Here is a 137418-nt window from a genome sequence, read left to right on the forward strand (position 1 = left end):
GCAGGATTGCTTGAGCCCAGGAGTTTGAGTTGCTGTGAGCTAGGCTGATGCCACGGCACTCTAGCCCGGGCAACAGAGTGAGACTCTGTCTCAAAAACAAAACAAAACAAAAAAATCAGCTGCACGCGATGGCGCCTGCTTGTAGTCTCACTTTGTCGAAAGGCTGAGGCGGAAGGATCACTGGACCTTTGGAGGTCTGTCCCATAGTGAGCTATGATTACGCCTGTGACTAGCCACTGCACTCTAGCCCGTGCAGCACCGGGAATCCTCGTCTTACAAACCTATTATCAGTGAGCAGCAGTTGCGGACATGTCTAAATAATAGACATGAAATGGTGTCTACTAATGCCAGATTTTTATACTTGACAAAGCACTCCTCCCTAGAGGCCAGTGGGGAACAGTGATACTTAAATGAATATTTTAAAAATACACGGCCGGGCGCTGTGGCTCACGCCTGTAATCCTAGCTCTTGGGAGGCCGAGGCGGGCGGATTGCTCAAGGTCAGGAGTTCAAAACCAGCCTGAGCAAGAGCGAGACCCCGTCTCTACTATAAATAGAAAGAAATTAATTGGCCAACTGATATATATATAAAAAAAAAAATTAGCCGGGCATGGTGGCGCATGCCTGTAGTCCCAGCTACCCGGGAGGCTGAGGCAGAAGGATCACTCGAGCCCAGGAGTTTGAGGTTGCTGTGAGCTAGGCTGACGCCACGGCACTCACTCTAGCCTGGGCAACAAAGGCGAGACTCTGTCTCAAAAAAAAAAAAAAATACAGCAGCATTAAACATATTGTCAGTATCAGTTCCTAAGAATTCAAGGATTTGTAATTCAGACCAGGCATGGTGCCTCATGCCTGTAATCCCAGCACGTTGGGAGGCGAAGGCGGGAGGATTGCTTGAGGTCAGGAGTTTGAGTCCAGCCTAGGCGACATAGGGAGACCCCATATCTACAAAAATGTTCAAACTTAGCCAGGTGTGGTGGCATGTGCCTGTACTCCCAGCTACTTGGGAGGCTGAGGCAGGAGGATCACTCAAGCTCAGGAATTTGAGATTGCAGTGAGCTATGATCACACCACTGCACTCCAGTTTGGGTGACAAAGCAAGCAAAAAAAATTTTTTTGTAATTGTTCTTGCAAAATGACCCCCTTCCTAAGTCATTTTTTTGTTCTGTCCCCAATACCTCAGATTTTCAAACAAGGCTAAAGAGCAGACTTAACTAACTTCTCCACAGGACTAACAACTCACCATCCATCACCAACAGCTGACTCTTGAATTAGACCACCTGCAGAGTCCATGACTTCAAGTCCCACTATAAAAGTCCTTGCCCTCAGTCAGTTGGGAAGACAGATATGAGGCTGCCTCTCCCGTTCTCCTGGCTGATGTCATTGGTATTAAAAATTCCTTTCTTCCTTGGCAATCCTAATTGTCTCAATAATTGGCTTTCTGTGCAGTGAGCAACCAGACTTAGGCCAGACCCCTTTTGGGTTCAGTAACAAATTAATGAGACAGATCTCCCTTGTGTAGGACCTTAAGCATTTGTAAAATAGAAGACAGATATTTAAACAAATAGTCACAAGAAAAAATACTATAATTCTTCTACAAATTCATCCCAAGGAAATCATCGAAGATGTATAAAATTATATATATATATATATTTTAGAGACAGCGTCTCACTCTGTCACCCAAGCTGGAGTGCAGTGGTGTGATCAGAGCTCACTGTAACCTAAAACTCCTGGGCTTGAGTGATCCTCCTGCCTCAGCCTCCCAAGTAGCTGGGAGTACAGGCACATGCCACCACACCTGGATAATTTTTTAAAACTTTTTGTAGGGGGGGAGGGGGGCATGGGCAATATATGTAACCTTAACACTTGTACTCCCATAATACACTAAAATAAAAATAAAATAAAATAAAATAGAGAAAAAAATTTTTTTGTAGAAACAAAGTCTCACTATGTTGCTCAAGTTAGCCTCAAACTTCTGGCCTCAAGCGATCCTCCCTCCTTGGCCTCCCAAAGTGCTGGGATTACAGGCCTGAGCCATTACACCTGGCTGTAAATGATTTTTATATGAGATTCATCATTGTATTATTTATTGTAGCAAAAGCTAGAAGACCACCTAAATGATAAACAGAAGTGAATGGGGTAAATTATAGCACATGCCTTGGGTGGGAGTTATATGCTGGAGCCTTTAAATGCAAAGCTATAAATATAATTAAATGAAATGGAGACATATTCACATGTTTTGGAAAGTTGAATAGTATGGTGGTTTGGAGAATGGTCTTGAAAATAGTCAACCCATTATTCAATCAGTTCCATGGCCATGTTTCCAGGCCTAGAAGCCCTGGTCATCTGAGATAGGTCCCAGAATTTCAGTGGTAAAGCTACCATGGTTTTCAATATACAACATTATTTAAATTTTCATTTAGAAATAACCATAGATTTAAAGAAATAGTGCAAAAATGGTACAGAGAGTTCCTACATGCCTTTTATCCAGATCCCCTTAAACATTTAATAGAACAATAGTATAATTATCAAAATCAGTAAATTAACATTGGTGTAATACTATTAACTAAACTATAGACCATTTTCTGTTCTGGGATTCAATCTAGGACCACATATTGCAAAATTAGTGTAATGACTGTTTTGTCTCCTCTGGTCTAGGACAGTACTTCCTCAGTAGTTTTTTTTTTTTTTTTTTTTTTTTTGAGACAGAGTCTCACTTTGTTGCCTAGGCTAGAGTGAGTACCGTGGCATCAGCCTAGCTCACAGCAACCTCAAACTCCTGGCTCAAGCAATCCTGCTGCCTCAGCCTCCCGAATAGCTGGGACTATAGGCATGTGCCACCATGCCCGGCTAATTTTTTCTATATATATTAGTTGGCCAATTAATTTCTTTCTATTTATAGTAGAGACGGGGTCTCGCTCTTGCTCAGGCTGGTTTCGAACTCCTGACCTCAAGCAATCCACCCGCCTCGGCCTCCCAGAGTGCTAGGATTACAGGAGTGAGCCACCGCATCCGGCCTATTTCTTATTGTTAATGATGTGAACATGGATCACTTAGTTGTGTTGTCAGCAAGATTTCTCCCCTGGCTCCATTGCCTGCCAGGCAAACTGTCCATGGCTGAAGTGATAACCACTTCTTGGGGCAGCCATCAGAGACAGTACATGTAATAGAGGCTTACACAGGCTCATGCAAGAGGTCCCTGAGAGACTGTGGCCTTCTCGGCTGGTTCACACCTGGTTTCTGACACATATACCACAGAGATCATGCCAGCCTACCCTGATCCTAGTGCAAAATTTTGTGGTGAAAATATAATGGGTGGCTGGGCGCGGTGGCTCACGCCTGTAATCCTAGCACTCTGGGAGGCAGAGGCGGGCGGATTGCTCGAGGTCAAGAGTTCGAAACCAGCCTGAGGAAGAGCGAGACCCCGTCTCTACTATACATAGAAAGAAATTAATTGGCCAACTAATATATATAGAAAAAATTAGCATGCCTGTAGTACCAGCTACTCGGGAGGCTGAAGGAGTAGGATTGCTTGAGCCCAGGAGTTTGAGGTTGCTGTGAGCTAGGGTGATGCCACGGCACTCACTCTAGCCTGGGCAACAAAGCGAGATTCTGTCTCAAATAATAATAGTAATAATAATAATAATAATAATGGGAGAGAAGATCTCTGTTTTCTGTGTTTATTTCATCCTGAAAATAAAATCAGGAGTAATAAACATTTAGAAAAGTATTTGTTTGCCATATAGTTAAGAAAGACTATATCCAAGTTTTGCAAAATCCACCATTTAATCATTTTTTATTCAATAAACATTGAGTACCTACTCTGTTATAGGCCCTTCCCCCAAGGAACTCATAAAATATGTTGGGAAAATCAGGGATTATAAGTGTGGTTAAGACAGCAGACACAGGGGGCTCTGGGGAGGGGTGGTCCAGAAGACAAAAGGGGGATTAACTGTGCCCAGTACTACTTCCAAGAGGAGCTGAAGACTGAAAACGTGTTCTGAAGGATGGCAGGAGGTGAAGCTGGAGTGATGTGGTAGTTACAGGAAAATATAGAGGACACAGTTCTTTTTTTTTTTTTTTCTTTTTTTTTTTGAGACAGAGTCTCATTTTGTTGCCCAGGCTAGAGTGAGTGCCGTGGCGTCAGCCTAGCTCACAGCAACCTCAAACTCCTGGGCTCAAGCTATCCTCCTGCCTCAGCCTCCCGAGTAGCTGGGACTACAGGCATGTGCCACCATGCCCGGCTAATTTTTTCTATATATATATTAGTTGGCCAATTAATTATTTTCTATTTATAGTAGAGACGGGGTCTCGCTCTTGCTCAGGCTTGTTTCAAACTCCTGACCTTGAGCAACCCGCCTGCCTCGGCCTCCCAGAGTGCTAGGATTACAGGCGTGAGCCACCAGGCCTGGCCGAGGACACAGTTCTAACATTTTTTTATTCTGATTCTTAAAATATGAATATATGTAATACTTTTATATTATGGTAGCTAAGCTTTTCACAAAGAAAATAAAATGACGAACAAAAGAGAAGGAAGCTTGGGTAGAATTTACCTGGGTAAAATTAAAAAAAAAAAAAAATGTCAGGAAGCTGGTTATAGCAGAGTCAGACTTGAATCCAGGCTGTCAGGCGCCAGAGTTTGGAGTCTTACTCAATGTTCGATATTGACTCAGGGCTTATGCTGGATTCTCAGCCTGGCCCTGCCCACTGCCCTCCTTCAATGCCCATCCTTCCCAGCCCTCTCACCCCCAAGGTTCATTAATGTAGTCTCCGGCGTCCTGGACTGTTTATAGCTCCCAAAAAGTACCCAAGGTTTTTCATGTCTTACTGTATTTGCCATGCTAGGATGTCTGCGTAGTAGGCAAAGGGGTCTGTGGGGCAGGCGACTATCCATGCCATTATTGTCCATAAGAGTCCAGCACCATAACTACAGGGGGATAAAAGAGGCAGAGAAAGTGGTTAGGGACTCACCATAGAAACGATCTAGGCTTCATCCCTGAAATTAACATTCTAGCCTGATCTACTTGCCTGCCTTCTACAACACACGTACAGACTGGCCCACCATTTAACTAGACAGCACCCACTCAAGTAGTCTTAAAGGCTCAGCACACACAAATAACTGTCAGCCTCCTTAACAAATAATCCTGGGCCCGCCCATTGGAATAATCCTACAGACCTCCCATCTCCCCCTCATAACAAGCAGAACCCACCCCTCAAACAACAGCCTTCGACCCACCCTGGAGGGTGCTACCCAGGAATTTGTCAAACCCTCTGATTAGCCTCGAATCCTCACCCCATTCCTCACATTTCAAGCCCCGTCCCTTTGCCTAGCTTTCCAGACCCCCCCCCTTTACTGAGTACCAGCCCCCAGCACTCTCCAGGCCCCGCCTCCTCAGAAATGACATTCGAAGCTCCGTTGACCAGAATAAGGACCCAGCCTCGCACTCTCAACTAATCTGACACTCGCCTACTGCAATAGCCCTCCAGGATTCACTAGGATAACCCCACGGCCCCGCCCCCTGGAAGCACCCACAGGGCCCCGCCCTGCCGTAGCACACCCCTCGGCCCCACCCAGGGGAATAGCTAAGAACCCCGGACCCGCCACCCCTGGACCCACCTCCACGCCGACGCCGCCCCCCGAGAGGCCCCGTTCCCGTCACGCACCCTCCTTAGGGCGCAGGTACAATGTGGCGCCGGCCCTGCGCACCAGCGCCGCCACGTCGGCCGCAGCTCGGGCCGCCAGGGGGCGCGCGGCCAGCCGTGCCAGGAGCTGCTGGGCGCTGGGGCCCGCTAGCAGGGGAGGGTCGCGGCCTGCGCGGGAGAGGTGGACAAGTCAACTGCCAACCCTGAGCCTTGGAGAAACCCCAAGCTTCTAGACGTCCGAAGACTTAGAAATGCCCTTCAAGGCGGGGCGCGGTGGCTCACGCCTGTAATCCTAGCACTCTGGGAGGCCGAGGCGAGAGGATTGCTCAAGGTCAGGAGTTCGATACCAGCCTAAGCAAGACCGAAATCCCGTCTCTACTAAAAAAAATAGAAAGAAATTAATTGGCCAACTAAAAATATGTAGAAAAAATTAGCCGAGCATGGTGGCACATGCCTGTAGTCCCAGCTACTTGGGAGGCTAAAGCAGAAGGATTGCTTGAGCCCAGGAGTTTGAGGTTGCTGTGAGCTAGGCTGACGCCACGGCACTCTAGCCTAGGCAACAGAGTGAGACTGCCTGAAAATAAAATAAAATAATAAAAAACTATGAATTAAAAAAAATTTTTTAAAGATAAAAACTGGAAACAGCCCAAATGCCCATCAGTAGGTAAATGGATCAACAAACTGATCCATTAATACAGTGGAATGCAACTCAGCAATAAAAAGGAGTGAATGACTGGGCATTCTGGCTCACACCTATAATCCTAGTACTTTGGGAGGCTAAGGTGAGAGGATCACTTGAGGCCAGGAGTCAGAAATCAGCTTGAGAAGCATGGTGAGACACCCATCTCAACAAAAACAAATTTTTTTTGAGACAGAGTCTCACTCTGTTGCCCAGGCTAGAGTGAGTGCTGTGGCATCAGCCTAGCTCACAGCAACCTCAAACTCCTGGGCTCAAGCAATCCTTCTTCCTCAGCGTCCCAAGTAGCTGGGACTACAGGCATGTGCCACCATGCCCAGCTAATTTTTTCTATATATTTTTAGTTGTCCAGGTAATCTATTTCTATTTTTTTAGTAGAGATGGGGTCTCGCTCTTCCTCAGGCTGGTCTCCATCTCCTGAGCTCAAACCATCTGCCCGCCTGGGCCTCCCAGATTCCTAGGATTACAGGCATGAGCTACCACACCTAGCCTATAAGAAAAAATATAAAAAATTAGCCTGGTGTGGTGGTGGCCCACCTGTAGTCCTAGCTACTCAGGAGGCTGATCCAGGAGGATCACTTGAGCCCAGGAGTTAGAGGTTGCAGTAAGCTATGATGATGCTACTGCACTCTAGTCTGGGTAAGCGTGCAAAACCCTTTCTTTCTTTTTTTTTTTTTGAGACAGAGTCTCGCTTTCTTGCCTAGGCTAGAGTGAGTGCCGTGGCGTCAGCTTAGCTCACAGCAACCTCAAACTCCTGGGCTTAAGCCATCCTCCTGCCTCAGCCTCCCGAGTAGCTGGGACTACAGGCACGAGCCACCATGCCCGGCTAATTTATATATATATATATATATGTATATATATATATATATATACATATATATATATATACACATATATATATATATTAGTTGGCCAATTAATTTCTTTCTATTTTTATAGTAGAGACGGGGTCTCGCTCAGGCTGGTTTTGAACTCCTGACCTTGAGCAATCCTCCCGCCTCGGCCTCCCAGAGTGCTAGGATTAGAAGTGTGAGCCACCTCACCCAACCCAAAACCCTTTCTTAAGAAAAAAAAAGGAATGAACAATTTGGATGGATCTCAAAATAATTATGGTAAATAGAAGAAGCCAGACCTACCCTCCAAAAAAGAGTACCTGCTGTATGATTCCATTTATATAAAAATCTGGTAAAATGCAAACTGATACACAGTGACAGAAAGCAGATCAGAGATTGCTTTAGGGGAGGGGACCTAGAAGGCAGGAGAGAGGAATTACAAAGGGACAGAAGAAAACTTTTGGCAGAGATGATTGTGTTCAATATCTTGATTGCAATGATAGTTTCACCAATGTAAACATATTCAAAATCTATCAAATTGAATGTCAATCATACCATGGTCTGTTAATAAAATAAAAAGTTTAATTAATGAATTGGGTGGGGCTATGAGAGGGATTGACTTAAATCCTTGAAGGAGATGATGCTAAAAGGGGTAATTTGTCCCCATTCATTAATGGAGGAGGCTAAGAGAGGCACTGGTTTGAACCAACAGTGGAGCAGGACTAAGAGGGGCTTTGGCTCTGTGCAGTGTGACTGTAGTCAATATTAGTTAAGGATGAGTGCCAATGCTGCTACCAAATAGCTTGACTGTGCCCAATGCTGGCAATTTGGAAGCTTTATTCTTAATTCCTTTGCCAATCTTACCACGAATTCCTCATCACTCCCACTTCCTGGAGGGGTATATTGGGGCTTCAGACAATGCATTGGCTGGGGTTCCACCTTCACATCTGCATACCATCTGGACCCCCAATCCTTCCAGCAGTCTCACTCTCTCAACCCCAGTCCTTGCCACTGCTCCCAGAATTTTGGCCCTGCTGGCATTGGCTCTCTCAGTGAACCCTTATCTAGCATCCTGGGGCACTCATCTCTGTAATTCATCGCTGAGGACATCCTTGGATCCCCCATTCCTTAATGACCCCCCCAAGCCTGAGTATCTTCCAGTCTGGAAGCAGGTTCCCATCACCAGACCCTCAAGCCTCTCATCCTTTTGACAAGCTCCCTGACCTACTTCGGTAGCATGGATGCTGCCTGGCGCATGGAAGCCTCCTCTCACCATCCACCTATCCTCAGCGCTTGGAAGATGCCCCAGTCTGTAAGACCCTCCCATCCACAGAGCTACAGAGCCTCGAACTCCCCTTCCCCAGTGTGTAAGCATTGTTACCCCATCCACAGCCTCCTGAAACCTGGTGCCCCAGACTGAGAAGTTGCCCTCTCCATCTTCCGGCAGCACTGGAAGTCTCAAGAACTGGGCAGAGCAGTGAAGGAGGCCCAGTGTGTCCTCCCTCAGATAAAGTCAGGTCTGAGGTGGGAGGGGCAAGGGATTGTAGGAGGAATGAAAGCAGGAACTGTTCACCCCTTTCACCTATGACAATGCTGGGCCTCTGAGAGATGGACCAGAGAGGTTGCAGAACCAGCCAGAATGGACATGAGGACCCAGTGTGTCCACAGCCTACAGTGAAACAGTCATCAACCAAGTGAGTGTTGGGGATAAGCTGCCTGAGACTGGTGTCATTGTTGGGTGGCTATGGGGGCCCTGGGCAGGCCTCTGAGCCTCTCAGACCCTCAGTTTCTTCTTCAGCAAAGTGATGGTCACAGGCCCTTTCTCACTGCAACTTAATTCCTCCTTCCACTACAGTCATATTGTACCCAAGTGCACCCCCCTTGAGGCCTATGTTCCCAGACACCGATTTTCAAACTTAGGAGAGGCCTCATTCCTCCACTGACATTGGCTATTGTACCATCCCACCCCAGTGCCTCCAAAGCCACCTTAATTCCAGGCCCCTACCTCCTCTCTACTCTTCAGAGGACCTGGTCTCCCCACTTTTTCAGTCCTCAAGCCCCGTAAAGCTCAGGGCCCCAAAACCTTTTGTGGCCCCAAAAGCTCCAAGGGTGCCCCTTCCCAGACCCCCAATACCTTGCCAGTTCCCCAGTAGGGACTGTGATAGACAAACTCTTACTGCAAATTTACTGAGAGCCTACTATGTGCAAAGTTCTGTTGGCCATTGCAGAATTCCCTGGTAAACTCGGGCTCTAGTTATGCAACCTTGTGTTTAGTTGTCAGAACTCAAACGGTACCCTAACTTCTCTGGGTGTCCTCTTCCCTTCCTATGCATGCAGTAACAACATCCTCTGGATGGAAAAAGGAGCCCATCCAGGGTCTTCAGTTAGCCAAGATAGCGCTTGAGGCAGAGGGAGGCCGATCTCTGCTGCCTATCTCAGCCAGGCCTCCTCGCTGGCCACCAGGTAGGTCACCACACGGGTAGGGGCAGCAGGCACGGGACTGGCCAGCCTCAGGCTCCAGGCCTGGGCAGGCCGCCAGGTGAGTGCATTCCAGCGCACAAAACGCGTCGCTGGAGGCTGTGTGTCCACTGGGCGGACCACTGGCCATGGAGCCGCGTGCAGGGGGCGCCACGGACCCTAGGGGGAGCAGAGGAGGTACCCGGGCATGAGGAAGGGAGGAGGCGCATCCCCTGCCACCGTCGCCCCGCCTGTCTGCTCCTCACCTTTTTCTTGGATAGGTGGTAAACAGCAGCTCTGGCGCCCAAGGGGCGGTGGCAGAGGGCAGGGAACCAGCGACGGAGCTGGGCTAGAGGTCTCCTATTCACACTCAAACAAAGGGGCCGTGCACCAGACCCGGGGAGATGTGCGGGGAGGGGTCTTCCCGTGATCACTGGAGACACCTGGGCACTCAGGGTCTGGAGTGAACAGGGTGAGGGGAAGTCAGGGGGAACTGGGGGCCCCTGCAGAGGGGGAATCTGGAGGTAGGTGGGCCCTGTGGGGAAACGGGGGAAACGGAGCCTCTGAAGGAATTCACCGGGTAGCAGGGGTTGCCTACAATATCTGGAGGGGGAATTGGGGTCCTTGGGGCTATGGGGTCGGGATATCTGTGGGAATCAGGGTCCCTGGAGATATCTTGGGGGAAGACTTTGGCATCTGGGGCTATTAGGGGGCAGTTGGGGACCTGTAGAGAAAAATCACAGGATGTTCAGAGGTATCCAGGACTACTGCTGTCAAATAGCTATCTCCGGGACATCTTTGGGGTAGGTGGAGGTCCACCGGCATACTCGAGATAGTCGGGGGTAGTGGGAGAGGAGAGGGACAGAGGGGGGAGCTCCAGAACTATCGAGGGAGTGGCTGGGGGGATCTCGGGGTATCTTGAGGGGCATTTCTAAGTCTTCGGACGTCTAGAAGCTTGGGGTTTCTCCAAGGCTCAGGGTTGGCAGTTGACTTGTCCACCTCTCCCGCGCAGGCCGCGACCCTCCCCTGCTAGCGGGCCCCAGCGCCCAGCAGCTCCTGGCACGGCTGGCCGCGCGCCCCCTGGCGGCCCGAGCTGCGGCCGACGTGGCGGCGCTGGTGCGCAGGGCCGGCGCCACATTGTACCTGCGCCCTAAGGAGGGTGCGTGACGGGAACGGGGCCTCTCGGGGGGCGGCGTCGGCGTGGAGGTGGGTCCAGGGGTGGCGGGTCCGGGGTTCTTAGCTATTCCCCTGGGTGGGGCCGAGGGGTGTGCTACGGCAGGGCGGGGCCCTGTGGGTGCTTCCAGGGGGCGGGGCCGTGGGGTTATCCTAGTGAATCCTGGAGGGCTATTGCAGTAGGCGAGTGTCAGATTAGTTGAGAGTGCGAGGCTGGGTCCTTATTCTGGTCAACGGAGCTTCGAATGTCATTTCTGAGGAGGCGGGGCCTGGAGAGTGCTGGGGGCTGGTACTCAGTAAAGGGGGGGGGTCTGGAAAGCTAGGCAAAGGGACGGGGCTTGAAATGTGAGGAATGGGGTGAGGATTCGAGGCTAATCAGAGGGTTTGACAAATTCCTGGGTAGCACCCTCCAGGGTGGGTCGAAGGCTGTTGTTTGAGGGGTGGGTTCTGCTTGTTATGAGGGGGAGATGGGAGGTCTGTAGGATTATTCCAATGGGCGGGCCCAGGATTATTTGTTAAGGAGGCTGAGTCACAGTTATTTGTGTGTGCTGAGCCTTTAAGACTACTTGAGTGGGTGCTGTCTAGTTAAATGGTGGGCCAGTCTGTACGTGTGTTGTAGAAGGCAGGCAAGTAGATCAGGCTAGAATGTTAATTTAAGGAGCGAGTCTTAGGTAGTTTCCATAGCGTGTCCCCCCCACAGCCCTCTTTGCCTTTTTCATCCCCCAGCTGTTAGCATACTGGACTCTACAGACTTAGAGGTCACAGACAGTCGCCTGCCTCATCCCATTGCTGTGGGTCACCAGCCCCAGGTACCTCTTCATTCTTCTATTTGAGGTCACCTGCCTTCGGGCTGGCAATCTCTGTACACCTGTGTCCTTACTCTAGCATCATAGGTCAGAGACCCTGGGTACATGTAGTGAATCGCCCGGAGTGACCCAGAGTAAGGCACGTCATGCTTCGAAGCCGTCCCAGACCTCTGGTCAGTTGTATGTGGAGCTGGTCCGTGGTTCCACAGGCTTTGGCCTCACCTTAAGCGGCGGCGGCGATGTAAGTGGGGACGCTCCGCTGGCCGTTCCTGGGTTGCTGAAGGACGGCCCTGCACAGCGTTGTGGTCGCTTGCAGGTGAGCTCTAAGACACATTTCCATGGTTGGTGCTATTATCTCTTCCTTTGTTGGGGTGCTCTCCATTTTCCATTCCTACAACACCATTGCCTCGGACTGTTGCAGGTCGGCGACCTAGTGCTCCCCATCAACGGAGAGTCAACGCAGAACCTCACCCATGCCCAGGCTGTGGAGCGGACCTCCGCGCTGGAGGTCCCCGGCTTTGCCTGGTGCTCCACCCCCCTCTCAAGACCCATCCCGGCAAGCCTGAGAGGGTGTGAAGGTCCCAGAAAGGAGGTGGTTTCCCAGGGGAGAGGGGTCAGGGATCAGTGAGGAGAAGGAGAGATTTGCAGAGAGGCTGGGCTTCTGAATGGGAAGGGTTTGATGGTCTCCGTCGGGAGGGTCCAGTGTTCCGTGTCTGCCTGGGGTCAGAGTATTCTCAAAAGTGAGGACAGGGAGGGGCACAGGGTCCCAGGATAGGGAATAAAGCAGGGACAGGGAAGGGGACTGGTCCCAAAGATAGGAATTTCAGAAGGGAGGCTTTGGAGGTACTGGGAGGGGAGAGAAGGGAAGGGGTCTGGGGTAAAATCTAGAGTTCAGATGGAAGAGTCTTAGTTCTAGGAGAGGAAGGCAGAGTGGGTCCTAGCTAAGAGGAAATGGAATGGGGATCCAGAAGGTAGGGTGTCTAGTTCTGAAAGACAAAGTTGTTAAGTGAGAGGGTTTGTGCATCAAGGGAGGTGAGATGAGAGAGGGGAGAGTCAGGGGTCCTAGATGGGTTTGTCCTCCTTAGGTTAAGACTGGTGTTTGATTTTCTGTGGAATTGTGAGAAATGATTTCTTTTCTTTTCCTTTTTTTCTTTTGGAGACAGAGTCTGGCTCTGTTGCCCAGGCTAGAGTGCCGTGGCGTCAGCCTAGCTCACAGCAACCTCAAACTCCTGGGCTCAAGCAATCCTTCTGCCTCAGCCTCCTGAGTAGCTGGGACTACAGGCATGCACCACCATGCCCGGCTAAATTTTTTAATATGTTTTTAGTTGGCCAATTAATTTCTTTCTATTTTTAGTGGAGACAGGGTCTTGCTCAGGCTGGTCTCAAACTCTTGACCTTGAGCGATGCTCCTGCCTCGGCCTCCCAGAGTGCTAGGATTACAGGCATGAGCCACCACACCTGGCTGGCTGTGGGAAGTGATTTCTGAGGGGGCATGTTCTGGATCCAGGAGGGAAGGGTTCTTGGGAAAGGAGGTGTCTGGGTTTGTGAGGGGTGGTGCTGGTCTCTGAAGGGACACTTCCAGGCCTTGAAGAGAGGTTTCTCTAAGGGGCGGAATCTCTGTCTCCTGAAGCCCTTGGGTTCTCTTGGCCACCCTTAGCTAAGGGCCCCATTTCGGTTCCCCACTTCACCACCCAATCTAACTGTCAGTCCCATCACCCGCAGATCACATCTCGGATCCTGGGGAGCGGGAGGTGATGAGGTCTCACCGCAGCAGCAATTCCCCAGTTCAGTACCCTCGATCCTGCACAACGCACAAGACTCGGGATAGCCTGGAGCCTAGTCCAGAGGTGGCAGCCCATGGTTCCGCGGTTCCTCCCACTGAGAGCCTCAAGGAGGACCCTGAGAACCGCATTCCGGGTTCCCCGGGGCCCTGGCTAGTGCCAAGAGGGGAACGTCTCTTGAAGGCTCTAGGGGCCTCTGGGGCGGCGCAGCTTGCTCAGGAGATGTCAGCCAGAAGGCTGAGGCACTGAGCCTATGTCAGACTGCTCGGTGCTCCGTTGGTGCCGCCCAACTTGGATCTGGTGTGCCAGGCTCGCCTCGCACTGGCACTGCCCAGAGCGTCCACTTGGTCTGGTCCCCGCCCGGTCCCACTGCCCAGTCAGTCAGCCCGCACTCCTCTCTCAAGGTCAATGGTACGGCCGGTCCAGAACGGCCAGCCCTGCGCTTCTGGTTTTGGCGAGGGAAGTATTAAAATGGTTCCATCCAGTCTCAACTTGCCAGGTGCTCTAGGGGGGGTGCGGTTGCCCAGTCCACTCTGTAAAGCGGGGGGGATCGATCCGGTTTTGAGGAGTGCCTCTTCTTGTAAGCACTGACAAGCTTCGTGCCATTTCTTTCATGCTTCCAGATGGATCTTTACTTCCGCCTGTCCTCAGCCCGGGGTGCTTTCTCCCTACTCTTTTTGTCTTAGCTAACTCCTGCTCCTTTTTGTTAGGGACGGACCTTCCACAGCCCCACCGGACAGAAAAGCAGAGACATCGAGGATGCAATCACACAAGAGGAGGTTTATTTTCTGGCTAGCCAGGGTCCAAGCCCCAGAGCACCAACGCAGTGGCCACTCTCACAGGCAAGGACCCCGACCGGAACAAAGGCATGCCTTTTATCCCCGTGGTGCACAAGCTGCGCACAAGCCGACTACGCATGGATCATGCGTTGATCTTTAAAATGATTGGTTGCCCACTATTGCCTTTTGAAATAATTGGCGGGTTGGTTGCCCTCTATTGCCTGATGGGCCAGTCGCCCGTGCTTCAATGACCTCATCCCATAATTCCCCCTACAGCGGTGTAGCAAGCAAGCAATGACCAGAAGCAAAGGTTTGCGGTTAGCTCACTGCCCCACCCAAGTAAATTCCCGACAATTGGAAGAATTCTTCTGCCCTTCCTCTGCCCTACACTTTTCCCATTGATTCATTTCACCTTTTTGAAGGTGTGCAGTGGCTCACACATAATTATTGTGCGTGGCAATGGGGAGTGCAAAGGTGGGCCTGTTATTGTGGGGGAGGTGTGCACCCGTATACTCACAGTCCTGGCTCAAAATCGTCCAGACCCCCAGCTGTTGCCAGAATACCAAGGCTAGAAGCACGGCGCTTCCTTCGCCTGAGGTCTCCCACTTCCGGCCTAGTTGGCTTTCACTGGCATGTAGACTGCCACCCTCAGAGCTGGGGCACTGGCTGGGGCCCTGCAGCCCCCTTTGGGATGGAGGCAGGAAGATGTGAGTCAGGCCCCTGGGCAGGCCAGGCTAAAAAAGGCTGTTAGTTGTTAAAAGTTATGTATGAAATAAATTTTTTTTAAAAAAGGCTCTTAGAACTTTTCTGCTGTGCTCCCCTTTTACTGTAGATGGTGAGGAACTGTAACCGGGCTTGTGTGCACATGCCACACGCTGGGCGTTCCCTATCCCAGGAAAGGCTCAGACTTTCCTCTGCCCTGGGAACAGAGCCCAACAGCTGAAGCTCATATAGCCAGCGGAACTTCAACCAGGGTAGTCCTGAGGGGAGGCAGGCGCTGGCAGAGGCCAGAAATGTCCAGTCACCCAACCCACAGATTGGGAGAAAATTTTCCCAAGCTACACATCCGATAAAGGGCTGATAACTAGAATTTATTTAGAACTCAGGAAAATCAGCAAGGAAAAATCAAACAACCCTATCAAAAAGTGGGCAAAGGACATGAACAGAAATTTTTCAAAAGAAGACAGAATAATGGCCAACAAACATATGAAAAAATGCTCAACATCTCTCATCATCAGGGAAATGCAAATCAAAACTGCAATGTGATATCACTTATCTCCAGTAAGAATAGCCTTTATCAAAAAGTCCCCAAACAATAAATGTTGGTGTGGATGCAGAGAGATAAGTACACTCCTATATTGCTGGTGAGACTGCAAACTAGTTCAGCCTCTGTGCAAAGCAATATGGAGATACCTTAAAGCGACACAAGTAGATCTACCATTTGATCCAACAATTCCACTACTGGGCATCTACCCAAAAGATCAAAAGTCAATTTATGAAAAAGACACCTTTACTTGAATGTTTATAGCAGCACAATTCACAATTGCAAAGCTGTGGAAACAACCCAAGTGCTCATCAATTCATGAGTGGATTAATAAAATGTGGTATATGTATACCATGGAGTACTATTCAGCTTTAAGAAACAATGGTGATATAGCACCTCTTATATTTTCCTGGATAGAGCTGGAACCCATTCTACTAAGTGAAGTATCCCAAGAATGGAAAAACAAGCACCTCATGTACTCACCAGCAAATTGGTATTAACTGATCAACACCTAAGTGGACATACAGGAATAACATTTATTTGGAGTCGGGCAGGTGGGAGCAGGGAGGCGGGGATGGGTATATAAAAACATAATAAGTGAGATGTGCAATGTTTAGGGGATGGTCATGCTTGAAGCTCTGACTCGAGGGGGGACGGGGCATGGGCAATATATGTAACCTTAACATCTGTACCTCCATAATATGCTGAAGTAAAATAAATAAATAAATAAATATTTGACACATAAAAAAAAATGTCCAGTCATCGCTGCTGTCACCACATCCTGAACACTCGGCCCCATCCCCCAACAAGGGAAACTGTGGTCTGACTGGGCAACTTTTGCTGTTATGGGGAGGGGGCAGAGAGAGAAGAGAGAAATTGTAGGACCAGAGTGTGAGTCCAGGGTGGTCTGGAGAGAAGAGAACTGTAAAGAGAAGCTGGGAGAGCTGGGAGCTTGAGTATGAAGAGGTGAAGAGGTGAACACCTGAATGGTTAGAGTCCTAAGCATTGTGGGGGAGTGTGCCAGGGTGGCTTCCAGCTACCCCTGACTCAGAGCCTGGTAGAGGTGTGGCTCTACAGAAGTCAGCAAAGAGCTCAAGTGCCCCAGTCCTATAAACACAGTCACACCCAGGAGACTAATAATAGTAACCCCAGCCACTATTTGCTTAGTCTTATCCCTCCTACTGGCTTTATTGCAATATTAATTTTCATCTACAGTAGTTACATATTTACTCAACAACCCTGATATGTCCATTTTACAGAGGAGGAAAATGAGGCCCAGAGAATGCAAGTGGGATGAGGGAGGGGGTTTGAACTAAGATTTAATTGAGTCCTGATTCCCAAGCCTGTCCTCTTAATTTCACCTGAATTTGATTTTGACAAGCATTTTTTTTTTTTTTTTTTGTAGACAGAGTCTCGCTTTGTTGCCTAGGCTAGAGTGAGTGCCGTGGCGTCAGCCTAGCTCACAGCAACCTCAAACTCCTGGGCTCAAGCAATCCTTCTGCCTCAGCCTCCCGAGTAGCTGGGACTACAGGCATGAGCCACCATGCCCGGCTAATTTTTTCTATATATATTAGTTGGCCAATTAGTTTCTTTCTATTTATAGTAGAGACAGGGTCTCGCTCTTGCTCAGGCTGGTTTCGAACTCCTGACCTCGAGCAATCCGCCCGCCTCGGCCTCCCAGAGAGCTAGGATTACAGGCGTGAGCCACCGCGCCCGGCCTGACAAGCATTTTTGTTGTTGTTGTTGTTTTTTGTTTTTTGAAGAGACAGCCTAGTTCTGTCACCCAGGCTGGAGTGCAGTGGCACGATCACAGCTCTCTGTAATCTCAAACTCCTGAGCTCAAGCGATCCTCCTGCCTCGGTCTCCCCAGTAGCTGGAACTACAGGTGTGTGCCACCATACCTGGCTAATTTTTAATTTTTTTTGTAGAGATAGGGTCTTGCTATATTGCTCAGCCTGGTTGACAGGTATTAATTGAACCCTGGTTCTATATATCCTGCACTGTGATAGGTACTGTGGAGATGCTGGGGGAACAAGACATGAAGATTTCTTTTTTAAAATTTTTTTATTTCAGCATATTACAGGGGTACAAATGTTTAGGTTATATATATTGCCCTTGCCCCACCCGAGTCAGAGCTTCAAGTGTGTCCATCCCCCAGACAGTGTGCACCACACCCATTAGGTGTGTATATACCCATCCTCTCTTACCCCCTCCCATCTGCCCGACACCTGATGAATGTTATTACTATATGTGTACTTATGTGTTGATCAGTTAATACCAATTTGCTGGTGAGTACATGTGGTGCTTGTTTTTCCATTCTTGGGATACTTCACTTAGTAGACTGGGCTCCAGCTCTATTCAGGATAATACAAGAGGTGTTAGATCACCATTGTTTTTGGAGCGGAGTAGAATTCCATGGTATACATGTACCACAATTTATTAATCCACTCATGAATTGATGGGCACTTGGATTATTTCCACATCTTTGCAATTGTGAATTGTGCTGCTATAAACATTCAAGTGCAGATGCATTTTTTATAGAATGTCTCTTGTTCTTTTGGGTAGATGCCCAGTAATGGGATTGCTGGATCAAATAGTAGATCTACTTGTGTCTCTTTGAGGTATCTCCATATTGCTTTCCACAGAGGTTGCAGTTTGCAGTCTCACCAGCAGTGTAGGAGTGTTCCTATCTCTCGGCATCCACACCAACATTTATTGTTTGTGGACTTTTTGATAAAGGCCATTCTCATTGGAATTAAGTGATATCACATTGTGGTTTTGATTTGCATTTCCCTGATGATGAGAGATGTTGAGCATATTTTCATATGTTTGTTGGCCATTAAGGACATGAAGATTTCTATCTTTGTGTAGCTGACGTAATGAGGGTAGACGGATTTCAGATAAGAAAGACAAGAAAATTAATTTTAAAAAGATAATTTCAGAGAGAAGCTGAGAGTTATGAAGCTAGCAAAATGAGGTTATGCCGCGTAATACTCTAAAAAAAAATGAGGTTATGTGGGGGGAGATGATGGTGGGCTTCTGGCCTCTTTGAAGACATGACACTTGAGCTGGGACCTGAAGAGCTCGGGGAGGGCATTGACAGCAATGGGGACAGCAAGTGCAAAGGCTCTGAGGCGTAGTAGCCTAGTTTGTTTTGTTTCAGGAACTCAAGCATGTCCTTACAGAGTCAGAAAGCACACGCTGTGCACTGGGAGAAGTATGTTTCATTCCCTACACTATTCAATCACTCTTTCAGCAACCTGGGCTGAAAGAGGGGGCCCTCATCTTGCCAAACATCTAGCAATAAACTTCACCATTCCTCATCTAGGGCTGGGCTGGCTGGCCCCTCTCCTCAGCCAGGAAACTAAGGTCCAGCATTTAGGACCAGGACTTCCCTGGGATTACAGAGCAAAGAGTGAGAGACCCTGGGCTCCCTGGGCTCTAACACTATTAACAATGCACACCCCATGAGCACCAGGCCTAGTTCTCGCTCAGTCTTTGCCTTGGCAGGATCTCATCCTCACCATGGCTAAGAGGTTTATTCCACAGTCCACGATCCTTTATCCGAAAATCTGAAGTTCAAAAAACTCTAGAAACTGACTGTTTTCCCACAAGTTTGACACCATTTGGTTACAAAATCTGACCTTACTTCATGAGGAACAATTTTCAATCCTTACGTATCCACTTACTGTGAACATTCATACCTTTTCTTGAGGAAATACTAACATTTTTTCCTTCTGTTTTTTTATTTTATTATTTTATTTTTTTGAGACAGAGTCTCGCTTTGTTGCCTAGGCTAGAGTGAGTGCCGTGGCGTCAGCCTAGCTCACAGCAACCTCAAACTCCTGGGCTCAAGCAATCCTTCTGCCTCAGCCTCCCAAGTAGCTGGGACTACAGGCATGCGCCACCATGCCGGGCTAATTTTTTCTATATATATTAGTTGGCCAATTAATTTCTTTCTATTTATAGTAGAGACGGTCTCGCTCTTGCTCAGGCTGGTTTTGAACTCCTGACCTCGAGCAATCCGCCTGCCTCGGCCTCCCAGAGAGCTAGGATTACAGGCGTGAGCCACCGCCCGGCCTCTTCTGTTTTTTTAAATGCAGCAGCCTCAGACCCTGCCGAGAGTATATGCACGCAGAAAACTTTCTAAAGTTCAAAATATTCTGAATTCTGGAAACGTACCGGGCCCTGAGTCTTTCGGGTTTAGCCATGGCCTAAGGCCGTTTCTCAGCTAAGGAAACTGAGTCCCTCCCTCCCAAAGCCAGATTCCCGTGATTCCGAGTAGAGGCTATCCCGAACACATTTACATTCTGAAAAGGCTAAGGGTCTCGCGGTTACATGGCCTGGCTTCCGAGTTGCCAAGCACCTGGAGATGGGGCGCCCTGGGGCCCTGCGCCAGGCCGGGCGTATCCTCGGCGGGTGGGGTGAGTGGGTTTCCGGGGCGGCAGCCACCTGGCCCGGCCCCCTCCGGCCCCGCCCGCCTCTGCTCTAGCTCGGTGATTCACTCCCTCCTTCGCCCCGGGGGGGCCCCCTTCCCGGCCAGACAGCGGGCAAGACAGCTCGGTGTACTGCGTCCTCGAACCCTCAAGCAAGCGAGCAGATCCTCTGTGGCCGCAGGGACTCCAGCCCATGCCATGGCGGATTCCGAGCGCCTCTCGGCCCCCGGCTGCTGGGCAGCTTGCACCAGCTTCTCGCGCACACGAAAGGGAATTCTCCTGTTTGCTGAGATTGTGAGCATACTGGGGCAGGCGGGTGGGCAAAGGCGGGGTGGGGTGGCTGCACCACGCGGAACTAGACAGTCTGGGGTGAAGCAGGCACATGGCGGGGCGCTCGGCAGGGGGGCGCCAGTGAGTGGGTTTGCAGTGGAAGCCCGAAAGTAGGGCGCAGGGCGAGTCGGTGGGGTTTGGAGAAGGTGGTCGGAGAGCTGGTGGCCATGGGGTAAGGCGAGAATCCTATAACGCCTATGGGGGGGCTTCGTGGGGACAGCCCGCGTGGACTCATCAGTGGACACATGGAAGGAGTCCTGAGGGGCTGGGAAGTGGGGGGCCTCCTGTGGCAGGGCGTGGCGCGGCCTGGGCACTGGCAAGCGGGCTGGCAGCACGCCCAGGGGCGGGGCTTGTTGGGTGGGGCCCCAAGCGTTAGTCCCGCGGGGTAGGGCGCCCCACCCTTCGCCAGTTCTTCCTTGCCCTTCTGGGTCCGGGAGGGATGTCTTTAGCTTTTCGGGCTGCTCAGGAGCCTCGATTTCTTGTCCTCTTCGAAGTGGGTGCCGCCTTTGAGTTGCTTGTGAAAGGAGTGCGGCGCCTTTAAGGGAGCCCTGCCCTTCTGGTGTCACTCTCAGGGCTTCCCAAAGGAGTTGCCTGGGGAACCGCATGTTCCTCCCCCTCAAGGCCAAGGAGCTGGCGCCAGCGATGCTCACAAAACACCTGGCACAGCCACTCCTCTCAGACTGCCCATATCCTAGAGTGGAAAAGGGGGGAAACCGAGAAGTCCAACTCTACTTACTTGTGGGGTGACCCTGAGCAAGCCATCTAACCTCTCTGTGCCTCACTTTTCTCATCTATAAAATAGAGATACTAATAATACTACCCAGTTCATTAGATTATTGTGATGATTAAGTGAAGTTGGAACACAGTGAGCACACAAAAAGTGTGTAGCTATTATTGTGTGTCATTTTCCCAGTCCTGGTAGGCATCAGAGTTTGAGAGCCCAAATTTAAACCAATGTCCTCAGCCCTGGGAGCTGATCAAGGCCCCCTTTCCCATGTCACCCTTCCAGATATTGTGCCTGGTGATTCTGATCTGCTTCAGTGCCTCCACACCAGGGTACTCTTCCCTGTCGGTGGTTGAGATGATTCTTGCTGCTATCTTCTTTGTCATCTACATGTGTGACCTGCACGCCAAGATACCATTTATCAACTGGCCCTGGAGTGTGAGAAGGGGGTCAACGATGGCAAGGCTGGGGAGGGGCCTGGGCTGTTAGGATTATCTGGGGAACTCTGGGTGCTGATTTTCCTCTTCTTCCTACACCTCACAGGATTTCTTCCGAACCCTCATAGCAGCGATCCTCTACCTGATCACCTCCATTGTTGTCCTTGTTGAGAGAGGAAACCATTCCAAAATCGTCGCAGGGGTAATGACCATGGAGGCAGCTCCAAATCATAGAGAGAAGGGTTTGAGGATCCAGGGGGCAAGTTCTGCCTGTGCTCCTGGCAGAAAGTATGAGACCCACAGCAGGCAGCACTTGCCCTCAGGGCCTGCATGAAAGTTTGGCTCAGGCCCCAGTTTTGCCTCTCAAGATCTTCATTTGCTGTTAAGGGCTGTCTCTTTTCCAGCACAAGGACCTTTGTGGGAAGTACCAACAGGTGGTCCCTTTGTCAACACACTAGACTACCACCTGCTAGAACTTTGTCTCAAATGTAGTATGAATTGTGCCCCATATGTGGGGCCATAGTGCAGCTGCCCTGTGCTGAGAAGTACTAGAAGGAGGCAGGGTGGGTTAGAATCCACTGTCTTGATCTTTCTATGAGGCTCTCTGGCTTCACAGTCTGGGCTTGAGTCACCATGCTTCATGAGCCAGGTGCTGGCAGTGGTGGATACGAGGAGGTAAGAGGCTGAATGGGTTGACAACCTAATCTAACCCCTCTCACTCCCATCCTGCTCCTAGGTACTGGGCTTACTTGCTACATGCCTTTTTGGGTATGATGCCTATGTTACCTTCCCCCTTCGGCAGCAAAGACATACAGCAGCCCCCACTGGTAAGTTGTGTGTGTGTGTGTGTGTGTGTGTGTGTGTGTGTGTGTTGGTTGCTGAGGGGGCAGAGGAGAAAAGGAAAAAGATCTCCTAAAAGTATGAATGCCAACTCTCTTCCTTGTTGGTACTTATGGCTTTTGTACCAATTGGTACCACAAGCTTCAGTATTCTTGTCTGTAAAATGGGCATGTGAATCCAGCCAATGCTTTCTCTCTTTTCCTCACTTACAGACCCCACAGATGGCTCAGTGTAGGCGCACTCCTCTCATTTTGTTCCTGCAACCTGCAAATAAGTCCTGCATTGGAATAACTCCACCCCCACAACAACACTCCTAGCCTACCAATTCCCAGCCTCCTATTGAGGCAAAAGTGCCTTTATTGGGAGAATTTTGTCTTCCAGCCTGCCAATCAACTGCTGGGTGTGACCACTTTTATGGGTGTACCTAGGTCCTCCTTGGTGTCAAAAGGAGACACCAGTTCTGCCTGAACCATGTCCCCACCTAAGCCACAAAATGAGGGAAGAAGGCACCTTAGATTGTAGATTCCAGGCCCCAGGTTGTGACCCACTCCAAATAATCTCCCTGCTGTGTGTGTGTGTGTGTGGGGGGGGTTCCTGTGGAGGGATGAATAAATAAGCAGATTGTTAAAATATAAGGTAATGAATAAAGTAATCCTTTGATCAGATGTGGATAAATCTCAAGCATCAGGAGGGCAAATTGGGAAGGGGCAGCTGGGACAAGGAGGCAAAGACCCGGGCCCATTTTACAACAAATATTAAATTACTTCAATAATACAAACAGCAGAAGGGGGGAGGAAAGAAGGGGATTTATGACTTAGATGGGGGGGTTATCCTTTCCACTGACTGGAGAATGAAGTCCTTCCAGGACTGCCTGCCTTCAAGCCACGATGCAGTTCTTGTCTCGGGACTGTCGAGGCATCCCCGGGTGAGAGTCCCTGGGGAGCGGGGAGGAGCGGGGGTTGAGAGTCTCAGTTGCAGTGAGCTGAGCCGGCATGGGCCTGCACATGTGTGCAGGCAATGGGATGCGTTCTCCTAGGAAGAAACCATCATCCTCTGAGGACTCAGAACAGGAACTGGAGGGCGAACTGGAGCAAGATCCTGAATCTGACCCTGATCCCAAGTCACAATGATAGTGGCGACGTCTGCTAGGGTGGTGGTGGTGGTGGTGGTGGTGGCGGCGGCGGCGATGGCGATGGTTGGGGGCCCTGGGTGGGGGACTGCGTGGCCTGCGGCGCTGGGCCGGGGGCGCACTCAGGGTCCGCCGTGGACCTCCTTCAGACACCAGAGGGTCACGGAAGCTGACACGTGGGGTGCTCTGGCGACCAAAGGCACTATCGTCTGGGCGCGGAATCGGCTGGCCGGGGGATTCCGAGGGTGGCTCAGTGGTGCTGCGGAGACCCAGCTCCGGCATGGAGTGGCGGTGGGGGGCCTCTCTCAGAAAGCGGGAGGGCTCCTCAGGGTCTGCAGCTGTAAAGGGAAACGACTCATGCAGGAGGCCTGTGGAAGGGCCTTCTTTTCCCCACCAGGACTGGGATAGTGGGGGCAGGAGTCAGAGACCGGCAGGGACAGTCTGGGAAGTATGAAGCTTGGAGCCGTCGCTGGGTGGAGAGGGTGGGAAGTAAGACGCAGGAAGAGCAAGACCGATTGGTGTATGGGGCCGGGGCCGGGGGCGTGGCTTCGGATGGAAGGGGTGGGGCATGGGCTGGATTAGATTTGGTTTGATAGAATGGGGAGAAGCCTGGGTGAAGAGGGTGGTGGGTGACAGGCTGGAGGACTTAGGCTCAAGCAGGGACAAGTTGAGGTAGGGAATAGGCCCTGTACAGAAGCAGGGCGGAACCAGGGTTCACGAGGTGGGCATAGTTTGGGCTGGAGTCTAGGCGTGGAACGGTTTGGGGAAGGGGCTGGGCTGAGATGAGGGCGGGGCCAGGGATGCAGCAGGTGTAGGGCCTGGGCGAGTCAAGGGAAAGGGCCAAGGTTGAGGCAGGGGCGGGGGTGCGGTGGGGAATAGGGCTGTGGCTGGGCGTAGCTAGAGGGTTAGCTCACCAGGCGGTGACTCCGTGCAGGTGTCTTTGGTGGCTGTCTTGGACGCCCCCTCCGCAGCAGAGAAAGAGGCTGTGGAGGCTGTGAGCGGTGTGGTGACCGTGCCTGAGCTCCAGCTACAGCGGCCGGGCCCCAGAGTGGTGGGCTCTGACCCAAGGCTGCAGGCTCGAGAGCAGAAGATTAGGCCACGGCGTGGCAGAAACGGGCGGCCTAGCAGGGCACACCCGCAGTGACTACAGCAGAAGCAGCCGTCTGAGGCATGCCAGTGCTGGCCCTGATAAGCCATCTGGCCCTGGTCCAGGCCTGTGGGGAAGGATGGGAGGGGGAAATTGAGGCAGAACCTCCAGGCATACCCCACCCTCATGAATGGGGCCATTCTCGGGGAGGGGTGGGGAACTGAAGCAGGGTACCCCGAGATGCCCTCTCCCCCTTCCCAAAAGACCTTTCTCTGGAGAAAGCAGGAAACTCAAGGTTTGGTCCTCACCCCAGTGGTTCCTCATTCTCTTGTCCTGGGGACTGGCTGGTAAATGTCTCCCTCCCACTCTTTCTTTCCCAGGGTGCTCCCTCTCAGAGTAGGGGTGGGCCTTGGACTCTAAGATGTGGGCCTGGCTTAGATGTTAAGGGGTGGCTCCAGGTGGAAGGAGAGGGAAAGGCTGGGTCTGAGGAGGAGGAGGCCTGGGTGGTGGAGGCAGGGCTTAGAAGGGAGTGTGTGGCCTTGGTGGGAAAGGAATAGGTCTTAGGGGGTAGGATGGTAGCTGTGACCTAGGTGGATGGAGGAGAGTGGATGAGAATGGGGCATAGGTTGGAGTAGTAGAGGCTGGGCTTAGAGGGTAGTCCTAGGGGCCAGGAATTAGAGGGCACCCTGGAGGTGGGTCTGGATGTGTAGTGGTGGACTAGTATATAGGTAACATTTAGAAAGTATGGTACAGTGGAGGACACTGGGGGTGGGACTTGCTGTGAAGGGTGCTGGGGCCTGAAGGACAAGAGGAATCCTGGTGGGGTGGGGCTGGGGCCCAGTTGTCCATCCATCCCACCACGTTCACCCACCAATGTGCTCCCCACAGCCATCACAGTATTCCGCATGGCGGGCCTCATAGCAGGTGCAGCAGTGGGGACGGCTCTGATGCATGACATAGTGCTGCCCTCCTAGGGAAGCTTCACACTCGAAGCAGCAGAAGTGACCCATGTGCCAGTGCTGGCCCTCAGCCTCTGTGCACTCAGGGGAGAAGATGATCTGGAGGGCAAAGGCCGTCTGTGGCTGTCAGAAAGTCCTGCCCCTGGCCCTACCTGCCCTCCAGTCCCGCCCCTGAGCAGGGAGGCCCAAACCTCATCACAGGCTTGGCAGCGTGGGCGCAGGCGTTCAGCATGGTGGCGCCCACAGTAGACTTTGCCAGCATGGTAGAAGTAGATGAGGTCAACAAGCAGCTCCCGGCATGTGGTGCACACGAAGCACTGAGGGTGCCAGGAGGTGCCCAGGCCTGCACGGCTGGCAAACACTGCGATGTCCCCACCTCCTATCTGCTTCCCACACTGCCATGGGAAAGACAGACAGACATTGTCACCATCACCAAGATGGCCATATGGGTGGGATCAGCCAAGACATGTCACCCTTGGGCCTTCCCCATGGTGAACCTTTGTGACTGGCCCTGCCTATCACAGGGAATGCAGTTGGGGGGAGCCTTAGAGACTGACCCTGCTCATGGTGAAGCCATAGAGACAGGCCTTACCCATCATGGGTGGCCTTACTGGCTAGCCTCCCCCACAGTGGGGTGGGAAGATATAGAGACAGGTCAGGCAAAGTGAGGGAACCACATAGATAGTCTCCATCCTCTGGGACCTCAGGAACAGCCCTCACCTAACAGTAGGATCTAAGGCCAGGCCCCACCTGCCACTGGGCTCTGGAGACAGCTCTGCCACTGTGGGTCAGTTCTTAAAGACAAGTTCTGACCACAAGAGGACCAGAGAGATAGTCCACACCCCATGGCTACTGCATGGAGGGGCAAAAACCATAGAGAAGGCACACTAGGGCCTCCTTAGAGACAAATTACACCCACCGGTGGGATCTGAGGGATAGGTCCCATCCACCAGGGGCCTCTAGAGATATACCCCATTACCAGGAGGGTCTTAGAGACAGCCCCTGCACAATAGCGAGATGTGATGAACAGACCCTGTCCTCCAGAGGGGATCCTAGAGACAGCCCACTGGGGCTTAAGGGACAGGCCTTATCTTCCATGGCTTGGGAGACTGGACCTGCACCCCAGGGCTTGGAGCAAGGGCACTACTCCTTCCCTGAGGCCTCTGTGGCTCACCTCTTCACAGATGGCCCCGGTGATGGTCACTGGGAAGATTCGCACAGTGCCACGCCCCAGATTCTCCCGCTTCCGCTGCTGGCTGAAGGCTCGGAGCTCTTTCTTCTCCTCCTCTTCCAGCGCTGTGCAGTACTGGGCCTGGGAGTAGTAGGGGTCTTCCAGGCTCTGACCTTGAGGCCACCCCTCTCTCTCTTTCAGACTTCATCTATGCCCAGAAAGTTTACTTCTAGGCCTTTGTATAGCTGGTGCCTCCTGCCTGAAACACCCACCTCTTCTTCCAAGGCCCAGCTGTGGTTTTGCCAAGGAATGTCCCCTGATGACCCTAGCCTATCCAGAACTCTCATCTCAGATCAGCTCACCTTTCCTCCTCTGACCCTGCCCATTTCTTTCCAGCTGCCCTGCATTCACCCAGGCTATACCTGTCTTCTGTCTCCTCACCTCACTGTCGTGTGGGGGCAGCTGGTGTAGTAGTTGCTTGATCCTGTATTTCTCCCCAGGACTGTTGACATAGGGGACCTTGTCCTCCGGGAGGCAGCTAAAAAATTGGTATACCTAGGAGGACATGAGGGGTGGGAGAAAACAATTGAGATTAGGGATGAGCTGGGATGCAGTGAGATGGTGGGTCCCCACTGCTCTGAGATAATTAAAGTCATCAGGCGGGACTTCTCCTGAAGGCCAGATCATTTCCTTCAGCTCCCAAACATGCTGAGAATTCCCTCAGGTCTTGGCTCCACTTCCTCCTCCAGCTGCTACTCCACTTTTCTCCTCCCCTTTACAGCAAAATTCCTCAAAAGTGTTGTGAGCACTCTATGCATTCCACTTCCTCCCCTCCCATTCTCCCTGGAGCCTTCTACACTCAGGCTTCCACCCCCACCCATCCTCCAAAGCTGTCAAGGTCATTGATGATGTCCACATTGTTAAAATCATTGTTCAGGTCTCAGTCCTCATCCGACTTGACCCATCAGTAGCCCTGGACCCAGCTGATCACTTCTTCTTCCTTTGACAACTTGCTTCCCTTGGCTTCCAGGACAGCACGCAGTCCTCGATTTTCTCCTACCTTGTCAGCTGCTCCTTCTGTGTCCCTCTTTTGGCTCCTCCTCAACTAGCCCACCCTGAAATGTGGGAGGCTCCTAGGGCTCAGTTCTTGATCCTGTTGCCTCTGTCTACGTTCACAGCCTTGGGAATTACATCCAACCTCATGGCTATAAATATCATCTGTTTGGCTAATGTGTTGCAAATGCATACCTCCAGCCCTGTGACCTTTCCTTTGAGTTTCAGGCAATATGGCCACTTAGATGTCTAACAGGCATCTCAACTCTGGATGGCCAAAACCAAACTTAGCTCTTAACCCTAAAACTCGATCCTGCTTTTCCCTTTCCTGCACAAATTAATCCACCCATCCTTGGGGTCATTTTTCACTCCCTTCTTTTCTACCCTCACAAGCAAATCCTTTCATCTCTAGTTTCAAAATATATCTAGAATCTGACCATGTCTCACTGCTTCCACTGCCAGCACCATCTTTAGTCACCCCGGCTACTGCAATAGCCTTCTCTTCTCTGGTCCCCTGCTTCTGCCATCACTCCTGCGGGCTGCTCTACACTCAGCAGCCACATCACGTCCCTCCTCTGCTCACAACCCCCTTGTGGCTTTGCCCTCATTCAGAGTCAAAGTCAAAGTCCTCTCCATGGCTCTGCTACCTCTCTGACCTCAGATCCAGCTGCTCTCCTCCTCTTTCACTCTGCTTCGGCAGCACTGGCCCTTACATATGCCAAACATACTCCTGCCTCAGGGCCTTGGCATTAGCTATTCACTTTGCCCGAATTGCTCTTACCCCAGAGATCTGCATGGTACATGTCTTCACTTCCTTTAGGGTAGCTCGAACGTTAAATTCTCAGAGGCTTACCTGGGCACCCTATTGCTAGTCTCTCTCTCTCCCTCTCTCTCTCTGTCTCTCCTCACCGCCCCCTTCCCTGCCTTTTTGTTCCATGGCCCTTATACCATCTGACACATATTTAAAGGTGTGTTTATTGGCTGTTGCTCCTTTTGAGACTCTCACCTCCATGTGGCCGATATGTTATTTTGTGTTTTGTTCACTGCTGTGTCCTCAGTGCCTAGAACAGTGTGCGACTGGAGGTAGGTGCTCCACAACTATTTGCTGAATGAATCAATCAATGAAGACTTGGTGAATGAAGTACTGGGGTAAAGCCTGACGTAGAATAAGAGTGGGGTGAACAGGCCCTGAGTAACTGGTGCCAAGATCACTCAGGGTTCCCTGTGAGTGTGGGGGGGCTGACCACCCTTCTGTCATGGAGTGGTCAGAAGGACCTTCAGTCTAACCACACATTCTAATGTTGCTCCAGAAATAGGTTCCCACTTGAGTGTGTGTGTGTGAGAGAGCCTATGTGTGTACCCACTGGACAGCAAGAGAGGGTGGCTGGCCTCTGGTCACCTGCTCGGGCTTAAGGCCTGGGGGCACCCAGGCATACTCCTCTGATGCACAGCCTGAGTCGTCATCCGAGATGGAGTGGCGCTGGAAGTCTGAGATTAGCCGACACATGATGCGTTCCAGGTCCACAGGCACCGCGTGAACTGCGTGCTCCTCCCGTGGGCATTTGCAGTGCTGGCAGATCTTTCTGGGGAGCCAGGATGAGGGTCAATTACTAAGGGATTGCTCACCCAGACCCCTCAGCAGCCCAACTGAGTGGCGGAGACATGCAGATTATCACCACCAAAGGGCCCTGGGCCTGCGGGCAGGGCTGACAGGAGGTGGGGCTATGAGCCAGGGTCTGGCTGTGAGCCTGTCAGTGATAGAGAGGGAGGCATTGGCTGTGAGAGGCTCAGCTTCCAGCAGTAAGACAGGGGCCGGAGGAGGGCATGTCTGTGAACCAGGGGTGGGGCTGTAAGCCTGGGCAAGGGATGTGAAGGGGTGAGGCTGCAGAGTCTCAAGGACATCCCCTAACCTTTCAGCTCTGGAACTTGTGTCCCACTCACTGGCAGCTGGCCTGAGTGGGGGCGGGGCTCTGAGACTGAGATTGGAGTTATGAATCTAGAGGCTCCCCTTAGGAAAGCCTCTGGATTTTGTGGGGAGACTTTCCCTAGAGTCAGGGCTCTAGCCTGTGTGATGAGGCCCCGGTAGAGCTTGAATCTGGGGGCTGGGGGCTGTGTGTGGTATTTTATGAGACTTTTGGGTGCAGCACTCCAGTAGGAGGATAGGACGCTGGGTCTGGGAGAGTAGTTCAGAGCCTAATTGGGGGGGGGAGGTTGGAGATCAGGGAGCGATGCTCAGATCCCGGAAGCATCTCCCTAGGGATGCAACTCAGAGGCTTGGGGAGAACTCTACTGGGGGCGGGGCTGTATCGTGGGTGGAGCTTTCCTGGGAAGGCAACTCTTGGTAATGGGTCAGGGGGCAGGGCTCTGAATCTGAGTGTTCCTAACTGATTTCCCCCAGTGGGCAAGGAGCCTAGATCTGGGGAGGTTACCCTGAGGGCACAGCTCTGACAGAAGCCCTGTGTATGGAGGGGTCACTTACCTCCAGTCGTGCAGCAGGAAGCCGGGGCATTGCTCCCTGCAAGAGTTGCAGGGCTGACCCCGGTCTGGGTCATCGGTTTCTGGATGCTGCTTTGGGTGGGGGCAGACACAGGTCCAGGCAAGGCGCAGGAGCAGAGAGAGAGAAGTCAACACCCGCCCCTCTACTCCAAGGCCTGCAACCGCATGTTGGGGCCTGTCCCACCAGGGCAGTGCTGGGCAGGCTGGGACAGCGCCTGGAGCGCGGGGGAGGGGAACACAACCAAGGCAGAGGCGGGGCAGCTGAGACCACCTTCCAACAAGCCTCCTTTTCAGGGAATTCCCTTCCCTAGGCTGGCCTTGCACTACCCCTCCCCCAGCCTGGGACACCCCCCTGCCTCAGATCCTTCCAGGCCTCAAACACCTCTCCCAGAATTCATAGTGCTCTCCCCACCAGAGCACAGAGTCCTTAATCTGGGCATCCCCTCCCAGGCCTTATCTCTGTCCCCTCTCCACCCAGGAGGCCAGCAGCACTCCAATTCTACAGGGTAGGCGACTGGGACCCCATCCTTCCTTGGGATTCCCCACATGAACCCTTCTCCCTTCAGAAGCTCAGGAGCTGCTCCTGGCTTCACTCCCTCATAGCAAGGAACTGGGGACCCTCCTCAAGGAACTCAGGAGGCCTCTACTCCATTCAGCAACCCCCTGCTCCAAGAAACTTTGACCTTGACCCTCATATCCTAGGGCTATTTACTCCTTCTCTGGACCACCAAATCCAGATCCTACCTTCTCCTGTCAGAGACCCCCTCCAAAGGAAGAGAAAGACCCTCCTATCCAAGAAGTTAAAAGCTCCTTGGCTCAGGTGGAAGCCTGGAAGCCCTGTTTCCCCAAGTCCTAATCTCTCTACCCTCAGCATTCAGGCATGCCAGGAGAGTAGGACTCTATCCCTCAGTACATGTTCCTCCAAGGTAAGGTGTCCCTTCCCTCAGAAGCTCAGGAGGGCCCTGCTTAACCCAAGACCCCAGGACCCAATCTTTTTGTCCGCAGAATTCCCTCTTGCAATTCACAAGAGAAAGGAGTGCACCGGGTCCCAGGGTGTGCGGAGAGGTGAGTAGGGAGCATGGGCCCCCATGCCTACAGGTTCCTTCATCCACCTGCTTCCAGCAGCCTCAGCCCCAGGTCTAGGAATGCTGGAGATGGGATTCCCAGACCCTCTATGGGGCGTCTGCTCTCTATCCCTATCCCCTACCCAATCGCTCAGGCCTCAGTTTACCTCCGACCCCCCACTGCTCACCACACGCCCAGAGCGGCGCCTCCGGGACCCACGCGCGAACATGGCGCGCTCGGGGCACGGTCAAGTCAGGCCGGGTCAGGGGAATGTAATCCTCACGGCAGTCCGGTCACCACGCGTCGGGCCTAGGATCTCTGTTCCGTAAACCTGACACCCGCGTGGGAGGAGCGCGCCCCACAGGGCCCGCCCCGGACCTGTTGTCTTTCCGTCGCCGTTGCCTCGGCGCCCCCTGCCTAGAAGTGAGATGCTTGCAGCCCAGGAGAGCCCCGCGGAAAAGGCCTCTGCGCTCCCCTCCAGGGCGGGAGCCCGGCATCACAAGTTACGGCCTGTAGAACCCCAGTGTGCCACGTAGCCTCTCATGGGAGATTCTAGGGCTTGAGGGCTTTGTAGTGGGTGGCATCGGGGGTACTTGGAGGTGGCCGCCTGACTTGAAGGAGTGGCACTAAGATGCTTCTATTGATGCTTCTTGTCGGTTTATCTTGGATGCTTATTTACGGGAGGGGTTAAAGCCACCTCTTAGCTCCCTCCTCACTGGTGAGGTTCCCAGCGTCTTTTACCCGGATGAATGCTGCAAGAGTGGTCTCAGGCCTCAGCTGAGTGTTTTGTCACCCCCACCAGAGAGCTAGATCTTATATACACCCTTCTCTTCCTATTCCCCTCTCAAAGCCAGGATTATTTGAGATTTATGGGGAGGGGGCTAAAGTCTCTGGCCAGGTTCTAAAGCTCTCTTCCTAGCTCTCTTCCCATCCTTACAGGCCTAGCGGTCAAGCCCCCTAAGTCCTGAGAAGTAGCTCTTAAAGTCTTTCCTCCCCCAACTGCATTCTCTCCAGTTAGATATTCCCTTCTTTGAGTGCAGTTTCAGGATTAGGAGTCTCTCCTTCCTGCTGTGGGGCTCAGCTTTGCCTCCCGGCTGGGAGGAGGGCGTTCCCCACCCACAATCAGAACTGGGCGCCTAGCTGGGGTCTTTAATTAGGCAAGAGGTAGCAGTGCTCAGCGGGGCCTTTCATCTTGGGCACCCGGAACCTCCTCCATTACACACATCCCAGTCACTTCCCCACCCTCCTTGCCCCAGGGAGGGGAGCCGGGAAGGCATAAAAGAGAATGAATAAATGAGTTAACTAAGGAGTGACCTCAGCGCCCCCGCCTCCAGGCCTTGCTGCCTAGCCAGTGTCCCAGTTCTCCTGTTGGGGCAGAGGCAAGGAGGAGAGACACCAGGGTCTGAAAAATACAGCCAGGGTCGGGTAGTGAAGTCTGTCTGTGAAGTATAGGGGTCCTATTTGGACCCTTTGGGGGTTTGAGGACATGGCTCCACAGGGCCTGAAGGGCCGTGGCTAAGGGACCAGAATTAGAACCAAAGACTGGGTATCCGGTGGCTAGCATTGGGACAGCTAGCAGGGCTACTCAGCGTGACTTAGAATGATGGATGGGCGAGGCTTCACAGAGGAAGCCGCTAGACAGAACATGGTTGGAGGGGCCTGAAATGGGGCAGCAACCTTAAGGGTGGTCAGCAGGTTGAGGGCAAATCTTCTTACCTCCTTCCCCCCTTCTCTCCCTTCAGCCCCGCAAAAGAAAGACACACTGAGAAATCAGAGCCTGGTGAACTAGATGGTGAGGAGTTTATTTGGGAGAGGAGAATTAATCATATTTGTTCTTCCTTGGGGAGGGGGTCTTCAAACAATACCATAGGGCATGGGAAAGGGTGGGGGTCTGGAGGGGAGAGGGAGGGGCCACAGCCAGACAAAATGGCAACACATGATCACAGGCACTACTGACATCACAGACACAGCAGAGGGTGCAGGATAGGGACTCCAGACCTCCAACTACCACGGGATGGGTAGGGGTATGGAGGGAGGGCGGGGGCAGGGGAAGGGGGGAAGAAGGGTGAGCCAGCCCCACAGATCTGTTGGTTCTGTCCTCTGATTACCTAGCTATCTTGTCACGAGGTGGGCAAGGGTGTGGGCTGTGCTTCTCTCACTCTCCAAGATATATCCCTCAGCTCTTTCCAGGCCACCTCAGTCCCCAGCCTTGGCCAGGGCCATTCCTCCCCATCCCTAACAAAACCCATCCTGAAGCTCCTAACCAAGTTCCCCCTCCCAACTTACTGCCCAAACCCACCCACTTTAAAACTTTTTATCAATGGAGGGGGCTGCCCCTTCCAAAGCATTCATGCAAGCCCCACTCTAAGCCACGCTCCACTTGGAACCCTGACCGGGATCTCATCCCAAAATTAGCCCATTCCTGAATCCCACTTCTTGCCCTGCTCAAAATCTGTCCCCTTTAGAATCAATACTCCTGAGTGTTCCAAACCACACATAATCCAAGACCTGCCACTCTGCAGCCCATCCATTCCCTCACTTAAATCCCTGCCCCTTCCAGAACCAGATCCTCTGTCTCCTTACAAGCCCCACCCCAGAATGCTCTAGGGCACCCCTCTCCTTTAGACTCCAGATTCAGTATGTCCCATATACTGACCCCTCCACTCCAGAGCACCCCTTCAAGACTGCCTTGAGTTCTAAGCTGTCCACTGTACCCCAATTCCCCCCAATGTCTGCTTCTTACCCTGGGGTTGGATTTCCCCTAATGGCCTCTGTTCAGGCATTGCTGGAGGAACCAAGGCCAGAGTTGGAAGGAGGGCAGAGAGAGAGGGGAGAGAGTCTGAAGTCACACCCACCCTCCCCACACAGCCGAGGTCTGTCTCCTCCCTGTCCCCCTTTCAAAGCCCCCTAACCTCAGGGGACAGGGACTAGGAACAGAGAGGGGCTAAGGGATGCAGGGGAAGGGGTAGGGGTGAGAGAGAGGCCCACTCAAGACTGGGCCTCTAGTGCATGAGGGGAGTGGAGTGAGGGCAGGGCTCAGACAGATAAATAGATATTTATATATAATATAATATAATGTATATAAACAGCAAAGACAGTTAGGGTCTCCTGGCTGAGGAGTGGAGACCTAGGGTATAGGGGTGGGAAGGGGAGCAGGCCTTCTCCTGAGCTCTTGCCCACCCATGGGGTCCTCCTGGGCTGCACTGACCTGTAGAGACAAAAGACACAGAAATGAGAGTGGGTCCAGACACAGGCAGTGCCCTCAGGGAGGGGTTGGGCTGTTATGCCTTTACCCTCTGCCTGGCATGCCTTTTCTTCCTTCTTCCTTCACTTACACTCCTGAAGTCAGCTTCATCCCAGCTGCCCCTACTGGGAAGATATTCTCCATCTTGCCCCCACTGGGTGAGGGAAAGAGATCATGGTCCCCTTCCCCCCCCCAAATAATAGTCCATTATCAGGTACTGTTCCAGCCATTGGTGATATACTATACTGAGCAAAACAAAAATCCCTGTCTTTGGGAGCTTACATGTAGCAGGGGGAGGGAGGCTTGACACAATGAAAACGGCACATGAGTATAACAAAAGGTGACAATAAGTGAAATGGAAAAAACCAAAAAGTGGAGTGAGAAAGGGGGGAGAGTAGTAGGAGGTGATGTCAGAAAGGTAGGCAATGGGGTCACAGAGGGCTTATGGACCACACTGTGGAGACTTCAGCTTTGACTCTGGGTGTTGTATAAGCCCTGGCATGATTTTGAGTGGAGAAGAGTAAAATGTCTCATGCTATGTTGTTTCCATTATTTACTAAATAAAACATTACCTAACATTAAGAGCTCTAAGTGATGTGTATACAGCATGAATGTCATGGTCACATCCCCTAGTCTAGTGGAAGAGACAGTCAATAAACATATAAACTAATAATTACAGAGTATGATAAAGAAAAGCACAGGGTAGGCCGGGCGTGGTGGCTCACGGCTATAATCCTAGCACTCTGGGAGGCTGAGGCAGGTGGATTGCTTGAGGTCAGGAGTTCGAAACCAGCCTGAGCAACAGTGAGACCCGTCTCTACTATAAATAGAAAGAAATTAATTGGCCAACTAATATATATAGAATAAATTAGCCGGGCATGGTGGCACATGCCTGTAGTCCCAGCCACTTGGGAGGCTGAGGCAGGAGGATTGCTTGAGCCCAGGAGTTTGAGGTTGCTGTGAGCTAGGCTGACGCCACAGCATTCACTCTAGCCTAGGCAACAAAACAAAACTCTGTCTCAAAAAAAAAAAAAAAAAAAAAAAGAAAGAAAGAAAGAAAAGAAAAGCACAGGATACTAGGAGAAAGATAACAAGGGGGACTTGTTTTAGTTAGGGTTGTCAGGCAAGATCTCACAGAGTAAATGACTGAAAGGATGAAAAGGAGCTGGCCAGGTAAAGTTGCCTGTGTGAGGGCGTGGAACTCCTGGGGGAAAGCAAGTATAAAGGCCCTGAAATCAGATTGTGCCTAGCATACTGGGTGGCTAATGTGGCTGAAAAAGGGTCGTGGTGGGTAAGGCCTGTGACTACAGTGAAGACTTCCGCTTTTAATTGGAATGCGATGGGAACTCCGGCAGAGTTCTGAACACAGGAGGGCCATGGCCCAATTTAGGATTTTACAGAATCCCTCCTGACGCTGTGAGTTGGACAGAATGGAAATGGAGGGGAATACCTGTGAAAAGGTCTGGGGAGATGACAGTGAAAAGTCGGAAAATTATGGATATATTTGAAGGTAGAGCCAACAGCATTTTTTGATGAATTAGATATGGGATGCTTAATGAACTCTCTGCCCTTTCCATTCTTGCTAACTCGGTGCCAGAAACTACCGTCATTCCTGTGTTGCCACCTCCTTGCCTTCACCTTTTCACGCCGCCCCTCTGCCTTCTCCTGCCTTTTCTCTCCGCCTTCCCCTTCACATCTGAGGAGAATCTCACCTCTCTTTTAAAGCACAGCAAGAAGGCGGGCAAACCTTTCCAAGGCTCCACCCTGCCGCTTTTCCTCCTTTGAAATTCCACACAACCTCCCTCACCTCCAGGACTGGGGAGAGGTGGCAGATCTATCCCCTCCTCCAGCATTGGTGAGCTCGTCTGACCTTCAAGACCCACGCCCGTTTACTCTCATCATCTATTGGCCTTATTATCTATTCGCTTAGCAGTCATTTTCTAAGACCTACCTCCTCCTCCCTTCCGTGGCTCCTGCGCTCTGCTGAATCTCCACTGCGCAAGTCCTCCTGCTATTCCCTCCTTTCATTGGTCCCTCTGCCCGCTTCTCTCTCCCCTCTCTACCCCCCGAGCTGCACTTCTGCCTCCCTCCCATAGGCTCTTCATTCTGCCCATCTTCAAGCACCACTCTCCTGTTCTCCATTCATTGGCTAAGTTTTCGCTCTAGCATGTAGCTCTGCCTCCCTATTGGCTCCTTCAGACTTCAGTCCTTACTGGCTCAGCAAACGTCTTACATATTGCCCACCCCTGACTCTTATTGGTTTATTGACCTGCTCATCTCCTTTCATGTACCCTCCTTGGCCGCACCACCCACCCGTCACTCACCAGACTACATCTGATTGGAGAAGGAGGTGGGCGCACCCTGCGGGCCGTAGCCTTGCTGCCCATAGTCGCCTTGAGGCCCGTAGCCGCCGCCACTGCCGCCGGTTGGCTGCCCGTAGTCGGGCTGGTAGCCGCCCTGGGGCCCATAGGAGTCCTGGGGCCCATACCCGCCGGGGCCCTGCCCGTAGCCCGCATCGCCGTAGGCGTCCCCGGGTGCCGGTTGTTTCTCGGGGGCACCAGGAGGCGCACGCAGGAACGGGGCGGCCCAGCCAGTTTCCTTAAACACGAACCACAAGTTGCCGACCCAGAGCACCAGGTTCAGGAAGCCGAACACCTGCAGGGAGACAAGGCCTGGCTGTCGTCCGCCGCCTATTGCTTTGGCGGCCCCAGGGGACATCGAGGCCAAGCGTGGAGGAATGGGCATGTTGGGCATGAATCTGTGGGTTCCCGGAGGGTGGTGGTTTCTGAAACCCAGACCCTCTGAGTTCCAGTACGTGAATGTCAACGTACAGAATAATCACCTTTTGGGGGGAGAGGGCGTGTTAGAACTCAGATTCCGGGGGATGTTGAGATCTACCAGCATTACATATACAAGTATTTATATAATTGCATATCTCCATATTTACATTTGTATAAAATATGGTAAATTTAAATTTAGAATATATACATTCTTATTAAATATAGATATACAACTAATGCATATATGCACATAAATGTATATACAAATATATGTATAAACTCACATAAAATATGTAAATATATAGTTTAATATTAAAATATAAATATATGGAACTTATATAAAATAAAGCACTTTATATATGTATTACTATATGCCACACCCTCTTCTAAACACTTTACATGTTATTCACTTAAAATTTAATTTTTGGACAGGAAGTAATATCTCCATTTTACAGTTGAGGAAACTGAAGCCCAGAGAGCATAAGTTGCCCAAAGTCTCACAGCCAGCAAGTGACAGGAAAAAGTTGTAATCTTAGCATTTGTAACACTTGTATATGACTTACCTCGTGCCATTTTCCAAATACTTCATATATTATGAGTTTGCTAAATACTCAACTTTGGAGCGGGACCCATTATTAGTCTTAAATTTACATGCTCAAACTGAGCCCCAAGAGGCCGTGTGACTAGTTTCAGGTCACAGAGCTTGCAAGTGGCAGAGCTCAGACAGTCTGACTCCAGTCAGTAGGGGGCATCCAAGTGGGGAAACACTGGAAGTTATTCATTTTGCACATGAGAAAACAGGTCCCAAGAGGGGCTGTTGCCAGAGATTCTACATGACTAGACTGGGTCTGGGATCCAGGTCTCCCAAACCTAATCTGGACAGAAGATCTCATGTTCTCCACTTTGGGGACAGTCTGTGGTGTCACAGTGGTATTTGCTGTCTCATCCTTCAACATTATTGGGATGCCTCCTCCAGAGAGCCCCTTTGAGCTTCTGATTCTCCTTTCATTCTCTCTCTCCACCACTCCCCATGCCAGACTGGAAGTTTCTCAGCCCCCCTCCTGCAGCCAGTCCCCAGGGCTTACCACAGAGGTGTTGAGCCCAGAGGTCACAGGGTCCCTCAGCTCCTTGCATGTAGTTCCTGTCTGGCGGCAGACACCCATCTCCTTGATAATGTTCTCTGGGTCCGTGGCCATCTTCACGTCTGACAGTCCCTTGGCCCACGCTGACGAGCTAACTAGCCACATGAAGGCGAACACTGCTGTGGCCAGAAAGTCCTAGGGTGGGCAGGGGTGAGGAAGAGGGCTCTGTGAGTGAGCTGCTTCATGCTGGGCTCTCGGCCTCCTCGGGTCACAGGCTTTCTTGGGAGGGGGCATGCTCCAGAAAAGGCCTGTCTCTCTCTTGCCTTTTCAGCTCTGAAATCCATAACACTTTCACCTGAAAGTGGCCCTCCCAGCTTGGGCTTGTGTGTGTGTGTGTGTGTGTGTGTGTGTGTGTGTGTGTGTGTGTACGTGACACAGAGGGTGTGGGAGTATGATTGTGATATGTGGGTGTGATAGTTGGGGGAAAATCTGTGGGATGGTTTCCAAATCTGTGGAAAGTAGTGTGTCTTTCCACTTTCATCTGCATGTGGGAATTTGTGTCACTTTGTGTCTGGGATGAGGGTGTGTGAGTACAGCTGTGTAGGAATCAGTGTGTCTTTGTGGCATGATGACATACATGACTGTCACAGTGATCCTCTGTGGGCTCCTTCCTTTGATCTAGACTGCGTAGTTGTGTGAGAATGGGCAGGTTCCCAGATGTGGGTCTGTCTAGGATTCTGTGTGGGCTAAGTATGTCCTTATGACTCTATGTCTCTGTGTCCCTGATACGTGGTATGGATTTATAGCAGCAGCAGCAGCAGCAGCAGCAGCAGCAGCAGCAGCAGCAGCAGCAGCAGCAACATGTGTAGCTGTTATGGTGGCTGCTTGCATGTAGGTCTGTCTGGGATTTGGTGTGGCCTATGAGGGTGGCTGTGTCCCTGAGGCTCTGTGTCCCCACGGTCCCTGCATGCAAGTGGCTGTGGGGACTCACCAGCATGGGCCCTTTGTTGTTCTCTCGGTACTTGTTCTGCAGGAAGATGTAGGTGGCCAGAGCCCCCATGGAGTAGAGGAAGGCAAACACGGCCACAGTGACAAAGAATTCAGCAGACGAGGAGTAGTCTCCCACTAAGAAGACCTTGGTGGTGCCCCCTCGGCAGGTGGGTGCATCAAAGTACACTTGGTGCAGCCTGCAGACAGAGGTGGGCAGGTATGGCCCAGCCCCTAAGAAGCCCCTGACCACCCTCCCCAGCCCAGTCATAGGTTCCCCCAGATTCTGACAAGGTCCCAGGAAGGGGAGGAATTAACCATTCACAGAGCACCTACTATTTACCAGTCACATTTCACTGATTGCTCAAAACATCCTAGTGAGATAGGTGTTATTCTTCTCTTACTCTAGCCCAGGCACTCTGGCCTCTTGGTTATTTCTAGAACTTGCTAGGCATCCTGCCACCCTAGGACCTTTGTACTGGCTGTTCCCTTTGACAGGAATGCTCTTCCTCTAGTATCTTCATGTCTTTCTCTGTCATCTCCTTCAAGCTTTGCTCAACTGTCACCTTCTTAGTGAGGCCTTCCCTGATCTCATTTTAAATTAAATTGAACCATTCCCTCCTGGCACTCCCTTAGCCCCCTTCCTTGCTCATTTTTCTCTGTAGCAGTGATCCCCATCTGACATACCATGTATTTTACTTTTTGATCTTGATTTTTGCTATAAGAGGGCAGGGCTTTTTCCTATTTTGTTCACTGCTGTATTCCCAGAGCCTGGAACAGTGTTGGCATGTAGTAGGCGCTCAAGAAATGTTTATTGAGTGAAATATACAGAGGTGGAAACAGAGGCTCAGAGAAGTTCATTAACTTTCCTAAAGTCACAGAGCAGGCAAGGGAATTGCAGAGTTGAGATCTGAACCTTGTTTTCTCTATATATCATGTTCACTCTTCTCCCTACCCTACGTCAGGTCCTTGAGAGAAAAAAATGTGTGCATAGCAGAGGAAAGCCCAGTGACTACAAACTAGGAAAAGACAGACAGAAAGAAAGGAGGGTAGAAGGGATTTTGGAACAGGATGCGTGTATGTGAGGGGAGAAGAGAGGACTGGGAAGGTGTCCTGGGACTAAGGCCTTTCCTGTGGTTTGGAGGAGGGAGTTGTAGGGAGAAAATGTGTGTGTGGAGGACTAGAGTGGGGGTTTCAGAGCTCTGGCCTCAGATTGGGGGGCTGGATCCTAAGACTGAGCAAACGGTGTTGGTGTCCTTGTGTAGTAAAAGTCCTGAGGGAAGATGCTTACATTTATTAATCACCTACTAAGCACTTCACATGATTGTCCCATTTAACACTTCCCAGCAATTCTCTAAGGCAGGCATTATTATGCCCATTCTACAGATGAACAAACAGAGGCTCAGCAAGTTTAAGTTACTTGTCCAAGGCATACAGCCGATAAGTGGTGTATCTAGGACTTGTATCTAGGTTTGAGTTTCTAGTTTCTAGTGGGCTAGGTCGGGAGAGGGGTTGTCCAAGGGGGAATGAGGGGTCCTTGGGAGGCATCAGGGTAGTGAGGGTGTTGGTGAGGGAGACCCAGGGCAAAGATATTTTTTTCTAGGAGACTTGTGGGTAACAGGCAGATCCTCTGGACCTGAGGTCCTAGGCATGGGAGGCATGGAGGTGGGGGGGCATACAAAGGAGATTTTTGTGGTCTTGGGGATTCCCAAAAGGCAGGCTCTAACCAGTAGCCCATGTTGCCAGCTCCTCCTTCCCCAGACTGTTCTTCCTGCCTCTGTGACCCCAAGGATACCTGGTTGCCCCTCTACCTGCCAGGCCACGCTTTCCTGGCACATGCTCTTCTTTCTACCATTGCTCAGGGCCTGTGCTGGGCTTTCTTCTGTTTCCACTCTTCCTTCTTCCCACTGGGTGATCTCTTGATCCCACATTTCCCTTGGCACTCAACCCCCCCCAGTTTCCAACTCAATTCCTGGCCTCTTTCCTGAGCCCCTAAAACTTATTTATTTTACTTATTGACAAACACTTAAGGAGCCAGGAACAGTGCTAAGCACTTTCCAAGTATTAACTCATTTAATACTAACAACAACCCTGTGAGGTGGCTATTATTATTGTCCTCTTTTACAGATGAGAAATTGGGACCCAGAGTGGTTATGTTATTTGGCCAAGCAGTAGTGGAGGAGACTCAGAAGCCTCTACTGAAATTCTGTCCGGGGGACTCTGTCTCCCCACCCCCAGGAAGGTAAACACCTCCGTGAAGGTACCAACTGTGCCAGCCTGTGCTCCTCCTCCCTGGTGCCTCTAGCACCCAGCACAGTGCATGGCACACAGTGTGAGCTCAACAAATGTCAGAGTGGTTCAATTGGGTTTATTCATTCCCTATAGCTAAGCAGCACCCCCTTGTTATTCTCCATCGTGAAGCCCTGGATGAGGATCCCCTCGTCGAATTTCTCCTGATCTGCAGTGATCCTCTTTATTAATTTATTTGTTATAATGAAGACTCCATGAAAGTAGGGAGTTGGGTCTCTTTTAGTCACTGTTATGTCCCCAGGACTTTGCGTAGTACCCGATTTACAATAAGGTCTTTAAAAAATGTGTATAGAATAAATGAATGAATGGGGATTAAATAATAATATTGGCTAACATTTATTGAGCACTTAACTGTGTTAAGATGTATGTGTATGTGCATATGTGTGTCTTTTTATTTTGAATCTTGTTTATCGCCTGTCCCCCACCCCTTTCCTTCACTAGAACAGAGCCAGAGGGTGACAGCCTATGTCTATCTTGCTCACCACATAGCCCTAGAGTCCAAAGCAGTGCCAGGTACAAGGCGGGTGCTCAGTGCATGGGCAATCATCCCAGTAGGTGTGGCCTCTTGAGGTGGGGGCTGGGGAGGGCCACTGGGGAGGAGGTACTGGCTGGTTCCACGCCCCCCCCCACCTCTCTCAGGTCTGTTGGGAGCCCAGGGTGGGGACACACCTGAAGGGGTATTCGAATTCGACTTCAATGTTGGGGTCACTCTCGGACTTGTTGGCACACTCCACACCCAGCCGGAGCTCCCCGCTGTAGCTGCCGCATGTGGCAAAGGCGAAGATGGCGAAGACCTTGGGTAGCAGGGGTGGGGATGGCTACAGTGAGCCTGGGTGTGTGTGGGAGGGGGTGCCCTCCTCTGGACAGATCGGGGCCCAGCACAGGCAGCAGCAGATGGAGCAGTCCCCATCCCCCTCCCCCTAATCAGGGCTCATCGGGAACAAGGACAAGCTGATTACAGGGCTATGGCTGTCTCTTCCTGTTCCTCTCTCTCTCTGTGTCACTCTGTCTCTACCTCTTCATGCTCTGATATCCCTCCTTCTCCATCTCTCTTTGCCTTCTCTGTCTCTGTTGTTCTCTGTGTGTCTCCCTGTGTCTCTGTTTTTCTCATTATCTCTGTTTCTCTATGTCTTTGTCTTTCTCAGATGTCTTTGTCTCTGATTCTCTCTCTACCTCTCTAGTCTCTGGGTGTCTCTTTCTGTCTCTTTTTTCTCTCTGCATGTGAGTGTATGTCTCTCGCTATGTCTGTGTCTTTCTGTTTCTTGGTCTGTTTGTCTCTGTCTCTTACCCAGTCTCTGTCTGCCCCATGCCTCTCTTTCTCTGTGTTTTGGTTTCTCTTCTTTCTGAGTGTCTCTTTCTCTCTATGTCTGTCTCCTCCATCCCATTTTCCTGCCTCTCTCCCTGTGTCTATTTCTCTTTGCATCTCTGTTCTCTGTGCGTCTTTTTCTGTCTCCTTCTTCTTTGTCTCTGTTTGTCTCTTTTCTCTCTTGTCTCTGTATCTCTTCTCATCATTGTATCTTCTTTTTTTCTCAGTATTTCCATCTCTGTCTCCATCCTTTCCTGTCTCTCATTCTCTCTGTCCCCTTCACTGTCTGTGAGTGTCTCTGGCTTTGCATCTCTTCCCTAGCAATTGGCCACAGGCTCCACCTCCCTTGCCCCTTTCTCCCTTTGGGAGAGGAGGTAGGACATCACAATCTGCCACATCACAACGGGGGTACCCTCAGCCCCATGTAATGCCACAGTCCATTCGTTCTCTGGTCTTAGACCCCTGAAACCTCATTCTGAGGTCCAATTCCCCTATCCCCTTCAACCCCTCATCCATTCTTCACTCCCGACCCCTACTCCACCACTGATCTTCTAGACCTCACTACCTCCCTGTCTCCATGCGCTCTTCCCCCAGCAGCCCAGACCACACTCACCCATTGCAGCACCTTCACGAAGCCAAGGGGCTCCTTGACCACCCGGAACTGACCCCCGGCCACTAGCTGAGGAAAGAAACAATGGGGCAGTGATGGAGTTGTTGGAGGTAGAGAGAGAGGTGAGGGGCAAGGCTGCCAGGGGATGACCCCTGGGGATGGGCATGTGATCTCGGGAGATGGGGTGAGAAGGAGAAAGTGACACCTTGGGGAAGGTGTGAGCACCAGGGTTTCTGAGAGAAGAACCCCCAGGATTCAGGACTGGTGGGGAGGTCTGGGGTGATGATGAGTCAGATGGCAGAGGAGGTCAGGGGACAGGAAGATGAGGATGGGATCAGGACTAGTTAGGGAAGGGGAGAAGTTCTGAAATGTAAACGTGAGTCAGATGGGGAAAGGGCTTGGGTGGAGAGAGTGAGGATGGAGTTGGGGTTCATCCTGGTGGGGGAGGAGTCTTAAGTGGTGAAGGTGAGTCATAAGAGGGCGGTAGTCAGGTTGGTTAGGGTAGGGTAGAGGTCTGCAGCAGCAATGGTGAGTCAGATGGTGGTGGTGGTGGGGTCTGAGGTGATGGGGATGGGGAAGGGTTGGTACTTGTTGGGGGTGAGTTTATGAGGTGGCAAAGAAGAGTGAGATGGTAGAGAGGGTCTGGACTGATTAAGGTGGGGGAGGGCTGGGACATGGCTTCACTGGCTATGTGTTGGGGGAGGGGACACTGGGGGGTTTTGGAGAGGCAAAACCAGATCCCCCTAGGTCTGCTCTGGGGGAAGGGGTGTTCATCTACTGGGGTACAGTCTCTGTTTGGGAGGGGCAGGTGCCAGCCCTTTCTCCCCACCCCCACACCTTCTGTCGCTCTATTTCCCAGCTCATCTGCAGCCCCTCCCCCCATCTTCCTTCCACTCTCTCCTCCCCTTCCCCCTTGCCCTCACCCTAGACCCCAGGCTCCTCTTCCTCTCCTTAAGGTCGGCAGTAATGAACTGGACTTCTGGGGGCGCCCGCTGCAGCAGTGAGAATGGCCCTCGCTGCGGCAAAGAGCGCACTCCTTCTTTTCTCCACCTTCCCCTTCCTCCCCTTTGCCTGCCGCAGACCCCCAGCCCCAGCGCTGGGGACCGAGTCTCCGCTGCCAGGACCCTGGCCACCGCCTCTCAGAGTCGGCTGGGCTAAGCGACCCAGGGCTGGAAGGCCTGGAAGCGGCGGGCTCTGTCCACGGTGCTGGAGCGCGTACCTGATTCACCACGTCCATGTCTGCCAGCATCAGCATCAGCAATGCAGGGGGCAGGAGGCGCCTGCTAGGAAGGGCGGCGCGAGGCGCGGCGGGGGCAGCGCGCAATCGTCGGAACAGCCCAGGCGACTGAGGCCCCGCCCCTCGCGCCCTCTCCTCGCCCGCCGCTCGCGCCTGCGCACAGTGGGCTGTGCTATAGCCTCTCTCGCCGCCTTTCCAGTCCAAAGGCTGGAGCTGGGAAAGCGTGCTGGGAATGTCATTCTCTGTGGAAACACACCTAGCGGTCTGGGGAGAGGAGGACCGCTCAGTCCTACAGTATGACATTTTGCCAGGCTCTTTTCTGAGTTTGTTAAATGTGTTCACTCATTTAATCCTTACAACAGCCATATGTGGTAGGGACTATTAGTGCCGTTTTTACAGATGAGGAAAATGAGTCCCCAGAGAGATTATGTGACTTGTACAAGGTCACCCAGCTAGTAATTGGCAGTGTTCAGAGTCCCTGCAGTTTAGACATAGTTCAAGGTCTTGAGGATTCCTTTTTTACAGTCTGCATTTTAAGCACACTCTAAAGCCCCCTCCCTTCCCCCTCCAATCATCTGCTTTATTTATCTCTTCCTCTTGGACAAATTCTTGCCTACTCCAACTCTACATTTTACATCTTATTTATTCCTCAGTCCTCTCTTAATTGGACTACCCCTCTTTCATGCTACTAAATCTAGGTTCATCAAGGTTAATGGTGATTGCCATGTTGCAAAATCCAATGGGTAATATACAGTTGGGGGTTAAAATGCTCAACCTCACTCATACTAAGAGAAATGCATATAAAAACTGCTAAGATACTGGTTTTCATATTTGAGGGTGGTGAGTATCAAAAAGTTTTATAATGTTAAATATTGGTAGGTTGGTCAGAAAAATTCTCATAAATTGCTGGTGGAAGTTTAATTGGTATAACATCTGTAGAGGGCAATTAGGCAAAATCTAGCAAATGAATAACACATTTGTATACTGTTTGGCTCAGCATTTACACTTCTAGGAATTTATCTTACAGATAGATTCATGCATGTGCTAAAAGAGGTATGTATAAGATGGTACACTGCAGGGCTGTATATAATAGGAAAAAGTGTATATTCCCTAAGTACTTATTATTGGTAGCCTGTTTAAATAAACTGATACCATGCACTTGCCATTATAATAATATGGAGCTCTGGAATGATTGTCAAATTATTTACTTAAGAAATGGAAGATGTCAAGCTGTGTGGGAATTGTGTACAAAGAGAAGGAAAGGATTATGTTATAATCATAGAGAAAATAACTAACATTTAAATTGAGGCTGTTTTCTGTCAAGCACTCTTGAGAGAACTTCACATGTATTACTTATTTAGATCCTTACAGCAACTATCTTCATTTTATAGCTGAATAAACTAAGGTGCAGAGAGGAGGGATTTTCTTCTGGTAAGTGCTGGAACTAGGATATGAACCCAGGAAGTCTGCCTCCAGCACCTGTTATTCATTAGCTGCTATGCTACCTTATCAGTACACCATAATACGTCTATAAAACATACCTGATAAGAGTTTGCTACCTGAGGGGAGTGAAACCTTTCACTTTATACCCCTTTGTGCCTTTTGAACTTTGAACCAGCTGAAGGCATACCTATTTTTTAAACACACAGATTCACACAAACATGTAAAAGTTACTTCCCAGGCCGGGCACGGTGGCTCACGCCTGTAATCCTAGCTCTCTGGGAGGCCGAGGTGGGTGGATCGTTTGAGCTCAGGAGTTCGAGACCAGCCTGAGCAAGAGCGAGACCCCATCTCTACTAAAAATAAAAAAAAAAGTTAATTAGCCAACTGAAAATAGAAAAAAAAAGAAATAAAAAAAAATTAAAAAAAGTTACTTCCCAGTTGTTGCTTTATTGGAAGAAGCAGTACACAGGAGGGGTTAAGATTTTTGATATTCAACTGACTACATTTGGTATTTTTAATTTTTTTTTTTTTTGAGACAGAATCTCACTCTGTTGCCTGGGCTAGAAGTGCCTCCAACTCCTGGACTCAGCAACCTCCAACTCCTGGACTCAAGCAATCCTTCTGCCTCAGCCTCCCTAGTAGCTGGGATTACAGGCATGCATCACGATGCCCGGCTAATTTTTTCTATATATTTTTAGTTGGCCAATTAATTTCTTTCTATTTACAGTAGAGACGGGGGTCTCACTTTTGCTCAGGCTGGTTTCGAACTCCTGACCTTGAGCGATCCTCCCGCATTGGCCTCCCAGAGTGTTAGGATTACAGGCGTGAGACACTGTGCCTGGCCAAGTATTTTTAATTTTTAAAAAAAATTTTTCGAGACAGGGTCTTGCTCTGTCTTCCAGGCTGGGGTGCAGTGGAGTGATAATAGCTCACTGCAGCCGCCAACTCTGGGGCTCACGTGATCCACCCACCTCAGCCTCCTGAGTAGCTGGGACTACAGGAGTGTGCCACCACACCTGGATAAATTTTTTATTTTATTTCTTGTAGAGATGAGGTCTTGCCATGTTACCCAGGCTGGTCTTGAACTCTTGGGCTCAAGCAATCCTCCCACCTCAGCCTCCCAAAGTGCTGAGATTATAGGTGTGAGTTACTGCGCCCGCCCAACTGCTTAAATCTGAATCCCACTTCTAATATGTATTCTTGTTTGACTTTGGACATGTAATATGGTTTAAAATGGTATCTATAGGGTTATTGTACTGATTAAACAAGATAATCACTGTAATGCACACAGCATGGGGTCCAATAAGTGGTTCATTTTACCTCCTACACATCTCTGGAATCCACTCACTTCTCACCATCTCCTCTGCCACCTTCCCTGGCTAAGGCGACCATCGTTCCTGCCAATTTTAGCATCTCCAGTCTCTTCCCCCTCCCTTCTGTTTTCAGCACAGCAGTCAGAGCAACTATTTAAAATTTGAAGTTAACTATGTCACTACCCTACTCAAATCCCTTCCATGGCTCCCCATTGCTTATAGGAAAAATCCCAGAGTTTGGGGCCTGGCGTTCAAGGCTCTGTATGATCTGGCCTCCAGTGGCTTCTCCCAGCTCATTCCTCAACAGTCTCTCTTTGCTGTCTATGCCCTGCTCCTGACTGGTTGTTCCCACCATGCACTAGCCCAATCACTTCTAGCCTTTGTTCCAAGGCCTAGTGTAGCTCTATGGTCTCAGTCCTAGTCTCCAATTCTGGCTCCCCAAAATTTCAGTCCTAGCTTGATTAGCACAAATGATACAAATGTGACACCCCTGCTCTGAAAGCTGCGAGGAAACCCTAGGGTAGACCCTCTCCAGTGGTGACTCCATCCCACACCACTCCCAACGCTGCTCTGATGCCTTTGGAGTGGGGCTGACTCCCATTTTGGATAGCCCTGTCATATGTCTAAGCCAGATTAGTTTGCCCCAAGGGAAACCCAGATCAGTGCCTGGCACACAGTGAATGCCTGTTAAGCCTTCTTCACTGAATGAATGAGAACCCAAAGTTTGGGTAGTGACTAAAGGTGGGGCAAGATGCAGAAAGAGGACCTCTGGGATCTGTGTGGGAGAACAGTGGGTTACTCTTAGGTGGTCTCAGGAAAGGTAGGTGGGCCCTGAGTCAGTTCCCTGGGGCTGAGAGTCTCACCCTTTGCTGTCACAGATGCTTTTACCAATGGACTTAGGTTTTCTTCTCTTTCTCAGGCAGAAGGTGGGAGGTGGGAGGCAAAGTGATCCCAATTTAGCCTCTCTGAAATTCCTGACGCCATCAGAGGACTCCTTGCCTAAGACACATTACATACCAGGCCAATTCCAACCTTCAGGCCTTTCCTGGCAGGACTGTCCTCTGGGTTTCCTTATCCTTTCCTTCCCATCCATGTGTCTGTCCTCATTCTGACCTTGCTGACCCTTATGGCATCTGCCTTTCCCCCCTCTCCTCATCCAAGCAACCCTCACATCCTGTGTCTCTTCTTTCCTCTATCTCTGTCCAGTGCCCGCCTCCCCTACCACCTCCACTCTGTCTCTAGCTTTTTTTGGCTGTGCTGTCTCTTCCTCCTCCTCCTCCTCCCTCCCTCCCTGACGCTGAATAATCAGGCCTGGCTGTCCTGGTTTCTGGAAATACCCGTGTGTGGGCAGTGGCTCAGGGCTGGAACAGGGAATGGATGAATGAAGGCTCCTGTGCAGCCCCAGGCCTCCAATGCAAAGATGCCAAAATCCAGGGATGTGGTCCATGTCTGTCGCCCTCTGGGGAGGGGAGGGCAGGAGGTTGATTGAGTAGTGGGGGTGGGGTGGGAGTTCAGAGGGCATGGACGCAGGACATCTCGTCTCCTAGGTCCTCCTCGTCGAAGTGTGAGAGGATGGACTCCTCATCGCTATAGAGTGAGCTGGTCCCCTGTGCCAGCAGGTCACTGGCGGCACTGTCCATCTCATCCAGCGTCAGGCGACATGCATCTGCAATCTCCTGCTTGGCCAGGGCCACAAAGCGTGGGTCTCGGGCAAACAGGCCCAGGCCCTCGGAGATGAGCACCTGGGGGCACAAGTGGGATTGGTGTTTACCGAGGGCACAGTGCGTACAAAGGGTTCAATGTGGATAAATGATGCACCCATGAGGGTATGCAAGGAAGTCAGTCGGGACAGTGGTAAGTAGAAGTGGCAGAGCAAAGGGATATCTACATGCACAACACAGAGCCTGGGGATCCCTTCTCTGTCCTTCCCCAGCTCCCACCTCCTGCCCTTGTCTCCCACAATCCCTCTGAACTCACAGCCTCCACCAAGCTGTCAGCACTGCCCCTCTTGCCATGGTTGGGGTCCGAGTGGGTTCCAGGCACATGCAGACAGGTGAAGGTGCGCAGTGGACCGCTGGATTTGCCGAGGTATCCCTCCCCCGCCGCACCCTCCTCCACCAACAACAGTGGGGCATATAGGAGCCGACCCCGCTGAGGAGGAGTTGCCCAGGAACCCTGAGCCAGAATAAACATCAGAGGGGCAGGGATTGATGGGTGGGGTGTGAGGGTCTAGGACTCACTCCTGTGCCTTTCGCCTTCCCCCAATATGGAGTCAAACTGAATGGGTGGAAATCAGACTTGAGTTTACGTAAAAGCACAGAAGACCTGGGTTTAAATGTCAGCCCTGCCACTTAGTAGCTGTATGATCTTGGATAAACCTCTCTGGCTTCAGTTTCCTTGTCTGTACACTGGGGATAACAATAGTACCTACCCACAAGTACAGTGAGGATTGTGTGCATGCATTCACATATGCCCCGTTCTTCTGAAAGGCCTGACATGTAGTGTGTTTGAGAATTTTAGCCTATGCTGCCCCCACATCTCCAGACCTCAGCACCTCCTCCCCCACCTCACCTGAGCCCTGCCAGGCCCTGAGTTTCGTCCAGGATGATAGGTGCCTGGGATGGGTAAATCTTCACAACTGCCCTGGCGCTGCAGACACTGGATGGTAAAGGAGGGCTTCTGACCTGAGGGCCGTGGGTAGTGGGGACAGAGAGCAATGTCAGTGCCTCCCCACCTCTTTGTCCTGCTGTCCCTTGGGGGGCCCTCGGGCCCATCCTTGCTCTCACCTGCAGGTGTGGGGGGCAGCAGACGGCGGCGTGGTGCATGGTGCCCTTCTGCATATCTCTGGGTTCTGTGAGGTGGCAAAAGGACTGGGCGTGGGGTAGTCCCTGCCTGCTCATCTACGTAGGAGAGCCTATGTGGGAAGGTGGGCCTGTGGTGAACTCGTTCTGGGCCTGGGAAATGGGTCACCAACAGTTTGCCCCAACCCCAGCCTGTGGGCTCATCCCATGTGACACGGCCAGTGTACCTGTCAGGAACTTCCTCTTCCTTGTCCTGCTTGTCTTGCCCTTTGGTTTCCTTGGGCTGAGAACTTCCTTCTTCTGGGATGGTGAAAATGAGAGCCCCAGAACCTCTCCTGGGGAAATCAAGGCACATTAGGCAGACCAGATCCCGCAGTAGGTGGCCCTAGGCCTCTGGCTCCTCATTCCATGCCCCAGCCCCTACAGAAACACTGGGCTTTCCGATTGTTTTTATTGGGGAAAAGTCACATAACATAAAATTAACTATTAATCATTTTAAAGTGAACATTGGCTTTCTTTTAATAGATATTTGTCTCATTAGAAAGACCTAAAGTTTCAAAAAAGTCAAAGTGAGCCTATTGAAGAGGCAGCTTCAACACAAGATCAGGGCGTGTGTGTGTGTTGGGAGGAGCCTGTGAAAGCTCAGCACTGGACATGCATGAGCTTGTTTCATCCTTTCTTTGTCCCCAACCTCATGAAGGAAGTGCTATTATCATCCCCCTTTACAGGTGAAGAAATTGAGGCGCATAGAAACTAAGTGACTAGCTTAAGGTCACTTAGCAAACAGCAGAGTCAGGATTTGAACATAGCCCCTTTCAGTTCCACATCATGTACTTTTTGCATTAAACCTTTGTGTTGTCTTTCTCATATGAATCTCTTATTACCCTCTATTACCACCTGAGCCTTTGAAATACCTCCACCCTTCCCACATTTCCACTCGAAGGCCTCTAGGCCCTCCTCCCATGCCTCCTGAATTACCCCCACCCAGTGTCTGATCCCTGCCTTCCCTCACAATCTTCCCCCCAATGGTGGACCAGTCAGTACCTGTGGGCGTGGGACCCAGCCTGGGGCAGGCTGGGCTGCCTGGGGTTGGAAGCCCCCCCATCATCATCACTGGGCTCAAGGGAGAGTGAATCTGGGAGTCTGTGCCCAAGAGGCAGAGACACAGAAATACTGGAACCCCGGCGAGATGGGGGCTGGGTATCCATCACGGCCTGTGGAGAGTTGCAGGACTGTGTTGCAACGGCATTATAGCTATTTGGTTATTTAGTGCGTCTCCTCCACTGGTCTGTGAGCTCCCCAGGGGCTGACTCTGGGTCTTACCCTCCAATAGCCAATGGTGGCAGGTACCAAATAAATATTTTTCTAATGCAGAGGGGGCTTCTCGGGGGGCTTTCCCCAGAGGCAGTGTCAAAGTCACTCAGAGGTTTGAAGGAGTACTTTACAGTCAAGAATTCCTGGGAGAGTGAAAACTTGTCCTCACTTTATTCGTTTCTGAGTCCTTCTCATCTTCCTCCTCCTCTCCCTCCTGCCCCTCTTCTTCCTCCTCTTCTGTGTCACAGGTGAGGGCCTGCCGGATCTCAGGACCCAAATTCTGCAGGCTCCTCAGACCAGCCTGTGGGGGTGGGAAAATGGGAAAAACAGGAAAGCCTGCAATGCAATCCCTGATGTGCCTGTTTCCCATGCAGGGCTGTGGGTGGGGGAAGGTGTCTCTCAGTCACTCCGACCATCTATGGGGCCTGAGGCCTCAGTTTCCTCATCTGTGACATGGGTTTCATGAAATCAACACGGAGGTCAGTTTCAGCCACATGCTTCCACATACCCACCCATACCAGGCCGCCCCCAAGACCTGAAGGGCAGAGGAGGTGCTTGAAGGGGCCTCGTTCCCTAGCATCCCTTTTTCTTTCCTCCGCCGGAATTTGCGGAAATAGTCCTGGATCAGAAACGTGGCGTAGAATTTGCCCACGGTGACCTCCTCCTCTGGGGGTCAGGGAAAGAAGGCAAGTTACACAGTGGGCTTCTGTCTTCCCCGCCTTCCTACCCAGCAGCATGGACTCCCCCTGGCATCCAGGCCAGCTCTGCTTTCCTGGCAGAGAGCAAACATTTGACACTCAGCGGTGGGAATAGCTCACCGTCTGGTGGGGGGATGACCTCATCTAGCAGCTTCTGCTTCATCCGCTTCCAGATCTTTTTGATGACAATCCGCAGCTCCTGGTTGGCCTGCTCCAGGTTCCCTGCGTTGGAGGAGGATCTGGGGCGTGAGCCAATAGGAAAAACTTTCGCAGCTGCCCCCTCACTGTTGGAGGGGGCTTCACAGGCTCATATCGAAGCTGCACACCACCCAATTGGACAGGGGGTAAATAGGCCTGGAGAAGCCAAAGTCACCAATTTCGAGGTTCAGAGCTATGAGTGGGGCACAGTCGATGAATTTGCTCCTTGCTCCCTCCCCAGGGGCCCTTCTGCTCCTGATCCCTCCCCCACACCTTCTGTCTTGATCTTCAGAGATGTCCGGACCAGGGCAAAGAGAGTGGCGTTGAATGTCACTGTCCCATCTGAGTTGAGGGGCATGTTCATTGCCACAAGTCTCTGCGAACACCAGAGACATGAAACCCACTCTGGGAAAATGCCAGGTATTCAGGCACGAATGCCCAGGGCAGAAACCTTTGAGGATGTGGTCAAACACCCCTCCCCACCCAAGGCAGTCCCTGCCCACCCCAGCCATGTGGTGGATAGCCCTCTCAGAGGTCTGGGGGGTGGCTAGGTGCGCCGACCTTGCAGGCCACTCGGTGTGGGCACAGCTTCCCGAATCCCAGGGGGGGCTGGATACGTCTCAGCAGGGCAACCACATCCAGGTGCTTAATGCGGCCCCTGGGGCAGGTGGGGAGATAGCACTGGATTGGCAATGCCCCCTCTAGCTTTTTCTCAAGGCCCCACCGACTCATCACAAGCCCCCCCCACCACCACCCCAGAGCCTGCCATGGAAGAACTGGGAGGCAATAGGAGAAGGAAGAGGACAGGTGCAGTGGAAACCTTGAGACATCTACTGAGTGGGTAATGGGATGCAGAAATCAGAGGTTCTAGGGCTAGGGGACTGTGAGGGCAGTGCATTGTCCCCAGGATTCCAGGTAAGGGGTTAGAGGGCATACTTGGCCCCAGGGTCATATTCAGACCAGATCCTCTTGAATTCATCCAGGTGATGGGGGCCCAGGATGGACCAGTCTCTGGTTAGATAATCGAAGTTGTCCATGATCACGGCCACAAAGAGATTTATGATCTGTGGGCCAGTGAGCAGGGCGGGGGTTAGGCAAAGGGCAGAACAGTGCTGTGGGGAGTTGCTGGGATGCTGGGGTAAGCTTATATGGCCACTGATTCACAAGTCTCTGGATTGATCTTGTGATCAGGTCATCTCTTTCACCCACTCTGAAGATCTGAGCCACCCCCTCATTTAGTCATTCCCTGGTCCCCTCAGGGCCAGCCCCTGTGGCAGTGGTGGTGGTTGTGGATAAACAGTCCTCACCAAGAAGGCACAAAGCATGAAGAAGCTGATAAAATAGGCGATGGCAAAATTGCTGCCGCAGGTAAACTCCTCGCCTGGGCCAAAGTCGGACTCAGGGTCACATCGATTCCCGGGAAGGCTGGCAAGCATTATCTCCTGCCATGCCTCACCGGTGGCACACCTGAGGGGTGACACAGGGGTAGCATCCTGGAGGGGAGGCTATGAAGTCATGGCAAGTGGAGTTGGAGGTGTCTGGGGGGATGAGGAGATGACCCACTTCTCACCAGAGGCTACATCTGGCACAGACAGCATTTCAATATTTTAACAGCTAGCGTGGCCATGTTGATGACGGTCATGTTTATATCTTACAGATGAGGTGCTGAGGCCTAACAAGGGGATGAATGGCTGAGACTAGAATATTCTAACAGACCTCTCAGATCACAGCTAGAAAAGATCTCAGGCTATATGGAACCCTATGCTACCCCGTTATTTCCATAGCCCAGACAGTCTGGGGCCCAGAGAGAGTGTGTGCCATACCCATTTCCATACCAGCATTTCATGGGCATACTGGGAAACAAGGTGGCAGGGAAGAGGGTAGATGCTACCTGAACAGAAGCAGCACAGCCTGTGGAAATGTCTGGAAGTTGTTATTTCGGTTGATCTGTGTGCCATCCTGAAGAGCCACCTTGCCAAACATCTGTGGGCACATAGAGGCTGTGTCAGTGGGGTGAACCCATGCTCCCACATGTTCCCATCCATTTCACACCTCCTAATATCCAAAGGATCTTCATGATCCTGAGAAACAGGGTTGGTCACTGCTGATCCATTTCACAGATGTGTCGATCGACCCAGGGTCATCCAGCTTGTCTGTCTTTCTACCCACTACCCCCACTTTGTGAGGCCATTCCTACCCAATCCCCCCAGCAGAGGGGTGCCTAAGGGAGGCTCCCTAGGGTCCCCACTTGCCTGCATGCCAATGACTGCATAGATGAAGAATATCATTGCGATGAGAAGAGCCACATAGGGCAAGGCCTATAAGGGTGGGGGGAATAGATGCTCAGGTCCAGGTCGAGAATTATAAGCCCCAGAATGCACTGCTCCTCCTGGCCTTGGCCTATTGGGAGATGGAGTCCATCCTCAAATTGCCCAGGACTATTATGTCTCCCAAGTGTGGACATATTAAATAGAATAGAGTAAGGTCAGTGAGGCCAGAGGCATGATGGGAATTGAGAGTCCAGAAAAGAGAGAAAACTGAAAATGGAAATTTGGAAATCGGTATGGCATGCTGGGAGATGTAGTTCTGGGGGTGCTAAAAGGGCAGGCTGAGAGGTGTGGGGTAGGGGTGAGGTGTGGTCAAATGGATGGGGGGGTTACCTGGAAGGACTTGATGAACGTCCAGAGCAAAGTGCGGATCCCTTCTCCCTTACTGAGAAGCTTGACCAGTCGCATGACTCGGAAGAGGCGAAAGAAGGTGATAGAAATGCGAGAGCTGTCCTCAGAGCTCTGGGGTTGGGGGTGCAGTGGGGATGCTCAGTTCACCTTTGCCCCAATGACCTCCCTGTCTCATTCCTTGGCCCTCCCAGCCCCAAAACCCTTAGCACTCAGGACCCAGGGGGGTCAAGGAACATTTCTAAGGACTCTTGGGAAGAAAGGGGGGATGGAAAAAGAAGCAGAGGGTCCCCATTGTGTGGGTGGGGCCTACCTCACCAAGGTGGCCACCATTCTGGAGGGAGATATAACCAAGAGAGAGGTGATAGGGGAGATGATAAGATCACAGGCCCAAATGAGCAAGGGGAGAAGTGGAGCAGATATAGGGGATGATGGTAGGATCACCATGCCAGGGACAATGGATCAAGGAGGTTGTAGAAAAGGGTGGTAATGGGGTGGAAGGGAGAGGAGAGGGTAATGGAGGCAAAGGAGGAGAAACATTGAAGCCAATGGAGGAAATGATGGAGCCAGTGGAGTTGTGGGGATGATGGAGATGAGAGAACATACAGAGGAACCAATGGAGACACCAATGATGGAGATATGGAAACAGCAGCATTGTCAGTCGAGGTGACAGAACCATGTAGTACCCAATGGAAGAGACGATGGAGCCAATGGTATAGTCAGTGGTGATGACAGCCACAAAAGAGCCGGTGTCAGAGATGATGGAGTTGGTGGAGGAAACGGAGCCAATGCAGTAGTCAGGAGTGATGGAGCCAAAGCAGGAGTCAGTGAAGGCAGTGGAGCCAATGGAGGGGACGTAGAAACAATGAAAGAGGTAACAGAAATAACTGGAGAGGCATTTTAGGAGTTGGTGGAGCCAGTGGATAGGTTGTAAAATGGAATGAGGAAGCTGGTACAGGGCGACTTTGGCTGAGCCCAACAGGGACTGAGAAGAGCTAGAGCTAGAATGAGTCTCCAGGAGTGGGGAGGATGAGGGTGTAAGCCCTGGGATAGAGGTGGGGGAAGGGGTGTAGGGGGAGAATGAATTTGCAGAGAGGCCAGTACTCACATTGACTTCGGTGACTGCAATGTCCACTACGCTGCCCACCACAATAAGAGCGTCAAATGTGTTCCAGGCATCGGTAAAGTAATGCTGTAGGCAGAAGGAAAGCAGTGCCCTGTCTTCCCCGAACTAGCAAGCCAGGGTAGAGGGCTGGTAGTGGTAGGAGGCTTTGGGGAGGCAGGGCCTGGCTTGGACTCCACGATGGGCCTGCACCCGAATCCCTCTCACTCCCTAGTCTCATGACTCTCTGGTTGCTGCCCCTCTGAGAGCTCTGCAATGTGCTCCATCCCCGAGGAAGTCGCCTACTGGGGGTGGGTCTAGGGCTGGGGGGCACCTTGGGTTTGAATGCGATGATTTTGAGCACCATCTCAATAGTGAAGAGGCCAGTGAAGACCATGTTGAGGATGTCCATGGCGTAGTTGAAGGGAGCAGTCTGTTCATAGTGCTGGGGGAGAGAATCAGGAGGGGACAGAGCCTAAGGCAGAGACCCCCTACCCCCAACCAAATATTCCCTGGCCTGGGCTGAGGTGAGTCGGGGGATGTGATAGCACTATGGGTTGGCCACATCTCTTGCACTGTCTTCCTCCCGTTATGGATACTGGAAAGTCTGGTTCCTGATTCCTAGCTTTCCTTGCAGCTAGGCAAGGCCAGTTCAGACTGAGACATAAACATAAGTCTGCTGCTGGTTGGCAGCTTCTGTGAAAAATATTTTGCTTTCCCAAAAAAGGCTCAAATGAGGAAAGGCCCCTGGTGCCTCCTTTTCCTCCCTCCTTTCTCCCTCCTTTTCCTGCCTTGAATGTGATTTTGATGCCTGGAGCTGTGGCAGCCATCTTGTGACCATGAAGCAACGACCATGAGAATGAAAGCCAACTTGCTAAAGATGGTGAAGCAGAAAGACAGACAGAGCCTGGGTCCCTGATGAGCTGTGAGCAAACAGCCTACCTCTGCCCTTCTCATGATGTGGGGTAATTACCACAGTTCACTGATTCCAAGATGCACATCTTTTTACATTTTAGAACCTCTTAAATTGGTGTGTGTGCATTTTATAATCCATGGCAACTTACAATGGCCACTGGCCATTTTTTTTTCACATTCTTTTTTTTCTTTCTTTTTTTAAGTTCAGACGCTTGCCAAATCTGTATGATTTTTTTTCACATCCTTACATCTCTGAAATTAGGATGCAATTTACAATTATTGGCCTTAACTTTGAAGAAATGGGGTAAAGGTCTTAATAGTGTAAGTCTCTGTCAATTGGGGGGCTTTGTTACTGGCAGCCTCAAGTGTTCCTAATGGTTCCTAAGGGATCATGTGGAAAGAAGCGGGTCAGGTGTCTGGCAGGGGGCAGGGTCGGGTGCTCTGACCTGCATGGCTAGAGCAACTGTGTTGAGCAGGATGAGCAGGAACATGAGGTACTCGAAGGCAGCAGAGTTCACAGTGGCCCACACGCGATACTGATGCGGGTTCTTGGGGATGTAGCGGCGGAGTGGTTGTGCCTTGAGGGCATACTCCACACACTGGCGCTGCGTATCAGTGCAGGGCATGAGTGAGCAGTGTAGTCCTGAGGCAAGGGGGTAGGGTTGGTGGCCATAGGTAGGGGTTGGGGATCAGAGGTCACCTGGTTCTTGTCTAGCTCACAGTTTTGATACTCTTGCTCTCCCTGGGCACGGAAGGTGATGATAACGAAGCCTACGAAGATGTTCATCATGAAGAATGCAATGATGATGATGTAGACAATGAAGAACACTGAGATCTCCACGTGGTAATTATAGATGGGGCCCTTGTCCTCTGCGTTTGCATCGATGGCCTTGTATAGCAGCCTGTGAGAGTCAGTGAGGGGTGGAAGTAGGGGCAGATGAAGGAATATCCCAGCCCACTCAGACCTGCCCCCAGACCACTTATCACAGACACTCCAGAATCTCCTGTCTGGCGCCCTGAAGACCCCTAAATCTCCTGATCTAATCACCTGGGACCTCCATAATACTCCAAGAGACCCCCACCAGGCCCTCAAAAAGTCCCAAATGCCCTGTCTCAGCCCCCCAAGAGATCCAGAGACCCCCTTACAGCTCTCCACAGAATCCCCCTCCAGGCCTTCAAAGAAAGACTCTGAAAGCCCCTGAGTTCCCGCAGACCTCCAAATTTCCTTCTCGAAATACCTGGAGACCCCCATGCAGCTCCCCAGAACTTCCCCATAAATTCTCAAAGATCGGTAAATCCCTCATTCCATCAACTTGAATCCCCTGCTCCACCCCCCAGAGCTCTCCAACTAGTAACCCCCAAAGACCTGGACAGCTCTCTGACACACCCACCAGTCTCCAGGGAACCTTATCTGGTCTCGAGAGACTTTCATCACATCTCCAAGGTACCCTTCCATTCACTGCCAGGAGATCCTAACCCAACCCCCCAGTGACCCCTGCCAAGTCCCCTGCCATCCTCGGAGGCCTGCCCCTTACGCAGGCCAGCCTTCGAAGGTGGAGACAGTGAACAGGGCCATCATGGCTGAAAGGACATTGTCAAAGTTGAAATCGCTGTTGACCCAGAGCCGCTCCCGGACCAGGGGCCGTGACACATCTCCATCGGGGTAGACCAGGAAGGAGCCCCTAGGAATGTTGCAGACAGGCTCAGTGGGTGAGGGGAGCTGGGAAGCTGGGGAAAGGGGTCTGAGGTCTCTATCGTGGAGGCAGGAGGGCACTGCAGTGGAGCTAGAAAGCCAGGGTTTAAATCCTGCCCCTCCATTTCCTGGCTGGGTGACCTTGTGTATTTAACCCCTTTGTGCTTCCGTTCCTCCCACCCCCATGAAATAAGGAGAATAACTGAATTTATTTTCTGGCTTGTCACAACGATTAAATGAGTCAATAAATGAGACTAGTGTCTGGCACATAGGTGGCACCATATAATCATCACCATCATCATCATCATCATCATCATTGCCAGCCAAGAAAAAGTAATACTAATAATAGCCAAAATGTTTTTTGAGTCAGAGTCTCACTCTGTTGCCCAGACTAGAGTGCCATGGCATCAGCCTAGCTCACAGCAACCTCAAACTTCTGCCTCAGCCTCCTGAGTAGCTGGGACTATAGGCATGCGCCACCATGCCCGGCTAATTTTTTGTGTATATATTTTTAGTTGGTCAATTCATTTGTTTCTATGTTTTAGTAGAGATGGCATCTTGCTCTTGCTCAGGCTGGTTTTGAACTCCTGACCTTGAGTGATGCTCCTGCCTCGGCCTCCCAGAGTGCTAGGATTACAGGCGTGAGCCACCGCACACGGCCAATAATAGCCAACATTTATTAGCATTAACTATACACCAGGTACTGTGCTAGCTAGGCTTCCCATGTAGTATGTTTACAATGTACTTGTACATAGTATTAATACATTTCCATGTAGTAACTCATTTACTCTTCATGACAACCTTATGAGATAGGCATTGTTTATCTCCATTTTTCACTTGAGTGAAACGGGACTCAGTAAGGCTAAGAAATGTATCCAAGTGTCATGCAGTGGATCGGAACCAGGAATGTCGGACTTCACAGCCCATGCTTTAAACTACTGCACTCTACAGGCTCAGGGTGGAAGCCAGAGACTTGAAGGCGGGTGCGGGGATTGCTGGGGCTATGGAGTGGAATGCAAGTAACTCTGGAGAATGTGGAGAGGGGTTTGGGGGAGGTTTTGGGGGACCTCTGAGGTCTTATTGAGATCTGAGGGCCTCTGCAGTTCTTGGGAGAGTTCTGGGGGTATATCTTGGGGCCTTGGTGAGATCTAGGGGCTCCACAGCCTTTGCGAGAGGTCCTGAGCTCTGTGGAGGGCAGGGTCTCAGGCACTCACTTGCATTCTTGTGGGGTGTGTTTGGCCTCATCAGTGCAACTGTAGAATTTCCCCTGTAGGGAGGACATCTGTCAAGCAAGTTCACTCTTCACCCCCCCCCGACACAGACCCTTGCCTGGGCTTTCCTCCAGTGTTACACCCACCTTGAAGAGCTGTACACCGATGCAGGCGAACATGAACTGCAGGAGTGTGGTGACAATCATGATGTTCCCAATGGTCCGGATGGCCACAAACACACACTGCACCACGTGCTACGGGCACCCATGCATATAGCTAATGGACACTGCAGGCCATGGTGGCCACCGAGCAAGGATTCTGGTCATGGAGGCAGCTCAAGGACTTGGGCCGGGGACATGTGGTCACAGGTCAGGATGTGTGGTTAGGGACATATGGTCAAGAGCCAGTGATATGGACCAGGGACATGGGGCACCACCCAGGAATAAGGGCTTGCCAGGCAGGGATATTTCAGGGACCTGGATCAGAGAAATGTGGCCACTGGTAAGGAGCATATGGTCACTTGCAAGGAACATGGGTCAGGCCACATGGCCAGTGGTCAGGGCCGTGTGTTTACACGTTGGGTCCTGGCAGCGTGGTCATGCAAACTGACCATTTGCATCAGTGCAAATGGTCAGTTTGTTTAGTGATCCTGGCCCCAGAGGCAGGGTAGGGCCTGTGCCCTGTGGGTTTGGGAGAGTGGGGTTACCTTGAGTCCTTTGGCCCTGTTGATGGCTCGGAGGGGCCGCAGTACTCGGAGTACTCGCAGAATCTTCACCACCGAGATGGCGCTGGAGCTGGGGAGGGCACAGTCCTCAGGTGCTGGCCTGGGGCTGGGGCCCCAGTTGTGGGTGGAATGGGGTGGGTTGGTAGGTCACTCACTGGATGCCGAAGGAGATGAGGGACACGCTGACCACCAGCAGATCCAACAGATTGAACCAGCTACGGCAGAAGGAGCCGCGGTGCAGGAAGGCCCCGAATACTGTCATCTGGGGACAGGAGGATGTCAGGCTAGTCTCTAGACCTGGGGATGGTGGGGTGGGAGGGGGATGGGGACCAGAGAGGTGGGCTGTGGAGGCAGGTGAGGAGTGTGCTGGGGCAACTGAGGGTATGATTGGGGGCCCATTAATCACCTTTAGTAGAATCTCCACAGTGAAAATGGAGGTGAAGGCATAATCGAAGTACCCCAGAATCTGAGGAGTAAGAAAGAGGGAAAGCCACTGAGTCATGAGTGAAGGGGATCCTAGGTGTGTGCATGTGTGCACATGCATGTGTACCTCTCCATGTGTGTTTTGCTCTCCCTCCCTCCCTTCTTCCCTCCCTCCTTTTCCTCTATCCCTCCCCCCCCCCAAACTTCTCACTATCCTCAAGGACTTCTGCACAAGTCAAAAGGCTTGGCCATCCGAAAGGCTAGGGCTCAAATTTGTACTCCTTTACCTCTACCCAACACCATGGGAGCCCTTGGCCTGCTTAACCTCTCTGAGCACAGCTTCCTCCTGGGTTAGATGCTGATCTGCTCCGTGGCGCTCCCCCGTGTGCTGCACACACAGTAAGGGCTGGCACTGCAGTCTCTGTCATTACTAAGCCACTCTTGGCCCATCTGGGGTTCTACTCCCTGTCTCCACCCTGCCCCAGCTTGTGCCACTAGGATGCCTATGGGAGTGTCCCCTCCCAGCCCCTAGCTCCCAGCTAAGGGGGCTCACATGGTTTCGGAAGGAGTGGGCCCGGATGGGGTCCTCAGCAGCCAGGGACACACTGCTGAGGATGATGAACACCAGGATAAGGTTGGTGAAGATGTGGTGATGGATGAGGGTGTGGCAGGCCTTCCTCAGCCTGGGGAGAGGCAGAGGCTGAAGTCAGAACCCAGGACCACAGAGTTCATTGGAGGGAACTCAAGGGACACAGCTCTGGCCCTATTGCAACAGGCCCTGTGCTCGCTTATCCCTGGCTCTGCTGCTCCACGACCCCAACCTCAGCGCCCCCTGCCCCCACCCCGGCCCCCAGCACTCACGGGTTGGTCTGGCTGAGGCAGAAGAAGGCGCTGCCCTCAGGGATGGGCACCACCTTCTCCTTGGGCACGACTTCCTGCAGGAGTTCCACATGCCCCGCACCCCCTTCCTCCTCTTCCTCTTCCTCTTCCTCCTCCTCCTCCATGCCTGGCGCCAGGAAAAGGGCAAAAGAGAAAAGTAATTGAGAAAATTGATGTAAAACACCTAGAATAGTGCTTGTCACCTGGCAAATTCTTCCCACTTCCCTGCTAGAATGTCAGCTCCTCAGGAAAGGTATTTTATTCTGTTTTCTTTTCTTTTCTTTTTTTTTTTTTTTTTTGAGACAAAGTCTCACTGTGTCACCCTTGGGTACAGTGCCGTGGCGTCAGCCTAGCTCACAGCAACCTCAAACTCCTGGGCTCAAGTGATCCTTCTGCCTCAGCCTCCTGAGTAGCTGGGACTACAGGCATGCACCACCATGCCCGGCTAATTTTTTCTATGTGTTTTTAGTTGGCCAATTAATTTCTATCTATTTTTATTAGAGACGGGGCCTCACTCTTGCTCAGGCTGGTTTTGAACTCCTGACCTTCAGCGATCCACCTGCCTTGGCCTCCCAGAGTGCTAGGATTACAGGCGTGAGCCACTGTGCCTGGCCCCAGTCTGTTTTCTTCATTGCTTTGTCCCCGTTACTTAGAACAGTGCCTGGGTCACAGTAGGAGCTCAGTAAATGTGTGTTGAATGAATGTTGTATATACACACTACTTTATAATAAAGGATCTGAGAAGGTCTGCAGTAAACCAAAACATGTTTCTCATCTTTAATCTCAATATACCCAAATGTTGCTGGCCGCAAGTCAAGCCTGTTATTTTTGGGATGATCTTGGAAAAGGCTGCTTCCTAGAAAGGAGGGTCTCAGGGGTCAGGAGCTGTCTGCCTGGACTCTGTCCCCAAGGTCCCACACCTCCTCCACCTAGCTCTGCCCACTTGCCTGCTGCTTCACTCCTTACACCCTCCTTTTCTTCTTTCTCTCCACCAGGCACCTGGGGATAGGAAGATGGGGGTCATCAGTGATGGGGCAGACACCAGGGGGTGGACGAAAGGGAGGCATAGAAAGGATGCAATAATGAGGGAACCAATAGGCAGAGGATGGAGGTTAAAGACACATGTGTGGACAGGTATCGGTGGGAGCGGAAGGTGTAGACAGTGCCCAGGCGTCGAACTCACCAGCACCCCATTCCCCTGTGGGACATCTTTCTCACTGCTCTTCTCCCTGTGTGAGGACATAGGAAGTGACTGCTGCGGATCGCAGCGGATGGGCCAGGCTGGGAGTCTCTGCAGTCAGAACAGACCTTTCTTGGGTCCCAAAGAACCTCCCTGCTTCCTCCCTCACCCTCACAATCTGTTCTAATAGCAGCCAGAGGAAGCCTGTTCAATCTTGTCCGGCACATCCCTCCTCTGCTCACAACCCTCCCATGGCTCTCCAACTCAGGGCAAAATTCACAGTCTTCGCCCTGGCTCCAAACACCCTCAGTCTGGCTCCCTATACCTCCTCCATGTGCCCTCACCTCCTACCACTCTCCTCTTCACTCACTCCATTGCAGCCTCACTGGTGTTTTTTGAAAGAGCTGAGAATATTACCACCTCAGGACCTTTGCACTTGCTGCTCCCCTGCCTTGAATACTCTTCTCCCAGATATGTGCATGGCTCATTCCCTCACTTTGTTCAGATCTCCAGTCAAATGTCATTTTGTCATAGAGACTTTCCTTGACTACCCTAACCAGAATAGCAACCTTCATTTCTCACTATCCTTTCATTTTGCTTTTGTTCTCTTCACTACATATTATTAACATTTCCTGAAATTGTATTCTATGTTCATCTTTTTGTGTTTTGCTTGCCTTCTTCAACTAGAATGTCAGCTCCATGAAGTCAAGGGCTCTATCTGCCGTGACCCCTGCTGTCTCCTCAGTGTCTAGAACAGGACCTGGCACAAAGTGGGAGCTCAACAGATGCATGTTGAATGAAGGAGGACTGGCAGGCTGTATCTGGAGCTGGAGATCACCAGGGTGACTGGAGGCATCTCTGGTGGTGTGGGAAGTGGGGGGAGTCCCAGTCAGGGATCCCAGGGAGATACTGTTTTGGGGGTGGAGCCAGACCTCACCTGCCCTTGTCCTTGGCAGTGCCTGCATCTCCACTGGCCAGGTTGTCCACAGCAATGGCAAGAAACACGTTCAACAGGATGTCTGGGGTGAGCTTAGGTTGCAAAGGATGGAGAGGCAGCCTGCCTGTGGACTGCCCAGGTCCTTCTAGCCACCTCCCACGCTACCGCCATCCAGCCGCTCAAGGCACTAAGGATACAGTTGCCACAGATGAAAAGAATGATGAAGTAGATGCACACCAACATCCCTGGGAAGAAGGGGCCACCATAGGCCATGATACCATCATACATGACCACATTCCAGTCCTCGCCTGTCAGGATCTGGGGGTGGGAGTCACTGTGAAGCTCTAGGGATCCCCTCCAACTCCAGGGTACCTCTGATCCACCCATCCCAGGGTCTCCAGGCCCCACCTGAAAGACAGTGAGGAGGGCCTGGGGGAAGGTGTCAAAGGTGCTTCGCTTGGTGTGGGTCTGGTCAAAGTTGAACTTGCCCCCAAACAGCTGCATGCCAAGCAGGGAGAAGATGATGATAAAGAGGAAGAGGAGAAGCAGCAAAGATGCTATGGATTTCATTGAATTGAGCAAGGAGGCCACCAGATTGCTCAGAGACGCCCAGTGTCTGCAGCAGAGATAGGAGGGGCAGGGTTGATGTCCTGTCCACTGGAGAGTCAGGAGACAGGGCAGGGCTCCAGCTTGGGATGCACTGGGGCAGGCTGTGTTCAAATAGGCTTTGGTGTCAGGGTTAGAAGTGATTTTGGAGTTGGGTGAGATGAGAGTAAGAAGTAGGGAAAGTTGAGGGTGACGTTAGGTTGGTGTTAGGAGTGTAATGGGAGATGAGGTCAGGATGGAGGTTAAGATGGAAGTTGATAAAGGTAGAATTGAGTTTCAGGTTGGGACTGGGCTGGGGTTGTGGTGGGGTTGTGGTATATTTGACGTTGTAGATGGAGTTGGGGATAAGGTTGTGGTTGATAGTTGGGATGGAGGAGGGGATGAGGATGAGATTGGGGCTGGGGATGCACACAGAGCTTCACTTGGAGATAGGGTGATGACTGGGGTGAGGGATGTGGGAGCCGTGTTTGAGGATTGAGGATGGTGTTATAGTTGGTGGTGAGTGATAGGAAGGGGCTGGGAATTGGGGACAAGGTGGGAGATGGGGTTTGGGCTCTGGGATAGGTGTTGGGGTTGTAAATGGGCTTTTTCTCATGTATGATGATGTGTGGTTGGGGATTGGGGTTAGATATGGTGTTATGGTTGGGGATTGGGGATGGCTTGGTGATGAGTATGGAGTTGAGATAAGAGATGGGGTTGGGGATAATGTTACAACAGTAGTGGAGGTTGAGGAAGGGGATGGAAATGTAGTAGACACTCTCCCAGATGGACTCTAATCTCCATGAAGGGAGAAACTTGTGTTTGCTTTGATTCCTGGTTTTTCCCTAGGGCCTGGAAGGGTACCTGGCATGCAGCAAGCACTCAGTGGATGTCTGCTAAATGAATGGTAATGCAGATGGAGTTATCATTGAAGCTGAGGTGGGGGCTGTTGAAGCTGTGTTTAGGGCCCCAGTCTCTCCCCCTCACACACCTGGTGACCTTAAAGATCCTGAGGAGGCGCACACATCGGAGAACTGAGATGCCCAGGGGCTGCATGGCTCCCACCTCCACCAAGGTGGTTTCCAGAATGCCCCCACAGACCACGAAGCAGTCAAAGCGGTTGAAGAAAGAGGAGACATAGACAGAGGGGCCCAGACCGTACAACTTTAGAAGCATCTCCACCGTGAACAGGCAGAGCAGCACTTTGTTGGCGTACTCTGTGGGGAGAGGGGAAGGAGTGACAGGGCTGGCCAGTTTCTGTGGTGACATGTGGGGAGGTAAAGGCCATGGGTGATCTGGGGTAGCTGGCATCAGGCCAGGTACTCGCTGTGGGTGGGTTGGGGTTAGGGATTAGGGTTAGTTTGTAAGTCACAGTGGGTGAGATTTTGAGGGGCCTGGAGCTGGGGTGAGAGGCAGAGTTGGGTGGGGACAAGAGCTACCCCCTGTGAGTCCAGGAAGACTCCAATTCACAGATTGAGGTGGAATCTAGGGTTTACTTGGAACTAGGGCTGGCTTGGGGGTTGGGACTTTAAGTGTGCTCAGCGCTCAGGTTAGGGCTGAGATTATGATGAATAATAAATAGGAAGACCTAACACTTACAAAGTGTTAGCTTTATGTGGGCCATGCACTGTTCTCAGCACTTTTCACTTTAACTTATTTAATCTTCTAACCACCCTACGAAGTGGATACTACTATTATCTCCATTGTGTAGATGGGGAGAACTTGTCCAGACAGTGTGGTGTTAAGAGCCTGGATTCTGGAGCCAGGCTGCCTGGGTTTTAATTATGGCTCTGAGACTCACTGGCTGAGTCCTGGGATTAGTCACTTAACCCCTCAATGCCTTGGCATTCAGTGCTCTGTGCCTTAGTATGTAATTCACATAAGGCTGTGATAAAGAGATTGAGTTAACACATGGAAAGCGCTGAGAACAGAACTTGATGCACACAGCAGGTGCTACATAAGTGTAAGCTACAAGGTGGGATGGGACAGGCCAAGGGTTCTGCATTGATCTGGGTGGAAAGGCAGTGTCTGGGGAGCTGAGGCACCCTAGAGATCTTGGATTTGAGGTTCTGGGGTGGAGGGAATAGGGGCTTGGGGCGCACCCTGGATCTGGGTGAGCCATACAGGCTGCCCATGGTGCTCCGAGGCGATGGTCAGCGTGTTGAGGAAGACGAGCAGGAGTACAGCCCAGTAGCAAGCATTGGACTTCACAGCCCGACGACAGCAAGCCCGAAGGCCCCGGTTGGCTCGGCAGAGGCGGCGGCTGGGGGGAAGGGGAGCCCACTGACTGAGATCAGGGCCTAAGCCTGCCCTGGGGGACTCAGGTGGGGGATCCCAGAAGTCATGGAGGGCTTGAAGGTGGAGGATCTCAAAATCATAGGGCCAAGGGAGTCATAACAATTTTTCCAACTCACCAGATCCTGGTTTTCATGATCTTGTTTCTGGAAAAGAGGGGTTGGGAGGTGGGTGTCACTGGGGGAAGAGGGAAGTCAGTGGCTGGGACTGGAGGTCAACAGTTGAGGCCAAAGTAAGGACTGGGGTTATGGCCTGGACTGGGTTCCTGGCTGGGTCGGGATCAAGGGCTGGGGCCCTCACAGGCAGCGTGTACAGCTGGCCAGAACCCCTTCCTCCTCATCCTCATCGCCTGGGGTCTCTGCCATCGAACCGGTGTCACTGGCTGGGAGGCTGGCTGTGGGCAGCGTGGAGATAGAGGTCAGGACCTGAAGACCTCAGGGTCCCACCTTGGCTTTCACCTCTGCCTACCCATGCCTTCCCTGGCTGTCCCCCCACACCCCTGTCCGCTGCCTGTCTGGACCCACACCATGGCTGCTGGTGGAGTGTGTGGAGCGAGTAGAGTGGCTGAACCAGTGCAGACGTCCACGCCTCCTATTGGTCAGCTCAGCCAGCTGTGGCCCTGCGGGTAGAGAGAGGACAGTTGGGGAAGACAGCCTGGGGGCAGGGTTAGTGCCATGTCTTGGGTAGGGGTGCTATTTGGAGTCTTTGTATCTGAGTCTGGGTCTTGGTTCTGTGCCCTGAGCCATAACTGGGGGCTGGGCCTGGGGTTGTTGCAGGTTGGGGTGGTTTCTAAGGAGGGCAGACCACATCTAAGACATGCAGGGAATGGGCCAGATTGGAGTTGCCTACGATGGCCAGCCCGGCCCTCTTCAGCCATAGAACCCAAGTTGCCATCTGCTGAGGGGTCCTCCATGTCCAGCTCCTCGGCATGTGTGATCCAGTCCAGGTAGCCCTGCAGGTCCTCTTCCAACTGCTGCTTCTCCCGCAGCTTCTGGAAGTCCCCTCGAGCTTTTGCTTTCTCCCTCTCCTTGGAGAACTCTCTGAGGGAGGAGGATAGATGGCTAGCTGGGGGAACCCGGTCCTCTCGCCTTCATCATTCCAGCTACGCTTAGCCTCCTAGCTGTTCTTTGAACATGCCAAGCACATTCTAGCCTCAGAGCCTTTGCACTGGCTATTCCCTTTGCTTGGGATGCTCTTCCCTCAGACACCTACATGGCCCACTCCCTTATCTATTTCACGTTTTACTCAAATAACACTTTCTCAAGAAAGTCTGTCCTTACATCCCTATTTATAATTGCAAGATATCCCCGTTCCTTTTATCTTTCCTTCCTTTCAATAGCACATATTTCACATAAAACACTACATGAATGTGTGTGCATATATATCACACACGCGTTTATTGTGTATGTTGCTATTGTCTGTCTTTCCCCATCAGAATGTAATATCTAGGAAAGCAGGGATTTTTGCCTCGTTTCATTCCTAAAACAGTGCCTACTAAGATGCTCATGATTGAATGATTGGATGAAAAGGTATTTCAGATGGGTTTTGAAGGATGTCTAGGAGTTTAGCAGGCACAAAAAAGGGGGCAGGATTTCAGAAGGAAAGAGAGAGTGTCTAGGCTCCTCACCCACTCAGGACGCCAAGCACAAGATTGAGGACGAAGAAGGACCCAAAGATGACGAGGCTTACGAAGTACACCCAGGGCAGCTCATATCCCATGGCATCCTGCATCTGGGGAGAGAGGGGAGGATATTCATCCTCCTCTCTAGGGTAAGCAGGGTACCCTCCATCCAGGGTAAGCAGACACTTCCGCGTGAGTATTGCGGAGGAAGGGCAGGTGCAGCTTCCTAGCTGTGTGCCAGCGACCACCTCACCCAATAGAGCACATCGGTCCATCCTTCCATGGTGACACACTGGAAGACCGTCAGCATTGCGAAGAAGAAGTTGTCGAAGTTGGTGATGCCGCCGTTGGGTCCTGGCCAGCGCCCGCGGCACTCAGTCTGGTTCAACGTACACACACGCCCAGATCCCGATGACGCACAGGGCGACGGGTCCTCCTCCGCCTCCGCGTCTGCTGGAAGACTGGAGCTCGGGGCTTGGAAGCAGGCCCACCCGCAGTGGCTGCTACTCTGGAGCCCCGCCCACCTAAGAAGTTCAACTCAAGGTCCTAGGTTTTTCCAAGGTAACCCCTAGCCCCACCTCTACGGCCGAACCCAGTGAGGTCCATATTCTGGACCACTGGTAAGCTGTGAGTCCCACCAACCGGATCTAGGGAATGGGACTGTAAATCCTGGGGTAGAGTCTTGTAAATAACAGTGAGGCATGAGCCTGAGGGCGGAGTCTTATGAACTTGGGAGCGTCTCTTGAAAAGAGGGTGGGGGCAAGGCTTGGGCTGGGGTCCAGATGAAGGGCCTGAGTATATGGGGCCAGTGGTGGAGGATGGAGTCTTAAGACCTTTAGGTGCAGTCCTATGATAGGGATGGGAGCTATTAGCGAGGGTTTGTAGTCCAGGACTTAGGGCAGAATCCTAGAATATAGGAGTGGGACTTGGTCATCTGGGGTTGGAGCCTAGGCCCAGGGTCGGAGTCTTGTGAATTTGAGTGGGTTTCCTTGACAACAGGAGGGGACCTAGGAGCCAGTAGAGGGTGTGTGTCCTGCCAGGGAGGGGCGGGCTGACTGACCAGATCCCAGGAAGTAGCATGTCTTGTGCATGCGTCCGAGGAACAGCTCGAGTCCGATGATGGCATAAATGATGATGACGAAGAGCACCAGCAGTGCGATGTGTAGTAGCGGTACCAGCGCCTTCATGATGGAATTGAGCACTATGTGCAAGCCTGCGGGGAGGGAGGAGCAGGCGGAAAAGGGGGCGGGGTCAGCTCAGCCCCACCCAACCCCTCACCTCAAACCCTGGGGACCAAGCCACTTACTCGGGACCCCAGACACCAGCCTCAGTGGCCGCAGCACCCGAAACGCCCTCAACGCCTTCACGTCAAAGCCCCCCGGCTTGCCCCCGGTATGCGGGGCGTCGCCAGGTCGTCCAGGGCCCTGCTCCAGTAGCACGCTGAATAGCCTGATTGGAGGGGGGGGCACGAGGCAGGGAGGCAGGAGTTAGGTCTTGGGATATCCTCCCCCCCTTTTCAGAGCACAAGTCCCTGTAACTGGAAACACAAATGGATTTTAAATATATTAATATTCTGATTCTGGCTGCCGAACAGGACGTGGGGGGCGGTGAGATCGGAAGCACTTGCTTCTCTGAGCCCTGAATTCAGCATGCCTGGGGTAGGAAGGCAAACTAGGGTGAGGTGCACCCCACAGATGCGCACCCGACCACGACGATGATGAAATCTAGTAGGTTCCAGCCATTGCGGATGTAGGCGCTGGGGTGGAGAACTAGCCCGTAGGCCACGATCTTGAGAACCGTCTCCACAGTGAAAATCACCAGGAATACGTACTCCACTTGCTCCTGGGGGCGGGGCCGGAGGCGTGGTGGGAAGTCCGGGAGTTACTTGAGGGCGGGGTTTGACGGGGCAGGGGTATGTTGGGAGGAAGGGGAAGCATAGCAGGGACCAAGGGTGGGGCAGGGCAGGGATGGGCCATCTGGGTCAGAGAGGGGTGGGGTCTGGCTGGAAGCCTTGAGGTATGGCTCTATTGGGGCCGTATCTGGCTGGGGACAGGGTGGGGTGGGACTGAAGAGGCCTTACCAGATTGTGGTTGGCAGTGTTGGAGTCGTCCTCAGGGAAGGGGATGTACACCCCCAAAGCCACGCAGTTGGCAAAGATGGTCAGCAGGATGAGGATGTCAAAGGGCCTCAGGTGGACACAGTCAAGGACCCAGGCAGAGTGGCCTTGGAACTCCCACACTCCTGTCTGAACCTCCCCATCCAATGCTGGCCCTTGACTCCAAGGTGACAGGTTCTGACATTCTCAGCTCTTGCCCTGACCAAAGCCTTGACTTTGACCCCCTGGATACCCTAACCATTCCAACTCTTGCTGTGATTCAGTCCTTGACTCTTGACTCCCTAGTGACTTTTGGCTTTTGGAACTCCCCCTCTAATCCAGTTCTTGGCCCTTGATCCCCAGTGACCTCAGCCCTCCTCCATTCTAGTACTGACCCAATCTTTGGCTCTTGGTACCTTGATGACCTTTACCCCTAAGCTCTGCCCCTGGCCTTTCAGGATGCTTCCACTCCACGATGCTGATGCAGGACCGCCGTAGAGGATTGGCCAGGGTAAGGCAGAAGAGTGCCCGGGGTGACCGCTGGGCACTGGCCATTGCCACCACCTTGTGCTTGTTGTGCTGGGTTCTTCGCCTAGGGGTCCCTAGGTCCAAAGCCCCACTGCTTTCATCCTCCATAGCTGGGGGCCCCGGGAACAGCCCCCATTTGGGACCAGGGTCTGTTCCATTGGCTGGACTGGGCTCTGGTGTGGTGTCTGTGTGGAGAAACCAAGTCAGGGAGGGACAGGATATTAGGGCAATCATGGCTGCTTCCTACCTGATCGCATCCCTCTCTTTGAAGGAAGGAGAGAAGAGCATGTAAAATTAGGGAGAGTTGGGGGTACCTGGATTAAGGATTGGGGGTAAGAGTTGGTGTTGGAATTAAGATCAGGCGTAGAGTGAAAGTTTATGGGGGATTGAAGGCGAGATTACATTTCCAAGTGAAGTAGGGTTTGGTGTTAGACTTGGGGGTTGAGTTTAAATTGCCATAGGGTGGGCAAATTTAAGGTTAAATTTGAATGGTGGATTTTTGGTTGGGTTTAAATATAGGTAAGAGTGGAGTGTGGTTGAAATTTGATTTAGGGTTAGGACTGCATATTTAAATGAGTTGGGATTAGAATTAGGATCAAGGTTAGGGTTGAAGTTGAGTTTTGAGTGGGATTTGGGTTTTGCACTGGGATTTTCAGTTAAAGGCATTCCCTTTCCTATGGTCTTATTTCAGTCTCGGAGGGGCAATAGATTGATCTGGGCAAGATCCCCAGTTTTGGAGGAAACAAACTAAATTTAAATCCTGACTCTACCACTTGGCAGCTGTGTGTTGCCTTGGGCAAATTAGGTAATCTCTTTGAGCCTCAATTTCCTTGTCTGTATAATGAGGATGACAATAAGAGTACCTAAATTATAGGGGTATTGTGAAGATTCAATCAGTTCAGCATTCAAAAGAATGCCTGGCACATAGTATTATTCCTATTTTGCAGATGAGAAAATTGAAGCAAAAAGGTTAAGTGACTTGATGAAGTGGCTGAATTAGAAGTCAAACCCAGGCAGCCTGATTTCAGAGCCCTCACAGCTTACTACCTATGTCAAGTATGTGTTCTTTCTATATATATTTTTTTGTTTTGTTTTTTTAAAGGGTCTGTGCACTTTCTGGAAAGTCAGAGAGCACACTCACTAACAGTATTGACATCCTGGGGTTGAGGTTGAGGTTAGGTGACTTTAGAGCTCATGGTAAGGTCTGTATCCAGGTTGGGATTTGGACTCTAAAAGGGGTTTGCCTTCTGTTTGGTAGTATTTTTGTTAGGATTCAGATTGGGGCTAGCTTTGGCCATTGGGTTGGGGTGGGTGTTAGGATTGGGGTCAGGGCCAGAATTGAGGTTGGGTTTTCCTTGGGAACCACGGCCATGGATGGGGCTGGGAGGCCATAAGGGGCAATATTTGGGTCAGGCAGAGCATCATCGGCTCAGGTGGTGGAGAGGCCGTGTTTGAGGCTGGCTGGGATAGGAACAGGGTGATATGATTCTGCCCCCCTGGAGACCAGGATCCAGGTGGACAGTGGGTGGGTCAGAGGGGCTGAGCGGGGAGCAGAGCCCAGGCTTGCTCCAGGGGTCTACAAGGGTGGAAGGCTGTTCTCACCTTTCTTGCCTTCAGATTCCGACATCCTCCTTTGGAGACTGAAGGGCCATCTGCACACAGCCCCCTCCCTTCCCCCAGCTTTGGAGGGATTAAGGTCAGAGGGCGGAGCAATAACAGGGTCAGGTGAGCAGGGCACAAATGAGATGTTTGTGGGCCAGTGCCTGGCAACAGAAAAGGCACTGATTAAATGTTTACCAAATATATACCTGCACCAAACAGTCAGAAACTAAAATAATAAAAAAGATGTCATTTTCCAATAGTACCTGAATTTTGAAGTATGTAGGAAAAGCCTAACATATGTGCAATATCTCCAAGGAAAAAAATGATAAAATATCATCAAATATTAACAAGGAGTAAGTAAATAGAGAAATATATAACAGTATACTAATTGAAATATTCAATGTTGTGAAGATGTCATTTCTTCCCAAAGTGACTTAGAGATCCAATGCAATCCCAAATAAAATTCCAAAAGCTTTTTTTTCTGTGGAATTTGACAAACTCATTCTAAAATGTATATCAATGTACAAAGGAAACCCTAGAAAAGCCAAAATACTTTGAAAAAGAACAAGATGGGAGGATCTGCTGTATCTGATGTCAAGGCTTGTTATAAAGCTACGGTAATTAAAAACAGAAACTGAGCCACATATAGGTACACTTTATTTATGAGAAACATTGGGGCTAAGTAGTGGAGACAGAATAGGCCTTTCAATAACTGATGGTTACATAGATGTTTGCTGTGTAATTATTCTTTGGAATGTACAAATATGTATAGCATATTAAAACATTTATTGAATATATGAATATGAGGATCTATAATTTACATAGCACTTGCTTACTGTATTATGTGTCAGGTACATAGTACAACGTACTTTACATAAATTAATTCTATTTTAATCCTGGGAAGCGAGTACTGTCAATAGTACTGTCAATAGTCCCACTTTACAGAAGAGGAAAACTAAGACACAGGGAAGCAGTCGCTTTTTGTGCTAAAATCCTGCCCTTGTACACTTTGACAGCCCTAAGAAGAATATCGCCTTAAATGAATTAGTCAAGTTAGCCCCTCTTTGTCCTGCCCCTTTTTTGTCGCTATGGTTGTCCTTTTCTCCTTGGAAGAGCCCACTGGACTGAAAGTGGGAGAACTACAACTCCCAGCAGCCATTGTGCGCTCAAGCCTTCCGCGCGCTCACACCAGGCCTCTAGGCATCCGGCGTGTGCTACGCTCGCTCACAGAACTACATTTCCCAGCTCTCCTAGCAAGACCCACGACACTCAGAGGACTGCGAGCACGGAGCGGGCTTTCTACGGCTGTGCCTCACTTTCTCGGACCCGGCCCTGGACCCAGTCCCCGATTTTGACACGGCTCCACTATGGAGGAAGCGGACCGAATCCTCATCCATTCCCTGCGCCAGGCCGGAACGTAAGGACAGAGCCCCCGCCTACCCTCAAAGTCCACATCCGGGCCTCCAAAACCCACGACCCCGTTACCCGGGAACCTTAAAACCTAGGACCTAAAGGTCCAACTTCCAGGACCCTAAGACCCTCACCCCGTTACACACACACACTCCGACATCAGAGGCCTCTCAAATCCTTTGACCCCGACATTTGACCTTCCATTCTTGGAACCTCAAGTCCCAGGACCCTGAAATCTGGGGATCATGACATCGATACTCTGGGACCCTGATATCTGGAGACCTTAAGACATTTGTACCCTGAGAACCAGGGAACTTGAAACCTCAGGACCCTGGCACTCGGGGAATCCAAAAACCCTGGGACTGGGTGTTTGGGAATCTTCAAACTCCAGTTCCCCCAGCATGTGGGGCTTTTAAAATCCCAGGACCCTAACATTTTGCAACATCAGCACTTGGACTTCTCCATTCCGGGGCCCTAAAAACCCAGGATGGCAACACCTAGGGACACTGATTTTTGCGTTGCTTGAAACTTGGAGATTGATATCCAAGGATCTTGAAACCCAGGGACCCTGACATTTGGAACTCCTGAGAACCCTAGCCTCCCAAAATCTATTGTTCTCAAAACTCTAGCTCAATATCTAGGGGTCCTTGATATGCAGAGAACATGATAACTGGGGACCCAGAAACTCAGAGACCATGCCACCTGGGCCCCTTCACCTTCCTAGCCTCCAGAAATTTGAGATTTTCTGAATTCAGGTCCCTTCTGTCCATTGTCCTACACCAAGGTCTTAGGACCTGGGGATTTCCCTAGTTCTTAGTTTTCCAAATGGAAGTCATACTCACCAGCACCCAGGATTTGTCTGAACTGTGGCATCCTCCCCACCCCCACCCTGGTAGTGCTTCCAAAAGGCTGTATGGCTTAGCCTGATTCCTGTTTCCTGACTACTCCCCACATCGAGTCTGCTTCTTCTTCAGGGCAGTTCCTCCAGATGTGCAGACCTTGCGAGCCTTCACCACTGAGCTGGTTGTAGAGGCTGTGGTCCGCTGCCTGCGTGTGATCAACCCTGCTGTGGGCTCTGGCCTCAGCCCCCTGCTGCCTCTCACCATGTCTGCCCGGTTCCGCCTGGCCATGAGCCTAGCTCAGGCCTGCATGGTGAGTACCCTCCTCCCAATGCACACATCCTTGTCCTTCCTCCTTCAGGAAATAACCAAGCTCCTTTGAAATTCTTGCCCTTCCTCTCTGCCACCTCCCCTTGTGGCTTAGCGTTCATTAGTGGTTAAGGTTGCTGGCTCTATGGTCAACTGCCTGAGTAATTCAGACCCTAGCTCTGCCACTTGCCAATTGTGTGACCCTAACCTTTCTGGGCCTCAGTTTTCTTATCTGTGAAATGGAGATGATAAAGGTAGGGTTGTTATGAGGATTAAATAAGTTTACCCAATTTGTACCTAGGCTGCCCCTGGCTTCCATATTTTAAGCTTAGCACCAAGATTCTCACACCCTATGGTATCTATTTACCAGTTCCAGAAAAGGCTTTGCTTGGGTCATATGCTCACTCCTCAACTAATCACTGTGTGCTCTGATTGGCCCAGCTTGGAACACATGGTCATCCCTATAAGACACTGATTGGCTGCTCCTGGATCCATGGAGTTGAGGGAGGGATGGCTACCCAACTCTGCTGCATTACCCCTGTGACAACCACACATCCTGCCTCTTTTGAGAACAACTCCAAAAATGTCTCTATGGTAGCTAAAATAAATCACCTTTCTGATGAAGCACTCACTCTTCTCAGTATAGAGCTGTGTCCAGTTATTATCTTCAAGAGCTCTGAGTAATGGCACTCCTCCTGGCTCACTAGCTTTGCAACTTTGGGCCAGTCTCTCTCTATTTTATTTTATTTATTTTATTTTATTTGAGACAGAGTCTCACTCTGTTGCCCAGGATAGAGTGACATGGTGTCAGTCTAGCTCACAGCAACCTCAGACTCCTGGACTCAAGTGATCCTCCTGCCTCAGCCTCCCAAGTAGCCTGAACTACAGGCACGAGCCACCACACCTGGCTAATTTTTTTCTATTTTTAGTAGAGAGGGGGTCGCGCTCTTGCTTAGGCTGGTTTCGAATTCCTGAGCTCAAGTGATTCTCCATCTCAGCCTCCCAGAGTGCTAGGATTATAAGTATGAGCTACTGTGCCCAGCCTCTTTTTTAAAATTATAGAACAACTCAACACATGTAATGGGCCAGTCTCTTAAGCACTTTTTTTTTCTTTAGAGACGGGGTCTTGTTTTGTCACCCAGGCTGGAGTACAGTGGCACAATCATAGCTCACTACAACCTGGAACTCCTGGGCTCAAGTGATCCTCCTGTCTCAGCCTCTTGAGTAGCAGGGATTACAGATGCATGCCACCATGTCCAGCTAATTTTTAAAAATTTTCTTGTAGAATCAAGGTCTCACTATGTTGCTCAGGCTGGTCTCGAACTCCTGGCCTCAAGCAATCCTCTCACTTTGGCCTCTCAAAGTGTTGGAATTACAGATGTGAGCCATTGTGCCTGGCCTCTTAAACCTCTTTAAGCCTAAGTTTCCACATGTATAAAATGGATGTAAGAACTGTACCTACCACGTAGGGTTGCTGTGAAGGTGAACCATGAGTGAATGTAGGAAAAGCTGGTTTTATAATAAGCTCTGTTTACATGCTATTACTATTATTGGAGAGGCCTGATCTGCTTGCATTCCAGCAACCTGTGGCTACATAGTGAATGTAAACACTTCCAACATACCCAGTAACTATATGGTAGCAGAGGGATAATGGCGAAACTACAGTGAAAACTTCCATTTAAACAAAGGGGACAGGGTGGTCAGAGTTGCTAAATTTGGGCCTTGCTTGTGCAGTTTCTGTCCCTTAGTGGTAGGCCTTAGAGCACCGCCCATCCCTTCACTCTTGTGTTCACTTAGTTCTCAGGTTCTTCTGCCTGGGGCTCTGGGTGGCCTTAGGAGGCAGGCAGTCTGTCCACTGGCCTAGGGCTATATTCTGGAGGATGGAACTAGTAAAGGGGAGATTATGCTTTCTGTTTAGCAAGGAGAGTACACAGTGGGAGGTGTTGAAGAGGTGGTCTGGCTTCCTCCAATTCTCTGTTCTTCTCTGAGTACTGTCTCCTCTAGATTTTGTGTTTACCTCCTTTTGTGGGGGGTGGCTGGGGGGCAGCAGATATGGCTTTTCCAGTGGTCAAGAGGTACTTGTGATCGGCCTCCAGCAGCCTCAGTTGGCCAACAGCAGTTTAACAATAGGGCTCTGTTAACCCAGCTGCATGCTGTCCGTGTAGCCCACCTCAACTCAGCATGGCTGTGTTCTCGCATCTTCCCCTTCACGTGCCTGCTCCTGGCATCAGTTTTTGCGCCTTGGCCAACTCCATATTTTGGTGTCTACCTGGAATGAGTTTGTAAGTCAGTTACAACTCTTTGATCCTGAGATGCCAAAACAAAACCCAAAATAAAGTAGTTTTCACACTTTTTTGACTATAACCCTCCGAAGTAAATATATCTTATGTTGTGACCTTAAGCATATGATAATGATGATTTCTGAGTGTGTCCTCTGCCAAGCACTGTGGTAACATGATGTTAGCTCATTTCATTCTCAGGACAGCCCTCTGAGGTAGGTACCGTTGGTCTCCCCTTTTTCAGGTGGAGGGGTTAAGTGATGTGCCTGAGATCATACAGTAAGAGGCAAACCTGGGGTTTGAACCTGAGAAGTCTGCTTTCAGAGTCCACGCAGTGCCAGACCAAGAGAAACTAGCAGAAAAATGCTTCCTTTCTCCCCAGCCTGTTTCCCTGTCTCCATCCTGAACCTTTATGAGTCCTTTTGTTCTGAGCTATTGTGTTGCTGGTGGGTTTTGCCTGTTTATTTTTAGGTACTCTTTATATATATAATAGGTAGATTCACTCCTTGCCTATGACATGGGCTCCAAATATTTTTTCCAACTTGCCATTCCTCTTTTGACTTTGCTTATTATATTTTTCTTTCTTTTCATGTATTCAGAAATACCCATCTTCTCTTTTGTGGCCTATGGGTTTTGAGTCCTAGTTAGAAAGGCCAGAGGTTTAACCTTATTTCTTGCTGTCTGTAGCATTGACTGTAATCACTCAATGGCTCCCGGGAGGCCCAGAGGCCTTGGAGAGCAATGGGAGGTTTGAGGGTGGTGGTTAGTGAGAGAGTGGGAGGTTGGTGGCCTAGGTCCAGGGCTCCCAGGGCAGGAGGATCCTGCCTGCCTGGCTGATGGGGCCACCCCTCCCCCAATCCTCAGGACCTGGGGTATCCCTTGGAGCTTGGCTATCAGAACTTCCTCTACCCCAGTGAGCCTGACCTCCGGGACCTGCTTCTCTTCCTGGCTGAGCGTCTGCCCACTGATGCCTCTGAGGATGCAGACCAGCCTGCCGGTACTGGGTGCTGGGGGTGTTGGGGGAGGGGAGAGGAGGGCCTTTCTGGGGGTTGGAGGGCTGAGAGAGCTGGAGGTAGTGAGCAGGTTGATGGGTGGGGGAAGCTAGGTAGGAAGGTTGGGGGTCAGAAAAGGGCTGCAGGGCAGGGGACAGGGGTGGCGAGTTGGTGTTGGGAAGGACCTCCCTGTTGCTCACTCCACTCTAACCCCTTGGGCCTCCTTGGTATTCCTCAGACACGCCAGGCACATGCCAGGCACACTCCAGCCTCAGGGCCCTTGTGTGGCTGGATTATTCTAACCCCCACATGCCCTTCTGGTTCACTCTTTTACCTCTTTGAGGTTTTCCTTTAGGCGTCACCTCAGGGAGGCCTTCTTCTGACTGCCTTGTGTAAAATTACAACCTCTCCTCCCCACAGTCCTTCATGTCCTTTCCTGCTCTCTGCCTGGCTGTGTTCTGGCTCGTACTTATGATCCTGTTCATGATCTTTCCTCTGCTAGCTTGCCGGCTCCAGGAGGGCAGGGACCTTTATCAGTTGTTCCCTGAGGTAGCCGTAGTATCTAGAACAATGACTGGTACATAGTAGGTGCTCAGTAAGTGTTTGTTGAGTGACTGGGCATGAGAATGATAGCTGGATAGATGTGCTTCTCTGGATGGGGGTGGGTCAGGAGTGATGGCTGTTTTCCCAGGCTGTGCACTTTGGGATTTGCAGCACTGTTACCTGGTTAATACTCCCTCCCTCCCTGCAGGTGACTCAGCTATTCTCCTCCAGGCCATTGGGAGCGAAATCCGGGACCAGCTGGCCCTGGCCTGGATCCCACCTCTGCTTCGCACCCCCAAGCTGCAGCACTTCCAGGTGCCCCCCCACTCCTATCCTTACCTTCCTTGTCTCCATCTGGGTGCTCAGGTTTTTGGCCCCCTCCTACCAGTGACCGCTGTCACACTTCATCCTGATGCTCTGGCTCTGCTTTCTCACCAGGGCTCGGCCCTCCAGAAGCCTTTCCATGCCAGCAGGCTGGTCCTGCCTGAGCTGAGTTGCAGAGGAGGTGAGCGGTGAGGCTGTGGGAGCAGGGGGAGGTGGGCCTGATGGTGTTGCCCTGCAGGAGGGCTGGCTGACTCTCTTCCTGCCCCCAGAGCAATGGGAGTTCCAGGCGAGTCCCCTGCTGCTACCAGCCCCCACACAGGTGCCCCAGCCTACTGGGAGGGCGGCCTCGCTCCTCGAAAGCCATGCCATCCAGCTCTGCCAGCAGACAGGCCGAGACTGCCCAGGGGAGGAGAACTGGGTCCTCCAGGCACCCTGCCTGCCAGCCCAGGTACAGCCCATACTCAGCTCATGCTGTGCCTATTTTGTCTCACATTGGTTCTCTGCTCTTCCCTTTCCGCACTCCGTCCCTCTCTTCCATCCTTGCTCTCTATGTGCACCTACCCACCTCCGGCTGGGAGAACACTGAAGTCAGAAAGACTTTGAACCTGGGACGAATCAGTGTCCCTCCTCAGAGCCTTAGGATCCTGTTCTGAATGGGGGCTAGTGATGGTACTGTCTTCCCTGGACAGTCCTTAGATTGAGTGACAGGCGTGGGCGTGGATTTCCTTAGCAACTATAGCACTCAGGATTTGTTACCATCTGCCCTTTTCCTCTTGCTTTCTTCTTGTCCCGAAGTCCCTCACTCTTTGTTTCCACGCTTGTCCCTCATGCTCATTTTTTCTGTCTCTGGGTTTCTGCACTGTCTCTTCCTGCCTCCCTCTTTCTTCTTCTGTGGTTTTTGTGCCCCTTTGTCAGCCCTTGTTTCTGTACTTCACCTCTCTCCTTCTGAACCACCCCCCCATCCCTGTCCCCTCTTCCCCTCTGTGTCTTCTCCTTCTGTCTGCTTCTGCCTTCTGGCTGTGGTTTGTTCCATCTTTATCTACCTCTCTTTTTCAAACTTACAGGAATTTTCAAACACAGAAGTAGAGAGAATATTCTAATGTACCATTTTGCCAATCTTTCTTCATCTGTTCTCCCCCCAACTTTTTCTTTTTTGATGTATTATTCTCTCTCTCTCTCTCTCTCTCTCTCTCTGTTTTTTTAGAGACAGTGTCTCACTCTGTTGCCCAGGCTAAAGTACAGTGGCATGATTATAGCTCATTGCAGTCTTGACCTCCTGGGCTCAAGCCATCTTCCTGCCTCAGCCTCCCAAGTAGCTGGGACTAGAGGGGACAGACAGGCCACCATACCTGGCTAATTTTATTTTTTATGGAGACAGGGTCACACTATGTTGCCCAGGTTGGTCTTGAACTCCTAGCCTCAAGCAGTCCTCCCACCTCAGCCTCCCAAAGTGCTGGGATTACAGGTGTGAGCCACCATGCCTGGCCTGCTGTATTGTTTTAAAGCAAATCCTAGACATCATGTCATTTCCATTCTAAATACTTAAGACTGCATCTCTTAATTCATGAGATGTTCATTTTTTAATATAACCACTGGACCATTTGCACAACTAACAAAATTAACAATGATCTCTTCTTAATACCAGCCCACACTGAGTTCATAATCAGATTTCCTCATTTGTCTCTAAACTATCTCTATTCTTGTCCCTTTCTTGTCTCTCTCTCTGACTCTGTCCCCTTCTTCGCCTGGCTTCTTTCATTCCCTGTCTCTGCTGTGTCCCCACATATGTTTTCTGTGTCTCTCTCAGATCTGTGGGCTCCAGGCTTACTCTTCTCTCTTCCCACGTCCTTTTCCAGCATAGGGAGTGAGTGAGTGGGGAGAAGTGTGGCTGTGAGCAAGAGGAGACCCCTGTTCTTGGGGAGATCCCAGACCAGTGGGGCAGGAGAGTAGGGCAGGGGCCCACCTCAGTGGGAGGGCTGGAGGGCAGGTGTGACTTGCCTGGAGCACCTGTCTGGTGGCCCCTGGAGGAGGCAAGGCCTTTGTGCCCTCCTATTTCTCCTGCATTCTCTTCCTAGGAGGACACACGACGGCAGCGGCAGCGGCTGCAGAAGCACCTGGCTGAGCATCTGCGCCAGAGCTGGGGCCCACTCGGGGCCCCCACACAAGCTCGAGATCTGGGAGAGCTGCTGCAGGCCTGGGGTGCTGGGGCCAGGAATGGTGCTCCCAAGGGCTCCCGCTTCACACATTCAGAGAAGTTCACCTTCCATCTGGTGGGTGGGCCTGAGTGGACATGGGTGTGCTGACGGGCATGGCAGGCTCAGAGGGTGGCTTTATGTACAAATGCCATACTGTTATCCACACAGGTTCCCATGGGCCCACCAAGTGGGCCCTTTCCCCACTGTGAGGGGGTATCCAGAGGGGTCCCCTAGCTTCCTGGGGACTTCAATGGAGAAAATGTGGATAGGTGGGAGCCATGTAAGAGTGTAGGGGTACTCTTGGTGCAAACCCCACCTTTCTGCAGGCACTTTTCTCTGGGCATATCTTCTCTCCTTGGATGCTAACCCCGAGAGGCCCCCATCCTTCTCATGCCATTTGGGGCTTGAGAGATGGGGCAGGTGGGTAGGAGCTGTGTCAGGTTCAGGGAGGTTTCTCCATGAGCAAACGCTGTAGTCTGAGGTCACAGATACTGCCTTTATCCTCATGTAGTCACAGTGTGACAGCTGTCAGCGGCTGAGTGGGTGTGGTAACAGCACTGAGTGGGGTTCTTTGGGGGGGTTGAGGCTGGATCATGAGGGTCAGGGCCTTCCCTGACAGCCAGGGTGCCTCTCCTCACTCCCCTAGGAGCCTCAGGCCCAGGCAGCCCAGGTGTCAGACGTGCCGGCTGCCTCTCGGAGGCCTGAGCAGGTAAATAGAACAGTGGGGTTGTCCTGGCTCCTTGCCTATCTGCTGGGCCTGATACCCCCACCCCGACTGGCCTGTGCCTCCCAGGACACGTGGGCAGCTCAAGAACAGGAGCTAGAGTCCCTTCGGGAGCAGCTGGAGGGAGTGAACCGAAACATTGAAGAGGTTGAAGCCGACATGAAGATGCTAGGTGTCAGCTTCTTGCAGGTAAGTGAGGGGCCGTGGGTGGGATCAGGTCAGAAGCAGGGCCCAGAGGGGTTCAAGTGACTCGAGGGGGCTGAGAGGTGCCCTGTAGAGATCTCAGATGTCAGAAGGGTTTGTGGGGGACATTGGGGACCACATTGGGGTTCTTGAGGGTTCAAGAGAATCAGTGGGGTTGAGGGAATGTGGGCTTTGTGGGCCTGTAGGAGTTAGAGGGACCTGTGGGCATCAGTGAGGCCTTATAGGTGGCTGTGAGAATCAGGAGGGCTGTGAGGGGCTGGAGGCATCCATGGAGTGAGGTGGGTCTGTATGGGCAGGGGCTGTAGGGCTCCTCGGGGCCCTTGGGCTTCTGCGTGGGGCTGGAGGGCTCAGAGAAGCCTTAGAGGCTAGAGGGGCATATAGCCATCTGTGGGGCTCGGGCTGGCTGGGCCCAGGCTTTCTGGGCTCAGTGGGGGTGCTGGGGGCCATGTTGTGCCAGGTGGAGACTGAGTATCGGCAGAGTGAGCTCAGCACGGCAGAGCGAGAGCAGGCCCTGCGCCTGAAGAGCCGTGCGGTGGAGCTGCTGCCTGACGGGGCTGCCAACCTCGGCAAACTGCAGGTGGGGCTGGGTGGGGTAGGGCGGGGCAGGGTGGGGCTGGAGGGGCCCAGCCTGTGTGACGTGTATCCCTCTGCTCTGGTCAGCTCCTGGTGGAAAGTAGTGCCCAGCGGGTCATCCATTTGGCGGGTCAGTGGGAAAAGCACCGGGTCCCACTCCTTGCTGAGTACCGTCACCTCCGAAAGCTCCAGGATTGCAGAGAGGTAGGTGGTGGGGTCCTGGGCTGGAGGTGGGGCAGGGACAGGTTTAATCCCTCTCTAGGGGGCCATCCGTGTGCTCTGCTCACTGCCTTCTGCCTGTGGGCTCCCGGCAGCTGGAATCTTCTCGACGGCTGGCAGAGATCCAGGAGCTGCACCAGAGTGTCCGGGCAGCTGCTGAAGAGGCCCGCAGGAAGGAGGAGATCTATAAGCAGCTGGTAGGGCCCATGTGGGGAACCTGGGCAGTGCCAGTGGGTGGGGGGCAGGTCCTGGGGGAGTGCCTGCTATGTCCCTGCCTAGGTGTCAGAGCTAGAGACTCTGCCAAGAGACGTGTCCCGGCTGGCCTATACCCAGCGCATCCTGGAAATCGTGGGCAATATCCGGAAACAGAAGGAAGAGATCACTAAGGTGTGCCGCTGTGGTCATGGGGGGTGGCTCATATGGGCAGACGTGCATAGTGTGGCCACATGGGGACCTCATACCCTCTGATGGGCAGAGCTGTCCAGCCAGACCCTGACACAGAACAGTTACACACAGTCCACCCCAGCCACCCGACACAGTGCTGTAGGCCCTGTCTGGATGTGAGTGCATGCACATGAGCACCCTCAGCTGCCTAGCTTCCCGGTCCCAGACATGGGCTCATGGCCATCCTGCTGTCTGCCAGATCTTATCTGACACGAAGGAGCTTCAGAAGGAAATCAACTCCCTCTCTGGGAAGCTGGACCGGACGTTTGCGGTGACTGATGAGCTCGTGTTCAAGGTGTGGGGCAGGCCAGGCTGGGTGTGAGGTGTGGGGCAGGGCTGGGTGGCTGCCTGCCCATCTGCTCACAGCTGGCTGGGGCTGAGGCCCTGTGTGAGCCTGGCAGGTGCACTGACGCTTGTGCCTGGCTTTACTCCATGTAGGGTGCAGTCGAGGGGTGAGTGGGAGAGGGTGGCCTTGGAACATGGAGGTCTGGGGACAGAGACAGCCCAGTAATACTTTCGAGGTTCCCTCTGTCTGGTCAGGATGCCAAGAAAGATGATGCCATTCGGAAGGCCTACAAGTACCTAGCTGCCTTGCATGAGGTGAGGGGAGAAGGATGCTGGGGGACGGGGTGTGGAAGGGGTAGGGGGTGGGGGCTGTGTGCAAGCCTTCTGCTCCTGTTGTCCCTAGAACTGCAGCCAGCTCATCCAGACCATCGAGGACACAGGCACTATCATGCGGGAGGTTCGAGACCTCGAGGAGCAGGTGAGGCCTGGGGGTGGGAGGGGGAACCAAGGCAAGCCAGGGGCCAGCTCCTCGGTTTATGCTGAGAGGCTGTGGAACCAGACACAGCCTAGGGCTGAAGGCTCAGTCCTGCCCCTTGGTGCCTGTGTGTGTGATCTGGGTCAGGCAAATGGCCTATTGTGCACCCCAGCCTCTACCCCAAGGGCCCTCATGCCTGCCTCCCAGGGCCATTGGCAGAGGCTTGAAGATGTGGCACGGAATCCTGCCTTGCAGCAAAGGATGCTTTAGGTGGAGGGAATGCCACATGCAAAGGCCTGGTGGTGAGATGGAGCAGGCTGATGCTGGGGGTGGAAGGGACCCATAGTGGCCATGATGGGGTGCAGTGAGCAGGAGCTGGAAGAGGGGCCTGCATACAGAGCGGGTGTGTGTTCACATCGCCTTAGATTGAGACAGAGATGGGCAAGAAGACCCTCAGCAACCTGGAGAAGATCCGAGAGGACTACCGAGCCCTCCGCCAAGAGAATGTTGGCCTCCTGGGCCGGGTCCGGGAGGCCTGAGGAGCCCCCAGCAGAGATCTCCCCAACCTTAGTGAGGGATTTGGGGTGCTGGAGGCAGTGATCAAGCACCTACTGCAGCTATTCCCTCTGCTTGCTGTCCACTTCCTCTTGCTGTGGCCTTGGATCCAGACCCCTGCCCACCTGACCCCAACCCTTATCCGGGGTGATCGTTGGCATTTGGGAGCTTGGCTGCAATTTATTGGGGAGGGTACTGGGAAATGGGGGCCTTGGATCTCAAATAAACAAGGAGCTCTTCTGCAGTCAAAGCTGAGGCATGGATTAGGGCTCGGGGCAGGGGAGAGGGGTGTGTGGCAGGGGAGACACAGGGTATGTTTTGGCAAGTCAGTGTGTGTGGCTGTATGTCTGCATGGGACTCGGGAGACCCACTGGGGGGCTGTGCGTGTGCATTTGTGTGCATGCATGTGAGATACGCAGGTGAATGTTAATGGGCTGTGTGTGTGTGACCGAGCATGTGTCAGGGGCTGCATGAGACCAAGCATGAGTGATTATGTGTCCGTGTGGCTTTCTGGAACCTGAGACCCTGGGGGTACTGACGCTGCTTCTGTGCTGGTATCTAGGCACACCCCTGCGTGATATTGCCCCTGTTGGCCCTAAGGCTGGCTCTGGGTGCGTGCTTTGGGGTATGTGAGTTAGTAGGATTGTGCTCATGTGTGCTTGTTTATGTGACTGCAGCTTTGAGGTCATTTGAGTGTGCTGAGGCAGGCTCTGTGTTTTGAGTTTGTGTTAGAGTCCAGGGGTCAGGACCGACAGTCTGTGTCTGTGTGACTTTTCCAGCTCTGAGGTCATCTGTGAGAGTGGCTGAGGCAGGCTGAGTGTGGCTGGTTGTGAAGGCTCCATTTGGCTGGCGGGCCCATCTCGGGTGGGGTGGGGCAGGGTGGAGGTGAGGGCTGGGGCTGGGACTGGGCCCCCTGTGAACAGCCTGGGGACAGAGGATATGACCCAGGAGGGCTACCAGCTGGGAAGCAGGAGCTTTAGAAAGCAAGACAGTGGACACCTCACTTCCTCCCTAAGGGCACATCCAGGACCTGTCACCCCTGCCACCTGCCACCTCTGCCCCTGTCTTGGCCCCTGTCCTTCCTTCCTTCTTTCCTTGGTGGTGAGCTCAAGGGCCAGGTGTAGGGTTGGAACACCTGCTGGGTCTCTGGCTCCTTTTCTTGCGGAACTCGAACTCATCCACGGTCCACACAGCTCCCTTCTCGCTCTCCACCCGCACGAAGCACTTGTGCAGGCTCAGGTTGTGGCGGATGGCATTCTGTGGGAGGCCAGGGGTGCCGGAGCAGGTGAGCAGTCATACTCTGAGCTTAGCAGCCCGCCACCAACAGCTGACCTCCTGCCCATTGTCAACATGCCTATGAGCCCCACCCCAGGTCCGCCTGCTCCCAAGCCACAGTCCACTTGAGGCCATCTTAGCCACTGCCACCTCCAGAGGAGCTCACCTTCCAAGTGGCAGGGTGGTTTCTGAAGAAGGCAAACATGCGTGTGAACCAGTGGTAGATCTCATTGAGTGTCCGCTGCTTCTCGGGAGCTTCCAGGATGGCCTGGAGGGTAGGGATGGGGTAAGGGGTGCGTTCTTCCAAAGTTGGGGCTGAGGGGCACAGTGGCCTACCCTGGGCATCCGACATGAGAGCAGAATTGTGGCGGTGGGGGTGAGAGAGGGAGAGAGATGGGGCAGAGTGAAGGATCAGGGACAGGGTTAGGAGCTGGGTGAGGGATAGAGTCAGGTCAGGACAGGGTTAGATGGGGTGGCTGTGGTCAGCTTGAGATTAGGTAAAGGATCAGAGCTGAGTTTGGGAGTGGGGTCATATTCAGGGTTAGAGCTGGAGTGAGGTTCAAGGTCTGGATGGAGTTGGAGTTGGGGTTCTTTGTGGGGGTGACATTTCAGGGTTTGGGAAGGTCAGGGGTCAGAAGTGGGGTCAAGGATTTGGAAGGGATAAATCGCCAGGCTGAGTTATGGGTCAGGGAAGGGGCTGGTTAAAAGTCAGGCTGGGGGTGGCCTGGGGTGACTTAGGGATGAGGGACGGGATGACAAGTGGCATTAGGTCAGGAGTCAGAGATGGGCCTAGTTATGGAGTATTTTATGTGTTAGGGATGTGGCAGGTGGTTAGATTCAGAGGCAAGAGTGAGGTTAGTTGTGGGTTAGGTGTGGAATGAGGCCGAGGGTCAGGGAATTTGATCTGTTTGGATTTAGGAATGGGATTAATGAGTCTCTGATTATGATTGCCATGAAGTTATGGGTCAGGATGGGGCTAGGCTGGGGGTTTAGTTCAGACACAGAGTCAGGAAGAGCTGGTGTTATATAAGGGTTAGGTTTGGGTTTGGGGTTAAGTGTGGGGCTGGATGAAGGTTCTGGGAGGCTGAGATGAAGGGGCTGGGATGGGCTGAGGTTAAGGGTCAGGTAGGTGTTACATGGAAGGGTGAGGGATGGGATCCAACTGGGGGGTGGGTTGATGTACTGGGGTAAATTAGGGCTGGGGAAGATATAGGGTTGGGTTGACATAAAGGCCGGGGAATGAGATAGGGTAATAGCTGGGGTGGGCTTAGGGCAAGGGGCAGAAATAGGTAAGTTTGGGGCTATTTTGTAGGGCCAGGAGATGGTTAGGGTTGGGGTTGAGGTGAGCATCTAGAAAGGGGTGGGTTTAGGGTCAGAATTTGGCATGCACTGGCCTGGTTTAGGTTTGGGTTCAGGGACAGGTTTGGGATGAAGTCAGCATGGGGGATCACATTTGACACATGGCTTGGGGCTTCTCGGGGCTGGGGCTTGTTAATGGAGGAGCCCACTCTGAGGTGCCCAGAGTGAGGTGGGAGTCTGGGAGGCAGGTCCTCACCCCTCTCCCTCTCCCTCTCCCTCTCCCTTGTCCTTGGGCCTGAGCTGCCCTGCTTACCCAGCGGATGAGGGTGGCATAGGTGAAAGGGGGCCGCATGTTGTGGAACTTGAAGTAGTCCATATTGTGGAAGAACTCTGTCAGAGGGTGGGGACAAATCAGCCCTCATCCTGTGTAGGACCTCCTAACTCCTTGCCCCACTCACTCTCCCTCTACTGTGGGAGGGTGAAATCCCACTGTCTAAAATCCCACCGTCAACACCAGTGTCAATGGTCATAGGACTTGTTTGCTGGGCACCTGACACACATCATGTCATTTAGTCCTTGCACCATTTCTGCCAAAATAGCTCTCCTTGAGATTTAAAAGGAGTGAAGTAACTTGCACACCAAAGGATGTAACTAACTGGTTAAGTGGCAGAGCCACTTTGCAGCCCCCCCACCCCCAGCGCCTGTCAGGATTAGGGGCTTGGGGTTACTGTGTAGGGCAAGGGCCATTTTACCTGGGAATGTGCTGTTTCCCTGACTGCCCCACAGGTGCCTCCTCACAGCAAAGAGGCTGTCAGGGTTCTCATGGGGGCTGGGCCAGGTTGGGACGAAGGCGCCCTGGGTGCCAGCCGCTACAATACAGCAGGAGCCCTTGTCAGATGATGTCTGGGGGAGGAGGCAGAGGCTGGTGACTCAGAGGCCTAAACTTTCCACTTTATTTTTAAATCACTGTTTTTAAAAGTAAGGGCCCCCTCTCCTCAATTCCATACTAATGTGGAATCCCATGAAGCAGCATCAGCTGCATTTATTAGAGTGTGGGTGTGGACGTCATATGTAGCCACTGACACTGGGGCTATGAGCCGGGGTTGAATTGTTCTCCTTCACCATCCAACTGTGACCTTGGGAAAGTCACATAAACCTCCCTGGCCTCAGTTTTTGTCATCTGTGAATTGGAGATGATAGTGCTACCTACCTCATGGTGGCATCATGAGGACTGAATAAGTTAACATCAGCAAAGTGCTCAGAAACAGTGCCTGGCACCCACGGCTGGCTTCATGAGCATGTGACCCGTCTAGTTACACAGGACCTCATGCATTAATGCTCTGTGGTCACTGTCTTGAAATTTGAATAAGGGGGCCTGCATTTTAAGTTTACACTGGGCCCTGCCAGTTTAGGTAGCTGGTCCTACTGGCACATAGTCTGTTCGCTAAGTGGCTATTTGCTGTTGCTTTGAAAACCCAGGATCACAGTGTTTCAGGATCTTAGGGTCAGAGGGTTTGTCAGTGGAGGGCGTCAGATTCCCAGGTCTGGGCACGTTTGGAGCTGAGGACAGGGGCCCGTAGATCACAGGGTCCGCATATAGAGATAGGTTCCCTGCCCTCCCGCAGGGCTCCCTCCACTCCCCCCAGCGGTCTATGCTTGCTTCCTACCGGCTGGAGGTTGCTCACAGCAGATGGCGCCTTGGTCAGGGCCATTTTTCCGGCCAGGTGGGCCTGCATAGCACCCAGCTTCTCTTTTTCCAGCACCAGCTGTGAGGATGGGCATAAAAGTGAGGCCTCAACCCGGCCTTTTCCTACCACATCTTTGCCTGGGCTATTGTTCTTCATTCATGCCACCCTCACCGTGGGGTAGCCTGGCTCCTGGCATGGAGCGGACAGAAGTTTTGTCCCTTATCCCCTATCCCCTCCCAGCGTTACCTGGTGCTCCAGAGACTGTACCACCTCTTTCTGGAGGAGACACTGTGCCCTGCCCTTCTCATCTAGGAGATGGTCCGCCTGGCAGTGCCTAGGTAGGGGAAGATTCTATGCAGGTAACCATGACAGGCCTGGCCTGGCTTAACATTCCTAGTGGGGATGACCCAGACCTTCTGGAAGGTCTCTCCTCAGAGCTCCCCTCCCCTCTCTACCTCAGTCTCTCTCTCACGCCTGTCATTCCTTCAACGCATGCCATTCAGCACTTACTGTGTGCCAGGCCTGAGTGCACCCTCTGAGATGTTGGAAGGGTGGTGAGCTGACAGTGGGCCAGGCAAGTGAGAGTGGGAAAGGCATTCGAGTGGAGGGAACAGCCTATGTGAAGGCCTGGCCTGTGTGAGGGACATGCTGAGTTGCTGCTAACAGTTGGGTATGGTTGGAGAAGGGGTGTGTGTGTATGTGTGATGGGGCTGAGGGGAGGTAGCAACAGCCATGTAGAGGAGCTGGGACTTTGGTGATCAATGAAATCAGGCTGGTGTGCTGGCATGATGAGCCGTGGAGCAAAGCAGTTAGGAGTGTGGATTCTGGAGCCTGGCTGTCTGGTTTTAAATCCCAGCTCTGTCAGTCAGGGACTGGGTGATCTTGATCAAGACACTTAACCTCTTTGGCCTCAGTTACCTTGTCTGTAAAACGGAGGTAAATAACAGTAATACCTTTATTATTATACCCCATTATACATATGAGGAAACTGAGGTTCAGAGAAGCTGAGTAACTTGCCCAAGCACACACATCCAGTGAGAGCTGGAGCTGGGATTTGAATCAACAACCCCAGCGTTTGCATTTTTCATCTTACTACCTATCGAGATGAGGCCTGAGCTAAGATGTGCACCCCAGATTGCCTCCCACAAACCAGGATCCCCTGGACTGGCGTGCACCAGGGCCACTCACTTGAGGAAGTCCTCTGGCTCCTCAAAGACCTTTTCGCAACCAGGCCACTTGCAGATGCCATTTACCAGCAGTGGGTAGGAGCTCTGGGGCATGGCTGAAAGGGCGCTGGGGGGACAGAGGGTGTCAGGGGAGGGGATAGCAGAGTGAGAGTCCTTCCCAGCCCTGTCCACTGACCTGTCCTTCCTGGGTGCACTGGGGTTTGGGAAGGTGCAGAGCAGTGCTGGCTCCTTGGACACCCATTCCAGGCTGGCTACGTTGATCCCTGCAGGTGGGAACAGGGTACCTCTGGGGGCTGCAGGCCAGGCTCTGGAGCTTAGCCCACAAGGCTTCTCATTTTGAGCTTCCCACCCTCCTGAACCTTGAAGGCCCTGACTCCCAGGGGGCTCTGCTGTTCCAAAAGTCCCAGGTTTCTGGCAGAGCAGCGGAAAGACTGCTATTTGCAAGTGCTGACATTTTGACTAACTTCGTAAAGATCTGTGGTTCCATGATTTTGACGTTCTGCATCTTTAAGATTCTGAACCTGACATTTTTTGGAGGTTGGCGTTTCCAAGCCTCTGAGCCCTGACACCTCTGACCTCCAGGGGGCTGCTATTCAGAACAGCCTGCACTGCTCATGTTCAAGGATTTGGGGACCCTGGGGTACATGCTGAGGTGTTACCAGGTGGCAGTCCAGGCCGGGCCTTGAGGGAGAAGACCCCGGTGGTGGCAGTGGGTGGTGGGAGGCTGATCATGGCTGGGCTGTCCAGTGGGTGCACCTGCAGCACAGGGGTCCGGGCGTGGGCATCCACTGTTGAGAGCTGCGGATACACATGGGCTGCGGTTCAGCCTGGCTGGGAGCCCCTCCCCACAGTTCTCCCACCTTCTTTCCCATTCATGGTTCATACCTGGTGCATGAAGTGTGGTCGGTCTTGAAGGAGTGCCTGCAAGTGGGGTAAGGGGCCCAGCCGTGCCCCGGAGGGTGCCACCATGACTAGGGGCACTGTGGGCAGCTGGAGGGGGGGGCAGTAAGGCAAGCAGGTGAGATGCCATCCTCATTCTCATTGTCCTGTGTCTAATTCATATAACTCCACACATGGTAGGTACTATGACCATTCCCATTTCATGTGTGTGGAAACTGAGGCTTATGGAGATTGAGTCACTTTTTCAAGATCAAACAGGTAATAAGTGGCAGAACTGGCCTCAACCCTGTCACCTAACCTTCTTGGGCCTCAGCCCTCTCCTCTTGTCACATGGGGATGGGGACACATGGCTGTGCCCATGGGACCACAATAGGTTTTCCTCCTCTCCTGACACAGGGATTGGGAGGTTGGGGAGAGCCTTGAATCTCTAAGGCCTGGAAAGTGGGGACTTTCTTGGCCCTGTGACATCTGCATAAGTCACAGACTTGCCTGGGACCCAGAAACCACTTCCTGTGCCCCAGCCAGCACCCTCTCCCGCCCAGTGCCACAGTAAAGGTCGGCACCTGTAGGCCCAGGTACCCCACCCTGCCTGCCCCATCCTGGGCCTGGGGCCTCACCTGCAGCTGCGATGGTGGCATGGGGTTCAAGGAGGAGGAAGAGGTCTGGGCCCCACCTCGGAGGTCCCGGCCTTGGAAGGTTCCTCCTGGGCCCCTGGCCCCCAGCAGGTCTGAGGCCTTGGGCACAGCCCTCCAGCTGGGTGAGGCTCCTGGGGATGGACCGAGGGCCAAGGAAGGAGCTGGGGGCTTGGCTGGCCTGGGGTTGGGCATTGGGTCCTTGTCTGAAGGCAGGCTGCATGAACAGAGGGGGAAGGAGTCACACATGTGCTGGGGGCAGAGCGAGATACTCATCCAAATTATGCAGACACCTGCTCTGGTTAGAGCAGGCATTGGCTGGGACATGTGCCAAAGGGCCCCACAGCTGCACCCCAGCTCTGATCATGTATACACACACACACACACTGGTGTCAGGAACACAGGTACATGAGTGTACCCACACGTGCCCCACGTGCGCGAGTCCAGTCCCCAGCTTGCCTCCACATGCTGGGACAGCCCTGGTGTGGATGTGTCCTTCACAAAGGCAATGGGTGAAGATTTGTGGGGCCTCAGTCAGTACAGGTCTCAGACCATTCCTGCACCACTTGTGGCTGTCTTCAAGCCTCAGCCCTCTGTCCTCTCCACTCCCTGCATAGGCCACGTGGCCTTTGCTCATCCTACCAGGGCTGATCTCCGACTTTCTCCTGGGGGCACTATTTTATCCCAGTGACTTAGGGATGGACTGAAAAAAAAGAGTTGTTTGGCTGCTGTGAAGGAGACTAATGAGGAGGCTACTGCAATGGTCCAGGCACAGGATGATGGTGGCACAGGTCAGAATAGTAGCAGTGGAGATGGTGAGAAGTGGGTGGATTCTGAGGCTATTCTGAAGGTGGATGCAAGAGCAGTTGCTAGCAGCTTGAATGTGGGGGGTGAGAGAGGGAGGGTCAAGGTGACTTCTGGGTTTCACCCTGAGCAGCTGAAAGGACAGAGCAGACATTACCTGAGATGTGGACATCATGGGGCAGTGTAGGGTTGGGGGTGAAAGTCCAGGTGTACAGGGACATGAAGAGTCTGGCGCTAGAAATGCCGAGTGGGCAGCTGAATACAGGATCTGGATCTCAGGGCAAGGAGTCTGATCAGCTCTGGGCTCCTACCCTGCATGGAGCTGGCATGGCACATGCCAGAGAGGAGGAGACATAGGCTTGCCTGAGCCAGGGGCTGTGGGAGCCCCTCAACCCAGCCCCCATCAGAGTTCATCTGACCTCTGCCCCCCAAGCCTGCCTCCAAACCTTGCTCATGCTATTCGCTCTGCCAGGAATGCCCACTCCTCTGCCTCTTCCCCTATCTGAGCCACACAAGGCCTGCTCTGTTGTCCTTGTCCTGAAAGCCCTCCATGATGGCTCCAGGGCCCTCTGCTGAGCCCCAGAACCTTACGCTCCCTGATACGCAGGGCCTCGGCTTCTCAGGACCTTGTAATCCCAGTCTGAGGGGAAGCCCAGTTCAACCCCTATTTTATTGAAGGGGACACTCAGGTGCTGAGTTCCATAGTCCCATGGCAACATGAGACCTCCACTTCTTTCTTCAATAATTGTGTACACCCATGTGCACATTTCCCAATCCCTCTGCTGTGCATGTGTGTGACTCCCCGTCCCACCCTGAGGCACTGGGTTGAGCGCACAGCTGCTGAGAGCAACCCAGGTGAGCACAGGAGGATTCTGGAGGAGGAGTCACTCCTTCCTTTCTTTGCTGTTACCTCATTGGGGTTGTCAAAGCTGTGGTGCTGAGGGAGATGGGTGTGAGAATCCAGGTATTAAACCTTTAGTCTCTTGGCTAGAACATTACTGTGTGAAAATCTGCGTCTGTGGAGGCTCAGAACAAGGACCTGGGAAAACGGTGAGATGAGGAGAATGAATGAATGAGTGAATGAATTAAGGCAGGGATGAGGTGATGCTTCTACAAGCCAAGGGACAGCAAAGATTGCCAGCAAACCACCAGAAGCTAGGGGAGAGGCACAGAGCAGATTCTCCCTCACAGCGCACAGAAGGAACCAGCCCTTATTCTGGACTTCTAGCTTCCAGAACTGGGAGATGATAAATTTCTGTTGTTTAGGCCACCTAGTTGTGATACTTTGTTACAGCAGCCGGAGCAAACCAATACCAATCTCATGGTCAGTGAGTGGATGTTTCTACCACTCGGGCCTGGCCCATGTGGCTGGCCTGTGGTCACTTCTGAAGCTGCTTGGACACTTGGCCAAAGCTTATAAGAATTCTCCTCCCCAAACACATCTGGAATGGCCTGACTCAGGGGAGCATCACTACATTCTGAGAAAGGGGGCCTAGGTATGGTCTGTCTGGTGGTGGGGGACAGAGAGGGCCGGGCTGGGCAGCCAGCTTCCTGCACTGTCTGTTGCGGTGTCCCTTTCTGACTAGGTTTCTCAGAAGCTGCATGGAGGATGTTTTTGGGACACATAATGTTTTTGTATTGGGGTCTGCATCTGGGCCCCGTTGTCACAGCCCCCAACTTCCCCAGATTTTTCTGCCATTGACGTCATGGCGGCCGGATGTGCTGGGCTTCATCGGCACCAAGGAGGAAGCGAAGGGGGCAGATACCCAACCTCATGGGTTTCGTTCCGAGAACTGGCTGTCCTGTCCTGCAACCGGCTTGGCCTAGGTGGGGTGATGTGGGTGCTGGCGGATGTGGTAGGTGACATCCATCTGGCCACCATGATGAGCCATGGGCTCTGTAGACCTGGCCCTTCTTGGGCTGTAGAGAGGCCCCAGGTTTGAAGCTCAAGGAGCACCAGGCAGGCCCTACAGATACTGGGACCCCTGGGGTCTTGAAACAGTACATCACTAGTACCTCCGAATCATAGAACATTATTTCTTAGATTCAAAGAATCCCTGAATCTCGAAACCACAAACTCTGTGTGGTCCATGGATCCAACTTCTCAGTATGTGTAGGCCAATGTCCCTGGTATCCTAACTCCCTGGAACCACGTGAAGGACAGGCAGCTCACCACTTCACAGGGCCTCCTGCCCACCAGGCCTAGAATCACAGCAAACCTCCCCTCAACCTCCATCCTGAATTCTGAGCAGGTAGAGGGTCAGAATAACCCCCTCTGCTCCCCGCAGCCTGGGGTCAGGCTTGGCCGATAACTAGCTTTAACTCTCCATTTGGAAATTAGGCAGTAATAGGACCCATCTGCTGAAGTCAATGCACATGAGACACTTTGCAAAATGTCAATGATTGGTAAATGAACACCTACAGGGCCTCAGTCTCCCTGTCCATTCTGGGATGACTTTCCTAGATTCATAGCCACTCCACCTGAGATGGGGATGGAAAGAGGAGGAGGTTGAGGCTGGCGTGTCTTCAGCCTGTGCCTCATGGGGGAGTAGGAAAAGCCCCACCACTCTTGCCAGTACAGAGCCCACCACCAGGCTCTCTGGAGGGGACCTAGGATCGAGGTTCTCAGGGACCAGCACCAGCTCTAGAGACACACAGCTTGGCAGACACCTCTCCATCATCACCACCCTCTGGCCAACTAGACCTTTTGACTCCACCTGGCCCAACTATGGGCCCCATGTTGTGATTGTAGATCTTCCTGCCCTAGTCAGGGTCCAACCTGTGGGAAGGCAGAAGGGGGAATGGCAGCCAAGGTCCTCCTTTGCCCTTATGGGTGCTGATGGGCAAACTGAGGCCCGCAGTGAGGGAGAAAGACAAAGCTAAGGTCCTGCCGAGAGTCCTGAGATCTGGGCTTGGGTCTCAACTGCATCTCTGTAAGGCCTTGGGAGAAGCCCTCCCACCCATCTCTGGGTCTCAGCTTGCCCTTCTAGGCTTGGAAAGGGAGAGGTGTGGGGCATATGAGGCCCAGGACTCTTCTGCTCTGTATCTGAGTGAGTCATTGGGTATCTGCAGGGCTTCAGGTTGACAATTGCCTCTCTGTCAAGGGGACTTGGCTGAGAGACACAGAGAAAAAGAGAGACAGCAACAGAGAGAGGGAGAGGGCAGACCGAAAGATGAAGGGGAACAGAAAGACACAACGACTAAGAGATAACTGAGAGAGATGAAGAGACACATAAGGTGGGAGAGAGACAGATACAGAGAGCAAGAGACAGAGAACAAGAGAGTGAGAGACATTGAGAGAAACAGAGAGATAGAGACGGAGAGAGAGAGATATTGCCCTAAATAAGAATAGTAGCTGGTCTCTGACTGGAGGAACTGATTTTCCTGAAATCACGAAGAATAAGGCTGGGTGAGGGGCCAGGGACGCCCATAGCTGGGTTGAATTGTATTGCAAAGAGACAACCAGCAAAATAGCATGGCCCAGGTACTAGAACAGATACTGTGGAACAGAACAGAGTAGAAAACTTGGACACAGACCCTTATAAAGAGGGAGTTGAGTTTGTGATGAATGTGGCATTTCAACTGAGGGATGGTGGAGGATGGATTGTTTAGTAAATATTTCTGAGATAATTAGGAGGAAAATAAAGTTATTGAATGAATAATCCATCCATTTTCCCACCCCCCCCAGTTTGAAATGTCATCATCATCATATACCCTAAAACACTCAGATCCATTAAAGAGATTAATTTTAATATCTAATGTTGATGTTGGGTTTATTGTGTGTTAGGCCCTAATTGTGTGCTAAGCCATGGTAAATCATGGTTAATAAATTTAGTCTTCACAAAGACCCTTTGAGGTAGGTACTATTATAACCATCATGGCACACATGAGGAAATGGAGGTCTGGAGAGAGTGCCTGGCTGGAAATTAACACAGATTGCTTAGGGTGAGGCTGAGTTTGTCCCAGACAGTCTGGCTCCAGTACCCACATTCTTAACCTCTACAGTAAATGGAAAAAATGAAGCCATAAAAGACTAAAAGCCAACATAGGTGAACATTTATCTAATTTTCAAGTGGGAAAAGACTTTCTAAGCACAAAACCAGAGACAGAAACCACAGAAGAAAAGACTAACCTATTTGACTATATAAAAACATCATAAGCATCACAAAAAATACCATAAACAAATAGAAAAAGCAAATGATGAATTGAGGGAAAATAATTGCTACAAATGTATGGCTGATGGAAGGTTAATATCTTTTCAAATAAAGAGCTGTGGCAAATCAATAAGAAAAGATGAATACCCTATTAGGACTAAAGACAAGATTGGACAACTCCCTCCCCCCCCAAAAAAATAGTCAATAAACTGTAGAGTAGTCAAAGAATGCAAATTTCAACAATGCAGTAATGTTTTTTCTTACCTGTTATATTGGGAAAGAATTAAAAAATGACAGGGTTAGCCTGAGTAGAGGGAGTATAAAACAGGACAACCTTTTGGAAGAACGATTTGCAGAGAGGGTCAGAAACCTTAAAAGTGCACATTCCCTTTGCCCCAGCAACTCCATTTTCAGGAATCCAAGGAAAGAATCAGGGATGTTTATGGGGAAAAACTAGAAACAACCAGAATGTCCAAAATCGGCACTTGGTCAAATCTATCAGTTCACACCCATGTGAGGACAGTCTTGACAGCCAGGAAAGATCATATGTTCAAACAATTTTTAGTGAGCTTCAAAAATGCTCCTATTAATTGAATAAAGCAGGAACAAAACCAATATATAGTGTGATTCTAATTTGGTTAAAAAAATACTAATAGCTGACAGCACAGGCAAGCACCGTGCTAAGCCTGCAGAAACAAGCTCACTCCAGCCCTTAACGACCTGCTCTCTTCCTGAACGTGGGTTCTGGTCACACGCATGCAGTCCTGGGGTAGGACCACACAGCTAAACCATGGTTGACAATATGTGAAGTACCCCCCGCCCCAGGAGGGTCTCCTTTCACACGATGCAAGCACAGTTCAGTGAAGGACTCGGCCCGACCTGACAGCTCACAATCCTCCCGCTGTTGGGGCAAACAGAACTGATGCTCATTCTTGTAAAATGTACATGTCCTCAGCGATGTTACTCAGCACATTATTATTAAGCACCAGCTACGTACAAAGCTCTTTTAGGGTCCTGGGTGGGAAGACAGGCAGGGAAGGTGAGATGAGAGCAGGAGAGATGATGGGAGACAGACGGGGGAGGGGGGAAGGAGATAGATGGAGTGTGGTCAAGATGGAGGAGACGGAGACAGGGGAAATGGCCAGGGCCTGGGAAAGATGGAGGGACAGAGTCTGAATGTGACGGAGCCAGACAGATGGCGAGAGAAAGAGGGGTAGAGAAACCAGGAAGGAGCGAGACGGTGAGCAGAGAGACCAACTGGGATGGGAGGCATCAAGAGTGAAGGGAGAGACACATTTGAAATTTCCAGCTACACCTGGACAGTGTTTCAGGTTGTTCAAAGCTCTAAAATCCATCAAGACCAGCAGATGACATATTTTAAAAATCTTACCCATCTATCAGTTGATCAATTTATTTTTGTCCCTGTCCAAGCACTGATTAAATACTTCACCTATCAGTCTTCTGGTATTTATTATGACTATTATTATTTTTAAAAAGACCTTACCTGGCTGGAACCACAGTGGCTGGGTGTGTCCGACTGTAGCAGAGGGCCCCTGACCCCCCATGCCTACTTGCCCACCATTTCCTCTCCCAGATCTGGTAGGTGAGAGCGGGGACACTCACCTTGGCAAAGTGGACTGGCAGAAAAGGATCAGCCTGGCTTGTGGGAAACTGTCACATATCAAAAACAACTTTGCCTTTATACTGAGAAGAAAAACCACGACGTGGAAGCCACAGACCTCTCTCTTCTAATAATCCAATTTTTTTTTTATGAGTATGTGTTCTGATAATCACAGGGTGGGGGGGGTTCTCATAGTTTTCTCTCTCTCTCTCTCTCTTTGTTTCTCCTCTTCTTGATTATGAGACTTAAACGGAAATTTTGAAATTTTGGGTTTTTTCTTTGCCCTTTACAAGTCATCTGAAAATATGATTTCTTCCCCTCACCACAGAGGTGAGAGGTATCAATGAGATAACAGGGCTCATGAGAAACCACAGTGTTTTAAACAAAAGTGTATAGAGTTAAGAAAAAAAAACAAGGGAAAAGGACTCAAATAAATCACAGAGATATCTCAGGGCAGGCAGAGACACCATTCTGTGAGGGAGAGGATATTTGAGGGTCTCTGGGGAAACAATGAGAATTCGAAGCTCTGTGTGTAGTTGGGAAATGCCAGGGAAAGAAACGGAATAGGGCTGGCTTTCCAGAAGCTTCTAGGCCTCAGTTTCCCCTTAGGTGGAATTGATATGGTCCCCACCAGTCAAACTGCCCAAACAGCGGAGTCTGGACACCCCTGCAAACCCCTCCCACAGAGGGTGAGGGGCATATAAGTTACTTCATGGAGGAAAATGCAGGGAGTCCACCCTTACTCGAAGACCTGGAGAACCACTGGCTCCCAGAATCCACTGATGGCCAATGAGTCAGGAAAGGGAGGAAAGTCTCGCCTCATCATGTTTTAGGGCTTGAGTGCTCTGCCCTGGCCACTGCCCTACTGAGAAGGTCGCAAGTAGGCCTCCATCCACATGAAGGCCCCTTGGGACCATGACTCTCTCATGTCAGGAACATCATGGCCTGATGCTTCTGCAGCCCCTAGGCTTTGTGATTTTCTACTTTGAAAAGCCCCAGTTTCCAAGGATTTAGGATTCCAAATATCTGCCATCACTCTAGTAGCTGACATTTATCTAGAATTTTCCATGTGTCAGACACAGCTCTGAACGCTTCTCACAAATGATCACATGCAAACCTCACCACAGCTCTTTGAATTCCATCTCATCAATGCCATCTCGTCATTGAATTCCATCTCGTCTCTGTATTGCTGTTATACAGACGGGGGAAATGGAGGCACAAAGTAGTCCAGCAACTTGCCCAAGATCACAGAGCTGGTCAGTGGGGGTCCTGCCTTCCTTGGTGCTGGGCTTTGAAACCCTCAGGTTTCACCAAACCCAATGTCTCAGGTTTTAAATTCTAGGATTTGGTGACAGGGATGTTCTGGGATTTGGAGACTCCTCTGGAGGCTTGAAGCTTGTGAGGTTTTAAGGTTGTCCAAGAATTGGCAGCTGCATTTCCTCACCTCAGCAGGCACTCACTTCAACCCCTGGTCAACATCAGAGACCAGCCCCCAGGGGCTTCTCCTGACAGGCCATGGCCGAGACTTCCAGCCTCCGGCTCCCCAGCATCCTGCGTGGCCCAGGGTCCTAGTCATCCAATGTTCACTCCAACCCTCTGCAAGACTGGTTTCAGGCCTGGGGAAGAGAAATTGGAAACAGCTTTTTATTCGCATGGTACAAATCTAGTGTCCAAGACCCACTCCTTCACCCCTTCGCCCCTTTTCCTCCCCCCACCTTCTAAGCCCTCAAAAAAAGGAGAGCCTCTTTGCTCAACTCAGACTTACCCTTCTGGAAATGCCCAGAGTGGGCCTGGTGTCTTGGCTTTGTGAAGACAAGGAAAAAAAAAAAAAGTGAATAGAAAAAAAAAAAAGACCTAAAAAAAAAAAATCAGTCAACAACAATAAAAAAACAACCAACTCTTCCTACCATTAGTTCAAACAAAACTTTCACTGGTTGAGGATTCAGGGTTGGTGGGACATGTCTGAGACCCAAAGATGGCTTGTGTGAGTTGGACAGCCAGAGGAGGCACCAAGAGGGGATGAAATCCGCAGCTTAGAAGCCTGCATGGACCCTGTGTACAGCAGGTGCTTAACAGATGTGGGAGGGAGCAAGGTAGGGGGTGCAGATCATGCTTGTCAGCAGGGAGTCCTGCGGAGCTGACTGTAGGGATGTTCCCAAGGTTAATGACCCACTGCTCCCTGCAGACTTGGATCTGAACATTTCCTACACCTCCTGTGTAATTATTAATATAAACCAGGCTAGTTCTAGAAGTGGAGATCTTATCCCCTACCCCAGCACTTGTCCCCTCCTGGAAAAGGGAGCTAAATTTCTCTCTCAGGGTCAAAGATATAGGCTGTATCCTCCTCATGCTTTCCCTAGACCATCTGTCCTTTACGTCATTTACTCCATGAGAGAGATTGGCCAGAGAGATAGGAAGAAAACTGAGTGGGAGTAGCCCAAAGAGTCCCAGGAGGCCCCTCGAGCAGGGCCCAGAGTGTGGGATGAGTGATGCTACTGCTGCTGAAAGCCAGGATCCTTGTAGAATGAGGGCTAGGGGTCAGATGGGCAGAGGTCACTGCCTCCTCTCTATACTGGACTATATCCTATGGCATGGAAACCTTATGGGGAAGGAGATTGGAAGGACTGGGAGTTGGGGGAGAGTAAGCAGGATTAAACAAGTTGGGGAAAGTCCTCAGAGAAGGGGGCCTTTGGCAAACACTTGAAGGAGGTGAGGGAGGGAGCTGCCTAGATATCTGAGGAATGCCAGAGGAAACAGCCAGTGCAAAGTCCCTGAGGTGGAAGTGTACCTGATTTGTTCAAGGTCTACAAGGAGGTTTGTTTGGTTAGTGTAGAGACAGCAAGAAGAAGAGGGGTAGGAGGTGAGGTCAGAGAGGGGACTATGCAGGGTTAGACCATGTAGGACCTTGTAGGCCATGGTGAGGACTTTGGCTTTCACTCTGAGTGAGGAAGAAGGCATGGGAGTGTTGTGAGTAGAGGAGAGACATAAACTGTCTTTGGATTTAACTGAATTCTCCTGACTGCTGAGTGTAGTAGTATAGGGGCCGAGGGTAGAAGCAGGGGACTAGCAAAGAGGAGGCTACTGCAGTAGTCCAGGTGGCTGGTGATGGTTCTGGCAGTGGAGGTGATGAGGAGAGGGTGGATTTGGTAAATATTTTGAATAGAGAAGCAACAGAATTTGTTGAAGGCTAAGAGTCTTGGTGCCAGAGAGGGATACAGACAATGCCCAAACCAGGTGGGCAGGAAGGAGTCACTGGGCAACTTGCTAGCTTGAACTTTTAGATGAAAAAAAAAGTTTCTATCTTGCTTAAGGCCCCATTATTTCGTCATTCTGTTACTTACAGCTGAACATATTCCGTCCTGACCCATGACTCCTTCCTGGACACTGAGACCTGAGGAGGAGAGGGGCTGCTGGAGGGATCGTCTCCCTCCTAGGGATGTTGTGAGGTTTAGATGAGATAACAGCATGCTCAGAGCCTAGCATGCAGTAGGTGTTCAGTAAATCCTCCCAGGATGGAGGGGGAATGTTAAAATGGACATGTTCCATGGACAAAAAAGCTACAGTTCAAAAAAAAAAAAAAAAGCTACAGTTCAGTTTCCACAGAAAGTGAGACCTCAAAGGGAGAGTGAGAGTGAAAGGAGTTTATTAAATGGAGGAAGCAGAGGGGACAGCATTCTTAGAAGAGGGAACAGTAGGTGCAGAGATGGAGGACAGAAAGAAGGAGGTAAGGTCATTGTGTGGTGTGGGTTGTCAGATTGGGCAAGGGCAGGGCTTTGATTTGTGATTCCTTTAGTCAGTGTCTAACAACATGCCCAATCAACTCCTGGCAGCACACAGTCAGGCTCCGTGTTTGCGAGCTGAAGTTAAAACAAACAAACAAACAAACAAACCGAATCCTTCAAAAAGTTCAATTTCCCATTTGGCCATTCATTCAACAATAGTGCCAAGTCCTGGCGAGTGCTGGGGTTGACAATCAGGGGAATACTGGCTAGTGGCACCGCTCAAGCCAAGGCTGGGAGGTGGGCAGGGGGTACTCAGTAACTACAACAGTAGAGTCCTTTTTGCTTTCTTAGGGTGCAGTCTAGCCCCCTTCAGGCAGTCTGGGCTTTCCTGGGGCAGTGGCGAGTCACGGAGGGTTAGGGAGAGGACAAGTCCATCCCTGAGAGGTATACTCTTCCTATGGGCTGTCTGCATTCTACAGTTGTGAGGCTTGACCATCCAATAGCTCAGACTCTGCCTAGCACAGCCTTCCCCTCTAGTCTCCTTATTGGCTACTAATGCCTTCCTTCACACCACCTATACCGCCCGCGTTGGCTCTGCTCTTTCTCATTTTGCCTCCAAGTCTTTCCTCCGTTCCGCTAAGATCTCTAGCTTTGGCATTGGTTCATCCCATACTAGCACTGCCTTTTGAGGGCTCACCACTTTCACTCTGGCTCCTCCATTGGCTGTCCACCATCTGTCATCCTCGCTCCCACCTTCATCCCCAATCTCCATTGGCTCTGCTCCCTAAGGTCCCACCTCCGTGGCCGCTCACACACCTCCTCTTGGAAAAGTTAGCTTCTGTATTGGCTAGTTCCACCCTGGCACCGCCCATTGAAGCCCTGGTACACACTCAAGAGACTCCCCATTTGCTCGCTGCAGCCATCATCGTCATCCTGCGATGATCATCATCCTGGCTCCCCATTGGTTGTTCTGTCTCTAGCTTCTATTTCACCGCCTACGCAACCCACGGGATCTCCCACTTTTTGGGTCTCTCGGTTCGTTCCCTGCTGCCCCCAACACCTGTAGCCATTCCGCTTTCCATGCCGCTCCCGCTCAGAATTCCCCTTTAATTGTCCTACTTCTGCTCTCTTTATCCTGAGATACCCCACCACCCCCATTCCGGTCTCCATTGATTCCCCATTCCACCTCTTACACTGCCCACTCTCTGGCATCCCCATTGGCTGCGTGTTTCTCCTGCTCTCCATTCACTGCCTACGTCACTCACACGCAGCTGCCCATTGGCTCTCCGCTGGACCTGTCTTCATCTCGCCGCCTACGCCCCGTTGAGCCGTACCCCCCCCCCCGCGCTGGCCTTCCTATTGGCTGCCCACTTCAGGCCCTGCCCCCGCCGGTCCCGCCGCCGGTGCCGTCGGTGCCGCCGCCGCCGCCGCCGCCGCCGCCGATATGGCGCGCACGGCCCCTGTGGAGCCCCCGCTACGGCATCCAGCGCCCCCCTCGCCGGCCGCGGGTGAGCCCCGCACCTCGGTTGAGGTGGCGGTGGCACCGCGGAGGGTGCTGTTCGCCGACGAGGCCCTGGGGCTGCCGCTGGCGCAGCTGCGTCGCTACCGGCCGTGGGGCGGGCCCGGGGCGGGCAAGATGGCGGCGGCCAGGCAAGATGGCGGCGGCAGCGGGGCTGATGAGGACGACGATGGCGAGGATGGGGATGAAGGGGAGGAGGAAGAGGAGGTCTGCCCTGAGCCCTCGCCGCTGTGCCCCGTACCCGCTGGCGGGGGTTTTTACTTGGTGCCCACATTTTCGCTGCCGCCCGCGCCGGGCCGTCTGGAGCGCTTGGGGCGCGTCATGGTGGAGCTGGAGGCGCTGCTGCCACCTCCAGGAGCGGTCCCCGGGGGTGCCGGGTTGTGGGTGCCTGGGGGGCGCCCGCCAGTGCTGCGCGGGTTGGTACGCGTGTTGAACCGCTCCTTCGAGAAGGCGGTGCACGTGCGGGCCTCACACGACGGCTGGGCTTCCTTCTGCGACCATCCAGCGCGCTACGTCCCGCGCAGCCCACCGGGGGCAGGAGCAGGAGGAACAGGAGCGGGAGATCCCATCCTGGATCTTGGCCTGGGCCCTGGCCAGGCGGCCGCCTCCTCGCCCGACGACGGCGGCCGCACCGACCGCTTTGCCTTCCAGCTGCCCTTTGCTGAGGGCGCGGGCGATGGGGCGCGCCTCGACTTCGTGGTGCGCTATGAGACCCCCGAGGGCACTTTCTGGGCCAACAACCACGGCCGCAACTACACAGTCCTGCTCCGGATTGCACCCGCTCCCACACCCACTGATGCCGAAGGGCTGCCCCAGCAGCAGCAGCTGGAGCCACAGCCTGAGTGCCAGGGTCCCGTGGAGGCTGAGGCCAGGCAGCTGAAGAGCTGCATGAAGCCGGTGAGGCGCAGGTAATGTCTGCCAGCGCCACCTCCACCAACCCAGGGCTGTGTCTAGGATGGAGGACAAGCATTCCAGCCCAGGAATCCCTCAGGCCTGCTCTCCAGGACAGGGAGGAGGGTGCATTCAGTCAAAGAGTGATGGAGGCCAAACATGTGCTAGGCACTGTTTAACTGGGGTTTCATTCATTCATTTATTGAGTTCCACTGTAAAGCCCTGAACAAGACATTTTCCCTGCCCTCAAGGATCACACAGGCTCCTGTGAAAGATAGTTTGAAAAAATGAGCAAGCAAGTAGATAAGATAAATAGGGATAAAGTTAGCTGCTGAGAGGATAGATTGGGAGGCAAGGGCTGCTTTAGATATGATGTTCAGGGATAGCCTTAGAGGTGAGTCCTGGATGATGCTGAGGAAAAGTTATGCACAGACGTGGAGGGAGGGCAGTTTGTAGAAATGGTAACAGGGAAGACTTTTCTGAGGAAATGCCATTTAAACTGAGTCCTGAATGATAAAGAACAGTTACTTGCATATATGGAACAAAGGTATTTTAGGTAGAGGAACAGTAAGTGCAAAGGTCCTGGGGTGGGAATGAACTTGGTGTGAATGATGGGCAGTGTGCTGGAGTGGAAAGAACTGTAGTGACATGATAGTGTGGACCAAGAGCCTCACCAGTGGATGGTAGAGAATTTGATCCCCATCTGACAGAGCAGAAAACTAGGGTTCCAGAGTGGAGAAATTGATTGAGGAAGTGATGACGCCTGACTTTTCCAGTTCAACCATGCCTGACCTTTGAAGCCTGTGCACTCTCTTTGCTGTTATGCTTTGATCTAGTTTGAGGCCTCCTGCTTAGGTGAGGGGCTGAGCCCAGGCTCTCACAGGGAAGCAGTGGCTCTGGCAGAGGCAGAACCAGGTGGGGAGTGGACTTGAAGCTCATGTCCTTTGCTTTTTGCCACACCACCTGTGACTTTTCTGGGGCTAGGAGAAAACCAGTTATCAGGTTCCCAGGAGGCTTTGATAAATGATTTTCCTAGGTTTCCTCTATTAAGCTATGAGTTCTTCAAGGGCAGCAGCTAGGCCTGCTTCTTTCTGTGGTCACCTAAGTCTAGCTTGGCATCAGTAGATTCTTCCTAAAATGTATACACTTCCCTGCTCCTGGGAGGACTAGAAATGGGAATGAGAAAATACTTTATGGACCTCGTATATGCTTGGTCAGAAGCTGCTCGCTGCAAGATGTTTGTGTGATCTGCTGGTCCTGGTAAGGCTGTGAGTAATTCAGAAAGGTCCAGCTCTGGGCTGGTGGGCAGATGTGCCTGGGTAAGTGAGCAAGCAGGCAGGCACCCACTCACCAGTGAGCCCCGCTATAACCTGAGACTTAGTCTAAAGGGGGCAGGCAGCATGGCTTTCCTTAAACCAGTGAGAGCATGGATTCTGGCATCAGATTGCCTGGGTTCAAATCCCAGACCTGCCACTTACTGGCCTTGTGACTTTGGCCAACTCATTTAATCACACTGTGCCTCAGGACCCTCATCTGTAAAACAGAGAGAATTATAGCACCTACTTCACATGATACCAGTAAAAGTGCTCTGAACCAAGCCTGGTGCAAAGTATGCCATACATGTGTTAACTAGTGTTAGTATTTGGGGAGTTACATGTATAGTTCCCTGGATTCCCCTCCTAAACTAAGCTCTGCCCATCACCAGCTGTGTGTCCTTGCCTCAGTTTCCTGATCTGCTAAAGGGAATGACAATCACTTTGCATGGTTGGATTAGATGCAGCAAACATGGTGGTAGCTGCGAAAGATAACAGTGGCCAGCATTTACTGATCTCTGTGCTATAAGCATCAGGTCCATTCTCTCCTGTAGGCCTGCGGTGTGTTGTGTGTGGTGTGGGCGCTATTATCACCATTTAATATAGGGGGAAACGGAGAGCTCAGAGAGGTGAGCCAGCTTGCTCAAAGTCTCAGAGCTAGTGAGTGACAGGACCAGGGAAGAAATGCTAGGGACATTTTTTTTTCTTTCTTACTACTGATCTTCTTGAAGGCCTGGCAAGATTCAGGGCAAATTCTGGATTTCATTCTTAGTGTTCCCAGCATGTCATGCTTTCCTTTTACTTTTTTTTTTTTTTTGGTTGTACTTTTTTGCTTTATTGAGATATACCTACATAAAGTGTACTGATATTAAGTGTATGGCCCAATAGATTTGTACATATGTGTACCCTTGTGTAACCACCACCCAGATCAAGATATTGAGCAGTTCCTGTGCCCCAGAACTGCCTTCATTTCTATCACTTTTCACAAGTTGCCATCCCCGCCGGCTGTCGTGAGAGCCCTGTCTGTAAGATGCGACAGTTTGGGTAACAGAGTTTGGTCATTTAAAGAATGTGAAAGGAAGGGAACAGAGAAATCAAAACCTTGCGGGGCAAAGGTGGGTGGAGAGGGTGTTTTTCTTTTAAAATACATGAGTGGTTTTAAGGAGAAATTGAAGCAGCCCATTTAGACAATTGTTTTGGTATCTGGCCCCAGGTCTGTGGTTCCTAACATGACTTGTGATATTATTTTAAGTGGGCAGATGGCTTTTTGATAGCTTCTTTATCTTTTGATCTCAGCTCTTGCAAAGGGGAGGTTGGTGCTCATTGCAAGATCAGCGATAAGGTTTTCTTTGTAGGTCGGTGGCTTTCTTGTCGAGTACATTTCAGCTTATTGTTTTAAAACCTGTGTGCTGCCAGTGACTTGGAGCGCTGTTGAAGAACATCCACCCCACTGTGACCCAGTCTTGGGAAACAGTGGAGGATCTTAGGGGATATCCTTTACCTGTGGGAGTCCCATTGTAGAGGATTTCCTATTTAGGAAATGTTGGCTGCAGGCCCACTGTATCAGGTTAGGGCATGGGAGAAGTTTGGTAGTCATCAGGATTTGGTTCAGAAACCCAAATGGCTGCTTTCCATGGGTTGCTGGACTAGGCTTTTGATAACTTAGGCATAAAGATAATCCATCAACAAGCATTTATTAAGGGCCTGCTATGTGCTGGGCACAGAGCTAAGTTCATGCAGGGAAAAAGATGCAGACTAGTCCAAAGATGTCACAGGGCTTGTGGTGGAATGTCGTGGAAGGGGCAGGTATAGAAGGCTTGTTGTGTGAGACCTGGTTGAGACCCTGCTCTTTGCTGGGCACTTTTCTGAGTACTGTATTTTCATGCAAAGTCTCATTTAATCCTGATAACATTCCCTATGATATAGAGTGTTTTATTTATTTATTTAGCAGCCTCATGACCGTCTTGGATATTTTAAATCCCTCTTTGCTGGATAAGCAAATCAAGGCTCCCAGAGTCCAAAGTCCCAGTGGTGTGGGGAGGAGCCCTCCTGCTCTACCTTGGCTTAACACCCTTAGGAAGTATCCTATTCCTTTTAAAAACAAAGACTAAGAAAGCCTCACCATGGCCTTCAATCATCCCCACCTTGTACCCCAATCTGGTCCCTGCCGGCTTCTGGTCGTACCTCACACCAGTGTCTCTTTCTGGGCTCCTGTCACCATGGTCTTTCTGTTACTCCAAAGGGCCTGGTTCCTTCCTGCCTCAGGGCCTTTGCCCACACTGTCCTTCACCAGGAATGTTTGTCCTGTACCCCTTGCAGTCTCCTTGTGTTGATCCTTCAGTTCTAAGAGGACTTCCCCAGGGGGGGCCTGTCCACGTCCACCTCAGGCCCCCAGCTTTTTCATAGCACTGATCAGCCCAGCAGGCAAGCCCTGTCACATAGCAAAGCAAATTCAGGGCCATCTTTTGTCCTGTCTACCAGTCCTACTATATTTTTCTGATCCACTCTTGTCTCTCTGGTGCGACTCTTTCACATGTTCTTTACCTTCAGACTTTGCCTCCTGCTTCAAAAAGCAAAGTAGAAGCCATAAGAATGGAACTCCCTACACCTGGCAGCCCCTAAGCCTGCAGACTGATTTCCCTCCCCTGTGTTACAGGTGAGGAGGAGTCCCCTCCTCCCCCAGGCCAGTTCTCCCTCCTATACTCTGGGTCCCATTTTCTGCCACTTGCTCCGGAACCCGACACCGCCAATCACTCTTTCTCTCCTCGCAGGCTTTCTGCTGCCCTCCTCACCCAGTCTTCCCTATTGACTTTTGCCCACTTCAGCATCCCTGCTGTCTCTGCTGACCCCACCTTCCTGTGCTGCTCCTGGCCAGCACCGAATCACTTTCCTCCCCTTCACTGCCAACCCTCTCTCAAGAGTTGTCTGCACTTGCTTTCTCCACGTGCTCACCCCTGTGTGTGCTTTAGCCCCCTGCACCTGCCAGATTCCACAGGTGGTTTTTCACTTTTTTTCTTGAAGTCGTTCACCACTCCTACTTAAGACACTTTGTCTTTCCTTGCCTTGGGACCACATTCTGCTGCTTTTCTCTTAACTCTCTGGCCCTTCTCTTTCTCCTTGCTCTTTCTCTCAGCCTCATGTATCCTAACTTGGTGTCCCACTTGATGGATGTCCCAAAGATTCCTCAAACTCATCTCGTTGGGGACTGCATTCATCACCTCCCCCACAGAGTTCCTGAGCAGCCTCTCACTTTTCTACCTCTTCACTTGCTCATTTTGCTTCTAAGTATCCTTATAAGACCTTCCTGACTCTGCCAGGACCCCTCGTCCTAGGGCATTCTTTCCTTCTTTAAAGGCACTGACCTCAGTTTGTAGTTAGACTTTCATTAGGGGATTATTGGATGACTCTGTCCTGCTAGACTGTAAGCTCCGTGAGGGGTAGGGACATGGTCTGCTTTTGTTCACCGCTGTATTCCTGCAGGTCTGCCACAGTGCCTGGCACTTAGCAGGTGCTAAATAAATGTTTGTTGAAAGAATGAGTTTGAGTATTTTTTAATGTCTTCCTGCACACTGAACTGTAAGCTTCCTAGTCGGGTTTGCTCATCATTGTGTCTCCAGGGCCTGTCACTGGGGCTGATGGATAGTAAGGCCTCTGTGTATTTAGGTACACCTCTAATTAAATGGATGGGGATCCAACTTGACATCTGAGTTGGCGGCCTTAGGAGAAACCACAACCACCGGAGTTGAAACAGGATGGGTCAAGGGTCATCTTAGTTGTCTGGCAAGTGCGGATTTAATGTGAACATGATCCCCTTTCATTCCACAGAAAACTGATAGGGTCATCATGGTTAAGGACGTGGGCCCGAGGCTGCACACTGAGAAAGTGGGATCCGAGCCTGTATGGTCCTGCTCTAGTGCCCCAGCTCTTAGCTGCTGTGCCAGGCTGAGTGATGCATTTTACCTGGAGGGAAATGCTGGGCAAGTTGCTTTCCTTTTCAGAGCCTCAGTTTCCCTCAGTGGGAATTTGAGGGAAATAACTAGTTTGTTAAGCACTTTACAGGTGCTTTTCAACCATTTCTTCAATCTGCTCAACAACTCACTGAAGTAGGTATTACCTCAATACAGATGAGGAAACTGAGGCACAGAGAGGTTAAGTAATTTGCTCTGGGTCACACAACTGCTAAGTGGCAGAGCTGGGATTATTTAGAATTACATGTCCTGGCCCTTTATTGAAATGTGAAATCAATTTACTGGGTTCTAACAAACAAAAAATAGCATGGGAAATGCCAGAGTTCATCACAACATGCAGTAAAGGTAAGTATTATTTCATGCTAGGAACAATCATTTTTCACTTATATATATGTATATATATTTACACATGTATGGGTGTGCTGCATTATGATGTAGAATGGATTTCTTATTGTGGGTCATGGCCAAAGAACTAAGTCACTGCTGTAGAAGATCATGGCATGATAGACTGCTCTCCTTCTGCCACCCTGCTGGATTGCCCACAGGTCCCAGAGCTGAGGGTGACACTTGTTGGGGAAGGCAAAGCAGTGCCCCACATAGCTTGGTGGCTTTTGCAGCCACCTTCAAACCCCATTCTTTTCAGAAAGCAGATGGCTCAGGGTAACTGGGATTCCAGGTATTGTGGGGTAGGTTTCGAAGCCACATGTCTCCCTCTGGAGAGTCAGCGTTATCTTCAGGTTGACTACATGGGAGCTGGGGTCCGTTGAGTTTCCCTTTGGGTTTCAGTGCCTGACCCACTTTGAGCTAGCAAAGTTCTTTGAAACCATGAGTGCTGGGGGTGCTCACAGAGGACTCTGGTGCTGGTGGTGATGGCAGTGATGTGACTACTCTGAAAGTCTGCTTGACCTTGCTACACGGGGCTTGTCATCCTTCACTTGCTCGCTCACTGTGTGACTCTGGTAATTCACCTTTCTGTTGTCTGCTGGTGCCACCTCTTTCCAAATTCTCACTCCCTGGTCTCCTCGGGCACTATCTGAGGTTAGCAGCTGTTGAGTTTCCTGATGGCAGGAGGAATTTTCACATTCAGGAGACTGGTGGGCAGCCCTGAGATGGCCCCTTCTAGGTGACAACGGCTTGACTGTTGCTCACAAGCACCCAAATCACGTGTGCTCAAGATGTCCCCAGGTCTGTGTGCCCTGGCCCACTACTGCCCACTGTCCTTGAGGGGACTCCATGTGCTATTTGAGGGGAATGTGCCAAAAGAGCAGGTTTCCTTCTTGAAAATTAACAGGCATACTGTAGGTACAGTTTTGTTCTTAACTTCCCTCCCCATTTTTCTAAGAACCCTTCTCTGTTAACTGATGAGTGAGTCAGTCAATATACATTTGTGCTCGATTTCTCTTACTATCTTCATTTTGATTAAAGCCATAGCTGCCTCTGAATTTTTACTGTGAAAGACAGTTCAAGGATATTTGTGTTTTTTCTTTCAGCCCACAATTTCAAACTGTCTTCAAAGCGCAGCCCCCTTTCTGGATGTTATCAGCATGCTGTGTAGTCAGCGGGTGTAGTCCTTGGGCCTTAGTTTCTGCACTTGTAAAAAGGGAAGGGAGTTGTTTTGAAGGGTATATGTGAAGGTTTTCAAATGCCTTGGTGTATCAATGAAAGGGCCCCATTGTGAAAGAGGTGACAATAAATGCTTGTGCTCCTGCTGTCGTTTCTCTGACTTTGGAGGTAGAGAGAATGACTTGTTTGCTTCTGCTGACTTCGTAGATCTTAGGATTGGCTCAATTGCTTCCTTAGTTTTTGGATGTTTCCCCTCCTCTTGCCCTTGTCGGCTATGGAAGGGATGCTCTTGGGGCTGAAGGATTGATTTTGTGTTTGTTTTTCTTCTCTCCTTCCTCCAACTGAATTGTAGAGTCCTTTTCCTTCTGTTGATGGCTCCCTGGGTGCTCCCCTTTTCCCTCTCACATCTGTGATCCTATAGTGGGTTTTTAGAAGCCTGGTTGCCATGCGCATCAGGACTTGGCCAGATGGCAGGGGAAAGCTTACCTGCTCCTGCCCATGGTGGGGAGGGCTGGCTTTCTGTCTTGTGTGCCTCCTTGAAGATGCATGGTTTAGAAGATCCTAGGAAGATGATGTTTTCTGTAATGAAGGATTATGCCAGCAATTTGTGTTGAGCCACAAGTCCAAAGACCTAGATTTTAGACCCACTGAATGGAATGGTGCAGGACCAAGCCAGTTTGCTCTGAATCCCCCTTTCTCATCTGTGATGTGTGGGAGTTGATGGCTGGGCTCCTAGAGTCCCCTACTGTAGGCCGCACAGTATTCAGATAGATTCAAGTACCTCTGGAGGGATGGATGCATGAACCCTAAACCATGGAGAAAGACCATCCATTTCAGAGCTTCCAGACTCTAGATCCATATATTAATACATGGCTCAAGCTTCTTCTGAGGGTGAAAATAAACAGTTTTTACAGCCACTCGGTGTCTGGTGGTCTCCTAGCCACATGTCCCATGTAGGCAGGGAAATTGGGAATGAATATGTGGGCAAAAGACAGGTCCAAAGAAAAGCCTGCATGAAAGAGGAGAGAGGGATCTTCTCTATTATCGATGCCCCCTCTCTCTACTTCTAGAAAGGAGGGAGATGGGGTTGGGTTAGACTCTAGTTTCCCTTGTCCAAGAAGTAACAGCTTGTTCGGTAAGAGCCAGAAGGCCAGGGTTTCAATCCAGGCTGCATGACCTTGAATCACTTATCCAGCCTCTCTTTCATCATCTTTAAGGTGGGGACAATACTACTGCCTACTTCAGAGGATTATAAGTATCTGTTTCATAGAGTGGTGGTGAGGATTGAATTAACATACATGAGGCAGCTTAGAACAGTGCCTAACGCCATAGTAGGTACTATGTATGACTCAGCTAGTGATATTCTGCTTCTGTGAAGCTAATTGGTTAGGTGTTTTCAAAAAATTTCAACCATTTCCAGAAATGTAAACTTCACATTGTCCCTTAGGAATAAAAAGGTCTGAGCTATCACCTCAGCTCTTCAGGTCTCTGAACATGTTGTAGTAAATGCTTCCCTCATTTGCCTTGATCTGTAGGCATCTGATACTCATCGGTGAGAGTAAGAACAGTGATTTCTCCATGATGAGACCCCACCCTGGCAGTATCTGGCTGAAATACACTTGGCTTATGCCACTCAGGGATCTGACTGGCCTGGTGAAGGAGGAACAAGACCAGTGAATATATACCATTGATTTGGCCCCTGCCACAAGCCAGGCCCTGATATCTGCCTCTCCACCCTCATTCCTCTTGCACATCTTGCTTGATGTGCACATCTTGGCTCCCCTGGGCTCTGCTTTATGAGTAAAAAGGTGAAGGGACCTGCCGGGCTGCTATGGGGATGCGGGAGGGCTGGTGTAGGGGCCCAGGCCTCCATGATCCCCTTCTCATCCTCCATTTGCTTTCCTTCCTGCCTTCTGCCATTTCCTGCATCCCACAGTCTTCTGTGCCTGCCCTTTCAGGCAAAATATGGATTCTTCCACAGCCAGGGACATGCCCTAAGTAAATGACTCAATGTGTCCATAAAACTATGCCCAGCACTGTTTCCTGAAGTTTGCTTTGTGACAGAAAATTAAGGAAACAATCTAACTGCATGGTAGGAAGGGAATGGCTATGTCAATTATGGTGAAGTCCACACAATATGAACATTAAGTAGCCATTTAAAATGTTTGCAAAAGTATATAATGATGTTCTTACTGGTAAGTGGGCAAAGCTAGCTGTGAAATTATGTCTGCAGAATGTAAATGATTTGATAGACTATCAGGAATGAAATTTTCCAAAATATTAGCAGTGGTTGCCTCTGGCTGGTGTGTGATTTTTTTTCCCCCTTGGCTTCTTTATACTTTCCTGTATTCTGTAAATTTTCTACAATGAGGGTGTAGGACTTTTATGATCAAGGGATTAAAAAGAGGCAGCAGAAGACAAAGCAGCAGCTGTCAGGTGAAGACAGGCCACCACGGAGGCTCAGAAGGTGCCTGTGGGTGGCAGAAGTGACCTCTCAGGGTGTCGGATCCATGTACTCTCTCCTCTGCCCCATAGGCCTGCTGAGGAGGAGCTGAGGATGAAGAACGTGGATGATAACACTGCTGCTGTGGGTAAGCAATTGGCCAACTTTGGGAGCTTTAGCTCATGTTTACCATGTCTGTTTTCCTCTGTTTCTCTTTCTATAAAAACGAAGAGGCACCTTTTGCCTTAGACTGGTGCAGAAAGTTTCAGAGGTAAAACTGTCAGTTAGCTAGAATAGCAAATTTTCTGCTTGTACACCTGTCTTGCCCCAGTGCTACCTTTCTCTTCTTTCCAGCAGAGCATCCTGATGTCCAAGAGTCAGTGGGTCCCCTGGTGGCCCCCACCCCTCTCCGTCCATGGCCTCAGATGACACTTCAGGTAAGCTGGCCCTTGCAGCCACAGGGTGGACAGCCCACTGAGAGGTTCACAGTAGGACCACAGCTGTGCTGGGTGGTGGGGCCAACTAGCTCTGGGTTCACCCTAGGTCGAAGAGAGGTCATGAAACTCAGAACTCAGAACCTGATAGGGGGGTGGAGAATGCAGTTATTCATCTAGGCTTATAGAAATTTCATTTGTTAATTTAGCAAATATTTATGAAGTGCTTGCTCTATGCCAAGCACTGTTATAGATGTGGAAATACAGTAGTGAACAAAAATGCTCTTTGTGGGGCTTACATATTAGTAGGGTGATATGTGATAAAATAAGTTAAATATGTGGTATTTTATTTTATTTGTTTTTTTAAAAGTTGCGAGATCAGCAGAGCCAGGAGCCCAGAGTGCCATCCCCAGGCCACCCTGGGGATGATGATGAGTGCTAAGAAAAAATATAAAGGGATAGGGAATGGGTGAGAGTGTGTTGTGTACGTGTGTGTGCGTGCGCATTGGTGGGGGGGGCATAGGCAACTGTAGATTGAGTGGCCTGGGCAGGCCTTAGTAGTGCTTAGTGAGATTTGAGCAAAGATATGAAGAAGATGAGAGAGTGAGCCATGTGGACAACTAGGGGAAGAACATCCCAGGCGAGTGTGAGGTTCCTGAGGTAGGGCTGTGACTAATGGGTGTGAGGGACAGCAAGGAGCAGAGGAGGGGGAGCCACAGGAGGGTGTGAGCAGAGGGACGCGATCTGACTCAGGATTTAACAGGCTCCCTCTGGCGGAAGCAGGTGACTTGTGAGGATGAGGCCACTGCAGTGGTCCAGGGGTGCTGTGACCGTGGGGGCAGGGAAGGTAGAGGCATTTCTAGAGGGGTATGTGTGTGTATTTTAACTTTTTATTACAAAAATTTTCAAACTTATTTAAAAGAGACTAGTATGACAAACCCTCGTACACCATCACCCAGCTTCAACAAATGACAACACATGTCCAACCCTACTTTGTCTGGATCCTCGCCTCATCCCCTCCCATTCCCTATGGGGTTATTTTGGAAAAAATCCAGATATCATCATCCCATCCATAAATACTTCAATTTGCATCACAGAAAATTAAGAACTCTTAAAAAAACCACAGTGCCATCATCACACCTCAGAAAATTAACAATAATTCCATAGTATCCAAGTATTTGGTGAGTGTTCAAATTTCCTTCTCTCATAAGTGTTTTAGGATCTATACAAGGTTGACACATTGCATTTGATTGATGAGTCTGTTTAGTTTTTTTTAATATCTCCCACTTTTTTCTTGTTATTTGTTGCTTGAAGAAACCTAGTTTGTCCTGTAGAGTTTTCCACAGTCTGGCTGATTGCATCAAGGTGGAAACATGTTTCTTACTCTGTTTTTACTCATTTGTTAATTCTATTAATTAATTTAGTCTTTTATAGTTAAATTTAATTAATGTAGTAAACCATTAATTCTATTAAATTATTACATTTAATCTTTTATTATTAAATTAATATATATATATAGAATGAACTCTACTTAATTCTATTGATCCTACTTCTTCCTTGATTCGCTGGGATTCTTCTCGAAAGAAAAACTGTCCCACAACAACTGTTTGACTACCTTGAGGTATAGTTTGTCCAGTAAAAGCAGTGTAAATACTTAATTTTGCCCCTTTTATTTACCAGTTTTCAGAAGAAAACCTCAAGGATATTCGGTCTTGGTGTGTCATTATGAACTCACAGAAGGTTCAAAACATATATAATGAATTTTAATCCATTGCACTTATTTATTTTTTTGATGCTTAAATTGAACTCTCCCTGGCCAATAGGAACTTATTTAGATTGGCTCTCCTGTCCTTTTGCCATGCCTCCATCATTGTGTGAGTCCCTCCTCACATCCTGTGAGGACAGTATATTCTAGGCACGCTCTGGACTTTCCTAGCCCCAAGCCTGGAAACAGCCATTTCTTTAAGGAGCCGTGGTTTCCTTTAGTGGAGAATGACTGGTACTGAGAGACCAAGATCTGGGGGCTCCACATGCTTCTTGCTACTAGATTACTTGTTGTTTCTAGGCCTTTCCAAAAGACAGAGCTAGGAAATAAATTTTTTAAAAAGACAAGATACATGATGGAGTCACGTGAATATTCTGGCTATGTTTGGAGGTAAACCAACAGTGTTTACTGACATTCACCAAATATTGATGCCTACTGAATTCCTCAGCTTTGTTATCTGCAAGAAACCCCTTTTATGCCATTAAAGGGTGTTATTTTCCTAGAGATGTCAGAGTCTTTGGAGTTTAGAGAATTGCAAAGGGCTCTTGAAGGTGTTTTTATATGGAAACACCTGTGGGGCTGGGTGTGGGCTGTCACCAGTTCTTACTGTCTCTGCTTGTCCTATCCCCTCCTCTACTTCATTCCCTGCCCTTTCTCCTCCCCTCCCCCATGGCTCCAGGTTTCTGAAGTTACAATGACTGGCAACCCCCCAGAAGAAGGTGACATCCCCAGAAGCAGTCCGCCAGTGGCTTTGACAGAGGTCCTCCAGGAACCGGCCATCAGGATCCCCCCCACTTCCCCTCTCTGTGGCCTGGGTGGCTCCCCCAGAGACCAGGCCTCAGGGCCCGATGCAAGTGAGGGGGCCACTGGGCCTTTCCTGGAACCCAGCCAGCAGCAGGTGGAGGCCGCATGGGAAGTATCCAGTGAGAATGGAGGGGGTCAAAACGACCCCATGGTGGGGGCTATTATGGATGAACCCCCTGGTGGTCTGGAGGTCATGAGTGGGTTGGAGGAGCTGTTTGGCGAAGACACCATTGACCAGGAGCTGGAGCAGCTCTACCTGTCCCACCTGAGCCGCCTGCGGGATGCTGTGGCTTCAGGTGGGGGAGGGGGTGGTGGGGAGGGTCCCACAGATGGCGGGACGTCCCCCAGCCATCCCCTGGGCATACTCACGGACCGTGACCTGATCTTGAAGTGGCCTGGCCCTGAGCGGGCCCTGAACAGTGCTCTGGCTGAGGAGATCACGCTGCACTACGCCCGGCTAGGGCGTGGTGTGGAGCTCATCAAGGACACCGAGGACCCTGATGAGGAGGGGGAGGGCGAAGAGGGGCTCTCAATCACAGCCTCCAGCCCAGAAGGGGACAGTCCCAAGGAATCACCCCCGGAAATCTTCTCTGGGGCCCGTTCTGTGGTAGCCACTATGGGAGACGTGTGGCTCCCATGGGCAGAGGGCTCAGGAAGTGACAGCCCTGTGGTTCTGAGCACAGAGGGTCAGTTCACTGGGGACCCAGAGAAAGGGATGGGCAAGGATGCTGACTCTTTGTACATGAATAGGGTGATAGCTGGGGTTACTGGGTCTCTGGGGGAGGCTGGGACAGATGCTCAGATGGAGGTCACCACTGAGCGGGCAGGCAGCTTGGATCCTATATCTGGCAAGGAGCCAGCCACTTCAGTCCTTCTGCCAGGACAAAATCCCACCCTCCTTGGTCCCTTGGGGGCCCAAGTCTGTCTGTCTAGCATGGCTCGGCCTCATGTGAGCTCCCAGGATGGAGAGGGTGAAGGCCCAAGTCTTGAACCCCCCAAAAGGTCTCCCACCCTAGCAGGCCCTGGAGAATGTGTGTGTGTATTGTCTCCCCAGCTCCGTGGCCCCTTGACCCAGACTCTGGGTGTCCTGGCTGGGCTGGTGGTGGTCCCTGTGGCTCTGAACAGTGGTGTGTCCCTCCTGGTACTTGTGCTGTGCCTCTCTCTAGCCTGGTTCTCGTAGGGGCTGCTTGTGGGATCAGCAATAACAGGCTTCCCCCTCTCTGGGGTCTGGGGAGGGGTAGCCCCTGCATCACCCCAGAGGGTTGAGATGGGATATGTGGCCTGTGTAGTGAGGGGACTTTGGTCCTTTGCTTCTGAGAATGCTCAATTAGAGAGGCCTTCCCATCCCTGAGCTCTCCAGTCAGCACAGGCTCCCTGTGGTGATACCAATGGAGAGGAATGGGGATGGGTGGATGGTATGCGTGAGAAGAACTTTTAGAATGGAACTGGGCATGTCCTCCCCCTCCCTTGCCCCCAAGCCTGTATTTATTTTTGTATAATTCTCTGGATGAGGTAGAGCGGTCGTGAGCTGGTCTTGGGGCACAATTACCCAGAGATATATTTATTAACAGCCAACCTGTGCAACCTGCTGGAGCTTTATTTTTAATTTAATTTATATAGAGTACCTATTATTAGATGCCACAATAGAGCTCTATGAGAAATGATGTGTCTTGCTGTGCAATGTTTTCCTGTTTGGGAGTGAGTGTTCAGGGTGGTCACATTCGGTAGGAGGACCATGGTGGGGAGTAGGTGGTAGGACGTGGCCATGCTTATGCTGCTTCATTGTGTCCTTGAGGATCTGTGTCTCCTCACTTTGTGGTCTCAATCCATGTGGTCCTTCAGTATTCTCTATATTCTACTTGTGGGAGCCTGCAGAGGTATATATGGATGGTGGTGGTGGGAGCCAGGGAGGAAGAGTGGTGGTCACATGAGGGTTTGGTGTCCATCACATGGCTGCAGTGGTGGCTGTGGTCACTTGTGGATGTGGGGACATCAGTTATGAATCAGCCATAAAGTTTTGAGGTTACTAAAAAAAAAACAAACAGCCTTTCACACCACCAGCGGGAGATCCCTCAGTCCCCAAAATAGGGAAGGCCTCATAAAGAACAGAGGCATTAGTGTACTGTGAAAAGTCATACTAGAGTTGCTGTCCACAGATATCACATTTCTATTCAAAACAGGAAACCAAGAAGCTTTGAAGGAAAGCATAGATATATTTACTGCATGCAAATAAACAACATTGCATAGTAAAATAAAACACTATATATTTATTTACTTCCCTTTACAGCAAAACTTATTGAAAGAAATATTTATACCAGTTTTCTTCAGTTCTTCTCTCCCCCAGTGTCTTTCTGAAATAGCCCCAATCAGAATTATTTTTTTTTTTGCCTAACCACCTCAGCAAAACTGCTGAAGTCACTGAAGGCATTCACATTGTTATAGTAAGGGTTAAGTCTCAGACCTCTTCTTACTTGGCCTATTGGCAGCATTTAACACAGTTGATCACCTGTACCTTGAAACCCTTTCTTCACTTGGCTTCCAAGATACAACAGTCTCCTAGTTTTCCTCCTTCACTGGTCACTCTTTTAGAACAGTGCCTGGCACATAATACATGCTCAGTAAATATCCATTAAATGAAATAAATGAAGGAACAAACAACTGGAAGTGAGGAAATCTAGAGTGACGCGGCTAGAGAGCTTAGTTGGTCATTCAGTGGTTGCAAGCTCAGTTCAGCTCCACAAGTTTTGACTGACCCCCTCTGCTCTGCTCTGAGAACACAGAAGGAGTAGCTCACAGTCTAGTGAGATGCAGAGAAAATTTCAGTACAGCATGGTCAGCGCATTAGCAGTGATAGGTCCCAGTTCAGGGATTCTGGAAATCTTCTTGGAAGACTTGGTGCTTGAACTGAGTTTTCAAAAATGAGAAGGAATCTACCAGGTAGTGAAGGGAAGGAGAAGGCAGTCCAGGCAGAAGGAATAGCACTGCAGAGGTCTGCAAGTGGAAAACAGCTAGTGAAAACAAGCTCAAATACCCATATCTCACAGGTCTTTCAAGGAGAATATTATGAACTGCCAAGTATCAATGTCTAGATATGTGTCTATGGCCTTCCACTAATGTGATAATTTGATCATTGTCTAAAAAGGCAACTTTATACCAACTGAGCTGAAAACTTAGGTAAAAATAGACAAATTACTACACACTTATAAGTTGCCAAAATTGTCTCAAAAAGGAGTGGAAAACTTGAGTAGTCCCATAACCATTAAAGTAACAGAACCTGTAGCCAAAAGTCTTCCCATACAGAAACGCTTGGCCCAGATGGCTTTGCTGGTGAGACACTCAAGGAACAAATATTTCAATTTTGCAAAAGCAATTCCAGAGTGTATAAAAAGAGGGCGCATGCCCAATTCATTTTATGGGGCTGATACAACCTTGATACTAAAATCTGATGCATGGAAAAGGATATTACAGAACAATCTCAAGAATGTAGATGTAAATATTCTAAACCAAATGATAGCTGCCTAAGTCCAAAATATTTTAAAAAGTACAATATGACCAAGTTGGATGCATTCCAAAAATGCAATGTGTTTTACTATTTGAACTCAGCACAATTGGCCTCATTAGCAGATTAAAGGAGAAAAATCACAATCATCTTAATAGATACAGAGAAAGGGCTGAAATTCAACATCTATTCCTGATTTTAAAAAATCTTAGCAAATTATTTAAATGAATTATTTTTAGCATAAGGAGTATCTGCAAAGATTTATAGTGAACTACATACTTAAAAGTGCAATGTTAAGAGCTTTGACATTGGGAACAGGGCAAGGATGTCTGCTGTCATCATTTCTATGCAGCACTGTACTGGAGGTCCTAGCCAGAGCAGTAAGGCAAGGGAGGGAAAGAAAATATTTAAGGACTGAAAATGAAGAACAGAGTTGCCATTATTTGTAGGTGATACTATTGTGTAATAGGAAATCCAAAATAATCTATGGGTGAGTTATTAGAGTTATTAAGAATGTAGAAAGATTTCTGAATGCCAAATCCATATTTGAAAATCTATTGCTTTTTATATGTCAACAACAAACAGAAAATTTTAAGGTATTTATGAGCAACTTAGAAATTAACCAAAAAAGAAAAAAAAAAAGAAATTAACAAGAGGGGGCAAGATCTTTTTCAGGAAAAATATTAAGCCTGATTGAAAGACATTTTAAAACACTAAATAATACACATGTTCATTGAATGGAAGAGTCAAGGTCATAAAACTGTCAGTTCTCTAGAAACTGTTTTGTAGGTTCCACCCAAATCCAACCACGATTTCAATAGATTTTTTTTTTTTTTGGCGTGTGTAGATCATAACAAAATAATTCTTAAAGTTATGTGGAAGTGCCAAGACTAGCAGGACACCTATACTTATTATGAAGGTATAGCAATTAAGATGATTGATATTGTTGCAAGAGTAGATGAATAGACCAATAAAAGACTAGTAGTCTCCAAAATAGACCCAACTTATATGTAGACACAGAACAGGTGACTAAAGAGATACTATAGACTACTGGGGGAATGGTTGGACTTTCATTAAATAGAACAATTGGTTATCCATATTGAAAAAAAATGATATTGGATCCATACCTCACAACACAAAAATAATTCTAGGTGGATCCAAACCCAAGTTTTATTAAAAGGATTTGCTCTATAAAATTTGAATTCAGTCAAAAGGCCACACTAAGGATCCAGAAGGCCAAGTGTGGCCCCAAGGCTGCAGGTTCTCCACCTAAAGAATATAATATGGCAGAATACCATTTTGTACTTATGGTAGAAAAGGTTTTCTTCAGCAAGACACAAAAACACCAACTACAAATGAAAATTATACAACATTCAATAATATTAAAATTAAGAATGTCCATTGATCAAAAGATACTGTAAAAAGAGTGAAAGAAAACATAGTGACAAACTGGGAGAAGATAATGGAAACACATAAATGATGAAGGGCTCACACCTAGAATATATTAAAAACCACAATTAAAGAGACAAACTAGGCATGTCAATGAGCATATAAATAAATTGTGGTGTATACACAGAATGGAATTTTGTACAAGGAGAATGAAAGTTCAACAGCTGCATGAAGTGATAGATATGGTGATTAACACAGACATTATGCTGAGCAAAGAGAGCCAAGCAAAAGATTCCACACTGACTTGTTTACACAATGTTCACAAGTGAGTAAAACTAACGTATGGCCACGTGAGTGGTGACATTGTACAGGAAAGCAAAGGGCTGATTGTATCACAGAGCCAGGATCGTGTTTGCTTCTGGGGGAGGGAGGGATGTGAGGTTGGGAAGGGGCCAAGGGACTTCTGGGATGTCAAAAATGGTCCACTGCTCGAGCTGGGTGGTTGTTCATGGATGTGCAATTTATTAATATTCATTAAAACATACATTTATAATTTATACACTCTCAGGCAAAAAACCCCCCAAAAACAGTGAAACAAAGTGCAGTGAGAAATGGGAACAGCGTGACTGTCCGGACTCCACCACACAGGCTCCCGGTGCCCCCCGCCCCGGGCCTAGACCCCGAAGTGTAGGTGGCCTACTTCCCTCAGAACCTCCCTGGGCTCGGGCTCTTGCTGTCTAGCCTGGGGGCTACAGAGGCCCCCTCAGCCCTGGTCATGGAGATCATCTTGTGGGGACTGTTTATCCTGTGTCTCCTGACAGCAGCAATGGAGTGGGGACACCCATGCCTGGGGATGGACAGGACCTCCCCATTTCGTCCTCAGATGTTGGGGTCCGGCTCCCCTTGGGCCTCACTCACACCCACAATAGTCCAGGACACATGCGCTGTGGAGTCTGGCAGACCTCAGTTAAAAGCCTGGGACCCCAAGCCCTGGTTGTGTGACCTTGGGCAAGACACCTGTCCTCTCTAAGCCCCAGTTCCACATTCATAAAAGGCGACCATTGCCCACCAGGCAGGGTAGGTGTGGGCCCTGAGGAGAACATACAACACGTCCCTTGCCTGTACACACATTTGATGGATCTAGTGGTTGAAGCAGTGCAGCTGGGCAGGCTGGAGCAGGGGCTGGAGTGACCAGGACTAGACTGCCCCCGTCCATGCATGGGCAAACTCTCTGTGCCTCCCTTTGCTCCTGTGTCATAAGGGTAATGGCTTCCCCTCCTCACAAGGTTATATGAGGGCAAAAGGAGATGACTCATCAGTTACTGAGAGTAGCACCTGGCACAGAGCAAGACTGAGTGTGTGCCCGCTGTTAGCACTGTCAATGGAACTCTTACAGTCATTGTTACCCGAGACTCCTGTCCCGCCCCCTTGTCATAACAGGGGGGTGGGTAATGTGTAGGGTAGGGCCTCCACAGGCCCCTTCCTGGTCTGCCTCCTAAAGAGGCAGTGGGGCCCGATACACTGTCCCCAGGTCACCTGCACCCTCCTCAGTCTCCCCTGTCACTGAGGTTGGCAAGGGGACAGGGCCACTACCTCAGCATCTCGGGGGCACCATCTTGTAGGCCATAGGACTGGGCATTTCTGGCCCTAATAGAGGCCTCAGAGGGAAAGAAGGAGTTCAAGGATGTGTGTTCCTGCCTGAATTAGTTTCCTGTTGATGATTTAACAAATTTACAACAAATTTGGTGGCTTAAGCCAATGCAAAATGATCTTATAGTTCTGGAGGTCTGAAGTCTCAGGTTGGCAGGGCTGCATCTCTTTGCCTTTTCCAGCTTCTAGAGGCTGCCCACAGTCCTTGGCTCATGCCCCTTTCCTCCACCTGCAAAGCCAGCAATGCCCAGTCGAGCTAGGTGCTCATCCTGCCGGGGACAGCAACATGCCAACAGTTAATTAACAAAGAGTGATTCTTATAATAATAACAATACTGTCAACATTTCCCTCATACTTACTCTGTGCCAGACACCAGACACTTTACGTGAAGCATTCTTTTCTCACAATGATCCCATGAATGTACATTCTACTTTTATCACCAGTTTACAGGTAAGGAAACTAAGGCTCCAGGGGCCTTTAGTGTTCCCATCAGTCCTGAGCACAGTCCTTTGCAGAAACCTTCCAGATCTTCCTCTCCCTCCTCCTCCTCATTACTAGGCCCAGCATCTTAATCTCACGGTGGCCTCTGTTCTCTGTCCTCAGCTCTAAGCCCACTGTCACCTGCCCACGTCCTACACCCCCTCCACTTCCCCTTCTGGGAGCCTGTGGTCCAGGTTGAGACCAGGTCCAAACCTGAGCTTCCTGCAAAGTCACAGAGACCTTTTCCTTTCAGTCAGGGAAGCATGACTGAAACCTGTGGCCCCAGGGTGCTGTCCTGGTGTCACCAGGTGTAGGTCAGCCATGGACTGTCCACATTGCAGCAATACCAGCCTGTGCCAGCAGTCAGCGGCTCAACTCCAAGACCGGGAAGTCCTGGGAGAAGACAGAGGAGGGACAGAGTCTTCTATGTTCACACCTGGTGGGGTCACTGACCTCTGGGAACATGAGCCCCAGCCTGGGGTGTCCCTCGGAGTCTCCCTCCCTGTGTGTGGACAGGTGGGGGCAGCCTAGGGCCGGGACTGCCTCTTGCTCCCGAAGGGCCCAGGTTTTAGTCGGTGTTGTTCCAGGTCTTCAGCACATGACCCTCCTCCTCTTCTTCTTCTTCTTCCTACCAGGAGCTCATTTCCATTGCTATTTTCTTTTTTTTAAAGACAGAATCTTGCTGTGTTGCACTGGGTAGAGTACAGTGGCGTCATCTGCAACCTAAAACTCCTGGGCTCAAGCGATCCTGCCACCTGGGCCTCCCAGAGTGCTAGGATTACAGGCATGAGCCACCACGCCCAGCCCTCCATCACTATTTCTCATGTTCTTTTTCTCACTTAAAGGCTGCATTATAGGCTTCTTTCCCACAAGATGCACTGGCTGAGCAACTTGGACCCTGGAGAGGTCAGGCTACAGCTTGGCCACTCCTGAGGGCACAGGCCTGGATGCTGAAGACACTGGGGACACCCCACCCCTACAGAGCCTGGGCTTTAGGAAAGGACCACTAAGTCCCCAGCCTGATCCTGGCCAGCTGCCAGCTCTGCCTCCACCCAGTCCCCTCCCAGGGCCTGGGCGCTGGGTCTAGAACCCAGTTGGGGTGAGTAGATGCCACAGGCCTGGTGGTCTGGGGGAGACACGGGCTGGGGGCCCATAGAGTAAGAGGCAGCAGGAAGTGTCCATACGGCTGAGGGGGTGCACAGCTGTGGGTGAGGCACGGCCCACTGCCCTGCTGTGCAGCTGCAGGCCCCGCTCCCGCCCTCTGTGGGCCTCAGTCTCCTCACCTGCACGGTGGGCACGGTTATGCTCCCGGCACACAGGGGATGGCCCATGAATGGAGGGGACATGAAGCGATGAGAAGGATTGTGCCCAACAGCAGACGGAGCCGGTCAGAGTCGGTGAGGCAGGACTGACGTGGGCAGGGCCAGGGCTGCCTTCCTGGAAATGCTCAGGGCCATCAGAGGAGGGAAGCTCTGAGCCTGACGTCAGAACCAGAGTCCTGGAGACAGATAAAGTCATCTCTGTAATGCTCTGGGGTGGCCAGCTGCTGGTGTCACTGGCTCCTTCCCATGTGTCTTTATTTCTGCCCATGGTCAGCCCTGAGATGACGCAGTGAGCTCACTGCCCAGTTGCCTACTGCAACCCACATGCAGTCATTACAGCCAAGCTCCATCATCTACACAGCCACCAGTTAACAAGTGTGTGATTTATGCAACAGTGGCTCACACGTTCTGAGATGATTTTAGTGATATGTCATCATTTATTATAGCCATAGTTTACTCAGTCATTCTCCTAAGGCATGGTTAGGTAGATTTACTTTTTTGCCACCATGAAGTAGCCGGCTTTGGTTGTTTTTATATTCGTGAGTTTTTATTATGGTGTTCTGTGTGTAACACTGTTTTGAGTACTTCTTGTAGGGCTGGTCTTGTCTTGGTGAATTCTCTGAGCCTTTGCTTGTCTGAGAATGTCTTTATTTCTCCTTCATATATGAAGCTTAGTTTTGCAGGGAAAAAGATTCTAGGGTGAGCATTGTTTTGTTTCAGAAGAGTGAGAATGGGGCCTCAGTCTCTCCTTGCTTGTAAAGTCTCATTAGAGAAGTCTGGTGTTATTCGAATTGGCTTTCCCTTGTATGTCACTTGCTTCTTTCATCTTACAGCTCTTAGAAGGGCCTCTTTAGTTGATATTTTGGTCAGTCTGATGACTGCATGTCGTGACGTCTTCCTGTTTGCATTGAATCTCCCAGGGGTCCTCTGAGCTTCTTGAACTTGTATATCGAGATTTTGAGCAAAGCCTGAAAAATTTTCCTCTATTATATCTTCAAATAGCTTGTCCAACCCTTGGGTGTTGTCCTCTTCCCCTTCTGGTAACCCTATGACCCTCACATTAGGTTTCTTCATATAATCCCACATCTCTTGTAGGCTTTGCTCTTTTCTCTTGTTTCTCTGCTCTATCTCTGTGATGGTTTTATTTAGTTGGAGCGTGTTATCTTCAATCTCTGAGATTCTTTCTTCTGTTTGATCTACCCTGTTCTTGAGACTTTCCACTGTATTTTGTAGTTCCCTGAATTGAGTCTTCATTTCCAGGAGTTTGGTTAAACTTTTCTTCATTGTGTCTATTTCTTTAGTGAACTTTTCTTCTAGGTCCTGGAGGCTTTTTGTGGTTTCTTTGTGTTGGTTATTGAGTTGTTGTTGCAGCTGGGTGAGTGTTCTTATAATCCCCATACGAAATTCCTCTTCTGTCATTTTGGTTGCCTGATTTGGGTTGGTGTCTGTTTCTAGGGGGCTGGGGCTCCTTTTTGGGTGTGTGTATTCCGTTTGGTTCTTCATATTTCCTGAGTTCCTTCGCTGATTTCTTCCCCTGTTGATCAGTTGTTGTTTCTTTCCTTTAGGTTTTTGTTTGGGTATTCACACACCTTGTTTAGTTTCTGAGCCGTTAGGTGGTGTCTGTGGGTGAGATTCGACCACTCCCTGTATAATGAGTCAGTGGGTGCCCTGAAAAGGCTGTGCAGGATGCTGTCCCTGTCAGTAGGTGGCGCTTGCTTGGAGGAACAGGCTATGCTCTTGTTTTTGTGTCCTGTTATCAGCTCTTGTTCTGGGCAGAGCTGGGTTGGGTAAGCCTGTCCTCAGGCACCACCAATGCCGTTAGCAGGGGTCAAAGTTCTGTTCTCTGCTTCCAGGAAAAGCTGTCAGGGCGGTGCTGGAATGGTCCCTCTCAGCCAGAAAGTCTGCTTGTGGGGGTGGGCCTGTCTGAGACCCGCAGTCTGGAGTGGGCCTCGCTTCTTTCCACCCTCCCCAACTCCGCAGCTACTCCTGGGCCTCTGCCAGCAGGCCAGACCACACGTCACCAGGCCTCCCTGGATTGTGATGCCGGCGGGGAGGTTCCCTGCGCAGAAACGCTGCCTGGGCTGGGCGCACGGCCTCCATTTGGTGGGAGGGTTGCCCTCTAGGATGCTGATCTGCCCCTGGAGGCACACACACCTCAGCAGGCTGTTCACAAATATCCCTTCTGTGCCCTGGGCAATGATAGACCTTGGTGCACGGGATCTGGTCTGCAGGTCTGACCTCTGGGTCCCAGAGTTCAAACTGCATCCCAACCAGGGAGAGGAGTGCCGGTCCCAATTCACCCACAGGGAGCCCAAGCTGTGTCTGTGTCTCTCAGCCTCTGAGTTGGCACCGTTCTCCTGGGAACACCGTGCCAGCAGCACCTGGGAGGGCTGGCGGGTAGGGAGCTCACAGTCTGAGTTCCCCTTAGTCAGCTGCAGGGTCCCAAAAGGGAAGGTCCTGTTTCCTGGAGATGCCTCCGGCTGGTGGCTGTATTGTCTCTCTGGGCAGCCGCAGGTAGGGACGGCGGAGGGGAGGAGGAGGCAATATGGAGCCTGCTGCACGGCTCAGGTCTGTGCACACGGAGGTGCCGGGAGAGATTTGGGAGTCTAGTGCAGCGTCCACTACAGGCTCACTGCTGGCTGGCGGCGGCCATCTCTGGGCTGGTGTCCACAGGTCTCTCCACCCGCTGGGGAGCCCTCCAGCAGTCCCAAATGCAGGGGAGGGGAAAGGTGATTTATCCACCTACCCTTCCCTCTGGTCTCAGCTTCCAGTTCTCCTCCGCAGTTCTCCTCCTCCCGTGGAGTCTCTCAGGGTCTCAGGTACCCCTCCTTCCAGCCATCATCTGCTGTATGCTCGCCTTCTTGCTTCTTTTTTCTAATTTCTGCTAGAATCTGTCTTTTCTGCAGAGACACTCTTTCTGGCGGTGTTTCTCATCCGCCATCTTGATCCTCCTCTATATTTGGATTTATGTGTGTACCATTTTATCATTTGTTTTCTGTTTCTTCTCTGTGTTTCATTTATTTGTGCTTTTTTGCTTTCTATTGGGTTATTTGAACATTTTTCAGTATTACTTTTTAATTTATCTATTGTGGGTTTTTTTTGACAATTCACTGTACACATTTTATTTACAGTTTTGTACACTGTCTTAAAATGAATGGGACCACTTTTCTACTTGAGCCATTTTTAACCAAAGCAAAATAACCTAAGTAATACAAAGTGTTAAAATACAGCATAAAGATACAAAAACAGACATAGTAATTCTAGTTTAGGAATGTAATTATGATGTTACTTTTTTATAATCCACAATTATATTTAGGAAATCACACAAACATAGATCACTGATTTGAATGAAATGCATAAATTTGTAGCAAAGCTTGGTAGTTACAAAAAAGAAACAAAATTACCAAAGAATGCACAAAATTAATGTTTATTCCACCTTTGTGCCATATTCCTCTATCCTTCACCAATGTTACATGAGGAAAAAAACAAAAGCAAAACAAATGAAAAACTGAAATCAGAATCACTAATGTTATCAAGTAGGGAAACAAATAAATTAAAATCTAGCAGCCATCAGCAAGAGTACAGCAAAGACACTGCTGTAAAAAGAAACAAAGAAAAATGCTAGAAAACTGTATGCATCATACTCTTTCAAACCAGCAAAATATGCTCCTGCATATAATGGAACATAAACAGAACTTCTTTCCTGTAAGGTATAGAAATGCAAATTGTTTTTTGAATATTGTGGATGGGTAAAATGTGTTTGTAATGGTAATTCTACTAAACTATTACAGAGTGGGCCAGGAGCACATTAATGGATTCTGGGGACGATGTGTACTGTAATTCTTTGATTGGGATAGTGGACACTCTAGCCAAAATTAAAAAAAAAAATATGAACACAGAAGTACAAGACAAAGGTGAATGAGACTTCTCTTATATCTTAGCAATATTTAGATGGAAATCAAATTTAAATGCAGTCCACTCTGCTTTTGAAGAGGGTTTGGTTCAGCTCCCAAATCTCGATTGCTTGATGCAGTCTCCTATGAGAATACTCAGAAGGTGTCTTCTTAAATAACAAACCCATTTTTAGTGGTGGAGCCGCTCTTAGTAGCTGTGTCTCCATGGGACTGATAACCAATCACTATCTTTGGAGGAAGTCCTAACCTTTCCTTGTATACCCTCTCTATATGTGTAACAGCTTCTCTGTTTTCACATTCAGTAGTCCATATTGCTATCTTATCACCTTTAGCTCTAACATTAACAACAGTTCCACATACGTCATCACTGTAGTAATCAAAAGATTCTCCAATAAGGCACAGCAGTGTCTCTAGCCAAAAGTGATCGAGGTCACTTCGTCTCTGCTGTTTGTTCAATGTAATTAGCCTTTGTCTTCCCCGTTTGTTTTTCTCATCTTCCCACATGGGCTTAATACCATCCTTAAAAAGTGAGTAGTCACAGCCAGGCATTAAATTACTAGACAACTGGATATGGTTGTACAGAGCCCAAAAGTCTTCAACAGTATCAAACTTAGAAATCAGCCGGTTTGCTTGCCAAGTTTTGCTTTTATCATTTTTAAAAAAACAGAGCGCCCATCTGTTCTGTACAGGATGTTTAATATAGTGTTCTGGGTTAGCAACCTCCTGATTAGATTCTGTTTTCTCCTCTTCTGTAGGCGGGGGATTAGTAGTAGGGGTGGTTTCTGGTTCCACAGTCGCCATCTTAGATCCATCTCTATCTGTTGTGTTTTGACTGTATCTTTTTATATACTTTTTAATGTGATTCATCTAGGAATTAAAATATACATACTGAACTCTTCATAGATTACTTAAATATTTTACTATTTCACATGAAATATAAAAACCTTACTAACATATAAGTCCCTTTAGTCTTCCCCTCTTCATATTATAGTTATCTTATACATTATTAATATATCTACATACATTGAAGCCCCATCAGACAGTGTATTAATTTTTAATTTTTGCTTTCAATCCTCAAATAGTTTTAATTAATTTAAATGGGAAAGTATAGTGTATTATATTTGGTCAAATATTTACCATTTCTGTTGCGTTTCCTTTACTCCCAATGTTCTAAGTTTCCTCTAGTATCATTTTCCTTCTGTCTGAGGAACTTTCATTGCAGTTCATTTTTTTAGAGACAGAGTCTCACTCTGTCACCCAGGCTTTCACCCTATCATAGCTCACTGTAACCTTGAATTCCCAGGTGCAATCAATTCTCCTGCCTTAGCCTCCTGAGTAGCAGGGACTACAGGTGTGCACTATCATGTGCCAAGCTAGTTTTGTTTTTATTTGTAGAGAGGAGGTCTTGCTGTGTTGCCCAGGCTGGTCTTGAACTCCTGGCCTCAAGCAATCCTCCCATCCTGGTCTCCTGAAGTGCTGGGATTACGTGTGTGACCTGTCTTGCCCAGCCAGGGCATGGATTTCTTTGGGTCTACTCTGTTTGGGGTTTACTGAGCTTCTTAAATCTGTAGGTTTATCTTACCAAATTTATGGAGTTTTCAGCAATTATTATATGAGATATATATATTTTAAATCACCATACTTTCACTTCTCCTTGGATTCTGATGATGCGAATGATAGATGTTTTATTTACTATTTTCTCACAAGTCCTTGAAGTTCCATTCATTTTCTTTTTTTTTATTTTAGCCTATTATGGGGGTACAAGTGTTAAGGTTACGTATATTGCCCATGCCCCCCCGCCCCCTCAAGTCAGAGCCTCAAGCGTGTCCATCCCCCAAACGTTGCACATCTCACTCATTTATTCATTTTCTTTTTTTAGGAGGAGATGGCCTCGGCCTAATCTTTTTAGTCAAAGAAATATTCTGTCTGATATACAACTTTATATAATTATTAATATATAGCACAAACTGTGTAGTAACAATAACCTTGGTTTAATCTCCTTTATTACAATATCAAGAAAAAAACCCACATTTACTAACTTTAACTTCCTTGCTCTCCTTTTACCCTAATAACATGTGTTAGTCAACCAAGTAAAGACAAGATTGTGAGATCAAAGTCCCTACCAATGGGATAAGACACAGCCCTAGGTCTGTGTTAGGGATTAAAAAAATTCCCTGTAGTGCTTTGCTGGTTGGCTACTTTGTTGCCACTATGTGTCCTTCTGATTAGAGATAAAGATTTTGCCTTGCTGAGATAATTTACAGTGTCTGATTGTTTTCTTAACAACATCGCGGGTTACTTCCAACAATTTGTGGGCTCATCTGGGATAGCCCATTCCCTTTGGAAGGAAGACTCAATCCCTGCTCCTGGGGGAGACACGTCCTACTATCTCATTTTGGCAGCCCTTGGGATCCAGGTGGTCGAGACTCCCCAAAGTGGTAAATGAACTCGGGCTCTCGGCAACACAGGGAAAAAGGCCTGAGCAGGAACCATGGTGACCAGGTAACTCTGCACAGGTTAAGGTAAGAAAAGTTGTGGGGGCAATGAAGAATTTCCTTCGTGGTCGGGACATTCTGGTGTGTGTGACTGGCACGTGCCTTGGGCATGAAGCAATTGTGAAGTCCTGATCCATGGATCTGTGGCTGCATCATAAAACTGAATGCGGTATCTACTCTTTTTTTTTTTTTTTTTTTTTTGAGACAGAGTCTCGCACTGTTGCCCGGGGAAGACTGCTGTGGCATCAGCCTAGTTCACAGCACCCTCAAACCCCTGGGCTCAAGCGATCCTCTTGCCTCAGCCTCCTGAGTAGCTGGGACTACAGGCATGCACCACCATGCCTGGGTAATTTTTTCTATAGATATATGTTTTAGTTGTCCAGCTAATTTCTTTCTATTTTTAGTAGAGATGGGGTCTCGCTCTTGCTCAGGCAGGTTTCGAACTCTTGACCTCGAGCAATCCTCCTGCCTCGGCCTCCCAGAGTGCTAGGTTTACAGGTGTGAGCCACCACGCCTGGCCTAGTCTTGAACTAGATCCTTGTCATGGGTTTATACCAACAGGCCAATGTCAAGAGGAGCCTAAATTCCCGGAAGGGAAGCGGCTGAAGACGGATGAAGCAGAAGTCAATAGTATAAGAAACCTCCAGGAGTGGGGGTTGAACCTCTAGACTAGGACACACACACACAGCCAGGAAGCTGGGATTTGAAATAACACAAGTAAGAAAATCTCTAGAGAAAATAAAAACAAAAATAAAATTCCCCCTGATAGCTGCTAGGACTAATAAATGGTAAAATATTGTTGTTTCATTCAGACACAAGAACCTATTCTCAAACTCCCTTTCTCTTGGCCTGAGTCCGAACTTGGGAATGCCCGTTTTCTGGCCAGATCTCTAGGTCTTGGTTTGACTCAGATTTCAGAGATGCCTTATATCTGATCAGTACATCAGGTAATCTAGTGGGGGACGCCTCACTCAGACTCTCAGTGTCTCAATGTATGACTATTCCTAAAGTCCTCCTCCTTTTCTTTCTTCTAGTTGCCATCGGACGCAACATTACATTACATGACAATGAAATTTGGCCTGAGAATGGATATCTTAATTATAATGCCATTCTGCCACTCAGCCCTATGTTACTGCTGGCACAGCAAGGGGGTGTAAAGTTCTCTATGTTCAGTCTTTCTTTAAACTTACTAGAAATCCTAATCTTCACTCTGCCTGCCACATGTTACTTCTTACTCCTAAACCTCTCACTCTCTTCACTTTCCAGATAAGATTTCTCTTTCTACTTCCCCCTGTCCCTCCTCCTTCTTCTTCTCCATCTCCACCACTCTTGACTGGCCACACTTGCCAAGGCTGGCCAGGCTCCTTCCCTGCCTGTACACCAACTCCCTCGGGAGGCTGCAGGGTCAGAAGGCATTGTAAATTATTCAAAACCAGGATAATAGTCCAGTTTTTCCCTTTCATGACTGTCCTCTTTACTACTTAGACCTTTACACTCAGGAGGGATAATCCATCTTAAAAATGCACTTCATCTCTCTGTTAGCCCCAATATTTGACATAAACTCCAAAAACTTACAAAGGGGCCTCAGACTCCACAAGTGGAAAGTTAAAAGTGGCCTTCAAGGTCTTTGATAAGACTTTGATTGGATGGGGAGAGACAAAACGAAAAAGAGAAAATGGGACTGATACAGTCCCGAGAACAAAAAAAAAAAAAAAAGAAAAAAAAAAAAAGAAAAGCTTTTCAAATAGTGGCTGCCACTACAAAAGAGTTTTTCAGAGACGGAGATACCCTGAAGGCTAAGGGAAGAAGACACCAAGACCATGTCCTTCTCTGGGAAGTATACCTTGCTTCCGCTAAAACCAATTGGATATCTGGAGAAAATGTACCAGGGAGCAGAGCTTGGGGCCAAAATTGACAGTACTCTCTGAGCCGACATCTTCAGATCCAACAGTACTCTCTGAGCCGACATCCACAGATCCACTGGAACCGCTTCAGTCTAATGGACATGTCCAACTTTGAAACAAGTTCAATGGGGTCACACTGGAATGGCCAAGCCTTAGGGTAACTCTCTGTTATGAGTAAACATATTGACTTTAGTAAACACTGGAGCCACCTACTCTACTCTCCCTAAATTTTCATGATCTCTATTTCCCTCTCCTATTTCCATCATCAGAGTGTTGGAAGTAGATGCAGTATCATTAAGAAAACAGTCAGACAGTGCAAATTGTCTTGGCAAGGCAAAATCTTTACTTCTGATTAGAAGGGCGCATAGCGGCAGCAAAAGCATCCAGGCAGCAGCATGATGCAGGGAAGTTTTTCACCCTTTTATCTCTAATGTAGACCTGGGGCTGTGACTAATCTCATTGGTAGGGACTTTGACCTCACAATCTTGCCCTTACCCTATTGGCCAAGGCGTGTTGTTGGGGTAAAAGGGAGAACAAGGAAGTTAAAGTTAATAAATGTGGGGGTTTTTTTTGGTATTGCAATAAAGGAGATTAAACCAAGGTTATTGTTATTGTACAGTTTGTGTTATGTGCTAATAATAACGTAAAGCTGGATATCAGACAGAATATTCCTTTGGCAGAAAAGATTAGGCTGAGTTCATCTCCTCCTCCAGGAGTGAAAGATAAAATACAAACTCCCTAGGGACAAGATGGCGGATGAGAAAAACCTCCAGAGTGTCTCTGCAAGAAAGACAGATTTTAGAAGAAAGTGAAAAAAAAAAATAAACAGGCAGACAAACATAGATGGGATGAGGGTTGAAATGAAGGGTTCCTGCAAGTACAGGAGATTCCACGGGAAGAAGTTGCGGAGGAGAACTGGAAGGAGAAAGGCCCCTGAGAGGCTTGGAGACCAGTGACAAGGGTAGGTGGAGCGGTTAAATTTCCCTTCCCTTACATCTTGGACTGCTGGTGGGCTCCTGAGCAGTTGGAGAGACCTGCCAACACCAGATGGCCACTGCCAGTAAGCAGTGAGCCTCTGGCAGATAGGGCACCAGGCTCCCAGCTCTCTTGAGGCACATCCCCGTGCAGACCAGAGCTGATCGGCAGGTGCCATATTGCTGCATTCTCCCCTTTCCTTCCCTACCCCAGGCAGCCAAGAGAGACAATTTAGTCACCATGTGGAGGCATCTGCAAGGAACAGGACCTTTCCTTTTGGAGTCCTACAGAGGACTGAGGGGTACTCAGACTGTGAGCTCCCTACCTGCCAGCACACCCAGATGCTGCTGGCCTGGTTACTCCAGGAGAGCAGGGCAAATCCCGAGGTGGAGACACATTGATCCAGCTTGGGCACACCATGGGTGACTTGAGACCAGCATTCCTCTCCCTGGCAGGGTCAGGGATTGATCTCCAGGGCTCAGGGGACATCCCTGCCGACCAGATACTGCACACCCAGGTCTCGATTGCATTGCCTGGGGCACAGAAGGGATATTTTTGAACGAGCCTACTGAGGTGTGTGTGCCTTTAGGGGCAGATCAGTGTGCTTGAGGGGCAACCCTCCTCCCACGGGAGGGCTGTGTGCCCAGCTCAGGCTGGGATCCTGAGCAGGGACCCTCCTGGCTCACATCACAGCTGGGGAGATCTATTAGCTTGAACTCCTGCATGCTGGCAGAGGTCCAGGACAAACTGCAGAATAGGGGAGGATGGAAAGGAGCAAGGCCTGCTCTAGATTGCAGGTGTCAGCCTCACCCCCAAACTCAGACTTTTTGGTTTACTGGTGCCATTTCAGCCCCTCCCTGGCAGCTTTGCCCAGAAGCAGAGAACAGAACTTTGACCCCTGCTAATAGCATTTGTGGTGCTTGAGGACAGGCTTACTCAATCCAGCTCCGCCCAGACTCACTTTCCCACCTGACCCCACTGAGGTGGAGAGCAAAGACACACCTGGAAGTCCCAAGTCACTACCCACCACTTGAGTCACTGAGTGCCTCTCCAGAAGAACAAGAGCAGGCTACAGGACCCAAAAAACAGCACTGAAGCCTGCTCCTCCCAGCAAGTGCCACATACTAACAGAGAGGTTATTCCACACACCCTTTAAGTGCATCTACTGACTCATTATACAGGGTGTGGTCGAATCTCACCCACAGACACCACCTACTGGCTCAGAGATTAACAGGGTGTGTCATTATACAAATGAAAATCTACAGGTAAAAAGCAATAGCTGATCCAGATGAGAAGGAATCAGCAAAATAACTCTGGAAGTATGAAGAATCAAACGGACAGCACACCCACAAAGGGAATACCAGCTCTCTAGCAATGGACATCAACCAAATTCAGAACACTAAAATGATAGAAGATGAATTTCGAACATGGATTGTAAGAAAACTCAATGATATGCAAGAAAAAATGGATAACCAACACAAAGAAACCACACACAAACACACACACACACACAAAATCCAGGACTTGGAAGAAAAATTCACTAAAGAAACTGAAATATTAATATTAAAGAAAAATCAAACAGAACTTCTGGAAATGAAGAATTTATTTGATAAATTACAAAACACAGTGGAAAGCCTCAAGAACAGGGTAGATCAAACAGAAGAAAGAATCTCAGGGATCAAAGATAACACCTGTCAATTAAATAAGTCAGTCACACAGATAGAGCAGAGAAATAAGAGAAAAGAGCAAAGCCTGGGGGGAGGATCAAGATGGCGGACGAGAAACACCACCAGACAAAGTGTCTCTGCAGAAAAGACAGATTCTACTAGAAATTAGAAAAAAGAAGCAAGAAGACGAGCATACAGAGGACGGGGGTCGAAAGGAGAGGTACCTGAGACCCCAAGAGATTCCACGGGAGGAGTTTGCGGAGGAGAACTGGAGGCTGAGACCACCGGAGCAGCCCCGAGACCAGCGGGAAGGGTAGGTGGCTCAGTCAACTTTCCCCTCCCCTGCATCTGGGACTGCTGGTGGGCTCCCCAGCCGGTGGAGAGACCTGCGGACACCAGCTCAGAGATGGCCGCTGCCAGCAGGCAGTAAGCCTGTAGCAGACGCGGCACCAGGCTCCCAACTCCCTAGGGGCACCTCCGTGTGCACAGACCTGAGCCGCGCGGCAGGCGCCATATTGCCTCCTTCTCCCCTCCGCCTACCCTACCCACGGCTTCCCAGATAGACAATACAGCCACCAGCCAGAGGCACCTCCAGGGAATGGGACCTTCCATTTTGGGACCCTACAGCTGACTCAGGGGAACTCAGACTGTGAGCTCCCTACCCGCCAGCCCACCCAGGTGCTGCTGGCACGGTGTTCCCAGGAGAAAGGTGCAGACTCAGAGTCTGAGAGACATAGACCCAGCTTGGGCTCCCTGTGGGTGAATTGGGACCGGCACTCCTCTCCCTGGTTGGGATGCAGTTTGAACTCTGGGACCCAGAGGTCG

At 50.6% G+C, this 137418-nt stretch overlaps 8 protein-coding genes and 1 pseudogene across 13 annotated transcripts; 4 read left to right on the forward strand and 5 right to left on the reverse strand.

Annotated features, from left to right (window-relative positions):
• Positions 1 to 9778: 9778 nt before the first annotated feature.
• Positions 9779 to 13638, forward strand: MAGIX (MAGI family member, X-linked). Its single transcript, XM_075999445.1, is given in 7 exon segments — positions 9779 to 9827; positions 10642 to 10788; positions 11529 to 11611; positions 11688 to 11924; positions 12030 to 12101; positions 12104 to 12203; positions 13316 to 13638. Coding segments are annotated over 7 exon segments (1011 nt in total).
• Positions 13639 to 19911: 6273 nt separating this feature from the next.
• PLP2 (proteolipid protein 2) lies at positions 19912 to 22864 on the forward strand. The gene is made up of 5 exons (XM_012738161.2): positions 19912 to 20162; positions 21208 to 21360; positions 21466 to 21561; positions 22096 to 22186; positions 22412 to 22864. The coding sequence occupies exons 1-5, from the start codon at positions 20067 to 20069 to the stop codon at positions 22432 to 22434; spliced, it is 459 nt and encodes a 152-aa protein (XP_012593615.1). The 5' UTR covers positions 19912 to 20066; the 3' UTR covers positions 22435 to 22864.
• A 76-nt stretch (positions 22865 to 22940) lies between these two features.
• Positions 22941 to 31548, reverse strand: PRICKLE3 (prickle planar cell polarity protein 3). Of its 2 annotated transcripts, none has more exons than XM_012738158.2 (9): positions 31347 to 31548; positions 30078 to 30163; positions 28998 to 29181; positions 26987 to 27100; positions 26549 to 26686; positions 25566 to 25769; positions 25287 to 25473; positions 24243 to 24542; positions 22941 to 23666 (listed from the first exon to the last, which is right to left on the reverse strand). In XM_012738158.2, exons 1-9 carry the CDS (start codon positions 31386 to 31388, stop codon positions 23077 to 23079), a joined length of 1845 nt encoding a protein of 614 aa, XP_012593612.1. In that variant the 5' UTR covers positions 31389 to 31548; the 3' UTR covers positions 22941 to 23076. The 2 variants fall into 2 exon arrangements, with proteins under 2 accessions (XP_012593612.1, XP_012593611.1); XM_012738157.2 differs by having other exon boundaries at positions 30078 to 30166; positions 31347 to 31546.
• A 2660-nt stretch (positions 31549 to 34208) lies between these two features.
• SYP (synaptophysin) lies at positions 34209 to 44798 on the reverse strand. Its single transcript, XM_012738162.2, has 7 exons — positions 44698 to 44798; positions 43482 to 43547; positions 42232 to 42356; positions 39257 to 39452; positions 38269 to 38460; positions 36728 to 37058; positions 34209 to 34367 (listed from the first exon to the last, which is right to left on the reverse strand). Exons 1-6 carry the CDS (start codon positions 44731 to 44733, stop codon positions 36732 to 36734), a joined length of 942 nt encoding a protein of 313 aa, XP_012593616.1. The 5' UTR covers positions 44734 to 44798; the 3' UTR covers positions 34209 to 34367; positions 36728 to 36731.
• A 4184-nt stretch (positions 44799 to 48982) lies between these two features.
• CACNA1F (calcium voltage-gated channel subunit alpha1 F) lies at positions 48983 to 73017 on the reverse strand. Of its 2 annotated transcripts, none has more exons than XM_012738180.3 (48): positions 72947 to 73017; positions 71280 to 71529; positions 70802 to 70907; positions 70424 to 70563; positions 70028 to 70170; positions 69782 to 69934; positions 68975 to 69171; positions 68728 to 68831; positions 67983 to 68140; positions 67627 to 67719; positions 67401 to 67494; positions 67220 to 67246; positions 66908 to 67068; positions 65797 to 66022; positions 64629 to 64836; positions 64418 to 64538; positions 64221 to 64302; positions 63287 to 63332; positions 63033 to 63102; positions 62087 to 62231; positions 61779 to 61908; positions 61209 to 61268; positions 60958 to 61064; positions 60785 to 60872; positions 60225 to 60332; positions 60082 to 60134; positions 58710 to 58856; positions 57875 to 58076; positions 57621 to 57779; positions 56594 to 56704; positions 56266 to 56349; positions 55471 to 55491; positions 55143 to 55271; positions 54735 to 54800; positions 54374 to 54465; positions 53790 to 53949; positions 53419 to 53546; positions 53044 to 53140; positions 52756 to 52858; positions 52405 to 52506; positions 52122 to 52252; positions 51756 to 51887; positions 51317 to 51486; positions 50500 to 50607; positions 50258 to 50385; positions 50043 to 50155; positions 49449 to 49646; positions 48983 to 49213 (listed from the first exon to the last, which is right to left on the reverse strand). In XM_012738180.3, the coding sequence occupies exons 1-48, from the start codon at positions 72969 to 72971 to the stop codon at positions 48983 to 48985; spliced, it is 5907 nt and encodes a 1968-aa protein (XP_012593634.1). In that variant the 5' UTR covers positions 72972 to 73017. The 2 variants fall into 2 exon arrangements, with proteins under 2 accessions (XP_012593634.1, XP_012593633.1); XM_012738179.3 differs by having other exon boundaries at positions 67950 to 68140.
• Positions 73018 to 74146: 1129 nt separating this feature from the next.
• On the forward strand, positions 74147 to 85566 carry CCDC22 (CCC complex scaffolding subunit CCDC22). Of its 2 annotated transcripts, XM_012738164.3 has the most exons (17): positions 74147 to 74363; positions 75331 to 75508; positions 78648 to 78780; positions 79527 to 79633; positions 79757 to 79823; positions 79912 to 80090; positions 81718 to 81912; positions 82484 to 82546; positions 82631 to 82750; positions 83223 to 83342; positions 83426 to 83542; positions 83653 to 83754; positions 83837 to 83944; positions 84201 to 84296; positions 84542 to 84601; positions 84690 to 84764; positions 85187 to 85566. In XM_012738164.3, exons 1-17 carry the CDS (start codon positions 74314 to 74316, stop codon positions 85298 to 85300), a joined length of 1884 nt encoding a protein of 627 aa, XP_012593618.1. In that variant the 5' UTR covers positions 74147 to 74313; the 3' UTR covers positions 85301 to 85566. The 2 variants fall into 2 exon arrangements, with proteins under 2 accessions (XP_012593618.1, XP_075855186.1); XM_075999071.1 differs by having other exon boundaries at positions 74176 to 74363; positions 82484 to 82750.
• An 857-nt stretch (positions 85567 to 86423) lies between these two features.
• Positions 86424 to 98922, reverse strand: FOXP3 (forkhead box P3). Of its 2 annotated transcripts, XM_075999072.1 has the most exons (12): positions 98879 to 98922; positions 92283 to 92514; positions 91651 to 91755; positions 91425 to 91563; positions 90941 to 91028; positions 90767 to 90871; positions 89825 to 89912; positions 89558 to 89656; positions 88643 to 88793; positions 88204 to 88280; positions 86758 to 86859; positions 86424 to 86573 (listed from the first exon to the last, which is right to left on the reverse strand). In XM_075999072.1, the coding sequence occupies exons 2-12, from the start codon at positions 92490 to 92492 to the stop codon at positions 86424 to 86426; spliced, it is 1314 nt and encodes a 437-aa protein (XP_075855187.1). In that variant the 5' UTR covers positions 92493 to 92514; positions 98879 to 98922. The 2 variants fall into 2 exon arrangements, with proteins under 2 accessions (XP_075855187.1, XP_012593620.2); XM_012738166.3 differs by having other exon boundaries at positions 90767 to 91028.
• Positions 98923 to 104027: 5105 nt separating this feature from the next.
• On the forward strand, positions 104028 to 118962 carry PPP1R3F (protein phosphatase 1 regulatory subunit 3F). Of its 2 annotated transcripts, none has more exons than XM_012738170.2 (4): positions 104028 to 105025; positions 114388 to 114443; positions 114650 to 114732; positions 117174 to 118962. In XM_012738170.2, exons 1-4 carry the CDS (start codon positions 104043 to 104045, stop codon positions 118476 to 118478), a joined length of 2427 nt encoding a protein of 808 aa, XP_012593624.1. In that variant the 5' UTR covers positions 104028 to 104042; the 3' UTR covers positions 118479 to 118962. The 2 variants fall into 2 exon arrangements, with proteins under 2 accessions (XP_012593624.1, XP_012593625.1); XM_012738171.2 differs by having other exon boundaries at positions 114653 to 114732.
• Positions 118963 to 129099: 10137 nt separating this feature from the next.
• On the reverse strand, positions 129100 to 130360 carry LOC105856422 (eukaryotic translation initiation factor 4E pseudogene; annotated as a pseudogene).
• Positions 130361 to 137418: the final 7058 nt, after the last annotated feature.

Source organism: Microcebus murinus, chromosome X (assembly GCF_040939455.1).
Source record: "Microcebus murinus isolate Inina chromosome X, M.murinus_Inina_mat1.0, whole genome shotgun sequence".
Lineage (NCBI taxonomy): Eukaryota > Metazoa > Chordata > Mammalia > Primates > Cheirogaleidae > Microcebus > Microcebus murinus.

Excerpts from the sequence above, each read along its gene's own strand:
- SYP (XM_012738162.2), bottom strand. The coding sequence starts at position 44,733 with ATGCTGATGCTGGCAGACATGGACGTGGTGAATCAG. Across the intron at positions 43,548-44,697 it reads ACATGGACGTGGTGAATCAG|CTAGTGGCCGGGGGTCAGTT; the intron begins GTACGCGCTCCA and ends TTCTTTCCTCAG. Across the intron at positions 37,059-38,268 it reads CTGGGCTCAACACCTCTGTG|GTGTTCGGCTTCCTGAACCT; the intron begins GTAAGCCCTGGG and ends GTCTCCCTGCAG.
- PLP2 (XM_012738161.2), top strand. The coding sequence starts at position 20,067 with ATGGCGGATTCCGAGCGCCTCTCGGCCCCCGGCTGCTGGGCAGCTTGC. Across the intron at positions 21,361-21,465 it reads TTATCAACTGGCCCTGGAGT|GATTTCTTCCGAACCCTCAT; the intron begins GTGAGAAGGGGG and ends TACACCTCACAG. Across the intron at positions 22,187-22,411 it reads ACATACAGCAGCCCCCACTG|ACCCCACAGATGGCTCAGTG; the intron begins GTAAGTTGTGTG and ends CCTCACTTACAG.
- PRICKLE3 (XM_012738157.2), bottom strand. The coding sequence starts at position 31,388 with ATGTTCGCGCGTGGGTCCCGGAGGCGCCGCTCTGGGCGTGTG. Across the intron at positions 29,182-30,077 it reads TTCCTGCTGCACGACTGGAG|AAAGATCTGCCAGCACTGCA; the intron begins GTAAGTGACCCC and ends CTGGCTCCCCAG. Across the intron at positions 27,101-28,997 it reads CAGGCCTTAAGCCCGAGCAG|GTATACCAATTTTTTAGCTG; the intron begins GTGACCAGAGGC and ends ATGTCCTCCTAG.
- CACNA1F (XM_012738179.3), bottom strand. The coding sequence starts at position 72,971 with ATGTCGGAATCTGAAGGCAAGAAAG. Across the intron at positions 52,507-52,755 it reads TCTGAAGATCAAGACAGAAG|GGAACCTGGAGCAGGCCAAC; the intron begins GTGTGGGGGAGG and ends CCTCCAACGCAG. Across the intron at positions 49,214-49,448 it reads CTGACAGCTTGGTGGAGGCT|GTGCTCATCTCCGAGGGCCT; the intron begins GTGAGTTCAGAG and ends TTGTGCCCCCAG.
- CCDC22 (XM_075999071.1), top strand. The coding sequence starts at position 74,314 with ATGGAGGAAGCGGACCGAATCCTCATCCATTCCCTGCGCCAGGCCGGA. Across the intron at positions 83,343-83,425 it reads CCAACCTCGGCAAACTGCAG|CTCCTGGTGGAAAGTAGTGC; the intron begins GTGGGGCTGGGT and ends TGCTCTGGTCAG. Across the intron at positions 84,765-85,186 it reads TTCGAGACCTCGAGGAGCAG|ATTGAGACAGAGATGGGCAA; the intron begins GTGAGGCCTGGG and ends ACATCGCCTTAG.
- FOXP3 (XM_012738166.3), bottom strand. The coding sequence starts at position 92,492 with ATGCCCAACCCCAGGCCAGCCAAGCCCCCAGCTCCTTCCTTGGCCCTC. Across the intron at positions 91,564-91,650 it reads GACCACACTTCATGCACCAG|CTCTCAACAGTGGATGCCCA; the intron begins GTATGAACCATG and ends GTGTATCCGCAG. Across the intron at positions 91,029-91,424 it reads CCGGCCTGGACTGCCACCTG|GGATCAACGTAGCCAGCCTG; the intron begins GTAACACCTCAG and ends TCCCACCTGCAG.
- PPP1R3F (XM_012738170.2), top strand. The coding sequence starts at position 104,043 with ATGGCGCGCACGGCCCCTGTGGAGCCCCCGCTACGGCATCCAGCGCCC. Across the intron at positions 105,026-114,387 it reads ATGAAGCCGGTGAGGCGCAG|GCCTGCTGAGGAGGAGCTGA; the intron begins GTAATGTCTGCC and ends TCTGCCCCATAG. Across the intron at positions 114,444-114,649 it reads TGATAACACTGCTGCTGTGG|CAGAGCATCCTGATGTCCAA; the intron begins GTAAGCAATTGG and ends TCTTCTTTCCAG.